This window comes from Desmodus rotundus, chromosome 6, assembly GCF_022682495.2.
Source record: "Desmodus rotundus isolate HL8 chromosome 6, HLdesRot8A.1, whole genome shotgun sequence".
Lineage (NCBI taxonomy): Eukaryota > Metazoa > Chordata > Mammalia > Chiroptera > Phyllostomidae > Desmodus > Desmodus rotundus.
This window is the reverse complement of record NC_071392.1, coordinates 10,680,423-10,812,838: the sequence shown is the minus strand read 5'-3', so window position 1 is coordinate 10,812,838 and position 132,416 is coordinate 10,680,423. Positions and strand designations below refer to the sequence as shown.

The following is a 132,416-nucleotide window of genomic DNA, read 5'->3' as shown; positions in this document are numbered from 1 at the left end:
GACGAAAGCGCGCGCCGCCCAGCGGCCGGGGGCTGCGGTGCTCTCGTACTGCCCAGCGCACGGAGGCACTGTCTGCGCCCACAGCCTCCACCGTCAGGTTGCACAGAACGAACTTGTTGAAGTCACACGGGTCGGACACCAGCGGCGGCAGGCCGACCCCGCCGTCGGACTGGGCGGCGTTCTCCTGCTGCTGCGCGACTAAGACCTGCTTCGCCGCGCGCTGCCAGAGGTCGCCAGCGGTCAGTGGCGAAGAGGCAGGCGCAGGGGTCGGGGTGGGCGCCGCTTGGGCAGGGTCGGCGGGCGTCAGACGTCCCCGCTCCAGCTTCTCGAGCAGGTCCAGGGGGTGTGACGCCGCGCCTGCCACAGCAGCGGAGGAGGGGCCCGGCTGCCGGAGGCCTGGACCCCATCGGCTCAGCTTCAGGGCGCTGCGGTTGACCCAGAGCTCCCTGGCCGCCCCATCCCAAGGCACCCCGGGCAGAAATCGTCCCCGCTGCTGTGGCTGAGGCTGCAGCGGCAGCTCCTCCACGAGGCCACCTGCAGGGGGCGCCATCTTCTCCCTCGTGACTGTGGGTAAGGGCCCCCGCTGGCCGTCGTGGGTAGGAGAGACCGGGGGCGAGGGATCCGCGCAAGACCCGTTCTGCAGTTGTAGGTCGTCCAAGTAATCCAGGTACTTGCCCCGCAGGGCCGGGGGGTGGCGACACTGCACAAAGACGGTGAGAAGCCGTCCTTGTGAGTGCCAGTCGCCCATCCAGCGCTTCAGGCCCCGTAGCCGACAGTCGCAGGTCCAGCCGTTGCCGTCTAGGTCCAGCCGGTAGAGGGCTGGGCTGGCGGCGAAGATGTCCCCAGAGAGGGCGCTGAGCGCGTTGTCGCGCAGGCTGAGTTCGCGCAGTCGGCCCAGGTGGCCGAAGATATTTGGGTGCAGAGCGGAGAGCTCGTTGCCACTCAGGTCTAGCGCTTCCAGGTTGTGCAGAGGTTCCAGCAGCGCAACGGGTAGCTGGCTCAGCCGATTGCTCTCGAGGCGCAGCTCACGCAGGGCCTCCAACCCCCAAAAGGCCTCCGGCGCCAGGTGTGTGAGCTGGTTGCCCCGGAGCGAGAGTAGGCCGAGGCGCGGCAGGTGCTGGAAGACACGCGGCCCGAGGTGCTGCAGGCTGTTGTTGGAGAGGATGAGGGTGGAGAGGGAGCGCAGCGGTGCGAAGGTGGCCGCGTGGCGTAGGGAGGGCTGCAGCTCGTTGGCAGAGAGGTTGAGAAAGCGCAGCTTGCCCAGCTGGGCAAAGGCGTTCTTGCCCAGAAAGCGGATCCGGTTGGACTCCAGATGTAGGTAGAGCAAGTTACCCAAAGGGGCGAAGACCGCGTCCGGCAGCGCCCCCAAGGCGTTCCCGTCCAGTCGCAGCTTGACCAGACTTTCCAGGCCCTCGAAAGAACCTCGGCTCAAGCGGCTGATCTCGTTCCCGTTGGCGTAAAGGATGCGCAGCTTGCGCAGCGGGGTCAGTGTGCCCGGGGCGAGCGCCTGCAGGAGGTTGTTCCCCAGGTAGAGCTCCTCCAGTCGAGAGAGTTTCTCGAAGGTCTTGGGGTGTAGAGAGCGGATCTGGTTGTACTGCAGGTCCAGCCGTCTGAGCTGTCCCAGGCGGTGGAAGTCGAAAGCCGTGATGTTGGTTATGAAGTTGCCGCCAAGGCTGTAGGTGAGCACCTCCTGGGGGTTCGGCAGCGAGCTGGTTTTGGGGACGGCGCGGAGCCCCCTGTTGGTGCACAGAAGGTGCTGGGGGTGCTGGCAGTCACAGCGCTCTGGGCACACGGGCTGGGCCCGCGGCGGGAGAGCGAGGCAGCCGCACACCACGAGCAGGAAGCGCACGGCGCGGGCAGCCTCCATCGCTGCCCGTCCTGCGTGCAGCTGCCGGATCGTCCTCTTGGCCCGCCGGCTCTGTGTCTCCTCTGCATTCCCTTTGGCCTGGCCAGAGACGCTAAACGGCCTCTTTCGGGACTTCGCTGCGCGGTCCAGCCCCTCCTCCGCCCTTTGTCCGGTGGCTGGCCCAGGCTTCTGCAGTAGGGCTTAGCTCAGCCAAGTCAGGAGGCGCAGGGCGCTCCGCGAGCTCCGGGTGCTACTTGTTGCATCTCTGCAGAAAACTGTTTCTTTGGGTGCGCGTCGTGGGGCGGAAGGGGGAGCAAGAACTGATCTTTTTGTTTGCAATTCGAGTCCGGAGAGCTGGATTCCCTGGCACGGATTCTCCCCGCCGAGTGGATTCCCCAGCTGCAGGCAGGCGGGAGCCCTTCCAAGAGCTGCTCAGGGCGCGGCTTGGCTGCTGCGCCCCGGCGGGCGGCTCGGCCCCCGCAGCCCGAGCCTCCTCGCGGGACCGGGAGCGCTGTCTTGGTGGAACAGCTGGGGGAGGAGCCGAGGTGCGCAAGCTGCGTCCGGAAGGGACCCAAGTCGGCGAGTGGCGAGCAAACCGGGCGGAAATTCGTTCTTCCCACACTCTGCCCCCGGGGATGCAGGCGGGGAAAGAGGAGACGGCGGAGGGAGAACAGACCCCGGCTGGGGGAGGGGGAAACGCTAAGTGGCTCCGCGTCTGGTCAGCCCAAGCCGGGGACGCCAAGTGAGAAAAGTAGGGATTAAAAACAGCTGTACGGGGCGGACACACTGGGCTGGGGGCGGGGGTGGATTACCGGTCGAGCAAACGGGATTTGCAAACAGAGGCCTTTTTATTTTAGACGAGGACACCAGTCGCTTCAGAGCAGTGGGAGCTCGGCTTGTCTTACTCGTTTTTAAGTCACTTGCTCTTCCAGGTGCCCCCTGGGGGAAGGTGGGGCGGCACGGAGTCCGCCAGCATGCTACAAAAGTTTGGGGGAGCCCACGGTTGTCTGCAAAGAGCTGTCCGCGGGCCGCTGTCAGGAGAGGCTACGTCAATCCATTCAAACTGCCGCGTGTCTGGGTTTGGGGCCACGTGCTACTGGTCCCGAGGTGGAGGCACCGCCTCCTGAGGGACCTGAACTGAAGGCCCTGCTCTAGGCGAGAGCAAGGAGAAAGCTCAGAACTGCTTCTACCTCCGTGAAAGTGTCTCTGCCAGATTTTGATGATTTAGGCCCGTTAATTTTCCTCCCTAGGGGAGGCTCTGCAGAGATGATAGATAGATGGATGGATGGATGGATGTAGGTATCCTTCCAAGACCCTCAGGTAACTGCTACCAGCAGGGGCGGGCGGTCCCTTCTGCTCGATGTCTGGGCTTGCAGTGGCCTGTAGAGTCTTTAGTCCCCCAAGTCCTCAGGCCTGGTTTGTTGGGGAAGTCTTACCATTTAGTATCGATAGAGAATGGAGCAGGTGCCCATGTCTCCTTTAATCCTGCTGAGAATGAGGATTGGGTGAGGAAGGGCTGGTAATTACTCTTGGTTCATGCAAACTATCTTGCTAAAAATAAAATAAAGACCCCTTCTTTCCCTCACCTCACCCCAAAGTGTTCAGAAAATGTAATTGGAAGGAGGTACTCTGTGGACAATTAAAGGAAGCAGACGTATCAAGAGGCTGACAGTGTGGTGGGAAAGGCAGGGCATGGAAAAGCACAATGACGGTACAAGGCAGGGGGTGGAAAGCTGCTGAGATGCAGATGAGGTTCAGTAATTCCAGTGTTTGACAGTGATTAACGGCCTCATTTAGCCATTCATATAGGCAAGGGACAGAGACGGTCACTGAGTTTAAGCAAAGATGAGATTATTGGCAGCGTGGTCTGTGAAGACTTATGGGTGAGCAGGGACCTGGGCTCCAGGGTGATGGGTGTTGCAGAACTGAAGGTAGGTAGTGAGATGCCCATTCAGGGCACAGGAAAGAGCACATCAAGTTTGCCTGTGATTTGCTTTGGGGTTTCAGATTAAGGATGAACTTGGAGAACCAAAGTATCTGTCATCAAAAGGGTTTCAACTGTCTCCTGAAATCCTTCTAGTTTTTGACCCCCATCCTCTCTAAGAAGGTACAGCTGCCCTACAGAGTGGGGCCCAAGCTTGCGCAGTACAGCACAAGCTGTCCTGGTCTTAGGCCCCGGATGCTGGTAGGAGGATCTTCAGTCTTTGCTGCCTACTTTTCAGAGGAAAGATACAAAGAAGCTGCTGACTTTCCAGTCACATCACTGGACCTACCTGGGGTGGGACGGCAGCAGCCTCTGCTCTGAGCCCATGGCCTTGGGACACACAGACAGCATTCTGAGCAGGACAGAGGTGTGAGGTGAAAGAAGGAGACGCAGAGACCAGACCCTACTCCTTTGCGAAACCCTCCTCTTCTTCCGACTCCACACAGAAAACTTGCAGAGAAAGTGGGGGCAGCAGGTGGCTGTTCCCTCAGAGGGCCCCTGTGGTATGGACCAATCACTCACTCCCCTGGGGGTGTCTTTCCTTTACAGATGCCTCTAAGTAAGATTTAAAACGTTATCAGACCCCTGCTGACATCCCGCACCCTTTAATGTTCTGGCTGGCTTTGCTCTTATTGCCCAGTGGTTAATATGCTGCCAGAATCCTGGGTTGCAGGTAGAAACACCACACGCGATTGTCCTCAAAGTAATCCGTCTGCTGCCTGGAATTAACCTTGCTTAACATAGAGGCAGTGTGCCATCTTTGAACAAATACAGACGGTTTCTGATAGGTGTTGCTAGTAGCACCCTCAACCCAATGTCAGTCCAGTAAGATTTTGAGATTTAGAGAGAAAATGGTAACGTGTGTGTGCATATAAAGCTTTTCTGAAAAAGTGTGATGACCATCTTTTCAAAAAATACTTCCCTTGTAAAAGACATGTAAGCTGAAGTCAACTTTACAAATGAATGGCATTGAAACACTTCAGAGTCCATTTATGGGATATGCATATGTGCCCCTAAAGGTCTCTGTGTCTGGAACGCTACATGTTCGGGGGTTCAATTTACAGTCTTTTCATCTCTCTCTCCCAGGAGTTGACATGGTATTTTGCTTGAATCTGGCAGTACTTAGAGCCGCTGGTAGCGAAGAGCAAAAACTCCAAAACTGCATTGTCTGGGAATCCTCATTGCTGCTGGCCATCAGGCAAGAGGCACGTGGTTAGAATTTAGCATGTGCCAAATCTGAGCATGAGGGGTGGGAATACTGTGCCTGAGAGATGCAGTCCCAGATGCAGGGTGCACCAGCTTAGTGGCCAGGCTGATGCGCAAGGAGCCATTGCAGCCAGGTGGTCAGAGCTGTGGGATGGAGCTGTGGGAGCCCTGGGAAGATGAACTTGGCCTGGGAGCCTGAAGAAGGCTTCCGGGGCAGGAAGTACTGAGTATTACCTGGATGCAGGTGAACCTGGATGCAGGGCTCTCAGGAGGGAAAGCCGGGGGACGTGTGCCAGAGAGCGATTTAGGGACCTGTAAAACTTCTGTCTGAATCTTTGTTGGTGAGATTTTTTTTGACATCTGTGTTTTTTGACAGTATCACACACTCTTACTCTCATATAGTGACTTCCAAATAAATATTCCCTATTCCCCTTAAAGGATTTCTGCAGGCAGTTGACATAATACTTGTACCATAACATCAAGCGGTATCTCTGCCCAAGTAAACTAGGCGCTATAGAAAGTGCCGTCTATCTAGTTCTTGCCTTTAGAACTTTGAAATATGTGGCAGAGGTTTCTGTAGGGTGTGTTGATAGGACATCCAGCCCAAGGTATTCACTTGTGTGAAATGTACTGTACATGTTTGTAGAGATGATATGTGTGTGTGCACATATATTTTTGTAGAGATTTTGTATATATGCATGTATATGTAAGTACATGTATCTGTATGTCTACCTGTACACCTCTATCTCTCTGTCTCTCTACCTATCTATCCATCATTTATCTCTCTCTCTCTCTGTCTGTCTGTCTATCTGGCACTGCTCTTAGAACAGGGCGGCCTGCGTCCCTGTCCTGAACCCGGACATGCTCCTGTCCTTCCCTGGTTGCGGCCCTCCCTATAAGAGCAGGATTTTGAGCTTCCAAAGGGATGTGTTCACCCAAAGGCCACAGCCCCACTCCTGCTCTGGGTTCTTGGGACTCTGGAATTCCCGACGTAGACCTTTTCCACATCCGTTCTCGTGGGGGCCAGTCAGGCCACGAGTGGGTTTGCCTGTAGGACTGGGGATGGCCACAGGGCAGCTGTGCCAAAAGAGTCTGGAGGTGTGAGCCGGGATTGCCATTGCTAATGCTGGAGTCAGAGCGTAGAGGGGGCGTCTCAGGCCAGCGGTCTTCGCGCATCCGGGGCTTGCCCATGTGTAGCATTTTAGGAGGAGAAAGTACATGGATTTAGAAAGAACAAGGGGAAAAATTACAGGAGATGGAAGGAAAACATTTTTTGAAATGTTAAGTCTACTTTATTATGACATAGCCTATACCTAATTTTCTATAAAAAGCAATAATTTTTAGTAAAAGCAAGGACATGGTTGTCTCCATTTAAATGCCTGTCTGTTAACTATGTAATGTCTCTGTTTATGGGCAGAGCCAGGCCTGATCGGGTTCCAGGAGGTTCAAGGATTGATTATGCTTAAATGGGTAATTTGCATAATCACCAGTGGACATCCAGGAAGGAATGCTGTTCATAGGAGAAACGTGGGCCTTGTCATCTCACTTTTGGAAAGCTCGCCTTCTGCAAATCTCTCAGGTTTCAGAGGGTGGAAACACAAGCGCGTCTGGGCTGGTTCCATGGCACATGTACGCGGTGTTCGGGTTCTCGGGTGTTCTTGCCCAGGCACGGAATCTCCTCGGGCTTGCCAGGGATGTGCACTGCCTTCTTCCCCAGCAGTCTGGGGCTTTGCTGAACTGCGGCTGTAGGGGCAGGAAGGGTTCCAGGCCATGTCTTCAGCGGCCCCTGGAGCTGGCCTGAGTAAGCCCAGGCTGGCTGGGTGTAGGACACACTAGGAGGGGGAGAGCTCTGGCCAACCCCCCGCTGTCGGAGAGGTGGGCCTGCCAAGCCTGGCTGGAACAGCTTCCAGGGGCTCACTGAGGGCAGCCTGCAGACAGCAGCTGTTTCCTCATCCTGTGTGAGCCAGCCCCACACAGGCAATGAGGACCCTGCCACTGATGCGGTAGGACCCGAGAGTCCCCAGTGGTCCTTGGCATGTTGTCAGACAGCTCCCACAACTCTATCTGAATGGCCCTCATGTTTGCCCCCGTCTGAGGGGCAGGTTCTTCGCCTTGGGGATTAGGAATGAGAAAAGGAAAACCCCTGGTTTGCAGTATATATGTGCTGATGCTCCATTTTCCCCCTTAAGGAAACACAGGGATGCAGAGTCCTGGCTAGGAATCACCCTCACTGAATCAGAATCTGTGGGGGCGAGGCCCCGGCACCTGCATCTGTAAGCCACCAGAAAAATGCTGTGCATCTATACTTTTAAGAAAACTAATAGACAGTGTTTCCAAAACACCTGCTCGTGATTGGCTGATCGTGTTAGAATGGCAGCAACCATAATGATGGGCGCCTCTGTAGAGCTGAGTGCCAGGCACAGTCTGAGCAACTCTGCACAAAGTAAGTCATTTATGTCCACAGCCACCTTGTGAGGTAGGAACTATTGTGATCCCCATTTTACAGAGAAGGAAAGCAAGGAGTATAGTAAAAATACAGGACCCTAGGCCCACCCCAGAGAATCTGATTCAGAACCCGCAGAACAGGGCCGAGGGACGTTTATGTAGTGCATTCCCAGGTCAGATGGTCTCAGGTACTGTCACAGAAGGAGAATTCTGAAGGGCTCATTCAGACAGGAAAGGCCTCCTTCGCTAGGAGCTCAGGGATGGAAAGAGGAGCAAGACAGGCTGGGCCTTGGAGAGAGCTCGATGCACCTAAGATGACAGCCCAGGAGGACAGCGCCCTCCCAGATAGATGTGATGAGCACCGCTTGCTGTACTAGCTGTTACCTTTTGAGAGGAAAATAACAAAGAACTGAAACCTTTGTGGAAAGCGCCAGCCCACAGAGCTCTGGATGTGTTCAAGGCCATTGACAAGGTGCCTGCTTCCAACACGCTGGATTTAACGTCTGAGGAAAATGCTTCTTCGTCCGTTTGAAGATGCTGGATTATTTGAAACCCGTACGTATAAACAGATTGCGTATCTAGAAGAACTACAGTGAATTGTAGGCACGCCTGGCAAGCTAAAACAGGAAATGCAGTTGTTGAGTGAGTATAATGACTTAGGGAATCAGGCAAATCCACATTCTGTTTCTGGCTACAGTATAGAGTTTGTTTTTGTGTAACTGAAATGTTATAGCCCTAATACAATGACGTCCTCCCTTAAAATAGAATTGAGTGAGTAACCTAAGGAAATCTTTTGGGTATGAAAGTGTCTCATTTCTAAATCAATATTTAAAACTATTTGTCATCTTTGGGAACCAGACCTATAATTGTATTTGATGGTACAACTTCCCACACTTCTTTGATTTGGATTTCTTCATACCACAAGAGCACGTATTTAGCCGTTTCTGTCCTCAGCCATCTAGAAGGACAGTAGTGTGCTTTATTCCATTTTTGTTGTACTCAGCAGCTGCTGTTGAATTGTCAGAGTTTTTATAGAAAGCTGGAAGAAAAAATGTTTTAAATGTTAACAGTTGTCTTTACATGGTGAGAAAATGAATATTTATACTCTATGTTTTTGGCATTTTCTCAATGATATGTAATGACTATGCATTTCTTTGAAATTAATTAAAACATTTATAAATAAATACTTTCATATCTAATATCTGGTTTGAACCTCGACGTACGTCTCATGAGGCCGTTAGGTGAGGATTAATCCTATCTCCAGTCTGGGGGAGAGGAGGCTAAGAACTCAAGAAGTTTGCAACCTTCTAGACTGTTCCATCACTGTAATGATAGTGTGTAGACCACAATCTAAACAGTTGGCTTCTGACCTGGGATGTTTAAAGTTGGACCTTGCTAGACGCCCTGTTGATACACGTCTATATGTACAACTAATGAGACCAGTTCAGGGTGCTGTTCAAAATATTGAACCCAACGGATACAGCCAGAACACCGGCCAGCCAGGTTTGGCGCTGCCTGCTTAGGGCAGGGGAGGCCATGAACAGCCATCCCAGGTGTACCAGTGCCCCCCAGCTGAATGTGGACTCCCTGTACTAGATTAAATGTTCTGAGTGGTCCTTCACATGTCTCTTTTTCTTTGTCTTAAGAACTACATTGTTAAACACATTTGCTCAAGGCTCGGGCACAATAGTCAGTAACTTTGAGATATGCCACACAAAGGCTTTCTGGGCTCTTCCCAACTGCAAACTGGCCTGGGGCCTGTTTCTCTGGACCAAGGCGCATCCCAGCCACTCACACTCAACAACAGAACCATGGTGAGGGGGTGGGGGCCATTAACTTTGACAAAACAGGGGCTTCATTTTCAATTTGTAATTTGGAAATCATCTCCCATTTCTTCAGGGGGCTGACAGATACATCCGAAAGGAATTTAATTCATAATGCAACTTGATCTGAATTGTTATAACTAATGGTTCGAAAATATTTCCAGGGGGCACCTCTTTGGATGAACTTTAAGGATCAGCCACTCACCTTGTACATTTTTAATGACTTATTATCAAAACCTGGCTGTACACATACCCCTGCATTTTTCACCTCACCCCCTGAGCTGCAGATGTCTCCTAATGCTAATGTCACTGTATAGGGAGGCAAAGCCATACCCATGCCATCAGACACTGTGGTTCTGCCCTGGCAAGAAACCGTCTGTCAATCTCAGTAATGGAAACAATCTCGGACCGTCCAATAATTGACTGTATACAGTGTAAAAACCCTCAAAGTGTTTGCAGATTTCATCAAAAGGCCAAATGTTCACTTAAGACCAGGACCCTGGCAGGAAAGGAAATTAGAGGAAGGAAGCCTCCATCCCCTTTCCAGAGTCTCTGTAATTTTCTATAAAGATTTGCACTTTGATTACTTAGTAGCGCCATATGCTGGAGCGGGGACTCAAGATCAAAGGCTTTGGCCACAGCCCTGAATCTCCCCGTGGGCAGGAGCGAGTGTATCTGTTGGTCGAGTGCTAATGGATGTGTGCAGAGACTCCCCCAGCCCGCTGTGTGTTCCCATTTAATTTCCAAAATGCAAGTGGTATGCCTCAACTGTGGATGCTTATAGCATCATTTTTTTTTGGTCAGCTATCATACATTGTTGGTTGCAAAAAAAAGTGGTTATTCTCACAAAGATATTTGGAACTAAAGAATTTTCAAAAGCTTAATGTGAATTGTCAAGTTTTATAGTGTGTATGGTCTTAAAAATTTGGGAAGCAAGGGGATGATGCTAAACACTCCTTTTCTTTGGTAGTGATTTTTTTCGTTCTACTTTATTATCAAAATTTTCTATAATGAGCGTTTGTTCTTGCAGTTAAAAATCTTTGGTAAAGTGTAGATGATCCCTTACCTCTCCTGCTTTCTCCATTGCCCTTCTGTGTTCTCCTTCCCTATGTCACAAATGGCTTTTCTTATAAACCTTTGTAATGCGTCAATCCCGGTCATGGAAATACTCTCGGATAGTCAAACAGTTTACTGTATACAGTGTGAATACCCCCAGAGCCTTTGCAGATGTCATCAAAAAGCCAAACATTTATCATAAAATACCCATGAGGTGTGCATTGGATGATCAGAAGTTGGAGACCTCTTGCTAGGTCTTTGACCTTGAACCATAGCCGCCTCTGTGATCAGTGGTTCATTTTCTCATCTATAAAAAGACACAAATCATAGTTGCCCAACGTTAGAGTTTTGGGAAATGTATGTGAAAACGCTTAGAGACTGTAAGTGTTATGAAAATAGGATTGTTGTTAACATTTTAACTGCATGTGTTCCTTCTCGGTGAGAATCTGAGGTCCCCCAGGGCAGGTCACAGTCTGAGGCACAGCCTTTGGTGTCTCCTGTAACACCCAGCACAGGGCCTCTTCTCTCCTTGCAGACTCTGTTTCCCTCCTCCCACGGTTTCGCTGTTCTTCTCCAGGCTGCCCGGGCCCAGCGTGCTCGGTGCTCAGCGTACAGGTTCTCTCCAGGCACCTGTGCGCCTGGGCCTAGATTCTGGGCCAGCTCTGAGATTGTTCAGTTTGCATGAGGGAATTGTTTGACCCCTCTGGGCACCTGTTTCTTGCTCTGTGAGGGATGTGGTCATAATACATCAGTATTTGCCCAGAGGGTTCTTATCTCTAGTAGTGGCCCCTGTGAAGTTAAACAGGTTATAAGGGGTAAAAAAAAAGGAAGAGGCTCTGTGGTCAGGGCAGGTCATATACTGTATTTTTCAGACCATAAGATGCACCTAGGTTTTAGAGGAGGAAAATAGGAAAAACAATTTTGAAGCAAAAAATGTGGTAAAATATTTAATAGCATAAATAACCCCCCTACCCAGCAACCCAGGTAAACTACATTCGGACTATAAGATGCACCCCCATTTGCCTCCCATGTTTGAGGGGGGGAGTGTGTCTTATAGTCTGAAAAATACGGTACCACGTCTCAGTCTCAGAAAGTTCCATGTCTCAGTCTTGGAGAGTCACAGTGTACCATAGAATGTTCCAGGCTTTGAGAAATCCTGCAGAAAACACAGGAAGAAATTGATGGGGAGTAGGACTGTTTATCTATTTGAGGGACCCAAGACTAAACCTGCACTAAGATCCCTGCCAGCTTTAAATGTTAATTAATTTATTGATTTTTTTCCACGGAGCATTATTCAATATCATTAGAATTGAAAAAGTTCTTTAAATACTGTGTTTTATTTAAAGTCTGCACATTACGCAGTGGAAGGTGCTTTTCCAGGCTGGGCTTGACTGATCGCAGCAACTCACGGTATCTGCTTGGTTTAACATCAATCCTCAGTGAGCAGAGCAACATATACTGAAGTTGTCTGCAGCCTCCAGCAGTCCTGGAAAACTTCTTTGCTTTGGTCCCAAGTTGTCAAACTAACAAATTATTAGATTTTTTCTTTTCACTAGGATACATGTGTTAGAACCCTATTGTTAGTTGTAAGCACCGTTGGGTATACTGACGATTCCAGGCAAAATTACTGCTGAGTCTTCAAAGTATTATCTGGCCACTGTGCTAGCATTGCTGGGGTGTCTCTGGGGAACCTGGCCACTTGGGAAAAGTTCCAACAGTGAAACCCTCAGGCTAATTAGTCTAGTACCCTTAGGTGTAAGACCCCCCGCTGATAATCAGTGCATGACTCTTACGATTCCCTGGGTGATGGGATATAATAAGTACCATTGTAACTGAAATTCCAGGTGGGTTTCCATCTGAGATAGGCAGGTACAAACACCTGCCAGAGTAATAACCCCATCAATGACTTGCGTTTACAGAGTATTTATCATGTGCCTGGCACCTTTCTGAGCTCTCTACAAGTATTATTTAATCCACCAACAGCCTCAGGAGGAAAGTACAGTGATTAGTCTTATCTTGTAGAGAATGCAATGGAAGCAAAGAGGTTACATGACTGGCACAAAGTTGCACAGCAAATAGGTGACAGAGCTAGAACGTGAACTCATAGTCTAACTTGAACTCACTCCTGGCTTTGACTCATCAGTATGCTCATCACCACTAGAGTCATCTTTTGATGCACAACACTTTCCTGATATAGCATCTGCCCTTTCAAACACGTTGTTTGAACCGCAGCTTTTTAAAATATGATTGTCGGTGGAAATTTTCCGAGTCACCAACACCTGTTCACTTGTCATTAAGTAACATTTTCTTTATTCTTGCTATAGGTGTACATTCAAAATCCCTACGGGATCACCACTTACAGTGTTGCTTCCTCCTCCATCACTATATTTATTTTTAAATGAAAAATATCCTTTTGTTGTTCCAGAAGTAGTATATGTACATTGTAGAAAGTCAGAAAATATAGATAAGCAATGATAACAAAGTAAATACATAGTCCCATTGTGGTAGGTTGGATAATGACCTTTCAAGGTATCTGTATCCTAACCCTGAGACCCTGGGGACAGGTTAGTTTACACGGCAAAAGGGAAGTAAGGCTGCAGGTGGGATTAAGCAGTTGACCTTGAGATGAGATAATAGCCTAGATTACCCAGGTGGACCCAATGCAATCTCAACAGTCCTTGAAAGTGGAAGAGGGACGTGGAGAGAGGTTCACAGGGATGCTATGTGAGAAGGCCTTGACCTGCTGTTGCTGGTTTTGGAGAAGAGGAAGAGACTATGGTGGAGAGAGATCCCTGCTGTCTCTTCTTAGAAGGACATTGATCTCATCATGAGGGCCCCACCCTCGTTACTCCAACAGAACCTAATTACGGTACCTCCCAAAACCCCCATCTCCAAATACCATCACACTGGGGGAGAGGGCTTCAATGTATAAATTTGGGGGTGATACATTCAGTCCATAGTACTTGAGGAACATTAAACATAGTTAGCAATGCTTGAATCTCGTCCCCAGAGATTCTGTCTCAGTTGATCTGAAGTGGGGCCTGGACATTTGCGTTTCTTTTAGGCTCCTGGTAACATGCAGCCAGGGTTGAGGACCACTGCTCTATAAGTTGCTGGTCAAGGTGCAATCTACGGACCAGCAGCATCAGCATCACCTGGGAGCTTGTTAGAAATGCAGACTCTCTGGTCCCATCTAGCCCAGTGAATCTGACTCTGCAGCCTATCAAAATCCCCTGTTGATTTGTATGTGCCATAATGTTTGAAAAATACTGGATTACAGCATTTTGCATAGACTCTCATATAGCATGAGAATACTCCATTAATCAACTCCTGTTAGAATTCACATAGATGAGCATTTTGTCAACAAACTTTGAGTTTCAGCTTTTTTTTTTATCTTGGAAGTCTGTTAAGGTGTGGGTCTTGCCTACGAATAATTGCACCTCAGTGTAAAGATTTTATACATTGCCCACATATTATTGTCTATTAGCAAACAAAAAAACAGCAAATAGACCCAATATTAAAACAAAATCTTAATGTTTTGAAAATATGCTACCACCCCAGTGATTCCTTCACAATGATTATTTCCTTAGCTTCAGATGAGCTTTAATGAGAATTGATAATGAGATAAAATACATACATGTACTCTAGCTGCAAAAAAAAAAAAAAAAAAGGAAAGAAGTGGCACTTAGCACAGAGCATGAATACTCTGTAACTAATAAATAATTTAGTGAAGTAGGGGAGGCAAAAACATGGAAGCTTAAGTAAATAGCAGAGAATGCCTAATGCTTAAAATACACTTGAGTTTGGGAAATTAGAGGGTTATTATTTATGATGCTATTATGTAGCACAGAGTGCTAATTTTTGAAAGATCTGATTAAAATAAATATGCTTAATCCTAGGAACATAGAAAGGAATGTAGTCCTACTTGCAATTTCAAAAGGCAGTTCAAGGTCTTGTCATCCATCAAGGTCATCAGTGTGGTCTTCACAATGAACGTGGCCCATGAAAGTGCTAAGGAAGAGATTCGAGCTGGCAGGCACTAAAAACGATGTATTTCTGCTTTCCATTTTCAGAAGTACCTAATGGGTATAGTGCCTTATGTTTAAAAACTATTAATTCGGACACTTTGTGTTTTTAAGAACTGTTATTTTGAGGAACTTTGTATTTAAAAATACCTCTGTAATCCAGCGTAGGCGCATTTTTAAACTCCAACATCGGGGACAATTTCTGTTTCTGGAAATTGGAAATTGGTCTCATTTTTTTTCTATCCTGACTTCTTAATGATACGATTCCATAATTTTCTAAATGGTATCAAAATGACTTTTTGGTTTAGCTTATAACAACTTATATTCTGTCCAATAAACTTCTGAAAATAAAAAGGAAAGATGCTAATCTATATAAAATACACATACTTGTCTCCACAACTACACACTCACCTTTCGAAGAAGGGAGTCTCAGTAAGATTGTCTGTCTGGATCCCCTTTCCCAGATGCTCAGGGTAGACATTCACCTCATTAGTGATCCAGGTCAGCCCAACTAGCTTTTCATTGGCTGCCCATTGTGGGCCCAACAGAATCACACTTTGAAACTAAAACTCTTTTATGTTTGGTATACTATAATTGGGGTTTATATTCCAGTGTTGCAAATTATTGAATAAAGACCTTCCTGGTTAATAAAAATCAGTTTAAAAGGAATTTGTTTCCATTACCTTCCAAAACAACCTAGAAGATGAAGGCATTTCTCCCTTAAATGTTATATAAGAAAATGTTATTTACATTTATAAAATAATGTGCATGGAATTGTTAAGTTTATTTTTAGCAAAGATATTTTTCTCTTTGTCAATTTTTAATGAAAAATCATGCTCACACTTCTTAAAAATAATCAAAACATTATAAAAGATAGATAGCCAATCGAAAGTAGGCCCCCGTCTCTCAGAAATGTTCTATACACATATAGACATCCATGTTTTGTATGTAACTCTATGTATTATTACCTGCTTCCCCCCCCCACAGATAGAAGCGTACCACGTACTTTTCTGGACCTTCATGTTCTTCACTTAAGTAATTTTGGAGATTCTCCCATTTAGAACATGTTGGTCAATCTTCCCAGAGAAAGCCAGGCAGACCCTTGAATGCTCTGGTCACTCCTAACTAACACAGAGGGACCTCCAGTCACTCCACATCACAAAACACATTCTTGTTTTAGGAATTCATATGTTAACCAAAATATTGCTTTGCAGATAAGCTTCCTTCTTGTCCCCCAAGCAAGTGAGAAGTCACATAATAACCAAAAGGATGGGGTTGAGGTCAGCTGCTTCTCCCTTTTCCCACTCACTCGGTGTGTCTATGCTTACTACCCTGTCACGCTACCCACAGTTTCTATCCCTCCAGTCTGGGGATTTGGGGAGACAGAGGAGTAAGAAACAAGGAAATATCTTTCTTGATTGATATTATTGTGGTCAGCCTCCTCCAGACTTGGCAGATGTTTCAAGCTAACTCTCCTATCCTTTTAACGGTTCTTAAGGGACCCACCGATGAAAGAAGACACCTTCATTAGAATAGACTTCTGAAGTCCAGTGGATGACAGGCTCCTGGAGGGGCAGAGCCCAGTGGCTGCCCTTCCCAGCCTGAAGCACAGTGGTTGCAGTTACTGCAATGGGCAGAGGGCCTGGGGCAGCAAGCAGAATAGTTTAGCACACAGGAACTTCGATGCTGGCTAATGGCTCAGCGGTGGCCCTAGCACCAAAACAGGTGGGCAGGCTACTAAGAATTACTTGATTTCTGTAATTGGAGAATCTCTAGGTCCAGTGCACAGACACCTGAGTTTGATCGAAGGTGATAGCCTGTCACCCAAGTCTCAGACCTGAATCAGTTCAAAGACGTGGACATCCTCAGGTCCGATTCTCAAATGGTGTCCAGGGAGCAGCAGCAGCAGCAGCTGCAGCCACATCAGAAGCATCGCCTGGGAATGTGTTAGAAATGCAAGTTCTTAGGCCCTCCCCCAGCCCTGCTGACACAAACACTCTGGAGGTGCATGCAGCGGTCTTAGGTTCCTCCAGTGCTTCAGCTCGCCTGGATGCATGCTAAGGATTGAGACCGCCAAGCTTAGACGAAGGAAGCCCGTGACATAAGTGTCTGGCATGAATCTTTCTTTACATCTTCCCCAAAAGATCTACAGCCATTCGCTAGGGACACTGTGCACGGAGGAAAGGGGATCCAGGACTTTTGGAGATTTCTAGACTTTGATTCTGAATTGATGCTCATCTCTAAAGTCCCAAATTGCCTCTGGAGTGGGGGTGGATGTCATTTGTGGAAATCAGGTGATAAATGAAATGTGGCCTGTGGTTGTCCCACAGGATTCCCACAAGCCTGCTCACCCACGCTGTGCGGATTTTCCCATTCCCGAATAGAGGGGTCATAGGTCATCTTCAGCAAGTACAAGAACCCCTGTAGTGATTCCCTAGCCCAGGTAGTGAGCCCTATTGTGGTAGACAGGGCCACACAGCAACTTCCTCCATGAGAGTAAACTGAAATTGCTACCATACCCCTGGCGGAATTGCAGAGATTCTTATTTCCATCTAACTCTGGAAGAATCCAGGGGTTCTTCTCCCATGTTTGCGTTGAACTCATCTGTTCGGCATGCGCAGAAGGAAGATAGAGATTGGAGAATGACTGTGGATTCTTGTAAGATTATTCAGGTAATGCACCAGGTGGACTCAGTTTCGTGGATAACACAACAGAGCTCCTGGCATTTCGTGTGCAGCTCGTGCCCGGGCAGAGGCTTTTTTTTTTTTTTTTTTCCCTGAATACCACATTAGGAAAGATCACCAGATGGGATTTGCTTTCAACTAGCAGGATCACAAAACACCCTCACTGTCTTGGCCTCAGGCCTATGCTGACTCTTCTGCTCTCTGACAGGTCTTGTCTACAGGGGCTTGCTCAACTTGATAGCCCCCAGGACATCATTGCATGGTGGGCAGGAAATGGCCTAGCTGCCTTAATAAGATGTGTATGCCAGAGGGTAAGAGAGAAACCCCAGGAAAAATCAAAGGCCAACATTCTCGGTGAAGATTCCAGGGGTCCAGTGGTCTGGGAAAATATCGGCATTTCTTCTTTAGAGTGAAACAGAATTGCTACACTTGATCCCACCTCCCACTAAGAAAGAGCTACAATGTGTTTGCCTCTCTTGATTTGGGGCATAACAGACTCTTTTGAGTGTATTGTTCATAGCTATGTTCTGAGTAGTTCAGGAGGCTGCCAGCTGTGTGTGGAGACCAGAGCAAAAGGAGGCTCCCTTGCAGCATTTCTCAGCCTTGGCACTGTTGGCATTTGGGGGACAAATAATTCTCCGATGTGGGAGGCTATCCCGAGAACTGTCGAATGTTTAGCAGCACCCTTGGCCTCTACCCACTAGATTCCGGCAGCAGCACCATCCCCAGCCGTGACAGCCAAACACCTCTATAGATGTTGCCTCATAGAAATATCCCCACTTGGGAAACACTGGTCTGCAGCACATCTAGTTAAGCCTCGGGGTGAGTAAAGCCCTGGCTGAAAGCTCAGCAGCAACCTTGTGAGAGACCCTGGGCCAGATCCTTCCAGCCAAGATCTTCCCAGATTCCCAACTCCCAGAAACCACTGAGATAGTAAGTGCTTGTTAGTGAGTTTGGGGACAATTTGTTATGCAGCAATAGATGACTAATACAGAATGGGCACGCCCAGCAGCAGCCCAGCAGCCAGAGTAAACAGTGTCTACTGGAGTAGGGTTGAGCAGGTCCTCGAAACACAACTAAGTTTCATGAGCAGATAGCTCAGACTCCTGTAGCACCTCCTCTGCAGTTCAATTCTACTGCAACCCACACCTATGCCCTTTGATGAAGGAAAAGAAAAAGAAAAACATTTGAGCCAGGTTCTCAGATGGTCTCTTACCATCTGTAAGGCGCCAGGTGGGTATGGACTGCTAAGACATGCAGCCCAAATCCAGAATGTGGTAAGGGAGCTTCTCTCAAGGCTGAACACTGAGCAGTTGTCCACTCTGTGTAGACGGAGAGAGGGCCAGAGATGGGGGGTGGTTTATATCAATTCATGGGTAACTCGTGGTTTAGCATGTCGGTGACAAGGGGGTCTAAAGAAGGGGTTTGCAGGTGGACCTCTCAGTGTGGGCACTGTCATATGTGAATGCTCCCCCTAGAGCACCCACTGATGAGGGTGTCAGTAGTCAATTGGACGGGAAGGGCCATTCTGTGAATGTCAGTCCGTCCCCTCTCCAGCCACCTCAGCCACCCTGAGGCTTGCTCAGTAGGCTCACACAGAGCATGGCCATTGTGGCAAGGACAGAAGCTTGGACTTGACAATGTGGACTTCCTTCACCAAGGCTGGTCTGGCTACTGTCATTGCTGAATGCCCGGTCTGCTGACAGCAGGGACCCAAGCTGAGCCCTGATGTGACACCCTTCCCCGGGGGACCAGTTAGCCACCTGGCAGCAAGTTTATGACATTGAACTCTCCCCATTTTGGAGAAACTCGTTGGAATAGTATTGCAGCCTACAAGACTACCAAAGTCTCAGACCCTTCAGAAGTGAAGATGAAAGTCATCCTGCCAGTGAAGAGCCCCAAACCACTGAGGTGTTGGTTAAAGGCAAAAGGAACATAGAATGGACATCGGAAGAAGCTCATTACCAATTCTTGTTCAACTGTTATTCTTATCAGTCAGCTAGTGTTGTTACCAGTTACGAGAACAAGAACTTCAGTAGCTATGCATATTTTCTTCTTTGCCGTTATGTATATAATACGGAGAGTTGTCAGTGGTTAACTGTACAATTTAGCTGTTAGATTACAGAATATCCAAGGTTCAATGGCAACAAAAAGAGAAGAGGAATTGTAGTCGATCACATTGTACTAACCATGTATGGTGCCAGGTGGGTACTGGAAAAATCAGGGGGCACACTTTGTAAAGTAAATGATTGTGCAACCCCTATACCATACACCTGAGACTAATACAGAATAATATCGAATGCAAACTGTAATTGAAAATGTAAAAAATAAAAAATGAAATACTTTATATGATCTGTGGGCAGTGCCCTCATTCAGCCTGCACCTTAGTCACCTGGTGCACCTTGGGGCTGGCGAGCTGCCCGGACCAGCACAATGGCCTTGGCCGCAGAGGCTGCCTCTGTCCCCGTCTCAGCCACCTGATATCCTACTTCCGCTAGATTAAAGAATGAGGCCCCGTCAGCTCTTTCCTAACACCACCCCACGACTCTGTTTTCTGATTTTATCTTCTTCAATTAATTAAACAGCACTTTCGCTAGCTTCTCATCTTTTAGGAATTCAGATCACTTGGGCATTCTGCTGCCAGCTCCTAGACTTGTTGGAACTTCTAAAATGGAAAAGGTAAGGTCTTGTTTTCAGTTGCCATGCCAACCCCCAGCCAGCCTTTTCCTTAAGAGAATTTTTCTTGAGTGCCCTACACTTTCACAGCAACTCAGAATGTGACAGGAATCCTCATTCACAAGCATCTCGGCCAATAGGGACATGGGGCTGAATCCCTAAAATGAGAATCCAGCCTTGTACCAAGAGGGTTCTACTTTTATCATCTTTAACATAATCCCTTTAGGGCACAAATCCCCGGCAAATCCAAGCTACTAGGTTATGAAAATTCTAATTAAGGGCAAAAGCCAAAGCTGCTTTTGGTGGTCATGCGGTTATATGGTCAACCTCACTGTCAGCCAAATTAACAAAATACATTTCTAATAAGCCAGATAATGCTGGTTAAGAAGTCAATAGCCAAATCCGTTTAACTCTCAAAAGCTTCAATGCTAGTAAATCACATTTCTTGTTCATGAGGCTGACTCCTAGAAGCTATGCATGGGTTATATTTTGAGGTTGTGGAAAAAATATGAGAAGGAAAGTTTTTATGTTTCAGGAATCGTCACACATGACATTTATGATCACTTTTGCTACAGGTAACACAACAGTTTACACGGAACATGTAACACATTAAACAGTAGTCGTCTAAGATAAGCGAGGCCGTGATTTGCTTGTTTCCTAGACAGCTACTGGTTCAGTCCGCCAGTGGATCGCACACGCACTTTCTGGTAATTGGCTGTAAAACTTCAGAACATGAGGCACACGGAAAGTCCACCCCCACATCCTCCATGGCACACTGGAGATCTCTGAGCACAAAATCGTTTCTTGTCACTGGAACCGCACGCATAAGTTGCGAAGCGGACGTGGGCCTCGGGAGACGCTGCAGGCCTGACTTCACCCCACGTTAGTTTTACCTCTTGCTGGTCCATATTCCCGAAGTGCCAGTTCAAAGAAAACTCTTAGGTCTTTGACTGAATTTCAGTCGAAGGGTTCAGCCTTCCCATTTCATCCTGGCCCTGGATTACTGTGGGGAGTATCGCTGGCCTTCTCTAACTGTCAGCACGTTCGGAAACAGACTTTTCTTTCTGGGAAATATTGTACAGCAGTCTGGGTTTCAGTTTATAACTGCGTTTGAAGAAGCGCCTGAAAAAAGAGTCACTTAGGAATCACTGCATGACTTCACCCGGGGTTTGGCCAACAGCTGCTGCAGTTCCTTCAAACCAGCTTTTTTCTAACGATGAGAAACGGGGGTTGAAATTTTATGTTTTCTCAAACCCTCAGCCACTGCGTCACGTAGCTAAAAATGATGAGAAATAAGACAATCTGGAGTATTTTCAGAATTATGCATTCACTTTTGCTTTGCTTACCCCAAAATGAGGAGAACTGAGAAAATTGCGTGGTAGCATATCTAATTTGAAGTAGGTCCCTTTCACTGGAGTCCAGAATCTTCTTCTTGGGCAGAACGTAGGAGAGCAATCTGTTGTTGCTGGCAGGCTTCGCCCGTAACCGACAAAGTACTGCGACGACGAAATACAGTTTTTATTGTCATGGAAGAAAGGGTTGACTTTCGAAATACCTCGTAGTTTGCAAGTTTAGAGCAAACAAGCAATGTATTTTAAGAGTCTCATTGCTCCAAAGAGTGGAACTAGGTCAAATTTTTCCTCCTTAACTCCGGGATAGAGACACAATTCTGTTTCACTCCAATCACTGCAAAATTCCAAAGATGGTCACGCTCTCAGTTTCCCATTAGAAAATAGCTCAGACCATTCGACAGTAAACACCAATGAACACTTAGGAAGTGCCGGATACGCAAGTACTCAACCAGGAGCTGTGGATCCGGGGTTGAACACGACAGGCCGAAGTCCCCGCCTTTATAGAACTCATGGAGCTTCTTCCAAAAGGGCTTCCGGAATGAACTGAAATGCTAACGAAGGGTTGATAGGGTGAACCAGCAAATGCTCTTCACTAAATACGTGAAGTCACAAATGTGATAAAAGCCACAAATAAAAAACGCACTACACCAAGAACTTCTGCGACGTTCTTGTCCTTTATGCAACAGCGAGGGCCCCGAATTCTTCACTATCGTGCTGATGGGTATGAACCGAGCTCTTCTGTTTACTGGTCCTGTGGAGAGGGTTGTTTTCTGGAAACCATCTTGCCAAAGGGGGAAAAGCACTCTTTTCTGGGGAGATTCAGGCAGAGAGCTGTAAATGATTCTGGCAGGATGAGTGCTAAAGGGAGAGGATATTAGCAATTAGGAAAAGGCTGTGTTGCCAGAGGCTACATATGATGGCATTAGAAGCCACATGTGGGAATTAGGCGGAGGACATGTGCAGGTCTGGTTAAGCTCAAAGCCTCTGACAGCCCACCATGAAATGACTGTGGGACAGCCAGAGAGGCAGCCGAGTGCACCTTTGTTGTCTCCTGGATGGGAGCCCTGTTTTGAAGTGCAGAGATCGGGGAGAGGGCGGCGAAATCATGCCCGCACGCCTCCAGGCTCTGCTCCATTCCGTCCAGTCCCGGGCCCCAGTCTTGGTATCTAGCCTGTCACACCATGCCTTTTCACCTGGCAAAGCTCCAACCTAGAACATTCCCAAGACTGCAGGGAGAGAGGAGAAAAGAAGAGAAGCAGCCGGAGGAGGAGAAGGAGGAAGAAAGGAGCTGTTGCTCTGCTTTGCCAGTGATTGGAGGTTTGGGATGGTGTTGGCTGGCTACAGAGCAGCTGCTCCTGTCCTCAGACACCTGGGCACCTGGGCTCCCTTCTCCATCTGGCTCTAATTATCTCAGCCAAACTGAGGGTTGTTTGTTGGTGGCAGTGAAGGGTTTTTTTTCTCTTTCGATTCCCCATTAATTTTTCCTGCCTTAGTTTTGTTTTCCTTTCAATATCGCAAATCTTGAAACAATTCGTGGGCCAAAGCGGCACAACAACCAGCCCAAACATTATCAGGCTGACTGGTTCACTTGTAAAATCTGCTGTTACTCCAAAAATACTTAAAGGAGGGACCTTCCCTTTTAGCCATGAACTTGCCTTTTTACTTCTCGGGGGCTAAGAGGAAACCTAGCATAGTCCCACAGCTCTTCCAGAAGGAGCCATCCCCAAAGCAGATTGAAGGGGTAAGAGGCTGTATCACAGAAAAGCTTGGGCTTAATGCCTGGTCTGATTTCTAGGAAGTGTTTTCTGATTTTTTTCTTTTTTAAGAACCCGGGTCCATGTTTATTTTCATTGTTAAAGAGTTTATAATCCTGGGCATTGAAAATAAATATGTTTTGCATTTTCTAACTTAAGGTGGTGCTCTTAAGTGGTTTTATTTGGTTCGAGCTACATTTTATTGTGTTAAAAACTGGTCCGGCTCCTTCAAGAAGCCACAAGCTGTAGACATTGAATCATTCACCCAGAGAAAGAATTAGGAGGAGCTGGCAGCGGCGGCTAGTGGTTAAAACGGAGACCGAAGTGGAACAAAGGGCCTCCCTAGGCAACGATCCAGCGCCTCAAGCCCACACGGAGAGGGGAGAATGTCATATGCGCATCTTGCTACTGAGATCGAACCCCTGTGCACTGTGAAGCAAGGACATTTCCCTGTGTCAGAGAGCGGACTTCAGCATCCTGGGGCCAGGCGGCCAGCAGGGCCTAGTGGGAGAACATGCTATTCTCTGTCGCAGCCTGCAGGGGCTGGTGGCCCAGGGATCCCCCTCCTCATACAATTCCATGGCTCCTGGCCACCTCCTGTGGCCTTTGAAAACATCCGTTGCCTTGTGACCACTCTCCTGAAGATGCTGAAACCAGTTACAAACACACTGCGTCTCAGGGGGTCAAAGAATGTTGTTAAAAACTGCAATGTGATTAAGTGAAGGAAACAGGCCTTAGCCTTGTCTCCAATGTGAAGACAAAATAGAATCTGCAAACAATAAAGGACTGGAAAGATTTGTATTAAAAGTTTAGAAGCAATTATATTTGTGTTGGGGCTTCTCAGCCACTTTGTGTTTGAAATATCCATATTTTTATGTGTTGACTGTTACTTCTCAATGTGACCTAAATACCCAGGTTTGTTACATCCTTTATTCCAGAAATGCTTTCTGAGCACATATTGTGTGATTGTTGCCCTGCCTGGGGAGCAAAGCTGAGCTAATCCCCAGTCTTGACCTTGAAATTTTGTCCCCCATGGCTCAGACATCCTCAGCCCCTCATCCGGCCTGGATCACATCACAGAGCTTTTATCCTGGTCCCAGGGCCTGAGCCCCTTGCTGGGCCTGTAGTGTTCGCTGCCTGCTGTCTCAAACACCGGCGAGGCCCCTTCCTGCCCCTCCTCAGACCCCACTTTGATTTTCTTCATGGTATACGTCCACACGTATCTCTAAAAGTATTGTTTAGTTTTGTTTGTTTGGGGGGAGGTGGCAAAAGTCATACACAGAGACTAATTCTGTCTTTGCCAGCAGCAGTTTCTGTAGCACAGGTTCGCTGTGGGAATTAAAATTTCATAAGCCAATAGCATACAGGATAATAGCTCTTATTCAGTAAACCAAATAAAGAAATAGCCTACTCCAAACACATGACAGATTCATCGCATTATTGTTCCAGGCAAGGCGAGATGAAGGAATAAAGTCCGAATTTAATATAAGGTACACCTTTTTATACCAGTAGGCACTCCAAGGAGACAGCAACCAACCAAAACTGACTGCCAGCTGCTCAGGCAAAAATAAAAGTCCCCCTGCAAAAAGTCTCTGCTGTGTACTCCTAATGTGAAATTGCTTTTTCACTCTGTGGTTTTGGGCTCCGGGGGACAAACAGCTCATCAAACATCTCATCACGCAGACCAGCGGCATTGAGGCTTCAAGGTGTTGTTGCATCTACAGCTGGAGCTGGGGAGATGGGTGCGTGCCTAAAATCCGCCACTCCCTCTGGGGTGCGCACCACCCGATATCTGCCAGTGATTCAAGAACCCATCTCTATCTTCCTCTTTTGGGGCTTTCCCAAGATTTCCCAGGCTTCCCTTATCTCTCTAGACCTGATCTCTTGTTTTTATTTGATGGCATCTCTTGGGAATTTAGGGCTTTGTGTGGTGAGAGAAGCAGAAGAATGCAAACCTCTGAATCTTTACCCTTCACTGAAGACCATTCCATAGAAATTGTCAGCACGTGTGTTTGCAAACACCTGATATCAGTTTTCATAAGTGAGTATATCCTAATAACTTCAACTGGATTGTTAAATTCTTTTTTGCTTGTCCTTGTAGTGTTTCCAAATTGAATGTGACCATCAACTCTTTTTTAAAAAATTTATTAATTTATTTTTCGAGAGTGGGGAAGGGAAGAAGACAGAGAGGGAGAGAAACATCAATAGGAGAGGGAAGCATTGGTCAGTTGCCTCTTGTACATGCCCCAACAGGGGACTGAACCCTCAACCCAGGAATAAGCCCTGACCTTTCGCTTCAAGGGATGACACCCAACCAGCTGAGCCACCCCAGTCATGGCAGCTGTCAACTCTTTTTCGTCTACTCCAGTCCAGGCGGAGAAGAAAAGCTTTCCACTGAAGAGTTGGAAATCACAGAAAATTTGGAGTTGGGGTTCAGAATCACACGCTGCCTGGGCGGGTGCACCTTTCGCTTCTCTCTGACCAGCCAGCAAGGGAAGAACGTGTTCTAGAAGCAAAGTTATGTGGAACTTGGTTTACTTATGAGGCCAAAAGAGAATTGCATTTCTTATTATGTAAGAAGCTAGAATTCAAAGACCTGTCGTTCGGCTTTTGACTAACACATGTGAAGGATTACCAGGGGCAGGGGGAGCTCATTTGAGGAAGCCATGTCTGCTCAGAGATCCTTGTCCTCTGTCCCCCACAGCTCCACCGAGGAAAATACATTCTGCCGAGATTTCACCCTGAACAAACTACCTCATTTGACTAAACAAAATCCCTCTCCAGTGTTCCCTCCGTCCTGTCCAAGAGCAGCTTCAATTTCCAGTGCAATATCACTCCAAGTCATTTTTTAAATAAAATCTACGTACTTTTTCACTTTTGTTTATTTTTGCCCCAAAGCCTTTGACATTTCCCTCCAATGAGTCACACCATGGGAGCATTTCAAAATGACCTCTTTAAAGAATGTTTCTTTTCCTAGGGGAGATGGGAAATTGGTAAGTGACAGCTGTCCCAATATGTTCCCATATAGCATGTGGAGGTTTTAATAAGGAAATGCCATTCCACATGCCACCAAAGCCACTCGATGGACAGACTTACAAAAAGAGAGCCTTCTAGATATTTCCCTGACTCCACAGAGACAAGATGGAAAAACTAAGGCATGCTTGTGCGGGGTTTGTTCAAATCAGCTGGATGTGAGAGTCAGTCCTGAAACAACCCCCCTGTGGAACTCTCAGAGGTCAAGGCTGAGCCTCCTCCATGGGTCTCCAGGCAGACAGCCATTGAAATAGAAGAGCTTCTCTTCCTCTTTGCAACTGCAACCCCAAGGTCAAACCAACTCACTGCCCTGGCCTCAGCACAATGCAGCGACAACATTCAGCAAGCTTCCCCTGGCCTGCTCTCTGGGTAGCGAGGGTGAGGGAACCAGTGCGGACATTACCTCCAATTCCAGATTCTGCAGAACTCTAAAGTTCTCTGGTGTCAACCGGCATGTGGCCAGACTCTCCATCTCTTACCTGCTCGAACCCCTCTTCTCAAGTCTCTGCCATGCTCCCCTCTCCAGTGTCCGGCTGCCCAGAGAACCCAAACGCTCCCCCTCTCAGGGCATCCTGCCAAGCAGACGGAGTCCACCAGGGCCGATCCTCAGGGCTCTGCTTCCACAGCAAAACCACCCAGAGGGCAGTCCTTTCTCTGAGATCCTGGGCCCAGATTTTATTTATTTATATTTGTATATGCATATGTGAACATCGTTGTATGAAATGTAAGCACAAAATTGCATAAAAATCAAAGTATACTTTGAAGATTGTCTCCTCTCCACCTATGCCTATAACCCAGTCCCTTCTCTCTGTCATTACTAGTCTCTCTCTCATCTTTCTAAAGACACTCTACTCTCCACAACATTTCTGTGTCTCTCTCCCTAGTCTCCCTTCCCTTCCTCCCTGCCTCCCTTCCTTCCTGCTTTCCTTCCTTCCTTCTAAATGAAAGCATACTATGTTGTTAGCACACAATATAAGGCCACTTAGATTTGGACTTTTTTGTCTTCTCAAACAGCACTCTCCAAACCTTTACGCCTACAACCTTACCATTAGAAAGTCGCGAAAGGCGTACCGAAAGTATCTAATTAATTATTCATTTATAAAGTATAATCATGCCCCAAGTAATATTTATATTATGAAATATTAGTCAAAATAGAAACTGTACAAGGATAAAATAAAGGTGAAATTTTAAATACTTAATTCTTTTAAAATTGTATTTTTTTGTAGTACAAAATATTTTGCTTTCTAAAAGAGGACTGTTAATATTTTTAATAGGATCAATGGGTTGAATATGCTTAGTCACGTTTGGAAAACCTGTGGTTACCCATTTGTGAAATAGCAATTCAAATGTTTTGTTCCATGTTTGCTTTATTTTGACGCTGGGTTTCAGATTCCATCAGAGCTGAAAGAGACACCTTACAGACATATGTGGATCCAAATGGAAGAAATACCTCATTTGCTGAGCTTTATTAACTCCCCAACTCATTTTTCTATCCCACCTATCTTTTATGCAAGGATGTTGAAATATTCCCCGACTTAAGGTATGTTTTTGTAATATGCTTACAGTAGATGGAAACATAGCTAAACATTTGTTTTCAAATGCTCTTGCTGTGGATTAATTTCTTTTGAAAAGACATTACTTTGTCACTAATTGTTAAAGGACCACTTCTACCTTGAAAGGACAGATAATGTGTTTACTTTTTTAAAAATACATGCTGGATGACATAACTAAAAATAGCTGCTCGCCAAGACAGAAATTGACAGCTCATCTGCAACATTTGTCTTTTTGTCAAAAAGGGAATGAGTGCCTCATTCCTGGGTTCCATAGCTCCTTTAAACACATTGCCCTGAGCTAGCCTGTGTGGTGCCAGAGACCTAGGTGGTCGTCCCATTGCATAGCAAAGTGTCAGAAAGATCCTCTTGGAAGGCTTTGTTTGTGAAGTTAATCACACCGATAACATCCTCTGGGCATGTGAACTGCAATTCTTGGCCATAAGCTGGACCTAGAGCCATGAGAAGCTGCCTCACCCCCCTCCTGACAACTGCCCCTCCTGTGTAACTTGTCTGCTTCCAGTAACAGCAGTCATGTGACAAATCCGTCTCAGGGCTGGGCCAAGGGAGGGCACCTGAACGGATGGATATTCCTGAGCATCTCATAGGGGGTGTGCACCCTGCTCGGAGAGTTCTACGCAAAGGACTCTCTCTGGTTAAACTCAAAAACTTGTTTTTCTTTAGCCTTTTTTTCTTTTACTTCTTTAAAGTAAGATACCTGCCAGATTCAGTGTTCACGGGGGCGTACCCTTACAGGAGTCAGCTAGGGTGGCCCTGGGAAGGCCTGGCAAGGGGACCTCCACCCCAACACCCCCAACACCTAGGGCCTGGGACAGAGAGATGACAAGAACAATATCAACGACTCCCACTTATGGAGTGATTGTTTCATGTCACTCTATGCTCAATCAATGAAATCGATTCTCTTTGTTCCCTGTAGTTATTTTCTATAACATCCTGCAAACCCTGAATTAAAGAATTCTGAACCATTGCTTCCAGGGGAAATACAGGATTTGGTTCCTACCAGCCACTGGTCACAACAGTTTTGTCAACCAGTCAATACAACACTATGTTTTGTGTGTATTTCTGCTTAAAAAAAACAACAACATTGACTTTATATTGACTCATTATCATGGAACTCACGGCCAGCTGCATTAGAACTTGCGCCCACTGGAAGATTATCTACTATATTTTCTTCATAAGGCACATCCCAGACTTCTTGATTTACAGATACTAGACAGCACTTCGGCTCTATGCTTAGGAGCCCTTTAAACAGCAAAATCACCAACGAAAAGCACAAACGTGAAAAATGTGGCACTAAATAGACCAAAAAGGGACACATTCCCAGTAGGAGACCTGCCGTGAAAAGGCGGAGCTCGGCCTCGTTGGCCCTCAGCTGACAGCGTGCACACAGGTGACTCCAAGCGCTCATCCCTCTGCACATGCTCCTGGTGACCCAAGCATTGATTTGGGGACTACAAGTAAATTTTCAGCAAGGAGGGGAATACATGCGTGGAATCCATGAACAATGAAGATCAACTACATCATTTCAAGGCATCTGTGTGGAATAGGTCCTGTTGCAGTGGCAGGGGAGCCCCAGCAATCCCTCTCCTGGCCACCTTCCCTGAGACTCTGGTGGGCTGTTACAGGGAAGTAACTTATCCAGAACAACCAGTGCGTGCATGACACGCGTGTGACTAAATCCCAGGTCTCGTGGCCACAGTTGGTGCCCTCTCTGCCACACGTTTATGGGGCCAAATGCCACTGTTTGAGCTTGCAGATGTGGCCCTATGTAGCAGTTCTTGCCTACTCCCCCCAACTCCAGTGTCTTCTCTGCAATAGTTAAAGTCTGCTTGTGACCGGACTGTTTGATCTGATGACATATAGTACGTGGGCCCAGTAAAAAATGTGAAAAAAGAAAAAAACCAAGGGCAGATCAAAACCTGAATGAAATAAGGCACAAAATGAGATATTAAAAGAACTCCATAAAATATTTGCAGCAAGGACAAGCATTGATTTTTTAAATTTAGTTCTCCAAAGAGCCAATTCGTAGATGGATACGATGAGACGGTAATGAGAGGGAAAAAGCCAAACACGCCGTAGAAGTTCAAAGATATGAGCACATGATGAGTAAATAGGAGAGATGTGCCAAGATGTGATATTTTAGTAGGGAATTTACTAATGTGGGCATGTTTTCAAATATGTATATGTTCATGCCAGGTTATCTCTCTCTCTCTTTTTTTTTTTTTTTGCTATTTCAATACTTATACAAAATTAGGTCATTGTTTATTTGGCTAAAAGAAGTACAGAATCCACAACCCAGATTAAAATGGCTCATGATGAATGTAGTTTACAGGCGGTTTGATAAACGTGTACACTTCAGATGAACCAACAAAGGTTAAAAAAAAGAAAGAAAGAAAGAGAAAGAAAGGGCAAAGATTCAGTATATTTTCTAACTAAGGTCTTCTGCTTATCATCAATTGTTGTATGATTACTTTTATATCTGAGATTTCTCTTTCAAAGAATTTCAGGCTACCTCTCATGTTAAGACTATCTACATTCCAAAGTCTTCCTCACCACTGTTATAACGTCACCGGTTCCTGCAGAGTGATGACTGAGCTGTTCTTATCTAATAACATTTAGCAAGCACCTGCCAATGTCTGGTCTGACAAAGTTCTGCTCTTTATACAGCAAGACGTGGTTACAGCTCTATTCATTCATTGTACTTTTTACATACTCTTAGGAGGAAATTTAAAATTCCTGTTCAAGGCCCCAGCATCCCACTTGTCCACATCTATCTTAATTCATGTCTCAGAATCCATTCTTCCCATCTTTTAAGTTAAAACTGTAAGTCTCACTCATGTGCCACATTTTCTTAAAGTTTCTTAAACTTTTCTGAAAGTTTCATTTCGTGATAAACCATCTCTCCCTCCAAATACGATCACACTTATAATTTCAAGGGTGATTTTTATTGATGAGCAACATTTTGCAGAGAGAAAAAAAGACAGTTTTCTTATTTATATGACATTTTCCATTTTGAAATTTTTCTTTTCAAAAATTCACACCCCTGATGTTCTCTTTGAGGAAAGCAGCTCATCCATCAGTACGGATCCCACCCCTTTTCATAAATGAATCGATTGATCATGTCAAAAGCTCTCAGAGGCTGGTCAAAGGGTAAAATGTCTCCTCCACCCCGAACGATGAGCTGCAAGAAGGACAACAAAAGAAAAATTGAAATTTTGAGAAATGCATAGTCTATTTTTTTTATTTTCTTCTTTTCACGGCTTATTTATTTATCTGTTGAAAGCTTTAATTCAGATTAAAGGATTCTGAAAGCTTGTGTGGATACGGAACATATTTTTTTCAACCCACGCCTTTGGACATGCCAATGTCTTGCTTTTGGCAGCTGTAGTAATAGCTACCTGAAGGTAGGAGAGTTTTGAAGTTGTGTAGTCATTTAATTTTACACAAAGTTGGGTTTATCATTAACTTGTATAAAACTGGAAAATTCCTTCTTGTCTTTTTCTGCTTGGGAGGGAGCTGTCGGCTCCCCTATGCTATGCTATAATTCTTACCTGGTTAGGCCCTGAGATGGAGGGGACCCATGGGGGGGGCCCAGGGCCCACCCCAGCTCAGCTCTGCCTGCAGCTGGGTGGAGGAATTTACCCAATTCCACCCTTCATTTAGCTGGTCCACTTGGCCCTCACACTGAGCTGTACTTTCCACGCCAGACTTTACCATTAATAAACAAAAAAATAAAACAACAAAACACCAACAAACAAAAAATCCTTGCCACCTGAAATTTTAACAGGCCTTTTTTTGAGCAGCATAGAGTTTTCCCAATTTCATTGTGAGCAATTTTCAAACATAGAGCAAATGTGAAGGATTTTCATATACACACCATTTACATTCTCTCCTTAACCCCCACTTTATTCATTTTCTCATACATGTATCCCACTATTTATGTATTAATCTATCTTACCTTTCTGATACATTTCAAAGTCATGTAGCAATATCAGTCCACTTTCCCCCCAAATTGTATGCAAAATGAACACACAGTGACATGCACTAGACTTAAGTGTAGACTGAGTTTGGATAGCAGTGGACACCTGTGTCCCCTCTCAGGGTACAGAACACGTTCTGAAGATACCTAGTGGAGGTGAGTTCAGACCCACACGTGCACCTGCAAGGGGTCCGCCCTTGTGCCGGGCTACCCACTGACAAAACCCGTCTCTGCTCTCCGGAAGCCTCTCGCTTCAGCAAATGTCCCAAGGAGAGGGCAAAGGGAAGCCTTCCCGATGCAGTTCCAGAGGGAAAGGATTGACACTGAGGGTCGCGAGGCCCTCCGCAAGAGGGACCAGAGTGGCCTGTGATGTCCCGTGGCACATGGAGAAGGGACAGGGGTCAGCAGTGGATGAGGTGAGTGAACACATGCAGGACAAGGGCCACATTCTGTGACTTCTAGCTGCCGAATCTCAACCAGCAACTAAAAATCACTTTGACAGGCCCTTCATAAGAGGTTGGGCTCATTTTATCTGCCTCAGCCTGCAGGGAACTGAGTCAGAAAAAAACCCAAATATATCACATAGTGTACTTATTATATCAACCTCCCCAACACCCACCATCTTGAGGTGGGTGGGATCGATGTGATTAGATGAATTTTACTTTGCAGCTCAGCTGTTCGACTTGTGCACAGCGCGAATGCAGAGAGCACGTTCACGTTGTCAGGTGAACAGCGTCGAGGCAATGGAGCTATTTGGAGCTATTAGGTAGCTTGTCTGAGTCACACAGCTGTAAGTGAGCAAATTAGCTAGAACCCTGGCTGCTGATGCAAACACCAGTGTTTTTAATCAAATCATTGTCCTTGTCCAATAACGCTTTACTCTTGGACCAAACTTTACAACTTAGTCACAGAACGGAACATTTCCCCACCTCTCAACAGCCCTCCGAGGTAGGCCAGGGGAGCAGACCACCGTCACAGACGTGATATTGGACTTACTCCCCACACGCCCTGGGAAACGCCTGCCCTGGGCTACACTCCACCGAAGGTCGCCTGTGCCCTGCTGCGGTGACCGTGGAGCCCGTCTACCACCAGTGTTGGAGCCTGCATCTGGAAACCCAACATGTCCCACTTTTCGTCACAGGCTGAGAGTAAACAGATGTGCGACCGGAGCCCCTGCAGCTGACTCTCACGGAAAACTGTTGCTGTCCCCACACTTCCAGGCTGGAATTCTCTTCCTGTGAGTTCCCATCCAAATCTCTGGCCTTAGCAAGAGTCTGATGTGTGATTTTTACGCAACTTCAGCTCAGTTGAGGACACAGTGAAGTTATGTTTGTGACAAAACCCAGCTGCTTCAACTGGAAATGAGTTTGGCAGCAATGGTCCAGCACAGCAATAAACTGAATACCCAAGACTTAAAGTCACTCTGTCTGCAGGACCAGAGCCACCGCTAATGGGAGGGGGGATAGCACAGTGTTTTACTGCCCGGGCTCAGGCAAGGGGGGCTGTGTGTCAGAGCGCAGGAGCAGGACTCCAGGCACCGCAAGCTATGTGACTTTGGGTAAGTAGCTTAACCTCTCTTAGCCCCTGTTTCCTTAACTATACAATAGGGAAAGAAGTATTTCCACTGGGGAGAGCTGTGAATTATGTGAGAGATTATTCTTCTAACAAGTATCTTTATTCGAGATTCAGCATTAAAATGCTTGTATCAACCACCCTTGAATATTGTGTTCCCATATTAGCATTAAAGATCTCGGGTTAAAGAGGTCGTTTAAGACTTGGACATGCATAAAAATACCTGAGCTTGTTCAAATGCGCTGCTGAACCCTATGCGTACAGGGTCCAGTCCTGAAGGTCTCAGGCAAGGCCTAAGAATTTGCGTTATTAACAGTTCCAAGGCAATGCTGATGCTGCTCTGCCCCAAGGACTACTCTTTCAGAACTACTGCTTAGAAGAGCTCTTTCTGTTCTGTGACAAGCCAGGCAACCCTCTATTTACTTTGAGGGAGGCTACAAATAGAAATTCATTTAACACTCACTTGTGACCTCACCTCAGTGTATTTCTTCCTGCTCATCTGCTCTCCTGGTATTCACACACACACATTAACACACATGCCTTTTAGGTCTCCGACAATCACGTGGTCAGGGAGAGAGGACATGGCTGAGTGTTATAATTCTTATTCTCAGTGACCTGCCTGACCCGGGTCCGATTCTGAGCTGCCACACGTAATGACCAAATGCCATCTCGAGGGTGTCATTCATGCTGGAAAGGAAAGCTCATTTAGCGCCAAAGTCTCCTTGCCACAGATTCTCAAAGTCTGTTCTCCCGCAGGTTCGCACACAGCATTTTACCAATATTACCCTCAAAAGTAAGTTTGTGAGTGCTGAAAAATACTCCCTTCTGTCACTTACAGCCACGCTGTTCGCCACTCATGAGCGAAGGGCACCCCACCCCCTTGTGCGGGCGTGTGACACAGCCAGGATTACATATGCAAATGTGCAGAGACTAACCTCCAGGCTCCCTGGGCGATAATGGCCTCATCACCAGAAACTGTATATTTGGGCTGTTTGCACACTAGAGCTGAAACCGCTGGACTCACGTGTTCCACATGTTCCAGGGGGTCACAGATGCGTTCGAATGTTGAAAAGGTTACAGAGAACACGTCAGAACTTCAATTCACTTTGTTCGTTAGAAAATTGCACAATTCTCCTGGGACTAGAAATGTGTGCTGCCCATAAAGCTTTCCCGGTTGGTTGTGGCATAGGCTCGAACCACGTGCCTTAGAGACAAATAATAAGCCCTCACGCAGTGGTCATCGTGCCATCATTTTCTGACTCTTTATGGCCAAAGGGGGGTTTTTTTTCCCTCAGAGAGTAGAGGAAGAGTGTAAGTTACAAGATTAGTGAATATAAAATTCATTGCAATACTTTTTCAGAAAGAAAGGATTATGATACATTCTTCGGGGGGGGGGGGAATACTTCTCTCCCAGGTGTCTTTTATTTCCATGCAGCGAGTCCTTCCTCCCCCTGGGAAAGTTCCCAAAGAAAGAAAGTAAGGAGGCAGCTTGAGTAGGAGCTCAGACCTCCATCAATGTGCTTGACTTCACTGTCAAGAGTGAGCATTACCCCTTCGGCCTGCCAACACCATGATCCACCCCGTTCTTTCCCTCCACCCCCTCTCAGCACCCGCAGTGCCAAACGCCCTCTCCTCCCCCACATAGAAGTGTCAAGCAAGCAAGATCTTACTTGTCTTAGCAGAATGGGAGAAAGCTGTCCTGCCTTTTTTCCTTTCTAAGAACCCACTTCACAACCAAAGGATTTGATGCAATGAAAGAGTAACCAAAACTTCACTTCCTCACGTCCGGTTTTATATTTGACATCCACAGGAGGATAAACAGCACAATCCAATCCATTAATGACCCTTGTTCAATGTCTTTATGATCTATATTTGTAGTTTCCTTTTGGAGGACAGAATGAGCGGGGAAGAGAGGGCCGGGGTTCCAGCGGCGGACGCTCTGGACCAGGGGTGCTCTGGGCCAGGGGTGCCGTGGGGACCTGGATCCCGACTCACTCACTGACTTCTGGGTAACACCGAATTGAGAGCCAGCTGACCTGTTGGAATTTTACTTCCTGCACACAGCAGCGCAGGGTGGCTTCGGCAGGGGTGTGCTTCGGTTCTCACACTTGCACACATCGCCGCCCCTCTCCACAGTCAGTGAGGTCATGTGGGTAGCTTGAACTCTGCCATGGGGGAGTGTTCCCACCATGGAAATTGACAAACACTGCAGATCAGCGCGTCCCCCTCCCTCCCAACCCCCTTCGTCCTCAGACCACTGGTTCTGTGACATTCCAACTCTCCTGGGGAAAGATGAAACATTTGGGCATTCTTTCTTTTTCTCAAAATAGATCAAAGAGACATTCACCCACGTGGGTAAATTATAAGATCCAAAGCTTTTCTGAAACCCTGGCTCAGGAAATCAGAAGAGCAGGAAGACCGGAAGGTCCTATCGCCTGTGTCCAATCCTGCAACCCCACTTGGTTCCAGTACGATTGGCAACAGTTGTTTCAAGGCCACACCACCAGGCCCTTCTGGGGGTGTTGGAGCCTGTGAGGCACTCCAGAGCTGGCCTGTCTGGGACCACTGACCAGACAGGGTGTCTACTCCTGACCCACAGCCTAACGGGACCCTGGACCCTCGCATGTCCCCAGGTCCCAGGAATTTAAAAATACAACACATGCCAAGGACACAACGTTTTCATGGTAACATTTGTTGAACGAAAACAAGCCACACACTGTTCACAACCAAAGCAAAGGTTGTGCAAAGCAAAAACCAGGCCCGTAGTTCCTCTGTTTCACCCCTCTGCCCATTTCTCTGCCCCACTCTACCCTCCACCTAGTTTGACATTCCCACATGAAATTCTGTGAATCTGGGTACACTTCTTTTTAAAAAAAAAAAGTGACTGTTTAAAAAGCAAACCCAATTCCCTCTTTGTTCCTCAAATACTATTAATTTTTTAAACCCATCTTCCACGTGTAGATAATACTTTAAATGTTAAGCTTCTTAGTTATTTATTCACTTCCCATAATGAAATCGTTCTCTGTTAAATTTCAATAGATTATTAAAAACCACTCAACAGCGAAGATAAAATTATGCACTATTGCCTAGCTGTTCTACCCCAGTAAATAGATCTGCTGTCCAATTTATGTTTTAAATAATACAATAAATTAGCTCCCTGAGTATTAGCTAAGTGCATATTTGGGTAGATTGATTTAGAAGCATTCTTTTTATGCTAATAAGTCTTCGCTAATGAAAAAGAGCCCCATGAACTAAGAGGACACTTGGCAAATAATCAGAGTAAAATTGGGAGCTGCTATTGTTTATTATTTCCTTTGTTTTCAGGAAGCAAGCTGTGTCCTTTTTTAAGAAAAGGAAAAATAATCCAAATACCAGGAATTCAATTTTTAAAAGGAGAAGACACTCCAGTCAGCAGCCCCTGAGACAATGAAAGTTTTACAACACCTTCCATAAATTGGTTTCCCAGAACGTTTTCCCTTATTCCTTTTATATGACGCAGAAAGGAAATAGTCTTCAGCTGACATAAACAATGCATCTTTTAGTTGGGAGGGGATTGTTTTGAACAACTCATTATCTTTGCATGTCTAGTCTATTTCCTAGAAGACATTGTGGTGTGTACAACTGGTGAGTGACAATGGCATTCCTTGTGAATTGTATTAAAACATACATACACGTACACACACAAACACACACAAAAGGAAGGGTGTAGGCAAAAGGCACGGGCCAGTTTGATTTTAATTCTAATTTGCTGAACATTTGCTGAGGGCTAGGAACTGTGCTAAAGGGTTTGCTACAACAGAAATCATATAGTATTCCTGTCCTCCCTAAGGAGTTCAGTGTCAGACAAGGGAGGAAGGCAACTAAAGAGTTAAAAGAAACCCCGGTGAGGTACCTGCAGTGGGGAAGTTACACAGAGAGATGCTAAGAAGGAGGTTTTCTGGGAGGAGGACTTCCTAGATGTGATGCTGGAGCTTAGCTTTGAGAGGCAAATGAAGGTTTTCCGGGCTGTCTGAGGAGCAGAAAGAACCTCCTGAGGAATAGGGAGGGAGTCCCATGGCAATCGCTGGCTGACAAAACAGCAGGTGTGTTTGGAATAATACAAGGTGTTTTTTCCCCTCCAAATTCTAATTGAGAGAAAGGGAGAGTGAGAGTTCAGGTTGGGGAAGGAAGCTGAGGCCGGATCAAACACCTTCACTCTTCTCGTGGAGATTGGATTTTATTCTGCAGCGAGCAGAGAGTAGGGGAGAGGTTTTAAACATGGGGAAAACACGGCCAGACTTGCATTTTGGAAAAAGCACAGAGAGGAGAGGAGACTGGAGAGGAGGGAGACTAGTTAAGACCGGCTAAGGAGGCTTTTTATAAAAGGCAAAACCTTTTAAACAACAACACAACTTACACCACACTTAGAGTGTTCTTGAAGAGCAGCTTTTAAAACTTGTGCCTTTTCTTAAAACACCACAGGGGCAACTGATTTACTTTAGAATTTATAATATGGGGTAGCCATCAGTTTTTTTAGTGTACCTAAAATGCTGCACTTTTTTTTTATTGGTTTGTATAAAATCTGTTTTTCTTTTTAAGCAATTCTTTGTGGTTTCTGTGTCGAGCACTAGGAAATGAATAAAGTCAGGCAGTGAGAAGGATGTTACAAAACAGATGTGAGAAATGCTAGCTAAGGAACTGGGGGAGTACTATTTGCCAATTACAATTTTTCTTAATTTTCTGGTCAGACTGACAGCAAAGCAACCGCTCAATAACTTCCCTTCCTTGTCATTTCAATAGAAAAGTAATGGAAGTGAGGGGACTTGTCCTATGTTGGAAAAAGATTCATGTTTTTCTCCCACATGGTCTAGGGCTTGCTTGCAAATCCATGATGTAAATTGAAATTGGTTTATTTTATTTAGTTGCTTCTCAGCCACTGTGGGTGAGGTAAGGTGCTGAAGGAAGACGTATCTGATTTTTTTTTTTTTTGAGCTGGATATTTTGGTAGCCAGCCTCAGCACAGGACATCCTGAAAGAAAAACGCATCTGCATAAACAAAGCAGCACCAACACTTAGACATGACTTGCTGACCTGTTCACGCCACCCTTGCACTGTGCCCACGTGGGTGCTAGTCTTTCAATCTGACGGTAGCCAGAGAAGAAGATGGGGAAGACAGCAAGAAAAAAAAAGGAAAACCATGAATGGTAGACATGGGAAAGGCCATTAAGCCCGCTTTCAACTTAATAAACCCAGGCGAAAGATGACAAGAGACAAGTCCAAGAGTTGGTGATGCAGTAGAATAACCAGAATTCTTATACTTTACTAGCTAGACTACATCAATTTGGAAAACAGTTTGGCCTTAGTGAATGAAGTTGAAGAAGCTCATCTTGTGAACTCCTCAATTCCACCTCTAGACATTATTCTTAGAGAAACGCTTATACACAGGCACAAGGAGACCAGTGCAAGAGAGTTCACAGCAGCCATATCTATAGTAGTCAAACAACTGGAAGCAACCCAAATGCCCAGGAGCAATGGAATGGATAGATGATATAATCACGCGATGGAATACTATGCAGCAACAAAAAAGAATGAGGTGCAACTGAACATATCAACTTGGTGAATTTCACAAAGCACAGAATAGCAAAAGCATTTTAAAGCAAAATACATACAGAGTAATCCCTTTCTCTAAAATTAAACAGGAGAAGTAAAATATTGTTTATGGAGATGTATATCTGTAGTAAAATTATTAATTTTTTAAATGGGAAAATGATGATAAAAACAAAATCCAGGACAGTGAGGAAAGGGGATGGAACTGGGGAGGGCAAACTCATGGTAATGTTGCATTTCCAAACCGGCCGGTAAGTGTAAGGGTGTTCACTCATCATTGTTTCATTTTACACAAGTATTATACATATTCTTTGGATATTATTCAATTTTTAATTAAAAAAATAAAAGAAAAACCACCTACTAATGCTGCCAAACTCACAAAAACAAATCTGTAAGAAATTCAACATGTTCCCTGTCATGCTTTTTTCTTCTGCTCAACACAGAGGTGATGAGATGGGCCATATGTCTAAAAACGGTAAGTGGGGAGGATGCAGAGAAGCAATTGAACAGAAACAAAGGCAAAAATGGGAAGTCCCCCTCTGGAAAGTAGCTCTAAGAAGACAGAGCTGGTGCCAGAATCTAAACCTTGGGACTCTGGTTGCTGCGTAAAAAAATAAATTTTAGGAACTAAAACAAACACCCACACCTCCACGCTGACAGCAGAAGAGCAAGTTGCCAAACATTTGAGGGATTTTTTTTTTTGCTTGATTGTTTCTTACTCTCTAAATCTAAACTCCCATATTCCTCTTCCTCCCTGTTTCCATATGTTAGAAGCTAAGTACAAATGGAAAAACAAAACCCAAAAGGCTGGGTGCTTCGTTTATTGTCAACAGGGATGGTTCCAATTATTGTTCACCCAGAAGGAACTCGGTGCTTCAGAAGCATCTCATTACTCCATTTAGCCACTTTTATTTGCTATTATTAGGCCGCCATGTAGCAAAATGTGGAACACCTTCCAAGCCCTCTATTTCTTCCACATCTCACCAAGAGAGTTTCCTTCTTACAGCGAAGCTAAAACCGGGTGCAATTACAGTAGTTGCATCCCTTTCTGATAAATAATATTTAGTCCATTTCATCATCTGAGCCTTTAAAACCCAGTATCTATTAGGGACTGTCTTAGAGGAAGAGCTTCCTGTCCTGTGAAAACAGATGAATGCTAGAAGTCAATCAAGGCAGTGGGAATAAATATTATATGTTACCAGGTGCCAGGTAGAGTGTCAAGTAATGTATAAGCATTATTTCAATTAACACTAACAGTGAATGCTCCCGTGAGAGAGGGAGGTACTCATATTATCCCCACTTCACAAGCGGGGAATCTCTGGAGAGTTTAAGGAACTTGCCCAAGGTCATGCAAACAGTAAGTGGTGGGACAGGCAGCAAATCCACATCTGTCATGGTAGCAGTCTCTTAGCCCCTGTGCTGCAATGTCCCTGGAGTGTGGTGATAGGAGAAGCAGTTAGACCTGCCAAGGTAATAAACTAGCACTAGAATGCAAGTCCACTGGATAGCTAAGCTCATCGCTTCTGCATCTGGAGTCACCAAAGGTGGTCTGTGGTTTGGGGTGAGGAGGGTCTATAATGAACAATTCAAATAGTCTGGCACACGGGTTCTTGGTCTTCTGTATGCCGTGGACCCCTCGGGCTGTTGTCTAGTGCAGCTCAGGGATGCCTCTCAGAATAACAGTTTTAAATATATTATAATATATATATATATTTAAATTATAAGTAAAATAGATCACACATGAAGCCATTACATTGAAATTATCAATACAGTAAAAATATATGATAAATAATATATATCTGAATGAACATATTCAATAAGAGCAAACAGGGGGTCAGACCACCACTGTGATTTTAAAGTAGCGATGGCCGTAAATGTTGTTTCAAGGTATTTGCAACAGCGTATGTATTTGATATGAAAATATTTCTGCTTTCTATTGGTGACAAAGTCAAAGGCACTACTAATGACACTGTGGGCCGTTGCCTACGCTCATAATGGCAGGAAACGCTAAATTTCATAATTCATAATGGAAGGAAATGCTGTTTTGGTTAGAGGTTAGTAAAAATAAAGCTGCAATCTTTTTTCCCTTCTAAGTTCACTGACCCCTTGAGTCCTAACCACAGGCCTTAACCCCAGGTTAAGAATCCTTCTTAAAAACCTAACCATCAGCTCACGGAGGTGCTAAGTTTATTCCTGAAAAGGCTTCAGTCTACACTGATGCATTTGAATTTTTGCTTTGATATGGAATTACTTGTAGCCGCCTATAACATCATTTGGTCAATTATCAATATCCAGAAACAAATAATAAGGAATAAATATCCAGAAGCACATTCACTGTGACTAGTGGGCCATGCCTTTGCTGAGAACCCCTCTGGACGGTGTTTACAGTAGACCCTGCTTGATCTAATTGTCTCTCTGTTGGAAAGCAACAGAGACACATTATGACCTAAGGACTTTGCCCACGAGGGCCACATCATTTCAGCGCAGTGCAGAAACTTGGCTGGGAAGAAGCAGCTAATGTTTTGAATAAATAAAGAGTTTTTCTCCCAGTCTAAATTACCCGTGGTCTATCGGTGTTTGGGGAGAACAAAGCCCACTTGTAACCCTACAATACATGACAGGGACTGAGGTCTAACACTGAGCGTCAGGTTTTGGCCGAAGATTTCAGCAAACCAGAGCCACACCGGGAGACACTGTGGACTAGGGACACTTTGCTCAGTGTGATGGTTCAGCTCAATGGCTGGTTTGTTAGAAGCAAAACTATGGTCTCAGGTTTCTGGTTGGCCTGAAAGTAAGTAAAATAGGTCAGGGTTTAGAAAACACTTTGGGCGTCAGGACGGAAATTTATTCAAACATAAGGCCCACAGGGTTCCTGCAAGATGAAGTCCATTTTAGTATCAGCAGAGAGACAAACCACACGACAGCGTAGGGTTCCCCAAAGCTGCCTACGAATTCCCCAAGACACCCAAACACCGCTGCTCAGGTCCTACTCCAGATGAAGAAAGTCAGAATATCTGGACACGGGGCCCAGGAATCTGCATTTGTAAGGGCTGAGACACACCGATTCAGGAAATGTAGTACATTAACAATGGTCCCAAATTCTTTGCCATTTTTCCCATCCAAATGCTGCTGGCCTTGCTCTAGGATTTGCTATGACCCAGAGAAAGCAATGGAAAAAATATTCTGGGACTTTGGAAGCCTGGCCTTCAAAGGACAAGCATCTCTTGCTTCTCATTTTAGGGGACCAGCTGCCATGCTGTGAAGGCCAGGCCAGGACACTGCATGGTTAGAGGCCATCCGGAGAGAGCCCTGGAGGGGAGGAGACCACCTCGCATGGCCCAGCTTCAGCCAAACTCTCAGCTGAATGCAGTTGCATGTGTGACCTCAGCCTGTGTCATCTGAATCAGAAGGACCACCTAGCTGAGCCCATTCCATCCACGTAATTGTGAGAAATAATGCATTGTTGGTGTTTAAGCCACTACATTTTGGTATGATTTCTTATTCCATCATAAGTAACTGAAAAAAAAAATATTTGCTGACAATGCTCTATTCTTTTTCCTTGAAAGATCTGTTGTTCTTATCTTGGAATCTTGGAATCCAAGGCTGGATTCATCTTGCTAATGCAGATAGGACACATAATTACACTGCTAGCTCAGGTGGAAGCTTACCTAATACAAACACAGGAAGATCAATATCCCATGTGGTCTTAGGTAAGCCCCCAGCTCCTGAGCTTGCAACTACATCAGCCGGTGGCCGTTGTGATAAACATGGAGATCCACCAGCAGATCCCCCTTCAAGGATGTCCTTGCTGCTCAGCTGTGGGGAGTTCCATCAGCAGAAGCCTCCAGCTGTCACCTCCTTCGGAGTCTGCCTCAGCTGCAGGGAGCAGTCTTTCCTAAGATGAGGCCTTCCCTGGGGCAGCCCGCACTTGGAGACTGAGAGAGGTGGGGATAGACGGGTCTGGTCGTTTTGACCTGATGTGAAACCCTGATGGAAAATACTCCCTCCGGAGCCCCCTGCAAGGTTGGCCAGGGCTCATGAGGCCGTATCACAGCTGGACACGGTTTCTGGTTGCCTCCTGTGCCAGTGCTGCTTCCCGCCCCCTCTTTCACAAGTGCCAATCACTAATGAACGTCTTGGGTCCCAGTCGTGGCCTCAATGCCTGCTTCTGGAGGCCCAGCCTGTGACTGCCACGGGGCTAGCAGGTGTTATTATTAGGGATGTGGGGTGTGGTTTTAATGGCTGTGTTCTGGTTCTCTGGCCCCAGTCTGACTCCCTTAAATGGACAGAAGAACTCTCCCCAGGTCTAGAAGATGGAGACAAAGAACCCACAAATCGGGACTTCTGTCTTTGTGGAAGGAAACAGGGCTGGGAAAGAGACGAAGATTCTGTTCAACAGTTTCTGTAACAAAGCCAAAACATTTCCCCAGGGAATTAGCTGCATTTGGTAATCATGGTCTCAAATCTGTCTAACAGTTACTTTCCTTCATTACATACTGTCTTAAATGCTCATTCCCTCCCAGCCAGTCACATTTATTGCTCTTTGCTCGCTCTGATTTTGTCAGTGCAATCATAGACTTGCTGAAGACCTTCCTGGAACTGTAATTTCCTTCAGAAATAGTTCACAATGCTCCCAAAGCTGTTTAAAATTCTACAAAAGTGAATTGTCAGCAGGAAGTCCAAGAAAGGCGGGGGGCCAGCTCTCTGTCATTCCCTCTGTGGATTATCCGTGGAAACACTCAAATCCTCATTGACCTTCCCTTCCGCTCAAAGCACCGTGGTTATCCTTTTCTCGGACTCTAGGTTGTGCATATTCAATGAAACACAATAAAGGTTATGTTAGTTTTAGAAAATCACAGCTAGGAATCTGGAGTTACGTTTTCTGTCTACATACCATATTTTCCCCATCCTCCTCCTCCTTGTATGCACCCCTCTTTATTTTAGGGGACAAATTATTCCATGTGGACTGGATGTGCTGCCAAAGATTGTGTACCACCAACACTCCACCCCAACAGTGTCACCACCACGTCATACAGATCCCAAGGGAAGACATGTGGCCCAGTTCTGGGCAACCAGAGTGTCCCACCCCTTACTGTAACTCCACTGCCCTCTCGGGTTCAAAGGCACCATGGTGCAGGGGAGAGGTCGGTTTGGGTTGCCAAACCTTAGATACGACTACTATTTGAAGCCTTAAGCAAGTTTCTCAGGGGAAACTTCCTCTTCTTCATTTACCAGTTAGTAAATTCAATCTTGTAATTTACAGGGGAGCTACTGTAACAGGGTGCAGCCAAGGGAGGTCCCCAAATAGGAATTTGTAACGGGGTCTAGAACTCGGTGTCCAGGAAATATTAGAAAAAAATATATATATAGGATGTCCTCACCCCCACAAGTCTGAGCTGGGGGATGGGACACAAGGAGCAGAGCCATTGAGAATTGTTTTGAATAGCAACAGTTTTGCAGGTAACCTCTAGAATGGTCATTTAACATATCTATAACCTTTAACTGGTTTCATATATATGTTAAACAGCTGTGGCCTGCTTTGAGCCAGGGGGATGGGAGTAACTTCAACCCAGGATGTAACTGGGAGGCAACTCCCCCTGGTTACAGTGCCTGCGTAAGAGCTTGGAGATGATTAGTTCCACACCCAGGGCCATGCCTGCCAGGACTTATTATGGCAGCCCAGTCAAGCTGGGGAAATATGGGAATGCTGGCAGCTGTGGCCAATTGTGGGAGGGTTTGGAAATGGTGTGGCAGAGGAAGATTGGCGCTGGGATTTCAACTCAGGCTCCGCAGCCAAGTGGCGTCTTTTTGGGACCACGCAGCTTGGGCAGAGAAGAACCACAGGCTTCTATTTCTTTTTCTGAGATACGGTACCCTGGACTGGGCGGAGGGGGAAGGAAGGACTGTGCGTTTGTGGGTATTCTCAATGAACACATTAAGTCATCACTCTTAAGTGTGTGTAACTCTTTAAAGAAATAATCCCTTTCCTTTTCACCAATCTCTGGCATTGAGAGACGTCTTTCCCTGGTGGTGGGCAAGGCAAACCTAGTACAGGGTGGGGGACCCCCAGAGCATAAGGGTGGGTCCATTTGAAAATAGTATATCTTTCACCCCCTGGGTCTGTTTTGTAACTACCAGAATTCCATACAATTGTGGGTGGAAAAGCGTCTGGCAAGCCACAGGCCAAGGGCTTGCCTTCCTTTGGCCTTCCCAACATCCCTGTGAAGCAACTGAGCTCGCTTAGGATTTACAGAACCAGAAACTGGCCTGAAGGTAGTAAGTGACATTCAAACCAGGTTTGTGTGACTGCACAGTCTGCCTTCCTCCGACACCGAATCACCTGCCATGGGTCATGACTCCCCCAATGGTCACGTTTTGAGGGGGACGGGCTCTCTCCCTTTGGTTCACCTGGATGTAACCTCTAGCTGAAGGTCTCATTCCTTTTGGAAACTCAGGAGAAAGCCTCCAAGGGGAGGGATGCAGAACCCAGGCCCAAGGGCTTCCTAAGCCAGGCCCAGTCAGGGTCCAGGTGTAGGTGCTCAGGGCGTGTGCCACAAGAACAGAAGGTGTTCTGCTGTGACCCCAGCAGCCAGGATCTCCCTGTGGACACCTAGCTAGCTGGTCAGTTGGTGTGTCCCCACAGGAAGCGCCATCTCTCAGACAGGAATCGATCCTCCAAATGGAACTGTCCAAAGCTCATCCCCCTGGCCTCTGTTTCAGAATCAAGCATCAAGAAAGCAGTCTCAGGAAGTAGGGTGGGAACCTTCTTCCCACACGCTCCTAACATGCTCCTGTTTCCCAGGGATCCTCCTCGCTGACCTCTCTCCACCCTGAATTCATCCTCTTGCTGACATTTTCAACCTCCTGAAGGACAACCTTGAAAATGTGCTTCAACCCCTCCCACCGTGACAAATACTGCATGCTTCCACTTCTAGGAGGTCCCTGGAGCAGTCAAACTCACAGACAGACAGTAGATGCTGGTTCCCCAGCTAGGGAGGGGGTTGGGGATTCAGTGTTTAATGGGGCGGAGTCTCAGTTTTGCAATATGAAAAGAGCTATGGAGAGGAATGGTGGGGATGATTGCACAAAAGTGTGTTTAATACCACCAAACGATGCACTCAAAGTGGCCAAGATGTTACATTTTATGTTTTGTGTTTACCACAGTAAAAAGAAAATTGAAAAGAAAACCCCCACAGCCTTCTGTGGCTCCACAGTGCTTACGTAATGAACACTCACCCCTTCTCCCACCATGGAGGCCCTATGATCCCTTTCCACTTTCCCTCCCTGCTTTTATGTCCAGGCTCCAGACTGGAGACCAGGTAACGCACTCTGCCCGTGTCCTGCCCCAAACGCTCTTCCTCCAGGGCTCTGCCCACCATGTTTTCTCTGTTCATCTTAGCCGATTTTAGCGTCTGTTCCTTTATTAATACCAGAAGTTCCCAGGTAAAGCCATAACTTTTCGTAACACTGGATGAGCCTGGCCTCACGGCCGACTAAGCTCTAGTGCCTTTCTGAAAACCGTGACACTCTGTCTACAGGAGGTCAGCTATGTGACCTCAGAGCTCGCCTAGATGTGAAGCACATTATTTCCCAGGCCTGCTGTAATTAATGCAGACTTGTATGCAGGTTCTGTTTTTAAATACATTAGCATACCGCCGCCAATCTGTCATTTCGGAGGTGGTGCCACTGTGGAACAGGAAACCACTGGGCTGGAAACCAGAAAGCCTGGAATCTCAGACATGAAATTGGTAGGAAACTTTGGGATGGTCACGTAACCTCTGGGTTTCAGTTTCCCCATCTGGAAAACTAGACCAAAAATTTGCTCCAGCTAAAGAATGTTATCTAGCTCAGGTAATGCACCCTGTAGTTGGTGAATAATCTCAATTGTTATCGATAATGAAAACACAATAAAAACACAAAGACTTCAACTGAAATTAGGAAAAGCAGACTTGTTGGATAGTAGGCAAGAGCCAAAACATCAGAAGCTCTACCCAGTAAGGTTTGATAAAAATGAAAACTGACCAGTGACTCAAACTTTTCTTTCAGTGGTTATATGGAAAATAATTTAAATAAAAATATTTTCAGGGACATAAAGACAGAAAAGTTTGAAATGGTTCCAATGCTATTGTCAGAAAAATTGAGCTTAATAAAGCTTGTTCTAGAAAAATGTTCTTAAAGTCATCAGTGTGGCTGGTATTGTGATTCCAGTGTTCCATTTCTGCACGCAGAGCCAACCCTTCCTTGGGGTTGAAATGATGACTCAGTGACGGAACAACAGACTGTCCTGCATTTCAAAAGCCATTACAACACCCAAAGAGATCCTGACAGCGACTCTGACGTTTGGAGAAGGACAGAGAAAGACTCTGAAAGAAGCAGCAAGGTGGACTTGACAGTGATGGCCATGGGCTGTCACCAGCCAAGGACAAAGAGGATGAGACCTCCGAGCTACACTATAGCACTATCAGGTTAGTGTATGTCTGTATATACGCATACACACACATATACACTTATACACACACACACCAGAGGCGGTACCATTAGGGGTGTGTGTGTGTATAGTAGGTGTGTGTATGTATCTATGCCTGCAAATACATACACTGAAGACCGCTATACTATTCTCTACTTCTTGCTAACTGAGCCCCTCTGGGCTTTAATAAAAAGTAGGTATTTCAGTTATTTCTTCAAGGATGTCTTAGAGAAAACTCAGTCCAAACCTGGCATGTTACGGATGAACAAACTGAGGCTCAGAAAAGGCCACTGCCCCAGGTGACGTCAAAAGGCCACGCCCAGTTCCTAGAATGCTACAGCGTCAAAGGCTTGGTACCTGTAGGCCAGGTCCGACCTGGGGCAGCGAACCACCCCCTCCCTTTGCCTGATCTCTGAGGGCCAGCTGTCGCTGCCTCTGGTTTTCCTGGGCATCGCTTGACAGGGTACGTGGGGATGCTTGTGCTCTCCCTCAAGCACCCTGCTGCTCCCGGGGAGAGCCGTCAGTCCTTTAATTGGACATTTTAAGTAACCATCCAAAGACAAGTCTACTTTGGTTTCGATTTTTAAATTAAGAGCTGTGGAGTTTGGCAGGGAGCGAGGTTTCCTGTTTGGCGCGCGTGCGCACACACACACACACACACGTCTGTTTTGTGTGTCTCAACGTTGAAAAGCGAGGCCATGGCTAAGGTTTGTTGTTTTCCTTATCGGATGCCTGACATTTGGACGGTGTCCCCCGTCCGAGCCGCACAGAGAATGCCTTTGTTAACTCCGGGGCTCTTTTCCCTCCTACATTCCACCCTCATCTCCACCCGCCGCCCCGCTCTCCGCTGAGTGTTACCGGGCAGGAGCTCCGCCAACATTTTAAAATCACCTACATAAAATGCAGATCCCTTGCCGCGTGGTGAAACCCTCCCTATCACAAACATATGTGGGCCTCGCTTCTCTTGTTACCCACTTTTTGGCAGCCAGGGAAGTGCCATTTCAGCTCTCAACGGGTTCTGCATTCACGAGAAGGGTCGGCGGGCTTTCTTGTGATATTGGCCACAAGTTTCTGAGTGGCGGCCAATCCCTTTTCTCACCTCGGGGACACACACAGCCACAGTCTGGTCTCCCAGGCTGATGCTCTGTGTACAGAGTTGAACAGGACACGCGCAATGCCAGGCACTGGAGTGCTCACAGGCTGGGCTGGGATGTCAACTTACAGGTGGCAGAGGTAGCCAACAAAGGACCTGTAGGACACGCTGAGTGTGCCCAAAGCCATCGTCCTCAGAAAGCAGTGCAACAGATGGGGGACAGGCGATGTGCCCACTGCTCCCTGGCCGCACAACATTCAAGTCTGCTGTTAATGGCCTAAATATGAGTGTTTCAACTTTCTCTGAAGAGTTGACTTTCAATCAAACATCTTCCCTGACCTTGACTTTTATCATTTATGGGTTGGCCAAAAAGTCTGTTTAGTTTTTTCCATAAAATAAAAGACACATTTTCATTTTCACCAATAACTTCGTTCTTTGGGTATTTGAGTATGTTGACTATCTCCCGCTATTGGCTTCTAGTGGGGAGAGGCCAGGGGTGCTGCTACACATCTGCCAATGCATAAGACAGCCTCACAGAGAAGAATTATTTGGCCAAAATGTCAATAGTACCAAGAAACTTTGCAAACCACTTTTAACACGTTCAATCAGTCACAGCACCTTCTCCATACACAGCACAAATCTTTTTTTGCGTTCAGTTGCATTTTTACTTTTCTTGAAATAATAAAGCATAATATGCCAAAAATGTTGCGTATTTTCTTCCATCTTCAATATTAAAATGCTGGCAGAAAAATGCACCAATCTTGATGTTTTCTAATAAAATGCACACTGATGTGACAGCTGACACAATACAGTCTAACAAAATTGTTTCCAATGAAGTTGAAGACAACTAAGCACTACTAGAGCCACCGTACGGAAAAAACTAAACGAACTTTTTGGCCAACCCACTATAATTTTCCTCTTGTTATGTACATTCTTTACAAGTGATGCAGGGTAATAATGATAATGATAGTACTAGCGAATATTTACTACGAGTCAGGTACTGCTCTAAGCTTACTAGCTCATTGAATCCCTTCAAGAATCCGATGAAAATGCCATAGACTGTTGTTTAAGAAATGGATCATGGTTCTGGAGCTTACAGTTCTAGAGCTGAGAAGTCCAAGATCAAGGTGCTAGCCAATTTGGTTCCTGGTGGGATCTCTTTCTGGCTCCCACACAGCTGCCTTCTTGCTGTGTCTTCACATGGCAGAGGGGGTGGGGCAGGGAGTGCAAGTGGGCTCTCGGGTGTGTCTCTTCTCGTAAAGACACTAATCCCATAGAATCAGAGTCCTGCCCTTATGACCTCATTTAACCTAATTACCTCCTGTCTGTCCTGCCTCCAAATACCATCACATCATAAGCTAGGGCTTCAACATATGACTTTGTGGAGACACAGTTCAGTCCATAGCAAGGAGGTCCTATTTCTACCCCTATTTTCTCGGAGAGGAAATTGGGGCACAGAGAGGTAAGAAACTTACCCAAGGTCATGTTGCTATCGAGTAGAAGATCTGGAATGCAAATCGCGGTCTTCCTGACCCAAATACTCATGTCTCTAACGACTGCCTCGTACTGACATTTCTGTATATGTAGAGGTGTATGCAATAGCTGATTCAGGGGCAAAGAGGCAACAGAACCTATAAACTACCATGAAGTTGTAGTTACGGGGCTGGAAAGCTGCACGCAGCTTTGGGGAGACAAAATTGATGTTGACACAGCACTTTCCATCTTCTCTCCAGAACTCCCTGCATGTAAACAGACACTCCTTCTGCCCTTCCCTGGCCCCATTTTCAGACCTCACACATGTCCTGCCAGAGTCGTTTCTGGTGAGTCATTTAGCTTGCCATTCCACCAGTCTTTAATCCTTGGGCATAATTTATCTCGATTTAGAAACTATAACACTGTAACTTTTCCAAGGTAGAGTTTCCTCTCACTGGAGCCCAGAAATATGTCTTTCAACTGTTTCCTTTGTCCAAGGTAGTTAACATTTTGGGCAATACCTACATTTCTTACATGTTATTTGGTGGTTAGAATGGCTGGAGTTGAGGACACAAAGCCACCCTTTTTACATTAGAACACACGTAATTTTACTTGATCTACCATTTCTTCTAAAATAAATGAGTAACACATATCATAACCCAGTAACCCCCTATGAAATTCTTTGTGAACTCTCATTTATTATCTCAAAGCAAAGTACTTTCAAGGAAGTAAGCATCTGATTAATTTCTGTTTGGAGCATGCATTTGCCTCGTGGAAAATTCAAGCATTTAGAAACTGTAATTGCAAATACCCGGAGAGGCAGAATAGAGGTCCCAATGTTGCCTCAAATAAAACATTGTGGGGGGAAACAATCAAATCCAAAAGATTTAAATTTCTTCTCTTGACTAACTACGCAAAGGCTTACTGAAGGGCTTTCTGAATCTCTCCAAAAACTTTCTGGAGGTGAACAGTGTAATCTTCATACAATCATGGGGAAGCCCTGCACATCCTTGAGGAGCTGAGACCTGCAAACCAAAGGCACAGTGGACACCCCTAAAGTGGAGGTCACACCGGGGCCGCCTGCGATATCCAAGTGTGATCCCAGATTTGCCAGCAGAGATTGCATCGACCCTTCCTTGTGTAATTCGTTCAGGTTTCCTTTTGTTCTCAGTAGACTCATTCTTTCCATAAGGATTCCCCCTCTGGGGCTGAGGATTATCTTTTTGATTGTTGAACCAGACCTACCTACACTTTGGCCTTGATACATTAATACAGACTCAGACCACTCTCCTCTTGTAGAAGGCAGGACCACAGAAGAAACATTTTGGCTGACGTGTGACTCTGCTTGAGGCCAGCCACGCCTTACTGGCTCTCAGGCTTTGTCGTCAATCCCACTGTCCCATGCCACCACCCGCAGGCCCTGCAGCATTTTCGTACCTGATGGAAGTTACCCACTTGCCGCACATAACCGGCCACTTCCTGATCGGACTTAAAGATCTTCCAAATCTTTCTTTCTGCTTTCCTGTATTCCTGGGCTCCTTTCCAATTTACGGCCATCAAGTAGCGCTCGGTGAGGGACGCTGCCACGAGGATGTCCAGTTGGCCACTGTACATGAGAACCTAGATGAAATTGAGGCAGGTAAAAATGCAGGATTCAGTAAGTGAAGCCAGGGACTCTATCCAGGTAGAGAAGGTGCGTGTGCACATGCACATGTGCGAGAGGAAAGGGACCACCGTGGGCTTCTCCGCTGCAGTCAATGCTCGGAGAGGCCGGTCCCACAGGGCAGCGGGGTCATTTTCTTCCAGGTGGCCACACACACCGACAACCTGAAATAACCTCAAGTCTTGTCTCAACCCTTGCATTCACCCAAAAGTCTGATTCTTCCTAGGAATCTACTTAAAGGCCACTTTTGGTTGCAAAAGTGTTTGTGCTGCATTACTCCGGGACGTTACACACTCGGACGTACGACTATGTCAAAGAGGAGGACTGTCGTTACCACGTTTTAATGGAACTGAGGAACGTGAGCCCCTAGGATCTTCATGCAGCCTGCATTTCATTAACTTGGCCTTCAGACCCTGCCATTGGCTTTCAGACCCCGCCGTGGCTGGTGGGCTGGGTCTTCTCCGGAGGGGTTGCTAACCCACGTGTCTCTCCTCTCCCACATTGATTTTACAGTGACAGCTACAATTTTTTGAGGCAGACAGACAAGTGCAGGTGCCTCATAATTGTTACCTATTGGAGACGACCGTCTGCCATGAAACTTCCAAGACCTCCTTTGCTTAAATAAGATAGCCCCTTGTCAACCATGAGAAATGCCCTGTCTTCCCAGAATTTAATGATTTTTTCCCTCAGTGCTGATGAATTGTGAAACTCCGGGGACAATGGAGCATGGCTCTGCTCTTCAGGGGAGCGGCGGTCCATTTTGGACACAAAGGCTTTAAACGTGGAGACCTCTTGTCCCAGTAATCCCAATTTTTGGAATGTACTTTATGAAAATAAGCCCCAAGAAGTGAAAAAATATATAACTATATTCATTAGCCTCGTTACAATGAAACACTTGAACACAGTCTGAAAGTTCCATGATTAGCGAGTGCTGGAACGAACGGCGCGGCCGAAATTTTCTGGGAGAGTGCAAGGCCGTTTACAATGTTTGACGGAACTGCGCACGATGCTGCAAGTGCTCGTCACAGCAAAGCCAAGTATGAAAGCCAGAAGTCAAATACCCATCACCGTTAGGAATGGCTAGAACAGGTATTCACATGTATGAAATGAAACTTCCAAAAACAATGAATACAGCTGATTCATTAATGGAGGTGGTAGAAATTTCCGTAATCTCCTCCTTTGTTTTCTACTCTGCTTAGGCTATTTTTATGCAACTAGCACAATATTAATGCTCATAAAGCATTGCCATTCTATCCCCAGCAGGGAGGTTTTGCTCAACCCGACGGTCCCTTTGATCTGTTTGGAAGCTCTGCTTTGGCTCAAGTGAAGACCTTTGGTTGAATCCTCAAACTGGATATAAAATGTTTCGCTGCATGTGTTTCCAGCTCCGCCTTCCTGGTGTAGGCTTCTTAAAAGGCTTACACATAATTAAACAGCCCAGGACCTTCACACACTGCAAATCCTCAAGCAGCACGGGCCGGGATTGGGCTGGAGATGAAAGGGCCCTCAGCCTCCGCTGCAAGAACATGGGGTCTTTCATGTCATCCCTCACCACCGCCACCTCCCCTCCCCTCAGCAGAAACCCAAAGGGGAAAATCCCAGTCGATTTAAAGCATCTTTAAAAAACTCGACTCCCCCATAGCAATAAAAATGTGCATTGTTTATACAAAGGCATTGCCTCAAAGACCTTGAGTACTTAGGGCCCAGGCGAAACCGCTACAGCTGTTTTGCCAACAGTATGGAAACAATTATATATGATCTGTACCAGCAAACAAGGCTTAACTGCTTCACCATTCTAGGAAGGCCTGATTATAGCTGACTAACAAAGATAATCATCTATAAAGTAACTCCTCTGCTAGACCTCAATGAGAAGATGCTGATTAACTAGCAAATGCACAAGTGTCTCTGGACGTTTTCCTCTCCATGGGATGTGAAGCTTGCGTCGTTCTGAGCATCTCTCGTGGCTGCTTACTATCATCAGTATATTTTGAAATTGATTTAAGGGATTTCACCCAATCGATGTCATCTTTAAGGGATGAAAATCCACAGATGACAGCAAAAACAGGCTCAGATGTAAAGCATTAGAGGGCATGTTTGTTGAACCGAATTGAAATGAAACCCATCCCTGAGCTGTGTCCCTGGTTCCCCCAGACTTGTCATAAACTGGAGCATTAATTCCCTGGAATGAGGCAGTGATGGGCTGAACAGCATAATTTTGTGCATGTGATGTGTGGAAGGCCCACCTTGGGGGGCAAAGGGAAATCCTTCCGCTGCAAAGCAAGGAAAAGATTTTTAACTTCTAAAGGGCACATAAGTCAAATGCAACCAAAAAAAGAAGTCAGATTAATGATCAAGTGAAGTGATTTCAGAGCTGGCATGTTACGGCTGTGAGCCTTAAATATTAGAATTCTTGAGCTTTTGCGTTTATCTAAATGTCACATTTACTCTGGACAGCCCCAACAGGAATATCCCAGCTGTCTCTGGGGCTGGGTAAGTGGGCAACATAGCCCAGGATGCAGTGCTAGTGAGCTGAGAAGCCAGGTGGGCGGAGTGCTGGCCTGGGTGGTCCTGAAGCCCACGGGCACATGTGGGCGACCCACGTCCTGACAGTCAGAGATGTTCGAGGACCAGGCACAAGCCCTGGGGGGTTGGCCAATAATGTAGGGGCTGCACACATACACTTGCTTCATTTCTTCTCTGTAGGGCGACCAGCTGTCTCGGTTTGTTCCTAGACTGTAGAGTTTCCCAGGATGCAGGACTTTCAGGCTAAAACTGGGACAGTCTGGGGCAAACCTCCCCCTGAGGCTTGCTGGTATTTTAAGCAACAGGGTCTAAAGACAGAGTGGAGACAGACATGAATGCAGCTTTGAGCTCCACTTCCGTGTCGGTGGTGAGTCTCACAAAGCATGGAGTAGGAACGGGGCTGGAGTTGGTTGCCCACAGCACAGCCTCACTTACGTCTGGTCAGCTGGGAGGCCTCCTCAGAGAATTTTCTTTTCTAGTAGTACTTAGAGATCTGACTGCTTAGCTTGTTGAAACTGATGGTTAGGCAAAGACATGGAAAAATACTCCTTATTAAAAGAGCAATGAGAAACTACGATTCCACTGTTGGTGTTCTATAATTACCATAAAAAGATGCTTCCCACTTGGGAAAAGAAAACATCAAAATGCCAGCAGTTAAGGTAGTTTAAGTATGGCTGATTCATTTTAACCTATTTTCTAGATTTTTCTTTTTGGTAAATGTGGTTAAGATGCTTTTATAATGAAAAAAATAAATAAAACAAAACAGTAACAGTAAGAGGTTAGGTACCTCTGTCTGGCAAAAAGATGGGCTTCACTGCAGAATAATGTATGCAAACTCAAATATTACTAGTTCTCAATTTTTCATGACAACTCGGTAAAAAAAAAAAAGCATAACTTTAGTTCATTCATAGACGATCCTAAAAACTCATTCCGGAATTCAAGCATTCGCAAGGGAGGACACTAGGTCATTTGGATTACAAACATCTTTTTTTTTTTTTTTTTTTTTTTTGGTCCAAAGGCAGAGATGAGAAAAACATTTTTATTATGTTCCTTCCTTTTTGAAGTACTTTCACAGATGTATGGCTTTATCCTCCCACTGCTTCACGAGAGCGGGATAAGAAGTGTTACATAGCTCACCTCCACTTTAGGAAACTGTAGCACGGCGAGGAGCCAGAATGCACCCTAGATCCCGAACTTCCAAACTTCTACCTAGAACTCCTTCGGAAAGGAGCTGAATTCCTTCCAGCCAACAAGCATGCACTGACTCCCCACAGCTAAATGCTCTGCCCCTCTGGAGACGGATGGCTAGTTGGGCACGATGTAGCTCCTATCTTCAGTTCAGAAACAGTGTGGGTCTGTTTGTCCAAGTCTGATGACATACCTCCATCATTTCTCGCGTTGGCTCTATGGACAATGACGTGTGCAAGGGCATTGCTCAGCTGGTGACAGATGCCTCCCTTCTGCTGTAGGGAGTGGCCTTGATGAAGCAGCTGTGGAATAGCATCAGCTCCTAGCAAAGGAGGCTCGCTTAGCACTCAATCCATCTACAGCCCTCGTGCAGTGCCTGGCACCCCATAAACCATATTGACACTTAGAAGGTATAGTTAGCTGTGCTCTTTAAAGGCTTTCTGTAATGCTGTGTAGGGACTGTCTGCTGCTGTGGCTTGCCCAGGTCCACTTTTCCCTCTCATGAGGACTGTACTCCAATCCCTCAAAGGATACAGCCCTATTGGAGGCTGTCAATCAGAGTCCCACCTTTTCTCACCAGGGAGGAGCATGGGACCAAAGTTAGGATTTCCTGATGAATCTGGCCATTAGTTTTGCCACCTGGATCCCTAGAATTTTCCCTGGTCCCTATCTTTCCTCACTCCAGTTCTTTAGGTTTTCTGTGAATTCTGTGATCTATTATGACTTTAATTCAATTCCTTTCATGCTTCAAGTCACCAGAGTTGTTTTCCTGTTGCGAACAGCATGACATCCAAACCCAAGCTCCATCAGGCCCCCAAACACAGGCCTCAGCAGCACGCGGTAACTGGGACCCCTGGACGCGTGGCCTAACCTCCATGGGCCTCAGGTCCCTTTTCCAGACGTGAAGATGGTAAGACCTGCATCTCGTTGCCATGAGAACTAATGAGACCATGTGCACACAGCTCCTAGTACAGTGCCTGATACCAGCTGGGAGTTCAGTGAGTGTTAGGTCAGCTTCTTCCTTATTTGATAATTTGATAATGGCTCAGCAAAGCGCTTCTTCTAAAATAAACATTCAGCACTGAATGGAGAGGCACCCCACCCCCACAGAGGTGCAAGGGCCGTCCGTTGTCAGGTACTCAGTGCTATTGCTCTTGTTTTTCTTAAAAGAGAAAAATATTTCTCTGTATCCACGTCTTTGTCATAGGCAAAACAGAAAGATCAATAGGTCCCCATCCAACACTTGCCATTGATTTCATTTCCTTCCTGGATCCATAAGCCGCGAATATCACTTCCATCCAAAATGGAAGGGAAGTGGCCTTTTGTCTGAGCGGGAGAAGAGAGCATGACTTTCACAAGGAATGTGCTGCGTTTGTTTGCTCTGCTCGGATGCAATCCCTGCTCACTCAACAGCAAAGGACTGGGCTCTCAGGGGACAGATAGGAAAAGATGTGACCCTTGCCCTGGTGATGCTCCAGATTTTTTTTTTAACTCTTCTAAACAGTGAACAATCAGAAGCGGAAAGGCAAGTTTGCCCTTTCATTCTCTAAGTTTCCCTTGCAGGAGGGGTCACCAAAAGTCTGTTTCACTTACATCTTTCTGAAATCTAGTCATTTTGACATTTCAGACCACAGCCTCGTCAAGTTCTGGATGTATATAAATCAGCAGTTTATCTATAAATTTAACTCTGTCAGAAAAAAAAAACCTCTTCTCAGGAAAGACCTAGCGAACAGAGTCAGAAGATGAGGAATGCTTATTTTACATAGTGTATGCCTCTGAAAGGTATTTTTCTGGGCAAATATAAAGCAACCAACTGCATTAGGCAAAAATTATGTGCCAGCCAATCTACCTGCAGACTCATCCAAAAAGATCCCACACCCTCAGCACTCAGGCTTGGACTTCAGGTAAGTTAGAGGGAGCCCCACGATTGACACTCAAAGGGGAAAAGAGACACCTGTGCTTCAACGGCGCCGACACACCTGACGTCTTGAATGAAGGGATTGGGGGCAGACATGTACATAAATGTGCATTTTACTGTATATTGAACATTTTATTGTCACCAGTAGAACAGCCTAAGAGTGGAAATACATCATGTGAGAGCTACGTACTGATCTAAACTTTAACTTCTTTTTCAATCCAAATGAAAACACTCGCATTACTGACAGAGAACACAAAACTCTTCCCTCTATCTGCCTGTTTACTCCACCACTTATTAGGAAAATTACCAAAATGCCGCAGAAGGAGGCTTTAGTCTCTTGATACAACAGGAAAGCAAACTGCTTTTGTGAGGAGGCTGGCTTTTTGCTGTTGCATTTTCAGACCAGAGATGTATGCTCAGATTTTGGCTCACTTACAACCCATCATAATACTTTGCAGACAAAGTTATGCTCTTTTCCCAATGATCTAGTGACCTTAATCTCTAATATTTTGTGGTTTCCTGTTTGGGGAAATGATTGAGCAGCAGCCTAAGCTATTCCAGGCGGCCGGGCATTCCCAGTTGGCCGCTATCTGTCTTCGTTTTGAATGTTCTCCTGTTCACCAATCAAAAAAAAATTTTTTTTTTAAAGAAGTTTCCCTACAGATGCTAAATCAATGAAACTCCTACAAAGCAGCCCTCCACACTTCCTCTTCTGGCTGCCTTACTTATCTTTCTTCTATTACAAACTCCAGCAGAGCCAGGAGTCCTTTCTGCCTGAAGCAATTAGCATGCCCCACCAGGGCCTTTCTCCAGAGCAGAAGGGAATTAATTTCACTAATGTCCATCTCAGCCTCGTGTCATTCCCAAGGGTTTCTCCCAAGGGTTTGCAAACCCTTCTCCCAAGGGTTTGCAAAGCTCAGCTGCAAAAGAACTGAACTTGAGCTGAGGGGTATAGGTTCCAGAACTGTTCCCGAATGGAGGCAGAGCGGTTATCCTTTCACGGACAAGGCCTGCGCCCCAGCTGCCCAACGCTCGCACTTTCTTTGCGAGCCCTTCCTCCTGGCGACTTTGAAGGAATAGAGGCTGTAAAAGTGCTCAGGAAGCCTGAGTCCCCAGGGTCTGCCCGGAGAAGACTGCGGTGGAAAATAATGCAACTATTGAATGAAACAGTAGTCACTTCTGCCACCAAGTTAGGCTTCATAAGGGACATAGTTTGCTCCCAAGTGTAAGGAAAAGGGAGGACAATGAAAGAGGGAAAATGAACTTGGGATAAACACCCCCATGTACCTGCCATTCGCCTACCAGCCGGTTTTGCCAAGACGAGTAAAGAAAAATGAGAATGGAGCAAAACAAGGTTGAGAGAGTGTACAGTGATTATACAAACAATGTCTTTTGGCCAAAGAAAATTATGCCTGCTTTCTTGCAACTTAACTCCAAATAATTTAGCTGCTTTCAGAGGGGAACAGGAAGCAAAGCCAGCTTGCGAAAGATCCAGCGAGCCATCACTCCAGCTCCGGGATCTCTGGAAACAAATCAACGACCTGGAACAGCACACTTGAAGTTACTTCCAATGATGACCAAGAGTGGTAGTTCTCCCCCAGGGTGAACGGAACAGTGGTGGGGTCCCACACCCAGGGTCCTTTGCTCTGCCTCCTCCTTTCACAGTCTGCTCTCAGAGCCCTTCCCAGGTCTGCTCGCCCCTCAAGCGCTCCTCCGATGGTCATCTGTAACTGGACTCTGAAAACTGGAAGTGTCCAGGAGCAGGCCTGCCACTCCCCCAGACAAGGCTCTCCAGGGACAGATGTCCTGCTTGCTTGTCAGAATGTCAGCTTCAAGGCTACAGCAAGGGCCACATCCAAAGAGTGCCACATGGTTGCCAATGTTACTATCCTGTGGACAGGTAGGCCGAGGAGCCCGTTTCTTTCTCTTCCCACGTTATTAAAGGGACCTAACGAACAAGTATCACACACAGCCCACCGACAAGAAACAGCCCCACAGAACAAACAAAAATTGCTGTGATTTACAATAGTTAAGTCTGTAGCTATTAATCCACCCTAAACAATACAGTAGCCACGAGTCACATGCAGCCAGTGGGCATTTGAAACGTGACTACTCCAGATTGAGATATGCGATAAATCTATGAAACCCACTGGATTTTGAAGACTTAGTACAAAGAAAAGAAGGTAAAATATCTCAATAATTTCTTAATATTGATCTCATGTTGATATGATTATATTTTGGATATATTGGGTTAAAGAAAATGTTATCAAAACTAATACCACCTGTTTCTTTTTGTCTTGTTAATGTGCCTTCTAGAAAATTTAAATTTACATGTGTAGCTTGTATCCCATTTGTGTTGGACAGCACCCATAGACCTTGGGTTTGGTACATCCCACAAAGGTAATCAGTCCCTTTGTCAACAGCTGCCAAATGATAGAAGCGACTTGCAAAGATAGCCACTTTTAGAGGGGCGCCCTGCAGTTCATGAAGCTGGAGTAAGCTCACTGGAAGCCAGTTCGCGTGGAGGTGTGGAAGATGCTCCTGCAGTCTCAGTGATTCCAGGAGGGGTAGACAGGGGCTGTAGGAAGACCCTTTGCCACCAAGTCCTCGCACTAGCTCCCCACTCCCCAATATTATCACCACCTCTCAAGTTCAAAAAGTAGTAGCACTGTCATGACACTGAATGGATTGAGTGGATCCATCAGAGATATGAAGGGGAGCCCCGGCTGGTATGACTCAGTGGTTTGAGTGCCAGCCTGTGAACCAAAAGGTCGTTGGTTTGATTCCCGATCAGGGCACATTCCTAATACAATGTATAATTCCTAATGCGGTGTAAATGCCATGTAAATAATGCCAACTGGCCAGGTCCCCAGTTAGGGGCATGCAAGAGGCAACTGATTGTTTCTCTTGCACATCCATGTTTCTCTCCCTTTCTTTCTCCCTCCCTTCCCCTCTTTCCAAAATAAAGAAATAAAATCTTTTTTAAAAAAGGTCTTAAGGGGAAAAACTGGCAAGGTGATTCCCTGCAGGACGATGAAGTGCCCCTGCTACTCTACTTTCCTTTGTGCCCAGGACCACCCTGCTGAAGCAGGACCACCCTGCCGGAGGCCAGCAGAACGTAGGGGGGGTCTTGTCATAGGAGAAATGCTGGACAACCTGCAGAGATAGCGGGGTATAGGTGTTCGGAAGCTCCCATAGGAACATGGGCCGTGGGAAGTCAGGCTGTAGAGTGTCCGGTGAGCAGAGCCCTCAGCAAAGTACAGCCCCACTTGGACTTGGGCTGGCCTCGAGACACACCATACCCATCGGCATCCCCTTTTCCCGTAACAAACTCGCCTTCCAGCACGAGAGAAAATTCTAGTTGTCTATGAATGAAGATTCCTGTGCTTTTCTCTTAGGAGAAAACTGAGAGTAAGTAGGCACTCCTCCAAAGAGCCAGAGAAACCATTTCTGCAAGTATACTTCCCACCTGTGCTTATCCACCCCCAGGTGAAAAGCAAAGTTAGTGAAAGGTTTGCAACCAGGCTGATCTCATGAAAGGAGGAAAGTACCTGTTTGCACAGCTCGCTTTTCCTTAGCAAATCAAAAACAAAAGCCCAACTGATGCTCTGCGCTCGTTAGGATTTCATCTACACAGGAAGACCTGCTACCAGGCAGGTGCAAGATTCTCTGCCCCATACTCTCAATGGTGCTATTCATCAAAGCCACCCCATTAGCCTGCAATTAGTTTTTTTCTCTCCCCAAAACACAACTTCCCCTTGTTTGGTAAGTAAAGCATCCCTTTCCATTTTCTTTGCCGAGAATGTCAAATAGGCTCAAAAGGGTTGTGCAAGTCCCTGTAACAAATACGGGGACTGTCAGGAGGCTGAAGAAACAGACATGAATATTCAGAATGGAAGAAGCACAGGGAGACAGGAAAATCAAGACAGAGGATATCAGGGGCTCCCACCCAGGGCTCTTGTTTCAAAAAGCTTGGTTGAAGGTTCTCTGGCTTTCACTCAGTCACGTGTCACTCAGTGCAGGAAGCCTGTGCTGTGGGGTTGACTGTCACCCAGGGACAGACTTGGGAGTTTCTCATCCTAAGCAAGTACCATAGACAGTACAGATGGAGCTACGCAGGGGTGTAGTTGGAGGACTTCTCCAGAGCAGGTCAGGCAAAGCCAGGGATGCAGAGCCCCTAGGAGGAGCCCTAGAGGTTGGACCTGGGGCTTCCTCGGGCACTGGGGAGGGTGGGAAGGTGCCTTGCCATTTGGACAAATGCCACTGAATGAAGTCACCCGTGCCCGGGGGCGGGGGGCAGGGGGAAGAGGAGACTGCAGCAGAAAGAGCGCTGGGCCTACGGTCACATCTTGTGGCAAATGGACTTGATGATAACAATCAGAAAAGCCAAAAGGCTGGCTTTGCATTCTGGCTCTATGACATTTAATTTGTGACTCTAACTTAGAGACCAAATAAGCTCCCCAATGCCAATCCATGTAGTAACCATTAGCAAAGCTTACAATCTGTTTTCTTTTTTAAATAAAAAATTAAAGCTTTACGATTTTCCTCCCACATGCCCGGGGAGGGCGGTGGGCACACACTGCTTTGGAGACCACTGGTTTCCAATGGTCCGGTCTTTTCAGACATCTGAGTCATTGCTTTGCATCTTCTCCTGCTCTTCTGTGACGTGGAACAGATGGAGAGGCCTGCTGACATTTATTGCTCATGAGCTACTCCTCGTTGTATCTGTAAAAGAATACTACCCCCACTTCCCACTATCTTCTCAAAGTCAAGTCAACTGACAGGATAGCCTTTGTTTCACAGCAGCTGGATTTCATAGCAACTGGATTTAAATACAGTCACCCCTTGGTGGGGGATTGGCTACAGGTCCCCTGCAATTACCGAAGTCCGAGGAAGCCCTAGTCTCTTTTATAAAATGGTACAGTATTTTCATATAACATACGCACATTCTCCTGTATACCTTAAGTTACTCTAGACTGCTTATACTTCCTAATACATTGTAAATGCCATGTAAATAGTCGGTATACTGTATTGTTTAGGGAACAATGACAAGAAAAAAAATGTCTGTACATGTTTGGTAACAGATGCAGCCATCGTTGGCCTAACTACACAGGGCATGTCAGCAACAACATAATGTTTCTCTCGAATAGTTTCGATCCATGGTTGGCTGAATCTGCGGAGGCAGAGCCTGTAGCACAGTGGGCCAACTGTATGCATGTCTGAGCTTATGGATTCTTAGACCCCTAGCATCTGCACAGCAAATGGTATTGCCCCTTAACGTCTTTCTCCTCACACCACCCTCACCCTGCCACATTTGGGAGATGCCGAAATAAATTCTACTTTTCCTGCTGCCATAGATCACAAGTGTACCTTCTAATGTTCTGAGCGTGATCTACCTTCAAACAAAAGAAAACCCTTGTAAAACGACGACAGTGCTCACCAAGCAAAGCAAACGGGTCCGCACGGCAGCATGCAGTATCAAAGGGCTTTAAAAAAGAGAGAAAAAACCTAAACATGCATGGCAGTGCTCATTCGAACATTTCATCCCAACATACATTTACAGAACAGACAAGAAAATGTGTCAAAAGCATGGCAAGTTTGGGTGAAATCAAAGTCTGTCTTATAATATATGGTTAGTCTCTTTTCCCTTTATTCTTTGAAATGCTTAAAAATCAAAGAAGCCCAGACATTAGTCTCATAAAGAAAAAAGAACGCTGATGCTACTCTTGCACTTGGATTGTAACTGAAGCAGGTAAAGTGAATTCACAAGGCACTCTGCAGTATAAATGCACGCTGTTTATTTGCCTGTAAAGTTGCGGTTGCTTATCTATAGGCTATGATTACATAAAACCAATGTCCCAGGATTAGCTTCCCTCTTTTCTGCTATGCTTCACTGGGAGCCAAGCCACTTCCTCCTCCCAGACGGTTTTCGCGGCGCGGCACTGGCATCCCCTGCATTGTCTTCAAAGGGTTTGGAAGAAAGTCATCACATCAGCTTACAGTCAACAAAGTCAGATTTCTCCCATCATGGTTTCACGGAAGCTAGGGGTCCAACTGTGCTGCTAAAGAACCAGGCTGACTTAAGTGTTACATTTTTCTTGGTATGCTAGACACTTATCAAATCTAGTTTCCTGGTCACTTTCACTATTGACATTTTGCTGTCAGAAGATGTTATGAAGGAGAATGCCACAAGCAATTAGAATGACTGCTAAAATGACTTCGTTTTACTAGAAATATTTATCTTTCAAACTTCTAAGTCACATCCATTAATCAGGAACTGCCTATTTCTAAACGGAGACCTTTTGATAGCCTAGGACAAGTAAATAAAACTCTAACGACCTGGGTGTTAAGATTTCAGTCTGGTGGTGAAGCTGAGAAACATTAAGATCCTGAATTCTGAAGAAGCAATTAGTTGAAACTTAATGAGCTGCAGAATGATAAGTGACAGGGAAATGTAACTTTATAGTTACAATTTCCTGACTACATGAACTTTTAAACACAGCAAACTAAGCCCTGCCCCAGGGCAATTTAGCCTTTCAAAGTTTAATAATGTGGAAGTTAAGAACTGGCATTTGGAGATGGTGCCTCTCAAAATTATGGTGGTCTTCTAGACAACTTAGTAACGGAGACAGCCTCAAATCCAAGGTCATTATTTTTGCTTTGAATCCAAATGGTTTTTGTGTATAGGGCTGTGGCTCCTGTTTGTTAAAATGAAGGTTTTACACAGGAAATGCAACACACGTACTCACACACTCACACACATGCACACACTCACATTCTCATGTCTTTGACAGTATAGTGCATATATTTTTAGAAAGGCAACAACTATAACCAGACAAAGAAAGAGGTTAAAAACCTATTCTGAATCTTCAGCAAGAACCTTTGCAAGTACAATGTAACCTCTCTATCAGAAAGTACGAAAGACCACCGGGGACCCCTACCAAGAGCAGGGCTTTCAAAGCCAACAGCTCTAATGGAGTGTGAGTTGCATTTCTTAGATTTTAGAGATGCCCTGTCCATCCCAGGCAGCATTTTGTCAGCGGTAAAATCAGGATACACCTTACAGTCAGTGTATAAGAGTGGCTTTGTTTTTGTTTTTTAAAACATGCTGCTTGAAAGAGGAAGGACTACAACAAACATAATGTAATTCATGTGGCAAATTACTTGCACTTACTAAAATTAAATATGAGTTTATTATAAAGACAGCTTATGGAATAAATAACAGGCCATCTGTCTTTCTATCACTTTGTACTTTTTTCTCTCCCTTTCACCCTTCCTCCCTCCCTCATTTTCTCGGTCTCTCCATCCTACCCTTCCTTCCTTTCTTCCCAGTTAATTGCACACTACTATGTGATAGTGGCTACACTAGGATCATCGCTATACCAGATCAGAACCTTTGGTGGAGGGGGCCGTGATCAAGTATCGTTTGCAAGCTTTACAGGTGCTTCTAATGCAAAGGGACCAAAGCCCAGCACCAAACCTAGGACATGTGGAGGGAGGGGCTAAATCGGTTCCATGTTGGTAATGAATTCTAGCAGACAATGGAGGCAAATAAACAATGCCTACAGGTGTTTGACTTTCTCAGATTTTTCATAGCTAAATTCAACAAAAATGTAAGTTTGTAACAGGGTACAGCCAAGGCGGGGGGCAAATGGGGATTTGTAATGGGGTCCAGAAATCAGGGTGCCAAGAAAAATTAGGAAAAAAAATGTATATATAGGATGTCCTCACCCCCACAAGTCTGAGCTGGGGGATGGGACACGTGGAGCAGGGCCATTGAGAGTTGTTTTGAATAGCAACAGTTTTGCAGATAACCTCTAGAACGGTCATTTAACATATCTATAACCTTTAACTGGTTTCATAGATATGTTAAACAGCTGTGGCCATGCTTTGAGCCAGGGGGATGGGAGGGACTTCAGCCCATGATGTCAGGGGGAGGCAACTCCCTGTGGGTACAGCACCTGCATAAAAGCTTGCAGATGATTGGCTCCACACCACAAGGCCACACCTGCCAGGACTTACTATGGCAGCCCAGTAAAGCTGGAAGAATAGGGAATGCTGGCAGCTGTGGCCAATTGTGGGAGGGTTTGGAAATGGTGTGGCAGAGGAAGATTGGCACTGGGATTCAAACCCAGGTGCAGCAGCCATGCATGGCTTTTTGGTTGGGACCACGCAGCTTTGGTGAAAGTTGGGACTGGGCAGCTTTAGGGTGCTCCTTTTTTGTCACATGGCTTAGGAAGCAGGAGAGACTTTGCCTGGAAGAAAAGGGGTGAAAGGACTCTTGCTGCTGGGCCACGAGAAGGTGTCACATGGTTTTGGATTAACTGGAGATCGTTGCGGTGACACAGCTGATGGTGTCGGAACTGAGGGGCTGCCTGAACCACAGACTTCTACTTCTTTTGCTGAGATACGGTATCCCGGACTGGGCAAAGGGGAGAAGGAAGGGCTGTGCGTTTGTGAGTATTCTAAAGAACTTCAGTATTTTTAATGAAGACATTAAGTCATTACTCTAAGTCTATATAACATTTTAAAGAAGTAATCCCTTTCCTTTTCACCAATCTCTGGCATTGAGAGACGTCTTTCCGGGGTGGCAAGCAAGGCAAACCTAGTACAGTGGTGGCGGGGGAGGGGAGGTCAGGGAAGGGACCCCCAGAGCACAAAGGTGGGTCCATTTGGTAATAGTATATCATTTTCCCCCCTCCCTGGGTCTGTTTGTAACAAGTTCATCATCAAAAATCACCTAAGACACAAGTAAACAGGCCTGTTCTTTCAGTCGACTGGTCCGACCTCTAGCCAGTGCTCTTCTGTCCCCATTCCTGTACTTCTATAGTAAGTCTTCAAGTGGAGCAGCGTCATTTCTCTGACTCGCTCTTCTCTTTCAGTGCTGAGTTGGCTGTTCTGAGTTTCTTGTCTCTCCAAAGAAACTTTAAAAGTTTTTGTCAATATCTATAAAAGTAACTCACTACAATTTTAATTGGAATTACATTGAATGTGGAGATCAAGCTGTGAAGAATGTAGTTACCCAGGTGAATCCTAAAAAGCCTGATACTCCTGTCACCTGACTGAATCATGAAGCCTCCCAACGGCCCAACAGATTACTTCTCATTCCAGCTACTTTGGAAATTGCTCATCTGGCATTTCAATTTGTCCCCCACACATCTGAAATTACTGAATAGAAAATGAGTTTGAGTACGCATCCCTCTAGGTCATTACAAGAAAAGGATAATGTTTCCATGTAGTCCACCCAGAAACTGGTGTACTGTAGGAGTTCTATTAGTTCCCAGAAACTGAGCAGGGTCTTCCTCTGCCCATCAGGGATACTCCACGTTGGCAGAAATGAATGCAGTACAGGCAAAAAGTGTTGTGTGTCTAGAGATGCGAACTCTGCACTAGAGGCAGAGCCACAGCATGAACCTTCTCGGTCTGACACAAGTAAACGCAGTTAGCGATTGTGCATTTGGCCAGAAACTCCCTGGACAGTACTGAGCGCTGGGCACTGAACACCCCAAGGGACACTATTCTTAACCTAGACCTTGTAGAAATGTGTACCAGAAAGTGGCACTAAAGAGTTTAGATCAAATGAAAGCAGTATTTTAGGACAATTTTTGACAGAGGGGAATAAAGTATCGTGAGGAGAGGTTGGCTTTTTTTTTCTAACCGATGCAAAGGTTTGTGGGCTACTGGCAGCTCCAGCTTCTGTCCATCCCAACGTTGTTCTTGCCGCTGCCAGGAGAGAGAGAGAGAACGTGGACCATCTCGTGGGACGGTCTCGTCTATCATTTAAACACACTTATCCTGCATAGTTGCCCCATAAACCATGCTGGGGATGGAGGATAGCAGCCCTGGAGGACCCGAGGAGATGAGAATAGAAGTGGGGGGAAAAGTGCACAGGATGACTTTCCCTTCGTCACCTGCTCTGCTGTCCACCCTCTTCACTAGAGGTCGAGAATCCAGGAGTCCTTTGCCCGAACCCTCAGGGCTTCCTTGCCACAACTCTGCTCTCTTCTGTTACCTCCAGCAGCACAGCAGGCGGTGCTTGCGTCTCCAGCAGATAACTCAGTGGCAGACTTCGCACACCCCAAGGGCCCTTTTGCATTCATTGCTTCAACCTGACACCCTCGCTCAGTGTTTGGCCGGAGGAAGATACTAAGAAAACTGCATGTAAGCAACATGAATGAGTTCAATTATTAGGCAAAAGACATTTTTTGAATACCCAGTTGATTTCATTTATCCCTGACTTCGCTGGGATCAGTGTTATACACCAAAGAGTAAGGGGGCGTTGGCTCACAAGGCCGCACCTTCTCATCTCTCCTATAACTCCTTTTCTCAAGAAAGAAGATGTGGCATGTGCCTACAATATCATTTTAGGAACTATCAGGGTGAGTGATTTAATTAGAAAGAAAAACAACAAAACCTTTCATTCAAAGCATTCAAACAATGAGTGGATTATTATTTATAAAGCACCATAATAAATAGAAGTTGGGAGAAATCAAAGAAAGACACCTCTGCTCTGGATAATCCAAAAAGCTCCTAAAGTAGTAACTGAAATAACTCTCTTACCTTATAATTATTCATGATTTCAGCTAACCACGGGAGAGCTGACTGCGGTATGTCTTCCCGCAAGTACTTTTCAACTGCGGAGCCGTCATTAAAAGTCCGGTTTCCGACATGGATGGCTCGTCTGACTTCTGAGATGGACAAAAATTTCTCAAAGTAACTATACTCCTCAGGTTCCTGGTAGAAAGGGGCATCAGAAAGATATTAGGGAGCATGGAGAGCCCAATGTTGTCAAGGTGTCAAATTTCTTACAACATACATCGTAATGAACGAGATACAACACGACTACTCACTTGCCTCCACCCTGAAAATTTTACCTTGGGGGTTTTGTGTTCATTTAAATTTTACTAACAACAAATAGGGATGCTCTGATACTCTTGGAGCCAACACCCAATTTGCAAATGCTGGATTTTCCTTTTTAGAACTTAGTCGTTTGCGATCTGTGACTCCAATGAGCAATCCCATTTGAAGTGAATACATGGAAAGTGGAAAAGGTGAGATTGTCAGAATCGATTTGCTCCTTGCTGAGGGTCTATGGAAAGAAGATAGAATGAGCACAAGGCCCAGGGTGACAAGCTGATGATTTCTTTTCTTTGTTCTGTTTATCAAAACCACATACGCACACACACACTAATCAGCTGACCATAACTTCAGGGGAAAATAGAGAATATAAAAACAGATGATACTTTATGAGACATATGAGACAAAAGAAAGGTGATCCATGAGACTTATTTTTAAAATAGTGCTGCATGTCTCTTTAATATTCATTAAACTAAAATAAAAAGGATTAAATGTTGCTTTAAAAAGTTACAAAAGGATGAAAAAACTCATCAGAGATTGAAATCAACCATTTCATACATCAGCAATAATTTTTGCTAACTGTGAATTATTACTTTGAAAAAAATCAAATCAAAAATTTTGTGTCTCTTTTGATACCACATATTTTTTTGTCTTGGTAAAATCTAAAACCACAAAGCTGGCAAATTCTGTTGATATTAGCTTTAAATTTTATTTACAAAGTAGTTCATAAACAAGGTAATTTTACAAACAGAATGTATTGTCCTATACACTAGACAAAGATTACACAACCCAAATCCCCAGTTTGGCTCACTTTGCCTTATTTGATTAATTCTATACAAAAGACATCAACTTTGGCCTACTTTTAGGAAAGAAACTACTTGAATACTTTGAGAAATATTCCAGCAGGCTCAAAGGGAGGCCCATACTAGGTGCAAGAAACCTCTTAACTTACAAGTAAGACAAAGCAAGTATTTTTGTAAAGATTTTGGCAGTTTTGATGATCTAAGCTGTCTTAAAAACAGAACAAATAATGAGGGTATTTTCAAAAAACTCCAACAGGCTTGGAACCCTGGGACCCGATGCTCAGAAATGCAGTCCCAGCCTCTGTCCTTCACAAAGGAACCTCTGTAAACAAGCTCTTTTGGGGGAAAATTGTGTTAATTAGAGATTGCTTTGAGTTGTGTGGAATATCACACATTCTTGATGGTCAGATGGGGGAAAAAATCCTGCAGATTAAAAGACCAAATAATACAATGCAGTTTGGCCATATTTGTCTAGTATAAAGTCAACTATAATATTGCCCAAATCGAAGGAAGTTAGGTTTTGCTAAACGTTTTAAGCCAACACTATCATGGTTTTTAAAATGTCATTACCGTGCACCGTACAATGTTAGCCAGATTAGGACATCCTGTGACATTCGCCAAGTAAGAATGGTCACCACCTATTAGTTTATCAAGTACCTAGGTTGGGAGAGAAGGCAGAAAGAAAGAAAAACATCTGGGTGGGTAAAAATACACAAGCATTTGTCATTTCGTTTCTTCAATAACTTTTTCACTCTTCCATTCAACAACCACTTGTCGCACACCTCCTCTGTGCTAGACACTGTTCTAGACATTGAGAAAATAGTAGTGACCAAAGACAGACCAAAAGTCCTCCCATGTGGAGCATATATTCTAGAAGGGGACAACACACTAGCATTAATAGGTAAAATAAGTAGTATGTTAAGGAGTGATAGGCGCTAAGGAGAAAAAGAAGGAGGGAAGGAGGAAGTGTCGTGGGAATACATGGGCATGTGCATATGCATGCACTTATGGGATGCTTACAAGGTGGCATTGGAAGGAGCAAGCAAGCCATGCAGACATCTAGGGCAAGCACATTGCAGGCAGAGGAAACGGCAAGTCCAAGGCTTCGACTATGAGAGCGAGCCTTGTGGGGGAGGGTTGCCATGACATGGATCGCTGACCACTCAGCCATGGGATGAGGAGAGAGGACAGAGGATGTGGATATGCGTGCAGGTGTGTGGAGCTGAACTTTCACTGCTGGGTCATCAGCAAAGGGTGAGAGCAGTCAGTCAGCTTGGCTGTCAGCTTGTCTCTAGTCATGTTCAGCTGCCGGGGGTGGCACGGAATGGTTGAGGGGTGCATTCAGCTGAAAGAGCTAGAGGAGGCGCCAAAGGCTTGGAACGTGAGCAATGACTGACCTTGGCTTTAAGTTGGGTAATCAGAGGAATTAAGACTTGACAGGGTTAGAGATTGTGGAGAGGTAGTAAGATCAATGAACAAAAAGGTAATATGGCTGTTTGATGGTTGTTCGAGTTGGTACATTCACAGACATGAGCTACAAGGATGGGAGGTAGTTGGAAGAAGATATTGGAATCTGAGATTGTGGAGCAATTGTTGGCTGTTGGTGGGGATGGTGGGAATAAGCAGCTAAGGTAAAGAAGAGACGAAATCCCTGAAAGGAAGGAGATTAAGGGACTGAGGGACCAATTGCTAACAGAATCACGAATGAGGATACTGCAGCCCCCAGGACAAGAGAGATGCTGGAGAGAGTGACAGTGAGGGGGGAGATCAAATGTTCGAAGAATGGAAAGGAGGAAGCCAGGCGGTGGTAGGTAACTGTAAGATGAAGTGGTGGGGGGTCACTGAGGACATGAGGGTTAACGTACATTGCTTTAGGAGAGGGAGCGTGAACCGGAAGCAGCAATGAGGAGTCAGGAGGATACTTCCTCTACCTGTGAACCAAGTGGTACAAAGCAGGGAAGAGAGAAAACAGCCCCGACTTGAGAGGGCTGTAGAGGAAGCAACAGCATCGGGGAGAAGCAGCTGTGGGGGTAGAGGAAGAGAGGAAGGGACAGTCAGAAGAGACTGAGGACATGCGGAGTTTTGGGAGTGAGGACACTGAGTTATAAGGAGCTCTTGTAAAAGGACCTTGAGAAATGAATTCAGAACATTTTCAAAACCATTGATCAAGTATAAACGTAGGCAACTTATGAGGTAAGATATTAGTATCCTATTTTTACAAGTGAGGAAACTGAGGCACCTAGAGGCCAAGTCACTTGCCAAGGACAACTCCTGAATGATGTCAGAGGTGAGTCAAACTCTGACCTTGACCCATGTGCAACCATGCACATGGACGAGCTCCCCAGTGGTCAGACCACGGTGGCTCCCACTCTGTAATTCTTTCTGGCCATGCTTTTGAGTTTAATTTAACATTTCATCAACTTATTAGATTATTATGTTTTTCAAACATGAAGCAACTTAAATTTATCCAAGTTACAACTGCCACAGGTTTAGGGGCCAAGTATTATATTAAAAGGACAATTACTGTGGAAAGTGGGGAAGGGGGTGGGTAATAGATATGCCTTAGCAATGCTCAGGGCCACTGCCGCTGGCTGTGCAGACTGTGCAGAACGTGGGGACATCTGGCTGGAGGGTGAGAGGGGGCAGACAACCAGCCAAAGTTCTGCTTGCTAAACTGGGTAACCTGGCTTAGGGCCACATAGGAGCAGTGGCCACTTCTTATCCTCGTACGATGGCGGCATCTGCCTGCCAAACCCTAAACCCACAGGACTGTGTCAGTCCAGAGGTGTCTTTTTCTAATTTGTCCACTGGGAGGGGACAGCATAGGCTAGCAGTGGTCCTGAATGCTTGCAGCATTTTTGGAATTTATCTTTAGAAATTATCCTCAACACCAAGGGGAACATAAACTCGATCTTTAAGAATGGATTTAATTTCAAAAAGAGTCAAAAATCATTTGCTGTCAAACAAATAAGGAGGGTGGTCAAGACCTGTGAAACCCAGTTTCAATTCAAAACTTGGTTCACAAAGAGAACTCTGTGCTCCAGGACCCTGTCAGGGTAAGAAAGATAATACAGGACCAGAGGTGGGTCTGTGTGCATCTTGCAGAATCTTTAAGATGTCCCAGGATTTTTACAGAGAGCCTGGAAATTACCACAGAAGAAATACTGGGGTGGGAACTGGGGAAGGCGGGACAATTCTAGCCCCAGACCGCCCACGACCTGTTAGGGGGCTTTGGGCAATGGATTGCATCCCTTCGGATGTGTGCGTGTGTGTCGGGAAAGAAGATGATCTCTCCAGTTCCCTCCAGCTCTGAGCTACTGTTCTTTGATTAACTAAATCATTTTAAGGGATCAGAGCATCCGTCTTCATTATTTAGGCTTGAGATATTGAAACCCAGTTTCCTCTTGGGTTTCAGGATTTCTTGCAGTTTCCATTGCAGACTTGAAACATATTTGACCACTACTTGCTGACTCCCCTAAGTATCATTTTATCTATTTCCTTTGAAAAAGCAAAGGCCTTTATGTTGTAATTCATCACTCAAGATATTGGACCAGTGGCTAGAGAGACACTGCATACCTTCGAGGGTTTTGTTTGTTTATTTGTTTGTTTTCTGATGAATCTGGTTCTAGAGAGACCCTATTGAACCTCAAGGGCCATCCTCTCATTATCTCTGAATATACAACATACTTGAACTTTTCAGCAGTGTCACTTCATCACATACAACAAACATTGTTTTGCTTTCTTTATCCCTTTGGGCCTACGAACTATTCTTGCTCTTGACATTGCTTAATCGCTGTATGCTTCGCTAAACCCATCAAATGTCTCCCTTGCAGATTGGTCTAACATGATGTAAATTTTGACAGGATTTTAAAATTCTAATGATTCAGTCCTTTTCCCCTTTTCTGCCTGCCATAGCAGAGAGCCTAAAACCAGCCTTGAGAATGCTGTCACTGTGAGGTAAAGAACGATCTCGCACATCCCCGGTGAGATCTGCCTTCCCTCACACTTACAACTGCACAACTGCACCACGCTCTGCAGCCACGGCAGGTGCCCTGACACAGAGAAAGGGGAGACCGCTGGTGTCCGCAGATGGGTGGCCCCAGGCTTGCTGAGCTCAGTCCAGCTGCACAGCTGGCTGCTATCAAAATTCATAGCCAGGGCGGTCACTGCCACCACATTGGGGGATTCCAGGTGGCACCCTGGCACCCATTTGCAAACTGGGGATAATTTTATGTTACTCCCCTTCTCCCTAAGTTTGGGTGTCTCCTGTTTTGATCTGAACCAGCTGACGTGCAGCGCCCAGAAGACTATTAATATCAGGCCTCAGTCTTAATAACAATAATGATGTTAGATAAACTGTTACAGGATGTGCTTCCAAATACAAAAAAGATTAAAGTCCTCAAAATTCAATTCTTGCCTCATTTGCTAATGTGTCAAACATGACAGCTCTATCATAAAGGTGGCCCCCCGCCCCCTCCCCACGCCCCAAGAAAGGCTGCTTACACATCACCTTTGTCTGCATTGGCAAAAACAACAAAAACGCCCAACCTCTTGTACCCTAATATTTAGTACAGTCTTACCTGTTAAATAATAACAAAAAAGGGTGAAGAATATAATCATATTATTGGATTCTCAATTTCAATAGTAGGGGAGCAAAGTGCCAGTATTTACAAATACCAATGGCTCTTTGCAAAAGTTTCAAATGACTACACTTTATAATCTTTGTTTCTGACACACAGGAACCTGTGACATTTGAAACACACTCAGTCACTTCCCCAGCTGAAACCCTGTGTGTGGATGTTGCTCTCCTGAAGGGTGTAGAGCAGAGGCTGAAGCATATGCATCCATTTTCCTGGCCGCCTTTCCTCCTGATTTCCTTATAATAGGCTGCGCCTGTAGGGCCTACAGAGCATTTAAAGAGATCAAAACAGTTCATGAAAGACACAGTTAGATAAACACCACGAGGTGATCTCAGGTTTAAAAGACAGCCAAAGGAAATTCAAAGACACCCAGACAGTTCTTTCCTCCATCAGGAGCCCACTCATCTCCTTCTCCACGTTGGACAGCACAACAGATACACCTTCTCTAACCACAGCCAGCAGCCGGCACCGAGAGCTTCTCAGACCCTCTTCAGATGGTTCTCATTGCTCCAGGGCCTGGCGGCCCAGAACTCACTTCAAAGGCTTGGAGCCACTCCCCCTCCTTGATGTGGGCCAAACTCTCATTGCACTGCTCCTGGAAGTACTTTCTCTGCTTCTCATCCAGCAAGCCCACCTCATACAGGAATGTCGGGTAGCCCCCCACGATCTGAGGAGAAAAAGAGACAAACACAAATGCCACAGGGCGAGGGAGAGGTTAGGGAAGCCCATTTGCTTGGTTAAATAACCCTTTGTAATTTCTCATCTCGTGCTAGAATTAGCCAAGCATGATAACGGCACCCACATCCACCCCCACATACTGCACAATATACAGTATAAATACAAACACAATGCAAAGCACAAACACACATACCCCACAACACATGCAAACACACAACATGCATTGCACACATACATGTGCTGCACACACAAACATACCCACACAATACATAACACACATCACACATACACCCATCACACAAACACACACTGTACACACATGCACTGTACAGACAGCACACACCATAGACACACATGACACACACACACCCAGACTTGTCCTCACAGTTAACCTAGGCTGATACAGTAAGTTGACATCTTAAAACATTGGGGAAAGATCAGAAGATTGAAATTATTAGACAACAACTGGGCAACAGTATCTCTCTTCATCAGGATCAATCCCTAAGGTAAGAGGAGGAGCCTCCATCTAACTGAAGGGGGTTTATTCTCCTTACAGAACAAAATAGAAGGGAAAGGAGACACCTACTGATTCGGGATCGCAGAACCCACTTCCAATGGCAATTCCTTTCAGGTTGATCTGCAGCGATAGCATGGGGTTGAGTGTGTGGATGTAGTGTGCGATGGCCGACACGAATTTGCCTGCATAAGACTGAGAATAAGGGTAGATGTTAAAATGAACCATCCCGAATGTGCGCTAGTAAGGTTACATGTGTTCGCTCAGTAAAATGACGATGAGCCCGCAGGATCTCCACATGAGAAATATCGTTCACTTCTTAACCTCACATTATAAATCCCACAACAGCAAACAGCTCTCGCTCCTTTTGTCATCCCAAACAGCACCATGCGGATCCCACGCAGATCCCAGGTTAGGTGCACAAAAAATAATGAGCAAATGTGTCATAAGTGAGCCTTCTAATTTCTCTCCAAAATTAAAAACCAAACCAAACCAAAACAAAACAAAACATGGGCCAGTGAACACAATTCTGCCCCTGATAGGGGTTTTCTTACCAGAAAGTTCCATTAGAAGCTTTATTTTTTTTAAATCTCAAGGCCAAAATTAGGTTTTCAAAATCTGTATAATGATGCAAATGTTAATATTAACATGTACTAAAGGAAGAAGCAAAGGAAAATACTATGTATTGGCCAATAAATTTGTCACTTAAACTTACCTCTATTTCTAATCTTTTCCAGTACAAGGTTTTTGGGGTTTTTTTTAGTTTCAAAATATTGTGTGGATACAAACATAACAGTAATGCTGCTTTTAGAGTATGCTTAAAAAGCTACTATGAGTTCAGTAATATTTTAAAAACCACTTTACATTTCTCCCATTAAAAACTTGCCTTCTTGACATCTCCTCTTGTACGTTTAATGTTAAACTGCCCGTGTTTAAGATGAAGCTCCAGTCCCCAAGCCCTCCTTGCAGCTGCTCTTTCCATTCACATTCACGCTGTCCCTCCAACTGCTCAGGCCGTTCTTTATCTCTCTCATACCCTAGAAAAGCCCATCTGTGGCTCCATTCTGTCACCCATGGCCAAAACGCACTGTCCTCTCGCACCCCCACTTCGTGGCTTTGCTCCGGGTGGATCACGCTCCCCAGGATTGTCGCAGTACCCTCCTAATGGGCCGCCTGCTTTCCCCCTTGCCCTGGTCCAGTCTACTGCCAAGACAGTGGTCTGTGCGACCAATCAGATCACGCAGCTCCTCTGCTCAAACCCTAAGGGCTTCCTGTCTCCCTCAGAGGAAGAGCTAAGTGCTTTTTCTGAGACGTAAGGGATGGCATGATCTGGTCCCTTCACGAAAATTAGTTCCTACCAGCCTCTTGCTCATTCCTCTCCAGCCCCTCTGGGACCACAGTACTGACTGTGGTCCCACTGTTCCTCCTCCCACGGCCCTTGCATTAGCTGTTCCTGCCACCTGGAATGTCCCCCCCAGATATCCTCATGGCTAACTCCCTTTCTTCCTTAAGTGAGGCCTTTCGAGAGATGCCTTCCCTATCCATCCTATCTAAACTTTTCACACCTCTTTTTTTTTTTTTGACATTTTCTAGTTCCCTTCTCTCCTTTTACATCTCAATCCTCATCACTTGACAAGTAACTTTTACTTCTCTTGAATTGTTATTCCCCCCACCCCCACCCCGCCGCTCCAGACTGGAAGATGCATGAGCACAGGGATACCAGTTTGCTTTATTTATCGGTGCAACCCCTGGGACTGGTGGTGTTTATTTTTCAGTGCTCAGTAAACAGTTGTTGAGTGAATCTTGAGCTAACCTACACGTATTTGAAAAACAGCAGCGCATATATGTTCAAACTAGACTAGAGGCATTACATGGGTACATCTGAGTCTGCAGACCCTTCCCAATATTTCCAAGGCTCTCCAGGGGTCTGTAGTTCAAAGACTGGGAACCCCTGAGAGCTCTTATTGATTTCAGACCGTAATCACGTGCTGGCGATATCATTATTCCCATTTCAATATGTGGACGCTCAGGCTCAGAGAGCTTAATTGGTAGAGTCAGAATTAAACTAGGTCTGAAATGCTCCAAAACCTAAATGCCTTCTAAGTTACGATTAAAAATGCAATTTACATAATTTATACAAAATCTCCTCACTGATGTAGCTCTCGTGTGCAATAATATTATTTAGGCAAACCCCTGAATCAAAGCAATTTATTCATTCATACTCTTGGGCACATTTTAGCTTCCTTATGATAATATAAAAAAAAAGATGTGTTTACATGCCTGAAATTTGGTTTGCTTCATAAATGTGCTATATATTCTCTTTTTAAGCATAAGAAGTGAACATTTATCACATAAACTTTCTGTAGGTTGATCCCCCAAAAGCAAATTTTTGAGTAATCATTTCACTGGTAAAGATGTATTTTATAATTTCCATTGGATGACAGTTAATTGGGCAACTCTTCTGTCAAAGGCATTGTAGTAAATACTTGAGGAGACACAAAAAGGAATAAAGCACAAAACTTGTAAAGTTCACCATTTCTTTTGAAAATACATTACGTAAAACTTGACTCAAATGAGGGAAGGAAAAATTTACCATTTCGTAGATAATTATGCCCATAATGTGTACCTTGTCCAGCACATAAAACATATTTGGTAAGTGAATGTCTTATCCAATACTACTTCTAAACATTTTTCCCTATTGGAAAGTAGTATGAATACTAAAAAGTATATCTTCCAGTGACATTATCATTCTAATTGTCTTGTTACAAAACCTGGCAATAAAACACCTCTCTTGACTCTTCCTGAGATGGAAAGACACGTGCTCTAAATTGCTCTCCAGGTAGTGATGGCAAACAGGCCAACACGGCCACACTTGTGACACCTTCCCCCTTGTGACCATCATGTGCACCTGGGATGCATCCAGGCGGGAAATGAGGAAGAAACACCTGCTCAGTTTCTGAGCCTCCATGATGAGCCAGGCTTTTTCGCCGCCTTTAATCTGAGCCAATGAGAGTCAACCTTATCCTCCTATGGTATTATAAAATGAGGAAAACACGGGCCTGTGCATTTCACGCACAGGCCTGGCTGGAATCCTATGCAGGACCAGCTGCCTCCCCCTCTCCCATTTCTCATATCGAATCATATTTCAGTCAGTAATGCTGGGACAGATTGTGGGTCTCTGGTGCCCTAAGCTGGGCCTCAACCTTGGGTTCCCTGATGGCACACGCCTGCTCAGCTGACCGTTCATGGAAGACATGGTGGGGAGATGGGCAGTTCGGTAACCGCATCCGAAACAGATTCCTCCCTGTTTAGTCGCATTGGATGAGCTGGCAATGAGGAGGTTGACCTCATTTTTTCTAATGACTATCACACACGTTCTGGCCTGTGCCAGTGTGACAAGCCCTTCCCTGCCATTTTCATTCATCACTCCATGGGGTGAGCGACTCAGGCTGCCACACAGTAGACAATTGCAGGATTATTTAATGGAAAGCAGACACTGAAACAGTATAGTGAAATGACCATTATTTTCACTCTCCTGTTGACACATAATTTTTTTTTGCATGATCAGACTTGTTTATTCTTCTCCAATTATTTATTTCTCAACTGAATGATTGTCTGACCACCACAAGCACTTTAAAAGACAACCAGTCAATAAATCATATTCTCTTTTGCCTGGTTTTCCCTCTTCTCTATATGTTTTAAACAGAATAGAATTCCTTGTTTGGGGGAAAGAATTTAGGTGTGGGTGTCGGATGGGTCAGAAATGGACTAAATAGCCCCTTAGGACTTCTCATTGTGATCCTGTGATTTTAGGAACTCTTGCTTCTTTTGTTCTGAGTTCTGCCGGTAACGAGGAAGGACGAAGGCAACCACCATCACAACCGAATGCCTTGCGGTCTCTCTGATCTCTCTCTGGTGTTCACCAATGTGGGCAGCAGCTGGCTCACGAAGCTCCTGATGTCTGTGAATTAACACTAACCTTCTACCATCGGATCAGACCCTGGCCTCATAAAAGCTCAGAACAGCATCCAAGTGATTATAAAAGGAAAGAAGAAAAGCATGGCCAGAAAGTGTCTGAGCACATATGATTTTAGAATTCAGCAGTGGCCTTCAAATGAGGAACTCAGCCATGTAAACATATTTATCTACCACAATAACTCAAACTAGGTTGGCTGTCAACACATCAGGATTTTAGGCAGCTCTTATGATTCCTTTCTAATATTTAGAGAAGCTTCAAGATGCAATTTCCAGCCCAGTTCTTGGAAGGCTCATGTTTTGAGCTCACCGCTGACAAGGACCAGAGATATTGGGGTGTATTTGTATCTGCTTGCATGTGCTGGAACTTAAAGAAGCAACCAATCCCAGTTTTCCTTGTTACATCAGAAGGATCTCAGAATTCAGCTTTCAGTCTTTTATTTCCCCCAGGAGAGAACAAGGTCTCAACATCTCAGTGGAAGAGTGGTTTTGAATCTCAGTCTGCAATCTTTCTGAGTTCTTAAATGATGTTTGGAACAGCCTAATGGAAATCACATTAAGAGCATATTGTACTTGTAAAAATAGTCTAGAGAGAATGTAATGCTTGGTTAATTATCCAGATGTGTAAAAGCACAATGAAATCGGACTTAAAAAAACTTGTAACTGTGTATTCTGTCTGAATCTCTCCCTTCTTACATGTTTTAATAATATTCATAGCAGACTTACTGTATCCCTGTACCCGGTGACTTTTAAGGGAGGAAAAAAATATTTCATATCTAAAATCAAGCTTTAATCAGCTCCTACAGAAGAAAAAAATTGTCAGAAAATAATACTATAATGGAAACAATGTCCTCTCACAGAAATTTCACATATGTTAGCAGTTAGTATTGTTTAAGCTTCTCTCAGTGGTCTACATTTCTTACTCAAGTTTAGTTTTTAAAAAATGCAGTTCTACGTATTCATTCTCTGCCTTGCTCCCGAGCATGCATTTTATGGTAAAGCATGCTGGAACTTTATGGGTGATAATGAGCAATGGCCTTTGAAATGAGACACACTTAAACCCAGACACAAAGTGTCACTATCCACAGACCCTAATACCTAACTCTGCTTGGCAAGTGGAAAAGGGGGAGTCATTAACCTCAGCCATGGCGTGTTGAGGAAGGTCAGGGTCCTTCTGCACCCTTCTGCCCGCCCTGCCCCCATTCCCCCGGCCAATCCAGCTGGAATGAATGTCTTTTTGAAGAATTCACGTTGGGGATGATGAGAACATCTCCATGGTCCTGGAAAGAGACAAGGTGGGCTGACCTTCTGGAGACAGTCCTACCAGTGTCATATCCTCTAGCTGTCCCCGAGTATAGACTATAGTGGAGTTGCCCCCATAAATGGGTGGGGGTGGTCAGAGGGAATAAGAAAATATGCCTTAAAGAGAATTTTATACCCTGGTTGCAAACCACAGAAACTGGTGAATGGGGTAACACAGGAAGCAGCAGCCAAGGGGACAGGATTAAGCTAGGGTGACCTTGACTTTATCTAGCCTTGGGGTAGAGTCTTACTTCACTCTACCATTGTTTTCTCTGAGGAGAGAAGAGGTGTGGTCTTAAAGGGCCACTTCAGAAAATGAATGAATGGGGAAAGCTGAAACTTCAGTACTGTGGTAATCTCTACAACTTTCTAGACATTTCTAGACCATGCGTCATCCAATTTCAAGACCACACTGCTGCAATTAAAAGAAAAAACATGGCTTCTTACAAGAATATGACTTTATCTGGGGTGGAGGGATGGGGAGAAAAGGCACACAACTGTAATTGAATAACAATAAAAAATTAAAATAAAAAAAAGAATATGACTTTATCTAAACATCTACTTCTCTTTAATGTGAGCTTAAAAAGAAATATAGAATCTATAGGAATAGACATAAGAAAAACATTTTGCTCTGTATCCAACTTTTAGCCACATACATTTATGCAAAGGTATGTCCTACCTTCCAAATGATAAATTCTTATTTCAGTGTGAGAGGATGCTTCTTTAAAAAAAAAAAAATCCATCAATGACAAGCATAGGTGAAAAAGATGCATCTTCCCCCCCAGCACCCCAACTGACCTGGTGTCGATTTTGGAGAAACCCAGCTTGAAGCCAGGTGACTCATCCAGATGAATAAACCCTTATGTTTCCAGAGACTACAGTTAGTTTGACGTTCAAACAAAGAGTATAAACAGACCAGGCCACAGTCAACAAACTGAGCCCTCTGTTTGCTGACTGCAGCTGAAATGCAGAAGGTCGAAGTTGCCTGACAGACGTAATACCGTTTCTGGTCCCAACCATCTGATCAGGTACTGTTTGTGTGGCAGCGTGGTAGGGCACCTCAAACAAAGCTCATAATGACTTCCAATTTCCTTATTTTCTTTTCCATGGAACTAAGGAATCAGTAAACATGTGTGCATTCGACTTAGATATGTTATCCAAAAGCCTCAGGCACAATTTGCAAACATTTCCATATGCCCCTGTTCAATTTTTCAGGTTGCAGCTTAAACTTTAACTTTTCTAATATTAAACTCATTCAATAGTCACAAATCGGTTTTCAGTTCTAAAAGAAAATATTGGTGAGGCGGATGAACATAACTGAAAATAGACATTTGTCATGAGCTCCAGAGTTAAATTTCAGTTAAAATTCAGCAAGTTCCAAGCTTTTGGAAATAATTGCATTCCAAGGACTACAAGTCTTTACATCACTTGAAACTTCCAGCGACTCCATAAAACTGTAAGATCAAAACCAAGCCTTTATGATTAAAAGTAAGTCTTGGCCAGGAAGACAGCAACATCTAAGAAGCTAGGAACTTCTTTTCTGTTTGTGTAAGGTTGGTAACCCTGAGAGATTCTGCACAAAATATGGAAGGGACGTTTGCGCCCGTCTGTGGAAAGGGGGTCTGTTCTGTGGGAAGAGGCAGGTCTCAGAGACAGTGTAGTTTTGAAGACAGAGCACCGAGCTCTGTATCGGTTCCCATAAGCAGGGGTACCATCCTTAGCCAGCTCTGGAGTCTGGCTGGGAGACCTGAGTGAGACCTACCTAACCTCTCTGAACCTCAGTCATCTCATCTGTAAAATGGGAATGATAATAACAGTGTCGGCTTCATAAGGGAGCTGTGAGGATTAAGCAAGGTAATGCACAAAACACTGCTTAGCGGCATGCCTATCCTATGATTCACTCTCAACAAATATTCTCAAATAGGACCTGCAAATAAAAGCAGTGACCTCCGTACTCTTGAAGGCCCCCTTCTGGCTACTCTATTCAATGACCACAAGCCTGGGCTGAGAGCATAATGGGGTCCACCTATGTAAAATGAGGAGGCCCACTGCCTATCCCATCCCATGTTAGATACCACCCCTCAACTTGTGGGTCAGTGTTTATTCCCCATTCCAAGTACCTTTTTATGACCTACGTGCTGTCCTCTATTCAAATGCAAGCCTGTTTGTTGGCAGTCAGTTTAATTGACTAGATCCTTTCCGATGGTCAGGGAGCTGGTAAGTCAGAATCGGGGAGAGGAACACAGCAATCATGACGGAGATGGTGGAAGCGTTGGAAAATAGGACCTGAGCATAACACAGCCAAGGAAAGGCAGGCTGAGAGTGGGGCAGGGCCCTGATGGCTCTGTAACATAAGGAAGTAGAAAGGAGGGTTCCCAGGGCCTGGGAGGCAGCACAGGGAGCGAAGGGCCACGAGAGGGTGATGAGAAGAAGCTGGAGAGAAATACCGTCATAGTTTCATTTCATCTAGCAACAGCCTTGCTGCATGAAGCCACTCTGTAACTTTCCTTAATAATGTGCTTAGTATTGCATGAAACAAATTGAACAAACATGGCTCTGGCCTCCTGGGAGCCTGCCCCCCAGCCGCTCCCCTCCCCCCCAACACCGGACCCAGTGAACCATGATGATTTCAATCAAGGTCGCCAGACTCTGTGAGGCCAGCAGGACTTCGCTTATGCAAATGAAGATAAAGTATCCTATTAAGCTCACTAATTTTTAAATAGCTTCAAAGGGCCCTCAAATTAACATGGTTGCAAAACTGCTTCTAAGGAGAGTAGGCCCCTTCCTCTGATCAGGAAAGTTTCGAAGGCACGTCCTGCCCTTTGGAAGCTCTCCCAAATCACTGCCGCCACCCCGCCCCGTGAGTGCCGAGTCTTTCACGGGAGTGGACACAAAGCTCAGAGAACAAAGGGCAGTCCCCTTCCTCCCGTCCCCTCCCTGCCTTCCACGGAGGGCTGTTTTCCTTTCCTGTCTCGCTGGGCCCGTGTCCTTCAGAGGATTCTAAAGTGTGTCTGCACCTCAAGAACAAGAGCAACCTCTCTAATAGTTGCTGGCTCAGAAAGGATAACACTTATAAAGCAAGTTAATTATGGGAATTAAACGCAGCTTGTTTCTCTTTTTGAAGTGCTTTTTTTCCTTTTTTTTATGCCTGGAGGAGGGTGATTTACAGACGCATTTGTCTCTCTTTAGGGAAAATTAATTCCAGTTGGCGTTCCAGGCAGACGGGAGAGAAAGCAATCCTTCCTGCTTGGTCGCGCTGACGGCAGGCCCGCAGCGGGCCTCTGGCGGGGGTCTCGCCATCATCGGTCCACATGGCAGCGGGAAGGAGCCTGGGGTCGGTTCCGACACATTTGCTAGTGTCCAAGCTTTCTGAGCTCCAATGGCATCTCTTAGATGAAGCGAACTACTTCTTTTAAAGGTGATTTCAAGGTAACAGGGGACGCAATGCCACATCTGAAAACAGGTGAGCAGAGCTTTCTAAACATCCCAGCCCCTGTCTACATGCATTAGGCCATAGGGTTTAGAGCCATAATATATTAATCCAGCTTTTCAACATCAATGGTAATAATAGTCATCATGTGTTGGGTACTCTCTACAGCCTGTCACTCTGCTAACTATTTGAGGAGGATTATCTAATTAAACGCTCGAAACAACCCCGTGCAGTGGGTACCATTATTACTTCCAGACTTCCTTACACCATCGTCGGGGCACCGAACAGCTGCTCCAGACCCTTCGAGAGTCAGGCTGTCCTCATTCATAGCACACCAATGTCAAGGATGTTTAGGTCTAGTACATTTCCACTGAGAAGCAGAAAACCCTTTCTTAGGTTATGTGTTTCTTTTCCAAGGATGGTTCTACACACTGAGTAGCATCATTTCTTCAATCTCCCTGAGAACATGAGGAAATTAAGAGTTCAGAAGAGAAAAGATTTCCCCTTCTTGAAAAATCTAGTACGATTTTTTTCTTTTTCTGGTGGTAGAAAGAGGAAGGATGGGCGGTGTATGTTAAGACTGCAATTATGCACAGATGTTTTAAGAGTACATCTAGGGAACTTCAGTTGAATGTCTAGTAAAGCAAAAGACCCCTGGAAGTGATTTAATTTACAAACCAACCCCTCGGATGGTAAGATGAAACGCAGAAGCCCAGAGACATTAAAGAACATGTTTGAAATCATCCAGAGAGAGGCAAAGCCCACAATGAATCTCAGGTCTCCTGATTATTTATCCAGAATGCCTTCCACTTCGCCATTCTGCCTTTAAACAGAAGGCCAGATGGAACAAGCTAGACTGCAGAAACATAGCATTCTAATAATAATAAACCATCAAGGCATTATTCAGTGCTCTTCCTTCTAGAAGGACAGGAGCCCCCAGATTTGACGTTGCCCGTGTAATTCTTAGGAAGGCGCTGCTGCCCGGCCACTGCGTCTCTACCCCAGGCCCGGCCTTCCCTCGTTCACATCCTCCTGCATCACTTGTGAGGCCTAGGTTTCCTGATTCATCCTGGCAGCAAAGAACGTAAAAATAAAATTGCTCTTTCCTACACACATTTGGAAATTACATGCGTGGAAACCAGCAGGCAGACATGAAATAGACAAATTTTCCATCCAGAATTTGGCAGCTTTGCTGGGAATTCAACATCATGGTTAACAACATCGCCACATTACTTGCAAGACAAGGAATTACACACTAAGTGGATCACTCTTCTGTTGGAGGTGGAGACTGGGTATTTTCCAAGGTTGCTACTAAAAATGATGGGAGTGTCTCTTCCTGCCCTTTTCCCCAACCTGCTTTTGAAATATTTTAAAAGGCAAGGAACAGCAAGGAACTACTGGTAGAGATCCTACATACTCCCGGCTGGATAACTGGCTTAAAAAATAAGCAGTCAGAATGTCCTTTTGAAAGAGCTTAGAAAGAAAAGAAAGCAGGCTGAAGATAACAGAGTTCCCAGTTCCAGTAACTTGCCATTTCCTTGGAAAACAAAGACTGTTTTTCGCTTTGACTCCCTTAGAGTGGACGTCTGTGGTCTGTGCCTGTCCAGAACCTTTCCAGTGCATCCTCAGGTATCATCACTTGGATCTTCCTGTGGAGACCAGCGGTCTCCCACTCTCAAGCCCGAGGGTTCAGAGGGTGAGCACCCCACCACGGTCCCTCCCTTCCCAGGGCACTGGGGTGGGCCTCAGGCACCCCCCTGGCCAATTCGTATATTCCAGCCCCCAGCCCCAGTTATTAATAATTCTACACGTTCCAGTCATCAGCCCACTAAATCACTCGGGGCGCTGCTCAGTTGTCACCCTATCAGAGAGCGCTTTTCGGACCACTGTGTCCTAAGTGGCACCTCCATGGCTCTCTGACCCTAACCCGGCTTTGTCCTTGCCGTGACACCTGCCACTGTGCACCTGTGCAGTGCGTGTTCACGTCTTTGTCTGTCGCTGTCTTAGCCTCCAGGGTGCATGAAGGCAGAGAACTTTTCCTGTTTTGTTCACAGCTGTATTCCTAGCACTCAGCCATTTTTGCATTTTGGGTTGCTCTACATTTCTGAAATAACCTTAAATTTCCAAGGAGGGGAAAAAAGCAACTCCCCCAAATTGAAACAACCATATGCAAGTGAACCTGTATACTAAATTATAACATGATCATCCTAAAAATAGAATCAATTGTTAAAGCTTTTAAACATAGTACGTTGTTTTTAAGCCTGTAGTGAAATAATAGTCTAATGATAAAAATAATCACAGCAAAAAATGTTGATAATCACTTGGGGGTTTCTTGCTGTAGTGGTACTGAGGTAGTGATTCCGAAATCATTTTGCACTTGTTACAGGACTGAGCAAAAGAATGCATGCGCTGATACTGCTGGGACCCCCGTCCTCAGTGTGAAAAAAGGGGCATACAAATACAGAACGGGGAGAGAGGAGCCTTGTGGTGTTGGATTAGAATGATGGGTATTGGTACGAAGTCATTTTGTTTCCTACCTCTGCCTGAACACCAAGTCTAAAAGAAACTGCGTCTCAGGAGCAATGGGTACACTTAGTGCTCAAGTCTTGGTTTCTACATCACAATGTCCATGGAAATGAACCAAGGTTCCTTGATTCCAGGGCTAGGGCAGGGAAAGCATGAGATAACCTTAGAAGTAGATCTGTGCCAAAAGCAAGGAAGTGCTCAGAGACTACCTGTCAGAAAGGATGTAGGAGCCAGACCAGAGGGGCTTCTGTGGACCAAATGTGGGATGAGGTGGGCATCAAAACAACAGTGATAGCAGTCAATTTAAACACACCAGACAGAAACAACAACGCATGAGTCCACAGTGATATTTTATGGTGTAAAGAACGGAGAAGAATGGGGTGAAAGGTCTGTTTTGAAGGCTGACAGATGCTATCCACAGGGAGACAGATCAGAAAAATCTGGTACCTGCCATATCTTACCACTGGAAAGGTACCTTTTTCCTTTTGAAATTAAGAAATGATCTGAGAGCACGTGAGCACCTGTTCCCCCCAATCTGTCACCTAGTACTTTTCGCATCCATTGATGGTTCCTGTCTCCATCAGTTATTACACTGGGGGGCGGTGGGGGGGTGTTGCAATGGCATTACCAACAAGGGGACAAATGGACATTATGTGCCTCCTGGCGTGACGCATAGAAAGTACACAACAGAACCTATGTTGTGTTCTTGCCAAAATGTTTCCTCTGAATCTAAGTGTGGAGGAAAGAATCAGACAAATTCAGAGAAATAGAACATTCTATAAATCACACGACCTAGGCTCTTCAAAGGGACGATCATGAATGACAACAACAATAGCAACAAAGGTTAGGGGACTGAGGCACGGCAGCCCGTTGTGATGTACGAACCGTTACTGAGCCCTACCTTTAAAAAACAGTGTTATGGAAGAAATTTAGAGGGATACCTGGAGAACATTCAATATGGGCTGAATTAGTACTTGTGTGTGTGTGTGCGTGCGTGTGTACATTCTGAATGAATAAACCACAAGTGTCATCATACACTTCAGTCCTCATGAGGTTGGAATCACAAGAAAACATGACTTCAACTCACCTGCCCAGTAACGTAGAAGTCATTCTCTTGGAATTCGGGAAACAACTGGAAGAACTGAATCAGCGCGCTGCAAAAAGAACGGCAACACAGATTGGCGGGACTGGAAAGGCTTCCTGCGACGCACGTCTAAGCACATCTTGGGCAATAGGCTTCAAATTGGAGATGAGATATCATTTTGGAATAAGCTCCTGCAGGCATTCTTTTTCACAGTCTCATGTGCATAGCGCTCCATACTCTGTGGATGGTTAGAAAATACTGTGCTCTTGCTCTGTGATACTAAGAGGTGAAGACAAGTGGACATCAACACTCCGGGCAGGTTTCCAGATCTCTGGGTTACCAACTTGGGTCATTGACTTGTTCAGGGGACCCTTGAGCCAAGGGATACAGGCTTTCACCTTCTATTTATCAGTTCTTGGAGGCAGTTCTGCACACCCTATGACCCCATTAGCCTGCGTTTGTGAGAAGGTGATGGGAACCTTTGTTGCTCACCAGCCTCTCCCTGTGGGCAACCCTGAGCATTTCTAATGGGGCTCCCCGATTTCAGCGATTTAGTAACCGAAGAACAGAAAAGCTGTAAAATGACTGTCGTCTAAAGGAAACTACCAAAAGGCCACAGATATGGAAGAAAATGCACAATGGCCTCCAGGCTAAAAAAAATAAAAAATAAATCACATTTACTAAAGAATGCCAAAGCCACTTGGGTGATTTATACTGAAATAGATTTAAAGGGACTTAAGGAAACAAAATGTGTGAAACTCAGAAGCTCTATGAATGTTTTCACCCAGGTTGCATCGCCTGAGAAGGTTTCTGTGGCAGCTTCCTGCTGAGGGACTAAAAGCCGTGAAAAACCCCCTAAAGATGAAAGGCCAGGAGGCCCTGCAAAATCAGAAGGAGGAGCAAGTTCAAGGGTTACAGAGAGGCAAAATTGGGCCATTACAATCACCAAGATCCTGGCTGTACTTAATTTTCAAAGGCTCCATAAAAATCCACCATTAAACACTACTGTAGGGTTTCAGTGTATTTCTCTATTTATTATTTATAGTAACTAAAATCTCTGCAGTAACCAAATCTGGGAAGCTGCACTATATAGCTTATATTTTAGTGTTGACAATAAGCTATCTTTGGAGCAGAGATAAAAATAGGAATTTATCCTTCCCCCTTCCCTCTCTACGCTTCAGGCTGAGAAAACAACTTCCCTTTATTCCTGCTAATTGGAAAGGCAATAGATAATTTAATATAGTAAATTTCAATTAAGCATGTGCCTTAGCTTAAAGCTTGTTGGCTTGGAGAGTTTGTTGGAGAGTCGTTAGGGTTGCCAGATTTAGCAAATAAAAATACAAGACAGCCGACTAAATTAGAATTTCAGATAAGCAACAAATAATGTTTTAGCACAAGCATGTCCCAAATGTTACATGGGACATACTTAGATTAAAAAAAAATTATGCGTTGTTTATCTGAAACTCTAATTTCACTGGACATTTACTTTGGCAGTCTTAGTTGCCTCTAACTCAAAGTATGCAAGGGTTCTCTAGCTGAAGTATTCAAAGCAAGGCCCCACTTAAAGAAGTTATAGAGTTTCAACTTCAGAGTAAGACCAGAACAAAAAGAAAAAGGCTAATTATAGCAAGCCTTTGGTAGGCCTTTCTTAAATGGGACTGAAAAATGAAAAAGTTAAATCTAGTGAGTTAGATTTACGTATGGCTTTTGCCCATTTACTTGTGTTTTAGTCAAGGACTCTTCTTGTTACATGATGAGGGTTTGCCTAAAAATATGCTGTAAAAGGATGGTCACAGAAGTTTCAAACTTTAGAAGCAGAATTGCTAGAACACATAACACATAACACATGCAAACATGTGTGCATGTGTGTGCCCTCCACCCGTGTGTTCAGGCACCGGGAAGCAAGCCTCTTCCAGGCAATTCCATTCGGCAACCTTGCTGGCGTTGAGCCAGGTAATAATTAGCATGTTAGTCAGAAGCTACCTGGTAGCAGAGAGACATCAGGAAGAAACAGAACTTATAAGAGAGAATGACTAGCAGAAAATTGCACCTCAGACCCAGAAAGGGGGAAGATGGTGGGTTCGGGGCAGAGAAGGTGTGCGGAAGATGAGAGCACTCTAGAGACAGGAAGACGGACCTGGGATAGATCAGGTCAATAGTGTCAGGGGCATAATAAATTCACACGTTCAGGAGGATCGAGGTTAAAGTAATCTAAGCAAAAGCTCCATAATATAAAACGCAAACAGGGGGCAGCTTTAGTCACTGGTAGTTTGACCCAGACAAGCTCAGCAGCAAGGATCTTGGTGGTTTTGATCCGTTGCCAGGGACCACAGACGGGGAACCACCCTCCGCATTCATTCATCCCGCCTTGTGGCGTGGCCGGGCATGAATGGCCTGGGAGGATCAGGCCGTGTTCTCATTTAATATACGAAACCTGTCTCATAGTCACACGGCTATGCAGCTTTGGGTAGCAATGGCTATTGTTTCCCATGCACTTCGATATGTGGAGTAGGATGACAGCACTGTCTCCTTGTGGCTGTGAGAAAGCCACGCCAGGCACATCATGCGGGCAGGGGCTCCCTGGCTCTGTACCCCGGCCCGGGAACGTGTGGCACGGGGTAGCAATAGGTAAGCAGGGGCAGAAGGAGAGGGGCACCGGTTGATATTCTCCAAGCCAAAGTTAGTAAATGCATGATTCTTTAGTTAATGTATTATGTTTCTAAACCAGAAGGGCATTGTGGCTCAACAGCCCAATCCAAGCATGAAAAAGGAAACCAAGAAGAAGAACATTGAAACATCTTGTTAGTAAAAATGTTTCCTTTCCAAACACACAGAAAAGCAGCCTGAATGTCCGACGCTCTGTGAGGAGGCTTCTCCTCTCCCCAGGCACTATTCATAGGCAAAAGAAATGGGGTTTTCAGAAGAAAAGAACGATGGTTTTCAAAGGGAGAAGAAGAAAGGTTTACTCTTTAAACTTGCAGTAGCCCATTTGCAGGTTCCAAAGCGACCTTTTTTATTCCAACCACCCATCTGGAGAGCTGGAGAGAGGAAACAAATAGTGTAAACGCGAGAGGAAACAGCTGAAATCAGTTTTCTGCACTGCCCTTGATTAGCTATTTTTCAGTTCTAAGAGCCTGAAGCGAAAAGAACTCAAACAGCTATAAACAATGGATGCTTTGAAATAGGTTCTCTTTACATGTCATGCGAGAGGAGATGTACCACATGTCAGCAGTAAATATCCACACGGAGGGTCAGCTGGAAGCTGTGACCATCTTGGAGGCGGGGAGGGGAAGGAGAGACAGAAGGGGAATGGCAGGGTTGCAACCCTCTGGCTCAGAGGGGATTGATGTGTTTCTTTAATACAGAACCTCCGCCCTGGAGGTGTTTGCTAGTTAAACAACTAAGCTGGTTTGGATTTAAACCAAAAGAGGGTTGGGGGTGTTGGATGGGGGAGAAAAGTAGGCTTCCCATCTGCACAAATGAGAGCCCACAGTCGGCACTAAATGAGAAAGACCCAGCGCTTGAGTACACTTGGAGGGACAGCCGTTGAGATCATATGTGAGGATGGGGTGTGAGCCAGAGTGGGGAGGGGGCCTCTTCCAGGACCTGCCCAGCCTGCTCCCAGGATCTGGGCACCGGGAGATGAAGTGTGGGTTCCTACGCATCCCCCAGGGAAATGGAATGGAAGTGTTCAAATCATAGGACAACAGCCGTGTTCTTTTCTGGGTCAGAAAGCAGAGCAGAGAGCGGTGTCTGCGGCAGAGAGGAGGGGAAGGTCCCGTTTCCTCTCTCCCCCAGCCACCTGCCTTGGGGACAAAGAATACAACGGAAGGCTTTTGTCAGAAATGAAAAACCTCTGACTCGATTGGATTCACTTTCACTTTTGGACTTGGTTGAAGTTGGCTCCCCAAGTAATTAGCAGAGTGAGTGTTTGGGGGAGGTTGGGCACAGGGGCTGGTTAACTCCTTCTGGCCACTAGGATGCTTCTAGTAAGTCACGGTAATGCGTAAAGAGTGGTGGCCTAGTGGTAGTAGTAATTCACAGGATGGAAAAATGTGAATATGAAAGATCGTTTACTTTTTTAAACAGGGAACTAAAAATAGCTATAATAATGGAAGGAAAAGAAAGGAAGAAACTATATATGTATACTGTTCAATTAGGCTTATGACTTCATTTCCCTTCCATTTCAAAAATATTTTATTTATTTATTTTTAGAGAGAGGGGAAGGGAGGGAGAAAGAGAAGGAGAGATACATCAATCAGTTGCCTCTCGCATGCCCCCAGCTGGGGACCTGGCCCACAACCCAGTCATGTGCCCTGACTGGGGATCAAACTGGTAACCCTTTGATTCGAAGGCCAGCACTCAATCCACTGAGCTACACCAGCTAGGCACCTTCCTTTCTTTTCTTTTTAATAAAAGAATAACTTTGTCAGATGAAGGGAGAAGGGAAGAAACTAGCTAATGAGCTGAGCTGTCTGCCTGGAGAGTCGTGAGAAGCAAGAGAATGAAAAACTGCCTCTGAGGGCCACAAAAGGAGGAATGCTGGGAAGGAAAACCAACACCCGAGATGTTGCTTCCTGACAAGTGCGGACTTGAACGTAATGTTGGAAGGCAAGCAGAGACCTCTCAGGCATCTGGTTGGAAGTTTTGAAGATCATCTTTGGTTGAATTCATTTTGCTCCATTCCCATGGTTTCTTTTTTAAAAGTATATTTTATTGATTATGCTATTACAGGTGTCCCAAATTTTTACCCCCTGTATCCCCTCTCTGCCCTGCACCTCCTGACCCTCCAGCATTCCCCTCCACCACCTTAGTTCATGTCCATGGGTTGTACATATAAGTTCTTTGGCTTCTCTATTTCCTATACTATTCTTAACCTCCCCCTGTCTATTTTATGCCTACTAATTATGCTTCTTATTCCCTGTACCTTTCCCCTCCCATTCTCCCTCTTTCTCTTCAGATCATGTAATTCTTTCGCCATTCCCATTGTTTCTTAAAGATTTCCATTGGTTAAGATTTCAGCGCTCCTTGTTACTTTCTCTGCTGGCCACTTTTGCAGTGATCACTGATAATGTAACAAGGTAGAAAATAGACTGTGTGTGTGTATATACTCCCCATGAAGAAGTGTTCTGAAAATGTCTGTAGAAATTAGACTAGGAGGACCAGTCAGTAATACTTCCACTACTGAAAGAATTTACCTGTTGAAAGAGAAAAGTGTTCAGTCTGTGAAAGGCTAAGAGAGAGCCAGGGCCTTTTACCTGAATAAATCTCGAGCCACATCATCCTTGTTGGCGGCATACCCCTGGGGATCATCGGTGAAACTGAAACCTGTGCCCACCTGAGGTCAAATAAATAAACAGGTATAAACACAGAGGAACACATACTTTGGGGCCCCACAGACAGATACCGCACTGGAAGGAAACCGACTATCCCAAAAGCCAAGCCTCTGACCTCGGGTTTTTGCCCTCCCCTCACAGGAGGATGCTGCCTTTCTCCTACTTCCCTTCCCCTCCTCCCAGCCCAAAGAAAAAGCATTAACACAAAACTCTGCCCGAGGTCAGTGGCCGGGCTGTCCAATGCCACAGCGGGGACCCTGCCAGATGCTGATTTAAGGATGAGGAAGTCACCTTTTCTTGGCCCCTGCTGCAGTATCAAGAGAGTCCCAGTTGTGTCCTGTCTGAAACCTGGATGGTGCACTGCTGCCCTGTGTGTGTGTGCGTGTGTGTGGTGTGTGTGTTCATTTCCTGATTAGTGAAGCGCATGGCCACTCAGCCCTTTCACCTTCAGGAGACAAGAGGCTTTAAAACGAGAATTAGTTTTTAAGTAGTATTTCCTTATACCTAGACGTTCATAGACAACCAAGTTGTGAGCAGAAAGAAACTTCTCCTTATTCTGCATGAATAATTTGTACGAGGAAAGCACCATCCACCAAATACAACTTTTTTCCCAAAACACCCAAAGGATCAAGACATGTAATTCAGCTTTCATGCAATCACAGCAATCACAGACTAGGAAAGAGTATGGTTGATGGGGCGGGGTCAGAGGGCAAGGATGTTGGGACTTTTTTTCTCTCCCTATTTACCTGTTTTCTTTCTGAACCATCTGGGAAGTGAGAGACGTTAGAGAAATTAGGAGGCAAATTATCTGCAGAAGCTGATCCTAGAGTTACCCGCTTACTTGGCAGTTTATTGGACTCACTTTCAGAAGAACTTCCCAAGGTGAATTCTACTTTTTGTTTGGAGATGAGGCATTCTGCTTGCGATGGCAAGTGAAGGAGACCAGTTGGGACTTTTTCTATCTAGAATTCTACGTGAAAGATTCGGAGCCCTGACACTCTGTAATAACCACGGTGTTGGGAAGTCATATCACCGTGGAAAGAAGTTAACCCCTTATCTTGGGTGATGTAATGCAGTGAGCAAGATTTCACAAGATTTCAACGAGAAAAGGAGAGAAAGCACCAAGCAAGAAATCCCCAAACTCAGATATAATGACACATGTTAGAAACACCAAATATCTAAAAATATTTTTATGAGATTAAATTCTATTTTAGAAGGAAAGAAATGAAATCTCTACTTCCTTTTTCCCCTATTTTTCAAATGTACTTCATCAAAAGGAAAAAGACCGAGAGGCCGACATCGCCGTCTTGGCAGGCCACCGGCGGGCGCTCACCGGGTTGTCGACATACAGCATGGACAGGGTGGACGTCCAAGGAAAGTCCCGGGCGTCCACTGTTGGAACAGAGAAGAAGTTCGAGAATGAGTCATGAGCAAGACCCCCCACTGAAGGCCGGGCTGTGGTCCAGAGCCCAGCATGCCTACCTGCCCTCACCACGTCAACACGCTTTTGGTGTCCCTCTGCCGGCTCTGTCCCCTCACCGTGGAGGCAGAGACAAGCACCGTCTCCTCTCCTCTCCTTTACTTCTTCCAGACCCGGAGGGTTTCTACACCTAAGCTGAAGTTTAGAAACAAAACCCTGTGCAGCTTGGCTCATGTAGAGCCCCCATCGACCACCCATGCAATAAACCCATCTGTTCCCTCCCTGGGATCATCCTCTCATCCGGTCCTCCTGACCCTCTTCCTCAATGCTGAAAAGAACCACCTCAACGGAGGTGGCACACACACTTCCCTACTGAGTCACAAGCTGGTGCACACGCCAAATTCTAACCCAGGGAAAGTAACCAATCTCCCCCTGAAAAAGAAGTGGAGGTAGACCTGGGTTACAGCCAGCGTGGCTCCTCCTCCAATCCTTCCTTCACCCCAGCCCCCACCCACAGTCTCCTGCTCCCAAGATACCCGATCGCTTGTGACTGAACCACACAATGTTCAGTTCATATGAATAATTAGGGATATAATTCACCATTAGGCCCATGCACAAGAGCTTGCCTACGTATAATAAGTACCACCTGTTTGCATAAGCCCAGATTGCTTGAGTTAGAAGCAGACTGCAAGAAAATAGCTTAGAACCTTTCACCCAAATTTTGAGGGAGGAAGCAGCCCAGCCTCGGTGGCTCCTCCTTCTGGGGCAGACATTACCAGAAGGCTATGTTTTCGTAATCTGGAACTATTAAGCTATTCCTAGCAGTTCAGTGTACACTCTAAATTATTCCTGGAGCAGATAGAAGGTTCAGCTGAAGAATTCTCCATAGGAAAATAGAGTTCAAGCAATACTTACAGGTCAGGTTTTTTGTGACAACATAAGGCCCATGTTCCACAAAGATTCCCATCAAGGATGAAGATCCCAGCCTGCCCTGCAGCCAGAGAACCACTGGAGCCGTTGATGACTGTATCTGGAGGGGACAGAGAGCACAGCGACCACACAGAGTGCTAAGGCTGTGGGGTATACTCAAGCAAATTCACGCCAATCCTGTCTTGAATAAATCTCATAAAGACTTCCCAGACCCCAGTGGCCCTCTCCATTACAAGCAAAGTACTCATCATCTTCTGTAGTTTTGAATTAGTATTTGCCTCCCGTCCTGGGGTCTCTCTTACGCTGTTGTCTTTTCTCGCCAATAGTCAGAAAACCCGTGGCAATGCAGAAGCTGTGCCTTTGTACGTCCCTAACCACCCAGCCAGCATACTGTCTAGGACACAGTAATCGTTTTTCAGGTGTTTAAACTTTTGCGGGACTCTTTCATTTGACCAACATATCTCCAAAGAGGCACGAAGAACCCATCGTCCTCAGTGGCAGTTTGCACCCTTCACGGAGAGCCCAAGGAGCCTTTCTTATTTTATACACTCAGACGTGTCCACCGGGACAACAGCAACATCATTCAACATGGGGACACTGAGAAGCGACGGACAGGCCTGGAGTCATTTAGCCCATCCAAAAACAACAGTGACAAACCCTAAACAACATCCGGGTTTGTTTAGGAGATGTGGTGGGACACGTAAATAAGAAAAGGTCCTTGGCGGAGCTGGGATGCTGCAATAGTGTCAGCATCATCACTCTCAAGGACAGGGCGTTCTTTAATTCTTTCATTCAGCACGTGTCTGTTGAGCGCCTCCTACTGGTCAGGCACCAGGCAAGAGGGTGCTCAGCATCTCCTATTGGTCAGGCACCATGCAAAAAGATGCACCACGTGAGTGAAAAAGGAAACTCCTTGTCTTCTTTGAGCTTACATTTTCATGGAGAATATAGACGATAAGTAAGTAAATAAATAAATGTGATGTTTAAGGAGTATGAAAAAGAAATAAGGGTGATGTTAAGAGAGTAGTTGAGGGCAGAGAAAGAGGGCCTTCCGTTAGACACTTTGACCAGGGAAGGACTCAGTGAGATCCTGAGAGTTAAGGTGAGCCCTGAAGGCAGAGAAGGAGCCGGGCACGCAGGAGCCAGGGAGCAATGCTGAAGACAAAAGGGAGTGCCGGGGAAGTCCTCCAGACCAGAGGACTGGGTGTAAGAGCAGCGGGTACAGAGGCTGCCTGGACAAGGTGACTCCTCCGGAGCAATGTGAAAGATGGTCCGCCTGGCCTCCGCAAGGCTCAGATTGGAACATGGCAGTGAGGCCTCGTTTGACGTCATGGCTCATGTGGGGTTTGGTCAACCAGGCTCTGAAAACGAGGACCGTATTGCTTCAGCCCAGAATGAGACGCTGCATCCTCTTACTTAGCCCCGTCATAGAGGCAAACCAGCACTTCATGAGAGGGTTCGAGAGAACTGGCCCTGCGTACATGAGGTTGTGAGAAGGCTGTGGGCAGCAGGCAAGGCTAAGTCAAGAGGAGGCGATCTGGGAGGCCACAGCCAGGACTGGAGGAAGAGCTGACCATATGGGGTTTGAACCCTGAAGACAGAGGGGCTGGAGGACTTCTCTGCTTCAGTCATGAAAAGTCGGACACAGTCATGTGGCAGCTTTGGAAGGGACTAAGGGTGCCTTGCTGAAAGAGAGGCGGTGGTAAGAACAGCCTCCCCGTGAGGGGCTGCCTCTGGGGCCCACTCTCCAGGGTCAAGGAATTAAATGAGGTACTATTTGTGAAGCCCCTAGAACAACCCTAACACATGATTAAAGCAGAGTCAGTGCAAATAGTATAACTAAGGAAACAGGTAGAAAAGGTAAGGGCCCAGAGGCAGACCGGGGACTCAGATCAGCAGGCTACAGCTCCAAGAGTCAGCACAGTACAATGGGTAGGTCTGTGAGCTCTTGCCCTAAACTAGTTTCAAATCTGGACTTTTCTGTCCATTAGCTGTATGTCTTTAGAAACGTTACCTAAGCTCTCTGGACCTCGGTTACCCCACCGGTGAAATGGGGCTCAGTCATAGCACCTGTGCCATGTGGTTGTTGGGAGGACTAAATAAATGATTGGGGTGGCCAAAAAGTCCGTTTAGTTTTTTCCATAAAGTAAAAGACATATTTTTCATTTTCACCAATAACTTTATTGGTGAAAACTTTATCGATTTGGATATTTTGAGAATGTTGGCTATCTCCCACTATTGGCTTCTAGTGGGGAGAGGCCAGGGGTGCTGCTAAACATCTTCCAATGCATAAGACAGCCCCACAGCAAAGAATTATTTGGCCAAAATGTCAATAGAACCAAGAAACTTCACAAACCACTTTTGACACATTCGATCAGTCACAGCACCTTCTCCACACACTGCACAAATCTTTTTTTTTTGTTTCAGTTTGCATTTTTACCTTTCTTGAAATAATAAAGCATAATTGCTGTAAATATTGCTTATTTTCTTCCATCTTCAATATTAAAACAGCTACACAAAAATTCACCAATTTTGATAAGTTTTTTTTAAATGCATGCTGATATGACAGCTGTCACAATACAATCTAACAAAATTGTTTTGAATGAAGTTAAAGACAACTAAGCACTACTAGAGGCATCGTTCAGAAAAAAATGAAACGAACTTTTTGGCCAACCCAATAATTTTCAGAAAGCCAAGTGAGTGGCATATAACACAGGTTCTGCAAATGTTAGCTATTGCTATAATAGATAAATACTAGGAATTTGCAGACAGTTTTAAGGTAAACACTCTCTACATGAGAGAATAAGAAAAACAGGGGATTTGGTGTTTTTCCTTGCTCCTTTGGCAGGCATCCTCCCTAGTCAGTTTTTTATTAATTAGTCCACTTGCCTCAAGTGTTGCAAATATTCACAAAGAATTCAAGAGAACTAGGGACTTGTCATGTAAATTGAAGAAGAAAAAATTAAAATCGAAGACAGCCTTTTAAAGGTGCTGCAGGTGGAGTGAGCCCTGGAACGGGTAGTTAGACATTTCTGGTTCTACTTGGTCACCTAATAGCTGTGGGTTCCCAGCCCTCAGTTTCCCCATCCATTGAAAGGCGATAGTGCCCACCTCATCGGGGCTTGCCAGAGCCCCGATGAAAAAAACGCATCAATATAAACTCCACCGGGCTGAGTAAATACAGCCAGCGCTGCCCTGAGTTGCCTGGCCCCAACAGTGTGTATTTTGTTTGAATAAGTGATCTTTATCTCCTCTCAGATCCTCTCACTTGCTATTCAATACCACTCACCGGGACCACATTCCACTGGTAGTCCTGCGGCAGTAGAAGAATATTAGAGGGGGAGAAACAATGGAATCCGCATGAAATTAGTCCTACTCTCTGGGGAATGACATACGGTGAGTCCGCCCATCCAGTGGACATCCAGCCCCCTCACCCCAACACACACACACACTCACACACACACTTCCTTCCTTCCTAATGTGCACGTGAGCTTCTAGAAGCCACGGTGTGTTGCATGTGAGACAGTGGTTCTCAGCCTTCGCCGCCCATTAAAATAGCCTGGAGAGCTTTAAAAAAAAACTGCTTAAAAAAAAAAATCCCAGGGATTCCGAATTAATTGGTCTGGTGTGAGTAGACATCAGTCTTTTTTATTTTTTATTTATTTAAAAAATTTTTATTTTAGAGAGAAAAAAAGGGAGAAAGAGAGAGAGAAACATCAATTTGTTGTTCTGCTTATTCATACATTCATTGGTTGATTCTTGTATGTGTTCTGACCAGGGATTGAACCCCCAACCTTGGGGTATCAGGACAACACTCTAGCCAACTAAAGCCACGTGGCCAGGGCTGAGACATCAGTCTTTTTTAAAGCTCCCAGGTTGGGACCTGTGTGCAGGCAGGACTGTGAATCTGGGAGGGCGATGGGAGGTTTGCCCTCTTGGATGCCTGGGCCCTCTGGTCTCCACCCTATCCTCCCCTGGCTTTTCATGTCCCTTCCTGTGACCTGGCACAAAGAGGGACTTCCCAGCTCTCAGAAAAATAGCCTGACCCTGAGAGGCCGCACTACAAAGTCAAGTCAAACACCTAAGTGCCAAACATCTTTATTATGCAACCTGGAAGCCCAGGACACTGCATTCTTGGAATGCTTAGTACACCTCTCGCCTCAGCTGACCTTGCTCCTTGAATTTACTTTCCTGAAGGATGCAAGTGAGCCCAACAGCCCTTGAAAAGGCCTATTTTTAAAGAAAACTCCATGCACACATATTTCTTCCTTGAGGGACCGACCAACCCGTGAACTGCCCTTCTCCAGGATGAAATGCAAAAGCCAGACTCCAGAAGGTAAAGATGAACATGTTCAGTGCTAAAAACCCAAGAGTGAGTGATATCCCAGTATGCAGACTTTTGTAATGTAATATGACATTGTAATGTAGTGACATACAGCAATAATTATGTCCATAACGATGGCATAGTTACTATGTGACAATTCTAAGGTGACGTATTTAGCTCTCCGGTGTGAGAACGCAGCCCTTCTCCCACTCTCCATCCCTCACTCAGGAAATAATTAGAATACATGAAGACATCCCGAACAAAACCACACTGCAAAGCTTGGGAGCAAGTGAAATAAAAACCTGCTTTAATTCATCTACAGTTTTCCCAAAGGTTAGGACTTGTGAAGTATGTGTTGTTTTGAAGGTCTGATTTAAGAGTGTATTGAAGCAAGGGAAATAGGGCATTGACTTTGGTCAAGTGTCCTAAAAATTTTACATAAAACATTTTAGGTTACAGAGAAAGTGCTTATTCTTAACCATTTTTTTTTTCGAATAAGGTATAAAAATATTCCCCCTTGCCTCACCAGTCCTGTTCCCTAGAGAAGATCCTGAAATGTTTAGGCTTTCAGATTTTTCTCTACTCACCTCTCCCCCCCAACATATAGATATATACATATCTTGTAGATAATTATATATACTATGTATATAAATACTTTTTTCAAAAATAGAATCAGGCTATAAATACTACTCTGTAGTTGCTGTATTCATCTAACAACGTGCTGTGAAAATTTCTTCTTGTCAGTGCACACCACTGGGCTGAAGAGTGTGCCGCTCTGAATTGGCCACAGTGTATTACCTCACGGAACGTGTAACACAGACTGCTCACAGGCATTGTTCTGGAGCTGGGGGTGGAGACCGGCTCCCATTCATGGACGGGTGAGTAAGAGTATGGATTTTGGCACCAGACGGCCAAGGTTTGAATTCCAAATACACTGTTTTACAGCTGTGTGTCCTTGGGCAAGTTACTTAACGTCTCTGTGTCTCAGCGTCCTCTGCTTCAAAATAAAAAGACCGAAAATATCTACCTCCTATGGTTGTTGTGCAGATTGAAAGAGTGAATATATATAGATGCACAATAGTTAAAATAGTGCCTGGCACATTTATTTAAGTGTTAATCTGATTATTTTTTTCTGGTGAGGTGGGAAGTAAAGAAGGAATTAAAGAAATGGGTGGTCTGAGGGAGTAATGGAGGGACCTGAGATTAAATACTTAAAGCCTCTGGTGACAGCTTAATACTGGAGCTGAAACCTGAAAGATGAGTAACCCCCTACTGATAAGCATTCGTATATTTAATTAAAAAGAAAATAAAATCTTTATTAAGGGCCTATAGGTCAGAGTAGTGTAGCAAGCACTGACAATTAAAAGAAGGGACACAGAAATTCTGAATGTAAAAGGAATCCTAAACATTTAAGGGAGAAGTCCCGGTAGCAACAGAAGAGTGTGGGCACCCAGGTCCCACAAACCAGCTCTTTCTGTTGAGGAACAAGAAACTGCGGCTTTGCCTCAGAAGCCCTTTCAATTCTTCTAGTGACCCCTGGTGGCCAATTCGTGAACTTGGTCACTCCTTCCTGGGCGTTTGTTCCTGGCTAAACAGCCCAGAAGGAGGCAGGTTATCTATTCCATTTGTTAAGAATCTCTGTAGAAGGAAATTTCACAATTTCCCACATTAGTGCATTCCATTGTTTATTCCCAATGTGAAAAATCTACCCTATGTCTTGGTAGCTTGTCATTTGAAGTAAGTGATACCCATTTATTTGGTGAGTCTTCCCTTTCAGCCCTGCCCCCCCACCCCTCCCCACATCATACCAGACCAGTCTTCCTCCCAGGCCCTCTTCTACATAACGTGGCAGAGAGAACCTTCTATTCAGGCCTCACGCATATCACTGAGGTAGTAAATTAATACACTGGGGGGAGGGGGTTGGGGGGACTAAAGACTTGTAAATCTCAGTACTTCAGGTACCATGACTGTATTTTATAGAGAGGACTTACTGGAGCAACTCCAGGGAATCACAGGTATCTCAACAAGTGTTAGGGCAACATTTTGTGCCAACGCCCAGAGCTGGGTGCGTACTCTAGCCACCCCCTTTCCCCACCCCCAGTAAGGAACACGATACTTTGTAAGAAAAACAGCAACTAAAACACTAACCAACCCAAATCAATGGTACTTACGATGAGAAGTGCAATTAGGGAAGTAATTAAAGCTCCCCTCACACTTCTATATGTAGAAGCCAGCCCTTTGCTTGGCTTAAGTAATGTTCTCTATTTTAATTGAAGTCATTAGTACCCCTGAGTAAATGTCCCACAATTCCCCCACGTATGTTTGAAAGGACTCCCATTTTGCCACAGAGATTCCAGTTCAGCTGATATGTCAACTGCTACACTAATGGTGTTAGTCGAGGCAGAGCTTTTTATTTAAAGCAATTGGCTTTGTGACCAGAATCATTAACGAGGTATGTAATAACAGTTTAATCCTGCGTACACACTGCCAGCACGTACTAACCACGCGCTTCAGACAGCCTGTGCTTTTCAGAGGACTTGTACTTATCGCAGTTGGGGCTGACAATGCAGGGAATCTTCCTTTACTGTGATTGTTGCCACTGTGCCATCCTATGGAAAACAGACTCTTTCAAACTTTTCTCTGTCCCGAGCCTCCTGACATCACTCATCACTGTTGTCAACTTTTGAGTTGTCTCGTTTACCTTATTTGAGCCAGCTCACACCCCACTAGAATCCTTCCTCCCTTTCCCCTTCCTAACCTTTCTACTCGGCTGTCATTACTTCATGAGGTAGTTCTGGCTTCTCTGTGCCTCTTGCCAGAAAGCTGGACTTTAGAAGAAATGGGGGGTGGGGTGGAGAAAAGACCTGACTCCCCCTACTTGATGCAAAGAAAGAAATGGTTGAAAAAGTTAGTTGCTTTCTTCTCTGGGTTAACTTTTCATTTCTCAAAGGGAATTGGGCACACAAAGGTTTCTGCAGAGTTCAAACATCCCTATGAATGGAGTGATCTATAACTTATCATTTTTAGCTACTTTCATCCTGTTTTGTCTCACCTACCTTCTACTCTTCCAGATTCCCGATGCCGTAAGAACACAGCGAAGAGAAGATACAGTGAGAGTTCGAAGAAGACAAATGTCTGGGGTCTGCAGGTCTGTGCTGTGAGGCTATTGGATTCATAGCCATCTATGGTTAAGACATATTTTGAGACACGTGTCTAATCCACACCCCCTTCTCTGAGAACTGACTCTCCATTCACCAATGGAAAGGGCCCATTAGCCACATTATGTCACATGACCCAGCACCCTCAGCCTTAGCTGATTGGACCAAGAAAGAGCACCTGACACAAACTGGGCCAATCACATTCTTTCCCTAGGAGAAGCACTAGTTAATCTCTGTTGATAGCATAGTCCAAAGACAGGTAAACTTGGAAACTGTAGGGTAGCCATTTTCTACCAAATGCCTGAAGAAGCAAAGCTTGTTGATCTGCCAACAGAGAAGAATGAAGCACAGATGCGTGGTCCTGAGGTCTTGGACAGAATAGGGCTGAGACCAAAAAACTGGCTTCACTGGCTCCTGGCTTCCCTTCCTGGTTCCATAGGCCAGACAACACTTTTTGCCCTTGGTGTCTCCAGGCTCCAGGTAGGAGAGAAGGATTTGGAGTGGGGTGGTTCTCTCAATTTCAAGTCAATCAGAAGACAGAAACTACATGGTAGTTTTAATTTAGACAGTTTTCTTTTTGAAAATATTATTATTATTATTTTTACTTGACAGCATTGATCTTAAGTTCTGTTAGAATTTCCAGTGTTTGCTCTGGCCTCCATCAGCCTTGAGTAAGTGTGGGAAATCAGGGAAATTTTCACATAAAAGGTACTTATTACAATGGGAGAATAATCATATATATGTAAAGAGAATCCTAAAGAACACCCCAGGCTGAGGGAGAGTTCCTGTGGATGGACAAACTCACAAGGTGTGAATGGGGCCCTTCCCAAGTCTACTCTGCAGACCTCACTGCAGAGTAGGGGTGGTTACAGCCCACTGTGTGGCTGAGCAGTTCACTGGGGGGCCTGGCCCAAAGCTGGCCAACAACCCCTAGACAAATAGGAAAGGCCCCAGGGGCCGTGGGCTGCGTTGCTGAGGATGTCAGGGCACTGGGAGCCCAGTTGCTGGAGGGGTGACACACAAACAGGAATGTATGGTGTCCATGATCGGGGGGCTGTGGGGAAGCACCCTCAGGGGGCAGGTGGTCAAGGTTGCTGAGCGGGCTGCTGGAAGCCTGTTCGCTGGCAAGGCCTGGGATGTGTGGCATCCACGTTGAGAGGGCCACAGCCAGGTGGTCTTCCTGGGAGCAGAGACATGACTATACACTTGCCGAGGGTCTTCAAGATCTGGATACCCCACTGAGGCAGAGGGCCACTGAATGCCCCCCCTCCCCCCACATGTTGCTGACAAGCTAGGCAACAGGGCAAAGAGAAAGCAAAACTGGGGACAAGGGAACAGGAAGAGACTCCCACTTCCTCCTGCAATGTCCCTGCAGCACCCTCTACTGGCAAAGCTTCATATGGTGTTTGTTCACTGCATAGGAAAATGTTTAAGCTCTATTTATCACGGAGCAGGTAAGGGCAGCATGGAGCTGAGAGGCAATCAAACAAACAAAAACTGTCCCAGTAGTCACCTCTCCTGAAGTTCTAGTTGTCACAAGATATCTTAGTCACAGCCCAAAAGTACATGACAAGAGGCTGTATTAGTTGTCTAGTGCTGCATAACATGTCTCCAAACTTAATGTCTCCAAGCTTAAAACAATGATCACATATTATCTCTCCCATTTTCATTATCTCTCCCATTTTCTGTGGTCAGGAATTCAGGGATATCTGGCTGGATGGAGCTGGCTCAGGGTCTCTTATGAGGATGCAATCAAGTTATCAGCCAGGCTGCAATCATCTGAAGGCTTGACTTGGGCTAGAACTTCATCCAAGGTTGGTGGAGACCTCACTTCCCCTCCATGTGGGTTTATCTAGATGGTCCCTTTAGCATCTGGCTTCCCTCAAAGTGAGTGATCCAAGAGACCAAGACACAAGCAGCTTTGTCCTTTATAAACCTTGGAAGTCACACACCATCATTTCTGCTATAATGTATTGGTCACAAAGGCCAGCTGGATTCAGTATAGAAGGGGATGACGGAGGAACACACAGACCGAGAAACGAAGGTCACTGGCAACTATTTGGAGGCTTAGCTAGCACAGAGGCCATAAATTCAAGGGCTCTTTCACTCAACCTGGACCCTGACTTGGGCATCTTCGATGTTTCTATACCTTAGGTTGCACATTTAGGCATGTCTTACAAAGGAAGCTGACTAACACTGTGGACCACAGAATGTAAGACTGAGAAGGGACCTTAGAAATCAACTAGGTTTCACACCTTCATTTCTATATGAGCAAACTGAGGCCCAGAGAGTGTGAATGCCATGTTCTAAGGTGGACAGCCAGGAACTGCAGACCCAGAACTAGAATCCTGGGGTCCTGACCTCCAGTTCTCTCTTCCCAAAGTCAAGTCCACTTGCTAGCTTCCCTGGAACCACTTGCTAGAAATGCTTGTCAGAAATAGTGGACCCTCTCCACACTGGATGGATCAGAATCTACTGGGAGGGACTGGACACAGAGCTGGGGCATCTGTCCTATTCGTAAGGCTCCCCAGGTATTTCTGAGGAGCAGCGGCCAGTCTGGGAGCCACTGTGCTCCACTACCTCGACTGGCACTGAGGAGCTGGAGCCTGGTTCCGCACCTTCACCCCAGGGGAGGCTGTCCCGCTGGCTGCTGGGCACTCCTGGGGACACGTGCTCCCGCTCACAGAGGGAGTGCCTCTGCAGTGGCCTTGCACTCGACCGTGGGTTTGTGGACTGTATTGGCCTAACCCCACGCTCTCTTGATGCTCCTGTTCTCTGATGAAGCAGGGTCAGCACCTGCGTGATCCTGAAAGGGAGGGAGCACCTCAATTGTTGCCTCCAGGGGCCCCATGCCTCACCCCATCCCAGCCTTTCTGGTGCCTTGATGTGCTATCAACCTTTCTCAGTCATCAGATGCTCGACTCCAGGAGTCCCAGCCGTTCCTTTTGGCCAAAGGAGCAAGATAGAGACCTTCACAGAGGGGCCTAGGTCCAACTCTAAACATCTCTGGTGTTGATTCCATAACATTGGAGGTAAATAACCTGCAGGTTTGGGCTCAATGCATCCAACAAATTACCTATATTCCTATGAGCAAGTCAAATATTGGATATGTTTTCCAATGACAAGGATATTAAGTTTTAAAAATAATCATCCATATCCATCTTTATCTCCTTCAATGTAAAAAAGCCCAATTTCACTTTGTAGTTTCCTTACCTAGTAGCAACGAACCCACGTGCTTGCCTGGCACTCAGCTACTTCCGTTTTGGAACCGCCTGTACCTCCCATCTTCTTTACCCTCCTAAATTGCGGCTGTTTAGTTCTGTACAGTATTTGTGTTAATAACGAAAAATGCTAATGCTAATGATGATGATAACAGTGCAATAATAACAATAGCAGCTGTACTTACTATGAATCAGGCACCAGTCTAAGGGCTTTCCCACATTATCTCATTGGTCTCAAAGCCATGGCCAAGTAGGTATTTAATCTTCATTTTAAAACCAGGCAACCAGCTCCAGCTGGTGTGGCTCAGTGGGTTGAGCACTGGCCTGTGAACTACAGGGACGCTGGTTTGATTCCCAGTCAGGACACATGCCCACCCCCAGTCGGGGTGCGTGAGAGGGTGCCACTCCACGTTTCTCTTCCTCTCTCTTAAAGTACATAAAGAAAATACTTTAAAAAAAAACAGGAAATCACTGCTCAGAGAGGTTAAGAAGATGTGCCCAAGGTCACATCTGGTCCAAGTAGTGAAGCCAAGGTTTTATGCCAGGTTGACCGACTTCAGTGCCTTCCATGACTAGTTTTCTCAGGATCCCCATGATGATCAAGAGCACAGGTTTCTCTGGCCCAGATCTAGCTTTAAATTCCAGTCTTGCCCATTTCTTCTTGGGCAATTGAAGATTAATTATTCAATCTCTGTAATTCTCTTCATCTAAAAAAGGAGGATAATAATTCCTTCCTCACGGTTATTGTAAGGATTAAATAAAAAATGCACAGTGTTTAGCTCAGAGTCAATGTTCAGTGAACAGCTATTATAATTGTTACATTGTTATTGGCTTCATTATAGCAATACTTTTCATCCCATGCAAAATGCCTCTTCCTTTCTCTTGCAGACTGCACCCCCACTGCATGCCAACTTCAAGTTCTAGAATCCATTGTGCCCTGATTTGTATACAATAACAGGGGAGTCTCACAGAAATAACAGGAAAACAAAACTAATTTGAGAAACAGCAGCCCCCCAAAACACTCAGAGGATATTACAAATGAGGCATCCTTCCTGGATCTCTTATTTTCTCTGCCTCCAGTTTTTCTAAGGGGTCATTTCTCTCCTGATGACAATATCAGCTGCTTCCCTGAGACAGACAGGCAACGGATTAATATTTCTGCCAGATAAAAGGAACTCTTCCCCCATCTGGGCGACCCCTACTTCTCCTTCTCACATGCTTTATCTCCTTCACCCAAACTGGCCGGTTCCATAATTTATAACCCAACTGACTTGGCAGGAATGGCCGCTTTGGGGCCCCAGGGACCTGTCTCTGCAGGTGGGCCCCGGGTAAGGAGGTCTTGGAACAATCTGTCCTGGCTGCCACAAGGTGACAGCTGTCAGCGGTACAGTCTTTTCATCTCCGCCTCTCTCCCCTGAAGCTTTGTCTATCGTTTCCAACAGAACACTCCACGCTCCTTTCCTGGCACGGTGGCCTTGTGTTTATGTCTTTTGGGATCATCTTGAATGTGTTTAGGACTAGGTTATTGGTGCCCCTAAAATATAATCTGGGTAGGAGATAGGCAGCTAGGTGTCCATTTAAATAAGGGGGGAACCCCAAGAGCTCAGTCATGTGTGATGCAGGGGGTATGGGTTTCAGACCTCAGTCTGGCAACCAGGAGAAGGTGCAGGACCTAGGCCCATTTTCCTGACCAGCTTTACCACCCCTTTGCATTACCTACACTGTAGACAAAGCGGTTCACCTGCTCAGGGGCAACCTAGGGAAGGAGAGACTGGGTCTCCATTCTGTTGTTAAAACAGGAGATCAGCCCTGGGTGGTGTAGGTCAGTGGATTGAGTGCGGGCTGCAAACCAAGGGGTCGCCGGTTCAATTCCCAGTCAATGCACACGCCTAGGTTGCAGGCCCATAGGGGCCATGTGAGAGGCAACCACACATTGATGTTTCTCTCCCTCCATTCCCCTCTCTCTAAAAATAAATAAATAAAGTCTTTAAGAAAAAAAAATCACTTCCCTTGCCATTAATTTCTGTTTTCACAAATCTGGGCCCTTGTTAAGGAAGATTCAATATGCAGAAGTCATTGAGGAACTTACTGGCATTGTAAATAGCCACCAAAGCAGAAGAGAAAGTAAGAAATCAGGGTACTTGGGTGGGGTGGGGTGGGAGTAGGGCAGGGTTGGAGTGACAGAGAATGCAGTGGAGGCTGAGGCCCAGCAGCTGTTAGAGGACACCAAGCAGGACTGGGGAAGCTGATCCCCAAAGGCTGCCCTCGCCTCTTCATCCCCTATCCCAGGAGAGTGCGCCAGACAACACCACCTCCGTCTGGGTTTGCCTGCTCTCAATGTTTCTTTCTAGCAAGAAGCATCATGGACCACTTTGGGGTCAGGAGCACTGGACACAGGGCAGTGGCCCATAGGCTGTAGCGATGGTTTCTCACGTATCCCCTACTTATTCACTCTCCCAGTTTCCGGTGGGGTTGGGGGGTAACTCTCAAATACAATAAAACATGAGACTCACTGAGAGAGAACATAGTGACAACCACAGATCTAGGCAAACTTCTATTTTGCAGACAATAATGACCACCAAAGATGTCTACTTCCTAATCCCCAGAACCTGTGAATAGGTTCAGCCCCACGGCAAAGGGGAATTAAGGTTGCAGATGACATGAAGGTTGTTAGCCAACTGCCCTGCACACAGGGAGAGTATCTGGGATTATCCAGGTGGGCACAGTGGAATCACAAGTGTCCTTCAGTGTAGAAGAATGAGGCAAAAGACAAGAGACCGAGAAGGCCAAGTGACTGTGGAGTCAGCCAGAGCGATGCATGTGAGGATGCAACCTACCAAAGCAGGATTTAAAGGCAAAGGAGGGGGCTGTGAGCTAAGGAACGCAGGCAGCTTCTAGAAACTGCAAAAGGCAACAGATTCTCCCCTGGAGCCCCCAGAAGCACCATAGCCCTACTAACACCTCAACTTCAGTGCACTGAGGCCTGTGTCAGACTTCTGACCTACCGAACTGTGGAACAATAATACATTTGTGTTGTTCAAGCCACTATTATGATCATTTGTACAGCAGCAGCAGAAAGCAAATGTAACGGGGTTCGTGGTAAATGCCTGCACTCAATAACATTGATAGATGTGATATTAAAAACGCTCTTGTACACTATGGTTTCTGAAAGGTGTAAAGTTTAAGGGACTTCCGAGAACACAAGGAAAATTTCCACCTGTTAGGATTAGGGTCATATGTCTAGGCTTAATTTATATCAGTTCTCCTTAAGTCCGTTGTGCTGGATATTTGGATATTGTCTTGATTGCCTTTAAAGGTCCATTCTCTGCTCGGTGCCCTGGAAGTCAGACCTCTAGGGAAGAGCCTCCCTCCTGCTCTGGTTTCCAGCTGGGCTCCACCACGGAGGCAGCAGCAGGAACCTGCGGGACAGTCAGGGTCAAGCTTGCACTTGAACCACCCCGAGAGTGAGTTCCCCCTTAAACTTTGTGCTCCAGGCTCCTCAGTCGCCTTACTCAGCAGGAAGAAGGTAGAAACCCCCTCTAGGGTCCAGGAAAGGCTGGCTGACAGCCTGAAGACGACTATGAGCCCAACTCAAAAGTATCTCAAGTCCCGCCCCCATTTCTTACATGCCTCCCCCCACTCACAAACGTGTGTTGAATGATGTCAGAGGCCACGGTTGGCAAAGCAAAAATGAGAAGTCAAAAAATACATATAACCCAACAGTACCAAACAGAAGCAATTTGATTTGAAAACTATTCTGGATTAAGCAATTTACCCAGTCATTATATATGTAGCACAGCTATATGCAAATCACATGCAAATAGAAAGACCACCCTCCCTAGGGGCAGCCTTTTCATTGTTTTCTTTGGCTCCTAAAGCAAATCCAATTTGGAAAATAAAAACAGAAAATTACCCTGTGGTGAGCTAACATTGATTTATGCATCTCAGTACCTCTTCCAATACCTCCACCAGTACCCATAAGCCTAAAATGATTTGTTCATGCTGAAGAACTATGTGACTTTGAAGTAAGCTTGTTAGAATTGGTAAAGTACAAGGGTGTACCTACTACCTGTGTCTATTATGGACTTCAGAGGGTAAGTGGCCCCCTCCTCCAGGAAGCCACCCTGGATTACCACTCTTCCCCACCCCTCTCCTAAAGGCCCAGAGTGGATGGGTTCAGTTCCCTCTCCTCTGTGCCTGACAAAGTACTGCTCAATTAACAGGTATTAGATGTATGATGGAGTGAGTGTGGGAATGTGGCCCAGCAAAATCCACAGATAGGGCAACCATATTAGACCACGCTCAACTAAATTTAGAAGTGCTTGGATATGCATTACCTGTGAACTTCAGGACTCTCCACTCCTTATCCTCCTTGGCTTCCCACTACCCCAGGTTGTTTTTTTTTTTTAAGAAAACAAAAAGACAGGAAGAAGACGGTGACAGGAAGATGGTGGTAGGATAAATATTCCAAATAAGGCTGCAAGGAATTTCAAAGCTGAGCACCAGCCAGAGTCACTGCCCCCTATTTTTAGAAAAAGATAACTGAATACACAAATATACGCTTAGTTTAGTTATGGGCTGGCGTTTCTACCCTGGAGCGCCCGTGTTTTGGTAGGGCGCTGCCGCAGGCTTACCTGAGCCGGAAAGAACCAGAAGAAGAGGTTGCTGTTGTAAGTCTTATTCACAGTGAGGAAGCCGCAGTAGCTCACCGTGTTCAGTCCTTGGAGAGGAGCCACCGCGCTCAATCTTCTCCCTAGTGGGGGAAATTTTACCCAAGGATTAGAGAAATAATGCAGGGTTAGCCATCTGCCTCTCACCAGAACCCCTCCCTCCCCCCACCCCAGGACCAGGGCTGGGAGGGAGTGACCAGGAAGGCTACGAGGGGGTGGGCAGCAGGGTGCCAGTGGTAGCGAACTCCAGCCTGTTCGGGACAAGTGCACATATTCGACATGCACAGTTTAGTCAAGGACAGGGGCATCTTTCAGCTTTTCCTGGGGAGGTCCCCAAATATAATTTATGAGTGATGATAAGATTTTTATTAAAAGAAGAAGAAGATCACCTAGTCTCAGCCCCACTCTAGAAAGGTAAGTAAACCAAGGTGTTCCCGTTGGGCCACCTGGAAGGCCAGGGCAAAATAAAGTCACCTGACCCCAAAGGAGGGGCTGCAGGAAAGACAAGGTAGCTAAGTAGCCCTCAGCCTGGGGGCCTGTGCTCCCCACATCCCCTTTATCACGAAAACCTAGGGCCTGCTGCTTCTACTAAGGCAAATGGACTGAGGCCACGGGGAGTGGGGGCAGCTGAGGCCGGCCAGGGAGGCCAGGGAGAGGCAGACAGGGAGACTGGGGTTGACCTCATGTCTACTCAGAAGGAGCCAAGTAGGACAATGGGACAGTTGTAGAGGGTAGAGGGCAGAGGTCCTGGCTTTCTTATGGAAGCAAAGGGAACAGAACAGGGTCGTGGGAAAAGGCAACGCTCACACTGCTAAGGCCACTCAGGAGGAAATCATACTAATAGGAGAGAGCACTTAAAAGGCCCCTCACAGTACATTAGGTGATAGGTGTAATTGTTATCCCTGCTTTACAGGCGGGAAAACTGAAGCACACACAGGCGAAGTGACTTGCCCAAGGTCACACAGCTAGTAGTGAAGGGAAGCTGAGGCCCAGACCTGGGAGTCAGAGTCGGCTCCCTCCCCCACCCTCCACACTGTTCCCCACTGGAGAGTCAGTCATAAGGTGTAAGTGGAAAGGGAAGCAGTGATTCAGGAGTGGAGAAGGAACAGAAATTAGGTATCTGGGCATGGTGGGGAAGTGGCCAGGGAAGTGTGAGTAAACAAGAGCCCTTTTGTGGTAACAAGGCAAGTGTCCCCCCAAAATCGAGTTTTTCTAGAGAAGCCGTGGAAGTCTGAGACATGCTATGTTGGAGACTAGCTGGTAGGTGGGAGCCGGCAATGAAGCTCGATCCTGCACACTGGCCACTGACGGGAGCTACTTTCAGTGGGTGCTGGAGCCCTCAGGCTCTGCGGTGTGACGGCTCCCATGTCTTCCCAACTGTGCACTTGGTGACATCAGACAGGGTGCAGTGAGCCACAGTGAGAGTGACCGCACTCAGGGGATGGGTGCTACAAATCAGGACCTGCGCCCCAGGGCCACTTGCCAAACTTTCACCAGCAAGCACACTGCAGCTCTGGGCCACAGCTTCCTCCTTGCAAATGGACCTGCCTCCCAAAGCGAAACTGTCCTCTACACCACACTGCTCCTTTTCCCGAGGACTTCGCTGATGCTAGCACTTCTACTGACCAGCTCAATGACCCTTTTCACAGGCAGAGATTTGGCCTCTCTGTGCTCCAGTTTCTCACCTAGGAAAGGTGGATGACGTTAAGTCCATGCATGTAAAACCTGTAGAAAAGAAGCCGGTTTGCAGGCTCCAAAACTGGAGGGCAGAGAACTGGAGATGAGGGGCTGGGAATGAGTGAGACGTGAAGCACAGAGGGGCAAGCGGGCGGGGGAGGATTCAGGAAAGATGACAGTGAAAAATGAGAAGTGTCAAAGTAGAGCGAGAAGAGAGAAAATGTAGAAGAGCAAGGAGCTGGAGGGAATGGAATATGGGAGCGGGATGATTGGATCGATCTGTCTCTCTGACCAGCCCAGCACAAGGTCCGCTGGCCTCCTCCGAAAGACTCAGGTGCCCCCTCCCCACCCACCCCGAGCCCTCCCTTTCTGAGGATCCCAAATTGTTTATCTGCTACCAGTGCTTACCCAGGTCCATTTCCTGCCTCACTTTCTAGACCAGGGGCTGTTGGAAAACAAGGGATTTGTCTAGTTTATCTTTGCACCCCTGGGGACATATCACGCTGACTTACACACTTCCGATAGTACAGAGCATACCAGACAATAACATACGTGATGAATGAATGCTAATGAATGAATGGATGAATGAATGCGTGAAGGAAAACAGGCCACACTGACAATGCACTAGCATCAGTTTATTCCCACAAAAACCTTTTAAGGCAGGCAAGCCTTATTAAAATCTTAAGAAGTTTAGAGAAAACTTTTCTCTGGCCCACAAGAACATGGTTCTCCTTGTTTGAAATATTAAATTTCCCTCAACTAAACCACAGTAAACTAATGGAAAGTTCTTTCAACTCAAATGACTTTTTTAATGTTTTCAGATCATCAGTTCACCCTTCCAGGGTCTATTCATGGACTGTGGACAGTAACCCCCCAAGATGCACAAGTCTTTTCTTCCTGGAATCGTGACTCACCACACAAATGTTCCAAACCCTTAAAGAAAGGAACACGGTCTCTTAGAGGCAATTTCACTTCCTCCTTGTTATTTACTGCGGTTCACAGTGCTTGTGATGTCACTAAGATCAAAAAGACCTTAGTGTGACCAGGGAGGGCACCACCCACACATTCGCCAGGACTCGGGCCACCAGTACAGACAAGACACGACCAGACCCCAAGTAATAGTGAATTAAGACGTAATAGCAAACTATTCTTTAAAATGTGTGAAAACACAGTGTTTGTAAACACGCTAAAATTTGCCTTCTAGATTCATTTTGTTTTAGAGAGTAAGGATGAGTTCTAGCTGTGGAGAAAGTAACCGTGCACTTACAATTACATAACCCTAAGCTGGCTAATTGGGGATTTTAAAAATAAAAATTTCCCTTGTCTTTTTGTGAATGACTGTTCATTTCACAAATGTTCCATTGCAGTATTAAGACTCGTGTTCTTAAGGTTTTGACAGACTCAACAAACAAAAGAGATTTAGGAGAACGAGCTGACCAGCTGTCCAGAGTTTCCTGAACTTTCAGTAACGTAGAGGAATAAAATCATCCTTAATTATGTTATCAAGACTGCATGTGAATACCCGGATGTACCAGATTTTGGATCAGCCACTAAAAATTCCAACTGAAGATTTTGACAGTGTAACAGAACATTAGAAAGTGACAGTACAACAGATTTAATATTTAATATTTTATTTTTTAAATATATTTTATTGATTATGCTATTACAGTTGTCCTCCCTTTATTCCTCTCTGCCCTGCACACTCCCTCCTACCCGCATTCCCCCCCTTTTATTCATGTCCATGGGTCATACATATAAGTTCTTTGGCTTCTACATTTCCTATACTATTCTTAACCCCCCCCCCCCCCCCGTCTATTTACTACCTGCCATTTATGCTTCTTATTCTCTGTACCTTTTTGCCCTCTCTCCCCCTCCCACTCCCCTGTTGATAACCCTCCATATGATCTCCATTTCTGTGGTTCTGTTCCTGTTCTAGTTGTTTGCTTAGTTTGCTTTTGTTTTTGTTTTAGGTGTGGTTGTTAATAACTGTGAGTTTGCTGTCATTTTTACTGTTCATAGTTTTTATCTTCTTTTTCTTAGATAAATCCCTTTAACATTTCATATGATAAGGGCTTGGTGATGATGAACTTCTTTAACTTGACCTTATCTGAGAAGCACTTTATCTTCCCTTCCATTCTAAATGATAGCTTTGCTGGATACAGTAATCTTGGATACAGGTCCTTGCCTTTCGTGACTTGGAATACTTCTTTCCAGCCCCTTCTTGCCTGCTAGGTTTCTTTTGAGAATCAACTGATAGTCTCATGGGAACTCCTTTGTAGGTAACTGTCTCCTTTTCTCTTGTTGCTTTTAAGATTCTCTCCTTATCCTTAATCTTGGGTAATGTAATTGTGATGTGCCTTGGTGTGTGCTTCCTTGGATCTAACTTCTTTGGGACTCTCTGAGCTTCCTGGACTTCCTGAAAGTCTATTTCCTTTGCCAGATTGGGGAAATTCTCCTTCATTATTTTTTTCAACTAAGTTTTCAATGTCTTGCTCTTGCTCTTCTCCTTCTGGCACCCCTATGATTCGGATGTTGGAAATTTTAAAGTCATCCTGGAGGTTCCTAAGCCTCTCCTCATATTTTTGAATTCTTGTTTCTTCTGTTCTGGTTGAATGTTTATTTCTTCCTTCTGGTCCAAACCATTGGTTTGAGTCCCAGTTTCCTTCCCGTCACTGTTGGTTCCCTGTACATTTTCTGTTATTTCACTTTTCATAGCCTTCACTTTTTCCTCTATTTTGAGACCATATTCAACCAATTCTGTGAGCATCCTGATTACCAGTGTTTTGAACTCTGCATCTGATAGGTTGGCTATCTCTTCGTCTCTTAGTTATATTTTTTCTGGAGCTTTGATCTGTTCTTTCATTTGGGCCATTATTTTTGTCTCGCATGCTGGTTAAGAGTAAGGGGCAGAGCCTTAGGTGTTCAACAGGGCGGGGCAACCCACTCACATGGCTACGATGTGACGCTGTATGTTGGGGAGGGGTCCAAGAGGGAGCAATGCCACTTCCTCCGCTCTCTGCCTGTTTTCAGTCACTTGCCTCACTACCACAAGCAAACTGGGCCCTTCTGGTGCTGATTCCCGGTTGGGTGGGTTTGTGTACATTCTAGGACCCTGTGGGTCTCTCCAAGGAACTCTCCTGGGAGGCTGGGAGTTCCTCCCACTGCCTCAACCCCCACAGGTGTTTTCAGTCAGAGGTTTGAGGCTTTATTTCCCCGCACTGGAGCCCTGGGTTGTGGGTCTGTCTCCCTCCCCAGTTGTTCCTCCCAGTTTATCTGCACATGAATGTGGGACCGTGGGGTCCACCAGCCACTGCCTTGCCTCAAGTCCTCTCTGCCCGGCTGCCCATCTCTGCCCCTCCTACAGGTCTGGATGAATGTTTCTTTTTTAACTCCTTGGTTGTTGGACTTCCATACAGTTCGATTTTCTGACAGTTCTGGTTGTTTTTATTTTTTAATTTGCTGTTCTTTTTTTGGTTGTGTGAGGAGGCAAAGTATATCTACCTACGCCTCCATCTTGGCTGGAAGAGATTTAATATTTTAAATATTGTCACTCCTCAGATGGCGGTCTATCAGGGCTGGCACAGAGGGACAAAAGATGAACTATCTCTCTCAAAATCTTTCTTTGCGACTGCTGATGACCATAACTGCAAGGCTCGTAGTCAGAAACACAGGAACGAGAGAGATGCGGATGATCTCTCGGGTGGATTTCTCTGTATGCTTCTCTCTTGATCGTACCAGATGTCTGATAGAGACACACGATGGCCACTTTCACATAATGCCTTCGTTTTAACTGTTTTCCTCACTCAGGATGCACAAGCCCTTTTCTATTTACCCAAATTCTGCCCAGTACCCTCAAGTCTGGAGCTGGCCACATAGCACAGTGGTTCAGACCTCGGGCTCTGGAGTCAGCTGGTATGGGTTTTAATACCAGCTCTGCCACTTCCTAGCTTTAAATAGGCCTGGGTAAGATACTGAATTTCTCTGGGCCTCCTTTTTCTCATCTGTAAAATGGGAACAGCAACTATGCTTTCTTCATTAGGGTTGCTCTGGGGATGAAATGAACTCATGTGTGTGTAAAGCACAATGCCTGGCACTTATTAAGGTCTAAAATTTTAATTCTACAAATATTTATTGAGTGCCAATTCCATACAGGCACTGTGCTAGGTAGTGGAGATTTAACTTTTTCAATGGCTGTAACTTGTTATATTTTCTTACAACTGTTCCTATTTTCTCCTTCGACTGTGACGACCAACCAGATAGCTTCCTTCTCAAACTCTCCAGCATGCCCACCTCGGATGTGAGTCTTCAGTTTTATAATATGCACTGCCTCCTCCTGCCTCCACAGCTTCCTCCTGCCACCACCCCATCTCTCTGCTTCCTTTCAATACCAGCTCCGCAAACAGCTGCCTATGCACTCTTACAGTTTGGGAGCCTCCTGAGGTCCAGAAAGATTAATTTATCAACACAGTGATTTACCTAAGCATTAAGAGCAGAATCTGGGCATAAAATTTAGTCTCTGATGACACCAAATGACAACTCTTTTTTCATTAATAACGAAAACAGAAAATCCCATTTGCAAACACTATTTAGAGAGCAATTTACAGGATATTAAGAGTTTCCACGTGCATTTTCTCATCTGATTCTTATAATACCCCTGTAATTTGGGTAAGTTCTTACATCTCCATCTTACTAATGAGGAAACTGAGGCCTAGGCTGTTTGGGTGGTAGCCTCCAGGCAAGGGGGCCCAGCACAGCGGCTGGGAGCATAGATTCTGCAGTGAGACTCTCTGGGTGTGGACCCTGCCTCTCTACCAGCCGGTGTCTGTGTGACTCTGGAAAGTAACTTCATCTATTTCTGCTTAGTTTCTTGTTTGTTCCTTAGTTCCTTGGGTTGTCCAGATGTTTAAATGGGTTTAAATATCAATGGAATACATGGAACCTGTACCTGACACACAGTTCTAAGGTTGGTGTTAATAAATAAGTGGACACTTATTAAGTGTCCAGTGGTAGACAGGCACTGTACTAGTTTTGTAAACAGAAGTTCAGGGACCCACCCACCAGCTCAACGGGCCCCAATGAACTCTCATCTTAGCTCATAACTCGGATAATATATGACATCCAATTGTTAGTATGTGAACTAAAAGGAGTGAGTAAAAAATATCAGAACAGATTTTGGATCCTGGAGGATAATTGCTTAGAAAAACCACAACTACTGGAAGTACACCAGGGGGTTTCTGATTGGACTTACCTTCTATGACATTCCCAGCTTCGATGTAGGGAGTAAGAAATAGTGGCTGCCCTGTGCCTCCCTCACGAGGCCCAGAAACCTGGGGATTGCTGTGCCGGAAGTGAAACAACCCACCGCCACTAGGGCAGAGCATCAGCAGGACCAGCAAAACTGCCACCTTCCACATGGCACCGGCCAGTCGCTCTCAGCCTAGGATGAAAACAGTAACAGTCCTCAAATGAATCAGAAGAGTAAATAGTTCCCCAGCCTTTTTACATGCAAGATAGTAATTTATTCACTCAAAAAAAAAATGTGTGTAAAGGTCCTTTGCTAAGCACCTTGGATACCACTTAACTAAAATGGACCTGATCCCTGCTCACTCTGAAATTAACAGTGTACTGGGGGGCTGGGTTACGCGAGAGATTTACTATTTAACTGGAGAAACAATTTATATTTCTAAAACTATGGTCTGGAAAGTAAATTCAATGGAGGATTAAAGCCTCAAGATAACAAAGGCTCTGTAATTAGTCACCAAATAAGTGGTCATGACAGTTTACCCACTACGGGAAGGCAGAGGACGGAGAACACATTTCAGGATGAGAGAAGCTAGGAAAGCCTGAGCAAGGTCAGGTGTGATAGAAAGATGGGTGGGCCTCTGACAGGCAGGAGAAATGGGGTAGACATTGCTGGTGGGTGGAAAACCGTGAGCAACGGTGAGACTTTGGCAGGGAAATTTAAAATCAACAAAATGGGTTTCTTGTTCCCTCTGCTATCTCTTACAAAGTCAGTAACCTTTGCATCCAAGAACAAAAAAAGAGACAAGGAAGAGAGGGATGATTCCACAACTATCTTTAGGTCCCTGTCCCTTGGCTTCAAACTTGATTAATACAAAGCTTTCCAAGGTACTTCAAATCTGATATTTGCTTAGAGTGTTCATCTGGGCTGATAATAATAATGGCTTCAAATTGTATGATGATTTCCCTACCTTGTAAATGAACATGTAGATTGTATTTACAATGGGCTTCCTTTTCTATTTTTAGCCTATTTGATCTCTTAATAACTTAACCAGGAGAGTGAGGCTTGCTATCACCAGTGTTATTTAAGATAACGTGACTCCAGAGTGTGCCTCATGCAAGGCATGAGAGTGGAGAAATCAGAATGAGAACTCAGCCAGGGTCAGGATGAGGAAATAAAGTGAGTCTGGTGGAAATGCAGGGTCAAATCTTATCTATTTTCTAAAATTTTGACATTTTTTTCAAAATGGGTTTTCTGGGGCCTTAATTTTGATTCTTTTCAAATAGTATATTAAAACACTATTTATCTTGATTACTGAGGTTTTTGGGCACTGCTAAATGTTTCCCCCAAGGCGGGTGCCTCACTGGCTTCACCTAAATGCTGACCCTGCTGAGTATTACGATGCCCTACGTCCGTGCTGGTACGTGACGCGGCATCGCCACTGTTTATGCATGGTCCAAGTTCTCGGCTCTAAAGTCTAAGTAAAATACATGAAATAAATAAACACTCCATTCACTGAGATTACTGGATGCAAAATGAAATATGCAATTATGCAAATATCATGCCTACTTTTTGGTGCTTTAAAATGCCAAACTATTATAGCATCTTAAAAATACAAAATGTGTAAAAATCTATTGCCACCTGCTTATCACAACCCAATTTGGCAAAATATGAAAATGCCAGTTGTAGGAAATTTAAAAAGATTTTCAGCCACATTTCCCCAATAAGATAAAAATATATAATTGTAATTGGATTGAATATATAATCTTTGTATAGAGTTATATATTCAACATATAAAACACTTAATAAAGTCCCCATACTTAACTAAACAAGCCTAATCATACAGTCTGTAGTTATAATTTGCTTTCGCCTATTATTGATTATAATAATGAACAAAATGAGTTTAGAAACTGAAATTAGGTTCCCAAGAAGCCCAAGGGTAATGACCGCTAGGGCACTAATAAAGTATTTTTAAAATTCTGTGACCTTGTTATGCTGATGTTTTAATAACAGCCACTTTCAAGGAATGCTTGAAGTCAACAATCTTACTCTCTAGCTGGTTTAGAAAAAAAAAAATCTGTGGTATTAAAACATACTGGAAGAAGCTCTTCCAGTAAAAGGTTGTTTTTCCTGGGGGCAGAAACGAGACACTAATCGTGCCATCTAATTTCTCAGGCTCGCTGCTTGCAAACCTCCAGCCTCCTTTAATGGAAGACATTAATATTTGAACAACCAGGGTGGTAGAGCACTTCCCCTGTAAGCAGATGTTGACTCAGAGATGTTAGAGAAAGGTGAAACTGTTCTCATTTTAAATGACATATCTAATTCATAAAAGTTAAGAGTTGGGTCAGTCTAGTAGATCTCATTAACATTTAATCAAACAAGTGTTGAAGTCGTGGTTTCCCATGTAGGTGAACTAAAGCAACATTTTTCATTTCCTGGTTTTCATTTAACAGCCAGAACTCCTGAACTGGGCTAAGCCGCCACCTCTCCTGATAAAATGAAAGCTGTTATCATAAATAGAGAAGTCTTTTTTCTTCATATCCTTCTCAAACGTTTTGCTTATCCTAAACTAGCCTGAATTATTTTACGTTTTGAACATCGAGTACTTCTAAACTAATAAACCTTGTACCAGAAGCTACTATCCATAGAAGTGAAAGAAAAAATTATTCACCATATACTTTATCATATGTCTATTTGAAATAATATGAAACATTGGCAATATTTCCAGTCCAAATATATCACATTGAAGGATTCAGACAAACTGTTCCATTTAATACACGTTTAGAAACAGAATAAAATCTAGGAATATTGGCAGAATAAGTAAGCTAAAGAAAGGTCAAAAGCATATGATTTGAACTGTCTTACTAAACATTAAATATTACAGTTGAAAACTATGTGGACAATGTACAACTTTTATATAAACAAAGTTATTTATCACAGTATTTTGAAGAATAATAAAAACAGTCAACAATGTAAAAATGTAAGATGAGTTCCTGTACACCAAGAAGATGAAATCATATACAGCGATTAATATGACTACTAATAATGCTTTGAAAAATATACTAAAATATTAGGTAAATAAAAGCAGGCTATTAAATTGGATATTGGAATTTTCTCCTCATTTAATACTTCTTAAGAATTTCTAAATTTTCTACAATTAATCTTATAATCAGAAAAAAAAAAGTTTTTGGTTTTGAGACAAAATGAAGCAGCTAATAAACATGGCGAACCAAATGCTTGTTTTTTTTCTGGTTGTGGCCTCTTGCGTTTCCTAGGAGTGACGTTCTGTTTGTTCTTCTACAATAGGTCCTTCTTTCTCTACCATTCGGTCTCCTAAAGCCAGAGGACCTCAGAGACTCAGAGTGTATTTTTTCTTTGGTAAATTAGAAGGCTCTGCATAGATGTGAGATGCTATAATAATAGTTATTATTCTTACATTTGTGTTTAATTCTGCCAGAAATAGAGTCTGTAACAGATGTGCATATAATTGGTACTAGGCAAATATTTGTTGAACGAACGGATCCAAAAAAATGAATCATGATATTTTAGGCCTAGATGAGATAATACATGCTCATATGGCCCAATTTTTCATCTTACCGACTAGGAAACTGAAGCCAGAAAATTAAGTAAGTGACTTGTTTAAGATTACACCACTTGTGAGCAATAGGGCCAAGCAAGACTCAAAGCCAGGATTTGTTTATGTCTCTAAGTCCATAAACTGCATTCCTCTCTCCCATCTTTGGTTACAGTTACATTCAGATAGTCTGACTCTTACTGTCTCAACAGATACTATAGCCAGTAATGGTCCTAGACCCTTTCAAAGGCTGGTAGAGGATGTAGTAAAATAAACAAACAAACAAATTAATTAATTAAATAAATAAAAAGAAACATCAATAAGTAAATATAGAGAAATTTGGGTTTTAGAAAGAGTTTGTATTAATCGGGGTCAGCCCTGACTGACTCAGTGGGCCGTGGGCGGGGCAGTGACTTCTCTGCATCCCAGTTGGTGTGTTAGAACCAACGAGCAGACTCCCGGGAACTTGGCAAACCAGTTGCTGGACATGGCCATTGTTACAAATTATACCACAAACATTTAGCATTAAGTAAGTTATATTGAAAAAATGCCACAAACACTCAACATTCATTACTTCCCAACTATTTTACTTCATTTTACTATAATCTGTGCTCTGGAGTAAAGTTTTTTCTGTGTGTCTGGTGGACGGACTCTATGATGGTTTGCTGCTGTGCAGTTCACTCCGACTCAGTGTTTCGTGGCGTCTGTTGACAGCTCACCGTCAGCCATGGTGGGAATATTTACACCATGGGCATCAGCAAGCCCCACAAGTCAGGGCTTCCCTGCCCCCCCCCCCACCACCAAGAGCCAGTTTTGAATATATACCTGCATATGCTGGTCTCGTGTTTCTTATCTGAAAAGTGAGCTGGAAACCACTTCCTATCAACTCACACTTTAATTCCAATGGAAACATCCGGCAGAAGGGGCAAGAGGGAAAATCCGGCCGAGTTGTCATCTGTGTGCGGGAGCCACCAGCAACACACTTAGAGATGCAAGGCCGCAGAAGAGACCTGCCGCTGGAAGGTGTGTGTTCGACCGACGAAGGAGAGTCCAAGAACAAAACCTCAGAACGAGGACAGAAGAGCAGAGCCGCCAGTTCAAGCAGCCCTTGCGTTCTCTTCATCTCTCCTTCCATCTTCTCCACCTTACATTGCAGATTATTCCAATTACAGGATAAGAATCATTTACGTAGCCCTGGCCGGGTGGCTCGATTGGTTGGAGCATCGTCCCATACACCAAAAGGGTTCAGGTTCAATTCCCAGTCAGGATGCATACCTCGGTTGCTGTGTCTGTCCCCGGGTGGGGTGTGTACACGAGGCAACCGATTGAGGTTTCTTTCTCACGTGGATGTTTCTCTGTCTCTCTCTCTGCCTCTCTCTCTCTCGCTCTCTCTCCCCCTCTCTCTAAAATCAATAAACATATCCTCAGGTGAGGATTTTAAAAACTGTTTATGTAATAATTGTTATAGCTACAATTGAAAAAGTTATTTTGGTCCCTGTTACATATTTAATGGACTTAAATAGTTCCCAACATAATAAAACATCCCCCCAAACAAACAACCAAAAACAGGCCAACTAGTAACAGACATTTCCAAGAAATCTGTAATTCAAAAAGGACTCACGCACCTCTCAAGATCATTCATGCGTATCCAAAGCATTTGAATCCTGTAACAAGGGGCTATTGTGCAGCCCTGAGTTAAATACCAACCCTAATTCCAAATCCACCTATTTTGCGAAAAAGATTTCCACACAAACAAATGGTAGAAGAAAACCTCTATTTGGAAGGATCCACTATTCATCTTCCCTATGACGTCATTTTAATTTCTGAAGTTGATCGTTGAAGCACTCTGTTCCCTGAAAGGGCACAGCCCACGACACTCCAGGTAAGGGGCCCCTTTTGCTGGAGTGGCCCTGCGGCCAGACGCCTATCTCCTTTTCGCAGGCCGGCCCCTCTGGCGTCAGACCTTTGGTGTCTCACCTTGCAGGTGAATTTGTCGTCCCTACCTGTGCCATTACATCCTTGGACTCACAGAAAACGGAGACACACTGGGGTTTTGTGGCAGACACAGAATGAGCAGAATCAGGGACAGGAGATAATAATATTATCCGACACCATAGTAGGGAACTTTACTTTGAAGTCTTACTCCAACCAGAAGGAAAATTTGAGTGGGGGTGGGCAAAAAGTAGACATGTCCCAAAATGTTAATAAGAGTTGTGAGATAGCAAGACCATCCCCATGATCAAAGGCATCATTGTGATAATGATACCAATAATACCTATTAATTATTGAATGCTGCCCTGTTGCAGAACTTTGCTAATTGCTTTATATTTTTATTTCTAACCTTCACCATGAGGGTGCTGTTTTCATCCCATTTTACAGATGAGAAACTGAGCCTCAGAGGATTTAACTTACTTGCCTGGGTTCACATAGCTAATAAGTGGTAGGACAAGGAATTCAGGCCAGTCCTTATCTGTCTCCAGAGACCATTCTGTAGTCCCCATACTAGGATCCGCCAAAAGGTGCTACTGGGCCTTAAATCTTAATCTTTAATCTTAATTAATATGAGGGATTAAATCTTAATCCCTCTTTCCTATTTAGGTAAATTTGGAAATACTGCATACTATGTCCCTCCAGACTTAAATTATTATGTTGCCGAGAAGTTCAAAAACCATGTTTGGGCTAATGGTCAGGAAGCATGTCTCTGGGTGAAGCCTGCTTTGAGGAAGCAGTGCAAAGGCCCTGAGGTGCAAACAAGCTTTGTTTGTGGTTGGCTGATGGGTGTACACGGGATGAAGGATGAAGTGGCCCATGACGAGTGTGGAGGGTAGTCGTCATGGGCCACTTCATATAAACATATGTGAAGTCCACATAAACATGTGGAGTCTTGCCTGTATTCATATGCATTAGTATTTTATTTTAATTGCAAGGGGACACCATTGGAGGCTTTTAAGTAAGGGAGTAATACACTCTAGACTTGTGGAATGTGAAAGATCACTTTTGTTGCTTCCTAGCAAGCAGACTTCAGGAGGATAGGATGGAATCAGGATACCAATTAGGAAGCCGATATAGTAATCCAGGAGAGAGGATAGAGGCTGAGGTCAGGGAGTAGCAGTGGAGGTGGTGAGAAGGGGTCAGGTACACTTTGAAGGCCCATTCATCAATATTTGTTAGTAAACTGAAATATAATGGAAACAAGCAAGCATGATTCCTAAGTTTTTTGTCCAAAGTGACTACATGAATTATTATGGGTTGCATTGTTTCCCCCAAAATATATGCTGAAGTCCTTCAGAATGTGACCCTCTTTGGAAATATTGTCATTAGTGAAGTTAGAATGAGGTCATGCTGAACAAAGGTAGGCCTTGAATCCAATATAATTTGTGTTCTGATAAGAGGAGGGCAACACAGGGAGAAGAAAAGGCCGTGCAAAGACAGAGACACACAGGGAGAAGAAGGCCATGTGACAATGGAGGCAGAGAAAGGAGTGACGCATCTACAAGCCAAGACATGAGGACAACTGGCAGATGCCAAAAGCAAAAGAGGGAAGGAAGCATCCTCTCCTGCAGGGCTCAGAGGGAGTGTGGCCCTGGCTACACGGTGATTTTGCACTTGTCCCTGCAGAACTGAGAGACAAGACTTTTCTGTTGTTTTGGCCACCCAGTTTGTGGTACTTTGTTCCAGCTGCCCTAGGACACTAATGTATGGATAGTGGGACCACACCGGAGGTTGGAAAGACAGTGACACTATTCTTAGAGAAGCCCTAAGTCCAGAGCTTTTATAAGCCAAAGCCAGGTGAGGAAACTGAGGCTGAATAGTTTCTCAAGTCCCAGGTTAATTTTCTCAAGCCCCACCACTCAGACACTAAGTAGTAGAGCTGGAATTCGAAGCCAGGTGTAGGTGACTCCAAAGTCCGTGTATTTTCCGTGTATCACTGTATAAATTACAGAGGATAACAAAATCTGCCTCTGGGAAAATTTTGACAGCAGCAGAATTCCAGGTAAACAGGATTATCCCTTATATCATTTGTAAAATTTATAGGTACTGGAATCGCACATGGCTTAAGAGCATGTTTATCTGCAAAGAAGTGAAAATCACATGCCCAGAGATTGCTTTACAATGGATTTCTGATGTACTTCCTTAAATTTTGAAAGTAAATTTGGGGGGGGTGGCTTAAGCCCTCAGTCCTTTATGACTCGTGACGAAAAGCAGTGTCTTCCACTGGGAAATTCTTCATTTTTACTGAGGTAAAGGTAGCCCTATTCTTTTTAGAATCAGCCTGCTTTTGACCACCTACTGTGATTAACATGGTAGAAAGAGGAATACGATATTTTTATCGTGAGAACTGTACTCTGACTTGGATTTTTCACCCATGGATGTGCATTATGTTGACAAAAGTCAAAAGTAGTTAAGAACAACTCAAAAACTAAATGGATCACCTTCTTCCCTAAACACATCCCCACTTCTCTATTTTGTCTTGATTGAAAACACTCTCAAGCACTGAAGCTGGAAATCCCAGATTGGTTGACTTTTCTGCTTCCCTCTCGCTGCCTTTCCACAGCCAGCCAACCACCCATTGGCTACCCTGGATGTGTTCTAAATTCCTCCTCTCCTCTCCCACCCTACACCCAGGTCTGAATCCAGGCCTTTACCGTTACCTGCCTGGACCAATGCAAATCTCCAAGCTAATATCTAACCCTGACCTTAACCCCTACTTGAATGAATTTCCCTACTTCCCTCATTTGCTGTTGTCTCTCCTCCTTTCTCGGGCCATGGATTTTACCTTGTCCAACTTTGTTGTATGGCAATAGGTAACCACTACATAGGCAAGATAGAAGCATAGGGTAGGAAGTGGATAAAAAAGCAGGAGGAAGCTAGAGAAGCCAATGGAGAGGAAATCACAGAGGATGTTGTAGATGTGCTGAGTCTTTATCCTCCAGTGAGTTGGCAATCCTAAGCACTTCAAATTTGTAAAGAATACAATGGCCAGAGTCTAAGGATGGATTTAAATGAAAAAGACAGAAGGCAGAGACACTATGTATAGTAGGCTTTATAATAATCCAGAATAAAGATGATAAAGCCTAAACTAGGGCTGGGAAATAGTAACAGTGTGAACAGGGAAGATTGAAAATAATTAGAAGGTAAAATTAGCAGGACCTTGTGTATGATGAAATGTTGTATATTGAAATAGAACAGAATGTAGGATGAGCCCTAAACCTGACTTTGATGGCTGGGCAGGTGGTGGTATCATCAACTACGATTTCCCACTACTTGATTTTGTCCCAAAATGAATACATCAGTGCATTTGTGTCTCCCTCTCCCTCTGTGTGTGTGTGTGTGAGAGAGAGAGAGAGAGAGAGAGAGAGAGAGAGAGAGAGGATATTCCAGATCCCCAGAGAAAGTGAAAACCAGCTCCCTGGTCATCACACTAAGAAGTTCCCAACAGAACATTGCCGACATTCCCACATCCCCAAGGCCACACGGCAGCTGCCAGATGACAGACAATCCTTTCTGTCAAGCAGTCACTGGTTTCTTACCAACGGGCCCCAGCTGCCCTGGCTCCTCCCTGCTCCGGAACAAAAACTACTGAGACATTGCTGAACCAGTGTGGCTGCTGGACAGCAGCCCATCCCATGGGTCACCTCTTCTCTGATTCCTCCTTTGACTCACCCAGCACAAGGCCAAACCTTTCAGACGCCCTTTCCTATGACCCCAGTCCTTTCAGTGTGCGCCTTTCTTTGCTACAGATAAGCCAATCAAACTAGCTTTGTGTGTTTATGAGTGTATTCCTGGTAGTCTTTCATCAGTGAGCGTCAGCATCCCCTTGAAAAGTGTACAGAGGCCAGGTGGAGAAGTTAGGGAGACCCCAAAATACAGAGAAAAGACAATAACTGCAGAACATCAGGGCAGCAGAGAGCACTCTCTTATCTGAGACAAGCATCAGAGCTTCTGCCACAGTTCAGTTCTTGAATGTACAGAACGCTCCCCCAAGTCAGGTTAATGCTACAAACACCCCAATACTTAGAGGTCAAGAAAAAAAACATTATTTCCCATTGATTTGTTGATTGCTAATAATATTCTTCATCAAGAAACCCAGGCAGGACATTTTTCATTTTCAGAATTAGCTATGGCTGTCACTTTCCCCATGCGTCAAATAGAAACTTCGTAGCGTGGGGTCCACACAAAGCCTAAGAATGGGTTTTTCTTTAACTTCTTACATTTCTTTTGCTCATCTTTGCCCCAGCCACAGCCACAATTCCTGGTCCTTTCAAACACAGAGCCCTCCCCACACTCTTTTCCTTCAATAGACCTCAATTTATTAGAGATTTTTCTGGGTATGTACTAAACTGAGATACTTTGCTAAAATTCTTGGAGTCAAAGATGAAAAATGGCTCAGTACTTGCTTTCATGGAGAAGAGAAACCTGCACAAAACCCAGTAACCCTGGGCAGACTGGCGATGTGCTAGAATAAGGTACAAGAAGCTCAGGGTTCTAAGCCACTACCGGTCAACACAGCGCTTATTCAAGTCCTCATGGGTGATGACCTCACTCCCATTCCGAATCCCATTGCTCAGTGTGCAACTGGCCACTTTGCACTTCAGGAAAGAAAACAGAGTACAATTCTTATGTCTACCTGAGCCAATTATAATCAATTACACAGTCAGTACAATCTTGCTGTGGGCCCCATACCCTATCCCACCCTCTCTCCAAATTCTCACAATGGAAGGAAAGTAAGGATAAAGGGGCAAGTGACCTTAGATATGTAAATGGGCAGGACATTAGGGAAAGCAGAAGACTGATGGAATAAAACACATAAGTAAACAAATTAAATATAGAACTGTCTTCTGGTTCACCCTGAAAGAACTCAGTGGAGGATCGAATGTGTGATCTTCAGGAGAATTAATGAAGTGATTGCTAAACTCAGCCTTAGGGGTTGGCATTTCTGCGGGAGTCGTACTCTTCCTGCAGAGTTCAAGAAGTTGGGTACATAAGACAGGGCCAGAGGGCAGACACCCCACCAATGATAACCAACCGAGCAATTTTGATCTAAATAATCAGCCACACCAGAGGGGCCACATGAAGGAACCCACCTGTGCAAACCCTAACACAATGCCCTCTCACAGTAGGCATTTAGGAAGGTGATGTTGTCCAATGAGAATAGCAGGAAGGATTCAGACACACAGCTGCAAGCATGGCTCCAACGCTTCAAAACCCTGTGTCTTTAGATAAAGTACTTCTGTTCTGACCAGAACCACACTTCTTTTTAATACTGTATTGACAGACACATCAGATGAATTACATACACATATAAACTCATACCAGGTACTACAGAAAGACAAAAGATAGTCTCTGCCCTCACCTTCTAACGGAGGCCTTGGGACAGACCCTGGCCACAGAATAGATGCTACATCAATCTAATGTCCCTTGCCTTGTCAGTGGTAAATTAATATAATTAGATGGTTTTACAGAGCTGAACATTCACTTATGAATATTAACCTATGTCCTAAAGTATTAGCATAGAAGGGGAGGGGGAGCTTGGGTTGCTAAATATTTGGATAAAGGCTTGGCGACTGTTGCATCCAGAATATATGTCACAGCTGCAGTTTGGTCTGGAAAATGCGGCCATCCTCAGGATAGGTTGTTATGGTTCCCAGACTAAGTGGGTGTTGCCTTGTGAAAGGAGAGAAAATCATTAAATGACCTGACATCCCAATATGTGGAAATGGTTTACGTGGACAAAGCACTGTATATTGTGAGTCCTAGATAAAAATGTATGTACATTTTCCCCTTGCCTCCCTGCTCTCACCTTACTCCCTGCCCCCACCCCCAGCCATGCCTGCTATAGTAGGAGCAGGGAAAACTCCACTCTAGTGGTAGGAATATGCATTTGATTTGTGACTGCTGTGACTGCAATAATACTGTAGATAGAACAGTCGTTAAAATCCTAAGCGATACTTGGACACCTGTATTTTTTTTTCTGTTCCAGGAACTCCACATATTCAGATTTCAGCCTTCTTTTCTCCATCCGTACATTCTCATTCAACCATGCCTTGATCACTAATGGCCAGTCCAGAGAGTTGTTCGGTCCTGACCTTGCTGTTGGGCTCTCCACTGTCCATGGCCACCTCCACGTGAGTTCCCAACTGGTCCCTCAAACCCAAAGGAGTCTTGTAACAAGACATCATCATTCCCATTGAAATTCTTCCTCCTCTGACTTCCCTATTCTCATCGACACACAATCTTTGTAGAAGCCTGAGCTCTACAACCGAGTCCTCATGTCCAGTCAGCCACAAGGTCCCACCCTTCTTCCTCTTTTCAGTCTCTGCAATCCATTCTGTTCACAGTTTGACCCAGGACATTTGCAAAGCCTCCCAACTCATCTCTCAGACTTTAGTCCTCTCCATTCCAATGTAGCCTGACCTTAATGCCAGAAAGAGCTTTCTAGAGCACAAAACACTCCTGCTCCTCAAATGCCTTCAGTGGCTCCAGACTACAACCAGGATGGTTTAAACTTTCTGCTGTGAAATTCAACGTCTTCCACAATGTGACTCCAGCAGAACCTTCCAGACACAAGTCACAGGATCCCTTCACAAACTCTGTGTTCCAGCCCAATGAAACCCTTCCTTGTTCCCTAACTGTATTCCGCTATTTATGTTCTTACAGTTTAGCATAGCTCCACTCAAATAGTAGGCACTAATCAGTACCAGCTGAATGAAAAGAGAATTTAGGTGGGGGTTGCACAATAAAGTTCTTTCAACTTTTGTGAATGTTTGAAAACTTTCATAATCAAACATTGGGAAAAATATTAGTGAAATAAATGAATGGATATCTTGAGAGTTGGGTTACCTCCACCCCAGGGAACCTGGAGAAGAAGGTGGGGACAGGGGAGATGACTCCATGTCTGAAAAAGCAAATTCTTACCATCTTATCTTTCCAGTAGTATCCTTGGGTGTCCTCTCTAAACCTTTCCCCTATATTCTGATTCTAGTTAATGATGGTCTTTCTATTGCTACAATTATTTATTGGCCCAAATGTTTATTTATAAATATTTATTTGGGTTACAGCAATAAAAGAAAAGCAGGTGGGTACTCACTGTACATTGGTTTCTAAGCTGGATTCACATATGTTGCTCAGGGCTGTACCTGCAATATCTTGGAGGAAGAGAAATCTCACTACTCTGGTTTCAGTTCCTTTATGCTTAGGGATTTTATCAAGAAAGCACCGGATCACTGTCTTGTGAACTGAGTCTATTATCGCTTCAATCGTTGAACTTGCAAATATATAGCATAATAGTTCAAACTCCATTCCTGGTTTTGGCTAGGAAAGTACATTTCTTAGCTTTCTGCCCTGCTTACCCGTCTCCCAAGTCAATATAGATAGAAATGAGACATTCTTATAGAGGCGCCTTTCTAATTAAGAGACACTCCCCTACTTACATTCTATCTAGTGGTCTTGGTTCAGTCAATGAAAACTCTACATCATTAAATCCCTGGGAAGGTTACACCAAAATACACATGCCCGCTCTTTTAAATGAACTCTGCTTCCTATTAAGAATGGGGCATTTCCTATTAACCTTGGGCATGCGGGTGCTCATGAACAGGTCCGAGATGTTCTTGGAGGCAGTAACCAAGCTCTCCCTCACTCGCTGGCTTTGTTCTGTGCATACCAGGGTAGCATGCAACATTCCGTTTTCCCTCTGACAAATCCTATGCCTCCCGAAACAAAGACAAAGTCATTAACAGATGCTGTCATGTTGTTGGCTTCTCGTTTTTATTTTTCCAAGAGGAGTCAATTGGTCAGCCCAGTGGACTTGCTTAACACTCTTCTCAGTCATCTGAACCTCCTGTCAGTCAAAGCCCGCTTATTTCTCAGGCTATAGAATCAGGGTAGTAGAAACTCGCTGTACATTGGTTTACAAGCTGGATTACATATGTTGGGGAACCACTTATGCCTCTCCAAAACAGCCAGTTCCTATATATAAAAATGGAAAGAATAAAACAGCTCCTTGCTAAGAACACTGACATTGTATTTTAAAGAGTTTCCACCAAACGATTAGCCTGGGGTAGAAGTCTACAAAGCACAGCCCCCTGAAGGCTCTCCACAGCCTTACAGGCTTTCATATGCCAACCAGCCAGTGCGCTTGACTTTTAAAAAAGTGTTCCGATTCCTATTTTGAACAGTTTTCTTAAAAGATATTTTTCAAGGTAGCAAAATGCATTCTTGTTAGATCTTTTTCTCCTAATGTTGCTGTTCTTACTCATCTTACACCAAAATAATAATAATAATAATAGTGGTAGTAGTGGTGGTGGTGGTGGTTGCTGTACATTTAAGGGGAGAGGAAAAGACAAGTGTGTGAAATGCGGAGACAGAGATTTAGTAATCGGAAATAATCTGCTCAAGGTCACCAACTAGCAAAAGGCAACCCGGGATTTGAGTCCATGAATATGCCAAAGCCCATTTTTCCCTGCACACGAAGCTGACCTGAAATGCACCAGGTGCTTGCATTTCACATGTGTCTCTGCACATCCTACTGCTTCCTACCAAGTCCCTTGCAAGGCCCCAAGTCACTTGACAGGGAGCTGTCACTTGTCCCAAGCCCCTGGATTTCTCTTAATCCTACATTCCAGGAATAATATTCACTCTGGTGTGCTCTGGTTTCTTGGATCAAGCCAAGTCTCCTTTTGGGGGGCACACTCAGACCAAAGGCAGTTCCTGCTCCCACTTCCCTAGTGCACCCCGAAATCAGCATCCCAAAGAGACCTGTTGAGGGAGGAAGGGATGATGTTCCCATCTCGCATCTAGGGTAACGGGGGACCCCACAGCTTCACACTTCCCTGGAAGGGCTCCTGGACTCGGAAGCACCTCCAGATCTGGAAGAAGCCCAGGTGCCACCGCCTGGAATTGTGCCAGGAGCCTTCGGGAGTGTTCCCCGGGCTGAGCGCACCCACGGCAGAGCGTCAAGACTCCCCGGTACCCCAACCTGGAAACTCTGGACTGGCCAAGACCACCGATCGGATCCTATTCTGCCACGCTCTCTTCCTTCCGGCAGCTGAAGGCTGCTGAAACCACCCTCCCTGCTCTCCCCGAATTTGGGGTCCTGGTGAGGACTAGCTACGCTATACCCGCGCATCCCCCGAGGACCCGCGCACTTACGCAGGGCAGTCGGCACTCTGGGCACTCTGGTCCCCGCTGCGGTTCCCCAGTCGGGAAGAGGTCAGACAGCCCTTCCCCTCTCACCTCCTAGTCACAAGTACCCCGCAGAACGCGAGCTTTTAAGGGCTCCTCTCAGCGACGCCCGCCCCTGACCCAGACCTATAGGGCATAAGGTAAGTCCCCGCCTCCCCTCCCAGCGCCCTCACCTCGCCCAGTCAGCACTTGCCGCGCCGGGAGCCGCCAGCAGCCCCAGGGTGGAACACTAACGACGAACAGAGGAAGGCAGCCGCAGCCCTGCAACTCCGTGTGTGTGCTCGTTTGCACATTTTGATTTCCTCCCCAACTTTTTAAGAGATGCTGTCTTAGAATTTCAACGCTGCATTTTGAAATTATTCCCCCCTCCCGGGTGTTTGCATCTGGAAACCAAGTGGTGTTTTAATCCTGGTGTTTAAAATGCCCACCTTGCACGCATGGGTAGCCCACACGCCAATCACTAACACCGACTCAACTCCGAGTGCCAGCACGGGGTGCCTACTGCTCTCCCTAGGTTATTGCACAGGGATCTCACAGCAACCTGATGTGTTATTACTACCATTATTCCCATTCTGCAGGCGGGACACAGATCGAGAGAGGTTAAGTATCCCATTCGGATTCACAGCTTTCCTAAGTGCTCAGAATAGGTGTTAGTAGCCACCATCCGGTGCTGGGCCCTGAGCCAGACACTAGGGGAAGACAGAATTCAAAGGGAAGGCGATTGCAAAGAGATAAGACAAAATACAAAATCCTCCCCATGTCTCAGTCCCACAAATGTCCTGTGGTTCAGAGATGGCGCAGTTATTTAGAAGACCTCAGTCTGGCCAACTACTTTGAATCCTGGCTCTGGTATTTAGCAGCTAAAAAAAAAAAAGTCACCATGCTCCCACCATGCTTCTTTGCAGAAGTAGTCTGGTTCCGTCCCCCCTAAATCAGGGCTGGCTCTGTGACTGG

At 45.2% G+C, this 132,416-nt stretch overlaps 2 protein-coding genes across 2 annotated transcripts in view; both read right to left on the bottom strand.

The window, feature by feature from the left end:
• The window catches only part of TRIL (TLR4 interactor with leucine rich repeats), a 6,145-nt gene extending 3,659 nt beyond the window's left edge, over window positions 1-2,486 (bottom strand). Inside the window, exon 1 of the mRNA XM_045197419.3 lies at window positions 1-2,486. This exon is cut by the window's left edge and continues 3,659 nt beyond it. Coding sequence (XP_045053354.2) covers window positions 1-1,867 — 1,867 coding nt within the window. The 5' untranslated portion in view covers window positions 1,868-2,486.
• Window positions 2,487-30,378: 27,892 nt separating this feature from the next.
• Window positions 30,379-131,542, bottom strand: CPVL (carboxypeptidase vitellogenic like). The gene is made up of 13 exons (XM_024563115.3): window positions 131,430-131,542; window positions 116,711-116,899; window positions 109,750-109,868; window positions 94,398-94,512; window positions 93,396-93,454; window positions 91,985-92,064; window positions 86,730-86,796; window positions 74,482-74,604; window positions 73,753-73,884; window positions 69,148-69,234; window positions 67,478-67,651; window positions 51,063-51,245; window positions 30,379-30,636 (listed from the first exon to the last, which is right to left on the bottom strand). Exons 2-13 carry the CDS (start codon window positions 116,874-116,876, stop codon window positions 30,532-30,534), a joined length of 1,410 nt encoding a protein of 469 aa, XP_024418883.2. The 5' UTR covers window positions 116,877-116,899; window positions 131,430-131,542; the 3' UTR covers window positions 30,379-30,531.
• Window positions 131,543-132,416: the final 874 nt, after the last annotated feature.

Bases quoted from the DNA above. Each gene is read 5' to 3' on its own strand.
- CPVL (XM_024563115.3), bottom strand. From the start codon at position 116,876: ATGTGGAAGGTGGCAGTTTTGCTGGTCCTGCTGATGCTCTGCCCTAGT. The intron at 109,869-116,710 runs GTAAGTCCAATC...TTCCCCCACTAG, and splicing joins AGCTGGGAATGTCATAGAAG to GGAGAAGATTGAGCGCGGTG. The intron at 69,235-73,752 runs GTGAGTTCTGGG...CTCCCAACCTAG, and splicing joins AGTGGCTCCAAGCCTTTGAA to GTACTTGATAAACTAATAGG.